The following is a 144,179-nucleotide window of genomic DNA, read 5'->3' on the forward strand; positions in this document are numbered from 1 at the left end:
TCGTTTTCTGGCTGTTATTGGACCGATATCATTATTGGATCAGGACACCCCTACTTTTAATCACAAATTGTGTAAAGAACAAACACCCATCCCCAAAAATGTACCAAAAACCAAATAACTCAGAAGTAAATATCTAGCAGGTACTGATATCGGTCATATATTGATTGGAAGTAAATATAATTTACATATGGAAGTCCATAGTACGGCTTAATAACAATAAACTTTTTTATTAATTTTCCCCTAAAATCTACAGCCCACTTCAGATCCAACTGATCCATATTTGGCCCCTGAGAGAAAATGTGTATGACACCCCTGAACTAAAAAAAATTGGCGATGACTATGACCTATGACTGTTGGTTTCTAAAAAAAAAAAGTCAATAACTGCTTATTGCATGAATGTGATCACATCAAAACAATATTTTAGTTCATCAAAGGTGACAAGAACGACAGAAAAATGAAATATTAACCTATGGTAAAGTGAAAGCCTGCATGGTTTATTGTTTCCTGAAATTATAATAAAAAATAATAATGTGAGCTTCTGAAAAGGTCCTGCATGCTTCTACCCAAACAGACCCGGGTTGTGCAGAGTCAGAGTCTGCAGCAGGTTCTGGAAGTCCTCCAGGGTCCAGGGCTGATGGTGAGTGTCAGCTGAAGCACTGCTGCTCTCAGGGCTGATACTTTGTGGATCATTGAAAGTGATCAGCACATCCGTGGAGAACTGAGGCAGTCTGAACAGGCCCAGGTGAAGCCTCACCGTGTTCCTCGCTTCTTCACTGAACTTGGACACACACTGAGTCCCGGTGAGCATCCAGGCAGAGCTGCACTCTGACAGACACAGGTCGGCCTTGGACAGACACACTACGCTCATCACCTCACAGGATCCTGCCTTGTTGCTCCCTGCGATGTCCTCAAAGTGGTACTTTGCAGCATCCTGGTCTGCTACCTGCCCCGGGTACTCCAGCAGCTCTATGATCAGGCTCTGGTCGGTGTGTGTGTGGGCGAACACTTCCTGGTTGTCCGGGATTTCCCTCAGATCACTGACGTCTGTGGAGCTGTGCGGGACATGAGCGGATAAAGCTCCACCGAACAGAGGCCGAGGCTGGTCCCCTGTAGCCTGCATAGCCCACATCAACTATTACAACTTTTACAGACACGTTCACACGGATCTGTAACACATGTGGAAACGTCTGCTTTCTTCTTCGTGGGCAGTAATGGCAGTTGGCAGAATATAGAACGTAATAGCGCCTCTAGCTGGAATTCCACACAACTAGTACATTTTTCACTCATACTGTAAATATATGGAAGCTATGGAAAAAAAGAAGAAAAAAACAACTAGGAAAACTAAAATAATAACAAATCTAAGTCATAGTCATGCGATGCTAAGTCATAATTACGACTTAGTATCTCAGAATTGTGAGATATTATCGCATAACGACGAGATAGTATCTTATAAGTATGAGTATTTTATTATTATTTTACTTTTCCTAGTTTTTTGTTTTGCCTGCGGGAATGGACTTCCATATTAATCCATTTATTTCATACATTTTTCAACCTGTTTGCTCGTTTTTTTAGGGTCACGGGGCATTTATAACGTAGATGTTTAAATATTAGAACATTATTTTTCCACATTTTTAAAATGACAAAGTTCAACATATTGGAAATAATACTATTTATGTTAAATTTGTTCAATCTAAACCTATCAAGAGTTCCCAAATTATTGGAAATGTGTCTATTGGTTTTGATAGTTATTTTCTGTATAGTTCTTGATCCACAATGTTGGTATTGAGATTTTGAACAGTCTTTAGACAATTTGTTATTGAGGTTGTTATATTTATTAATTGAAATAATAATTATAATAATAATATTGCATGTTTCCATGTGTAACTCTACTCCTTTATGTAATGTGTTTCACTGATTACTTCGTCTCTAAAATTGATCAGACAAAATACCAAAAAATGCCACACAAATGTATAAATACATCCAAATGTCCTTGCTTTTTTAAGTTGTCACTGCCTTGAATGTGCCTTTTTCAGTTCTGTCTGTATTTAGCGTATATATTTTATTCTTTTTCTCTCTCTCTTTTTGAAAATGTTCACTTCTTTAGCAAGAACCAGACTGTTATTGTGCCTATGTATGTACTCTGATTGAAAATGTATTGTTACTTCATATTATAAATACAAAATAAAAATTAAATGTGACTTCCTGGATGTAAACAGAGTATCCAACGCTCATTACGTATATTATCACAATATGAGCGTCATCATCCTCCAGCTGTTTCCTGGTCAGCTGATCACTGTATGTGTCTGGATCCTGTTTGGATCATCGCTGTTAGCCACTATGATTCATTGATCTGATCTCATTGTTTACAAAGCCTCTAAATGTCATGGACAAAGCTGTGGTTGACCTCTGAAACCCTCAGCACTGATACCGGTCTCCTGTCCTGAGTGTGGGGCTACTGCAGCTCTCTTCATCTGGGAAACAGCAGGTAATAGCCGTAGCATCGTTAGCTTAGCCTCTGTTAGCTAAGCGGCCTGTGTTAGCGTGATAAAGCAGAAAGTAACATCGCCGTATCTGCCTTTTACACTATGTTCTTCTCACTTTAAAAATTAAACGTGTGACACACAGTGGCATGTATACGTATTAACACGGTATAAGGTTATTATATCGGGTTAACGCTAACTAGTATTTATAATTATAATGAAGTGCTGGGCGATTTGGACCAAAACTCTTACCTCGATATGTTTTCAAAATGGCGATATACAATATACATTTAGATAATTTTAATTCAAATAAAGTCTTGCCTGAAATACAATTCAGACCCGGTGTCATGTACTGAGTTCACATAGTACTGAGATTGTATATGCGCTTGTACGCACATGCGCACTACCGAAAAATGAATTTTTGCTAAAAGAATGGATTCATTTATGTTGATTTTTGTTTTCAAAGTGAACGGACACATGTTTTAATTGTTTATTGGATTATGTTAGGGTTATAATCTCAGCACGGAGGTAAACTCAGACCGTGACACCGGACCTCAGACAAATATACAAAAAAAGACACATATACGAAAAAAATTAATATTTAAGGGTATTTCCTGGGTTAGGGATAAAGTAAAACTGACAGAACTATAGTTAGAAGGAGATGGGTCCAGCAGTGACGGAACTACCGGTATTTGGCTTTCTGCACATGCAGACGCATGTGCACAGGAAGTGCCGTAACTATAGTCAGGTTTGTCTGAGGCCCGGGTCTGGACCAATAGCAACAGCCTATTAATTAAAGCTAGGGTAGGCGATTTCCTCCAGGTACACTTTTTAAAGTTTTGGTCGAAATTGTCTTCATGTCCTGACAGAAATGAAGATCTTATGTGCTCTGAAAAAGGAACAAATAAAATCCATCATTTGTAGCGGCTGTAAATCTGTAATAACTTCGACCAATGGAATAAAATGAACCGTTTTTTTTTTTTTTAACCAATCACGTCTCCCTGTCTCCCTGCTCGTTCTCGATCCCTCGCATGCACAAGCTCACACTGAAAGCACGTCACCGCTGACGGTTAAAACAGAGTTTTTGGTCACGTTTTTTAACATATATGATGGTAAAGTTTATTGTTTACTTACTGCTGAATGAGACATGAGACAACAACGTTTCTACACAATACAAGCGATGAGCTGAGGTCTGCTATTGAAGCAGCTGTGCGCATGCTGGTGAATGAGATGGAGCACGGGGGGAGGGGTGAGGGGGGTAAAGGCGGAGCCATCAAGGAAGCTTCATTCAAAATCATGCTTGCTTTTCGAAAATCGCCTACCCTACCTTTGACAAACAGCTGCATAATATGTTCCATCCATCTGAGTTTTTCATGCTGTTCTGAGAAGTAGAGAAAGCAGCGAGTCCTAAAACATTTACTTCGATACAAATTAAGAAATAACTGTATCGATGTAGGCGATATTCTAATTTTCTGTATCGCCAAAATAGAAAATTTGATATATGTTGAATCTCGATATATCTCCCAGCTCTGATACATCTATGAAGAAACATTTAGTTCCATGCAGACATACTATACTCTGTCTCCTCCACAGAAGAATGAAATACATGGAATATCACTGTTTATTCACAGAAGTCCTACATTAAATAATGGCAGCCATTAGTTGTATTGCTTTTCCTTTCTTGTGTTCACAAAAATCAAATTACCAGTTACTTTAAAACCTTCTTTCACAGATAGGTAATTGATTTAAAGTCTGCACTTTGTCTCTGTAACTTGTGTTTTCCTCCTGCTGTCTTTATTTTCTCACTTCTTTAGATCTGTCTCCGGCCTCTTCTCTCCTGGAAACATCTATTCTTCTTCTCTGTGACCAAACAAAGGCCACTTTTCCTACTGCAGTGCCTGAAAGAGACCAGAGAAAGCCCTTGTACTTGACCTAACTTGATTCAATGGTATTTATTTGTATCATTGCAATTAGAAATGCTGTGCTCTAGTAAGGCTTAGTTGTAAACATAGACTAGATATAAGTGAAATTGTACAAATGCAGTTTTTAACATTACATTACTGATTATAATGTGCACATGACACCATTTTTGACATCTTGTATATTGACACCATCTTATTCTATGGAAAAAAACATGCTGATATTGGTAATAAAAGTGGCAAACAATGCTCGGTTTGTCCATAATCTTTCATTAAACAACGTCATTTTCACTTTCGCCAGCATCCGCTTTAGGGTTTGCTGAAATCCCTGCACGTCCCCGTGACATCACCAGAGGATCTTTCAGCTCACAAGCGTCACGACAGAAGCACACGGAAGTAAGGCTGCGCAATATATCGTTTGAGCATCGTCATCGTAATGTGCGTGTGCGCAACAGTCACATCGCAGGTCCTGCCATGTTTTTGCACAAACACGGCACATTTTTGTCCAGTGAAATTGGCTGTCGGGAGGCAGAACTGTAAACTGACCACCATCCCTGATGTTGTGACTGAACTGCTACAGCCACTGAACATCTCTATGAACCAAATGTTCAAAAACAAGCTTCGAATGTTGTAAGAAAAGTGATGCACTCAAAGTTTTTTAAACGCGGGGAAAGATACAGAAATGTGTGCAGGTTAATTGTCCCACAATTAATTCAATTGCAATGGAACAATTATATTAAAAAAAATCGCATTGTCAGTTTTTTCCAATACCATGCAGCCCTACATGAAAGTTAGATTCCTGGAGAAGTACACTTCTAATAAGTTCACCTTTAAGGCTCACATTAAAGGGCCAGAAAGCCCACTGTCTATGTGGCAAATGTAGCCGTCTATGCTCAGGCTGTAGGAGAAGGCAGACTGAAAAATGCTGAAGAATTCAATTATAGTTTATAATAAAGCTTCATAGTTTATATAGCTCCTCTAGCTGACTTTGCCACCATGTGAACGTGTGTTTAGGCCACCTGATATAATTTTGTTGGGCCACAGAATTCGTTACAACACCAGCCTTTGAGGTATACTGTATACTTCTGGTAAACCTGCCTCTTTGTTTTTCCAAGTGCTACAAATTAAGGATAGGCATAGCTATGACACCACTCAGGCCCCCCATTGCGATCACTTAAATTTACCTTTGCCTCGAACAAATTCACTAAGAAAAATGGTATTGTATAGTAGGAATGTGCGATCTTTTATCGTATTTATCGTCAAAAACATTCTCAGCAGTAAGAATTTGTCATCCCACGATATAAACGATAAATTCCCATGTCTGAAATTAGCGAGGGCCACGGGCCATTTGTCCCTCAATTTAGCGTTCCATGGGCCAAAACTGCCCCGTTTGTTGTCAACAACTTATTATTCTCTGGAGCGGAACGCTGTTTACGGAAGCTCTGCACGGTGTGCACCACCCCCCGCACACACCGCCGTCTGTGTGTGTGTTCGTCACGGCTACCAGAAGCTACTATGCTGCGATACAACACGGACCGCTACTTGGTTAAAACCAGATAACCATCCAACAAAGGGAACCAATTCAAGTTCCTCCATCATGTCCACCCAAACTTCCACAAAGACGGGGACAGAGATGAACCCGCAGCATCGATTATGAACTGGAAACTCAACTAAAGCTAACGATGCTAAGCTAACCCACCGACACACTGACTGAGCTAAGTGCTAACGCTAACCTCCATATAAAGAATAGACCAAGTAAAAAGATTAAAAGAACACGTCTTCCTGTCATAAAACCACAGAAAGCCACCAATTTGTTTATGGTCAGATTTAACACATGTATGGAAGAATAAAAGCTAAACATGTCACATGTTGTGTGAAATAATTTTTTTGTTTTTTATTTATTGTGATTTTTATCGTTATTGTGATAAATACTTGGAATTATCGGGATACATTTTTTTGTCAATATCGCCCATCCCTAATGTATAGATTGGTCAAATACAGGCTCCCCTCACACCAAATTGCAATTGTTAAGACACTAAGCTTTAAAAATAAACTAAACAAAAATGGAATTAGAAAGGAAGTTATATTCATCACTTTGTAAACAAATGATTTTTTATTAATGCAGATCTGATGGTGGTACAACATGCTGTTAGTATGTTGAATCATTTAATAGGTGAAAGATTTCACTTATTTTTTTATTATATGAAAGACATTGTTTTAATTTACTTGTGCTTTTTGTTTTGTCTCAGATCAGATGTGCTCACTTTACATTTTGTCATGTAAAAAAATACTTCAAAATCCGTAACTTACCTTGAATATGTTCAAAACTAGGTAAAGACAAGGAATTACTGTGTTTTTTTGGCTATCTTTAAAAATACTCTCAAGAATGTTGCCTTAGTCTACAGCCAAGTTATTTAACTACCAGTTTATATAGTTACTGATGATAATAGTGGTGAAGTTAGACATCAAAGACAGCAGACAAATTCATCAACTCTCAACAAAACACAGAGCCTCTGCCCGGTCGCTGCGTGAGTGCCCGCGCTCACTAGACGCACACACACGCACACACCTCTCACTCAGCAAGCTGCAGATGTATACAAGCTTATATTATAGTGCTAAATATTAAACCTCTTATTTTTCTATGGCAATACATACTTCCTACGGGCACTGCTCTAGTTACAATAAACAATGTGATTACTGTTTTTGATTGGTGTTGAGACCAATTCTGTGGCCCAGAAATACTATGTCTCCGGCTCCGGAAACTTAGTTTGCTGAAGTCATCTTACAGTTAGCTTCTACACAGCATCTTTGAGAGCAGTAACGATAATTATGATAATGCTATCTTACTATGTCGTTAGCGTGAGCTAAAGCTGTGCCGGGACTTGTTCGTGTGTCACTACCCATTTATGGTCATGCTCTGAAAAACAACTTTAAAATGCAAAGTTTAAAGTTATGAGGGACATAATATTGTTTCATATTTCATGGACGCACTATTGAGGGTGTGTTCCTGCATTTAGCATCAACATGAAAACTGGTGTCATGTGCCCTTTAAGTAAACTTTCACAGTGTACTTCGTTCTTTCTACTCCAACAATAATAACTTGTTCGTGTTGACTTTTATTTACTGGTGATGATGTGAATCTCATAATATTTTACTCGTCCGGGCAACCAAAGTTTAAAAAATGTGACCCATGAGCTGGAATGAGTTTGACATCCCACCTGGAGAAGATCATAGTGTTCATTTTACAGCTGCACTTCCTTCAAGCATTCCTGTTTTCTGTCTCGCTGGTTGGGATGTGTAAGAAACAGACAATGACTGGACAGTCTGTGGATTTACAAAAGGAGCATTTTTTACGTCATGTTTGTCATATTTTACGATTTTTCTCAGAGATCAGTAATGACTTTTCCTTTCACATTTATTGGAACCTAAAAATGGGGCCTTACCGTAAATACAAAAATGGAGTGGGCGTCATAAAATCTGACCAGTTGTGACCAGTGAAGCATAAAACACCCTCTGAAGTCAATGTTATTGTCCATAAGTGCAGCACTAATGCAGATCGTTTGCTAAGTTGAAATGTATAGAAACAATACCATATAGTTAAAGCACAATGTCTTACTGTAATGGATAATACATGCTATACTGTCTACACTTATTGATTTAAGCTGTTTTTCCACTGGGATTGCAGCCTTTGATTCAACTTTTTAATGGTATTTTAATTCTTCCAATTAATTACTGATGATGCTTTCCTTTCTCCCTCAGAGGGAACCAGAAAGGGAGGCGCAGACAGAAGACAACATGCCCCCCAAGTTTAAAAGACACCTCAATGACGACGAGGTCACAGGATCCTTTCGCAGTGAGAGGGTGAGACGCCATCAGTGTTTGTGATTAGAGGATGTGACTAGTCGTTAGTACATTTGTGTACTATTTTCACTTTGTTTTAACAAGTAAACACAATGTAAAGGGGACTTCTATTTGGAGCATCGATAGTAGAATTAACTAAAATATTTAATGCAGTTGAAAACTATTTGCATTATTTAAATTTAGTCGTACTTGATACATATAAGTTTAGTCACATTTTGGATGGATTGTTTCTCGGCAGCTGTTGTCTGAATTGGTTGTCTGACAAAAGTCAAGGAAAGTAATCCAGTTTGAGTTCACATATTTGAATAAATAAAAGGTTTATAAAAAATAAAACAGAAGTGAAAAATAATCCCGGCCTTTAAAACTCTCCCACCATCTTATTGTTTGTGACCTTTAGTGTATATTTCCAACTTTTTAAGCTCATTTGATGCTGTGGCTTATTGGGTCAATAATGGTTCACAGTTTTGCTTAAAACTTTACATACAATGCCACAATTGATTAAATATTCACCATAGAAGTTTCTGTATTTTTTTCTGATACTAAACTTTATTTATGTCTTGTGGTTTAGTCTTAATCCTATTTAATAATAAAGTAAATTAAATTAGGGCTCACAAGTCGTGATTTTACTTCATTTCCACCGTGTTTTCTTATGTTTTTGGCCAGATGAGCACAGTGATTTTCCCCGTGATGTCAGAATGAAGTTAAAAAAAAAAAAAAAAACACTTCTATGCATCCATGTCCGCAACTCCATATCCCACAATGCAATGCTCAAAAATGTCAGCAAACTGAGTGTTTACGGTGGAAATGAGAATATTTGTTCATTTGGCCTTAACTATGGATTTATCTGATTAAAGTATTCAGCATGATTAGCAGCTATAAGTATTTTTCCTTATTAAAGTGTTTCATGCTATTCCTTAGGGAGGTCTACTTGTGGTTTAATTTGGAGGTTTTTTGCTAAAACCTCCATTTGTCGTCTTAGGTTGACAACAGATGGGGGAAAACATTTAATAATTTTGGAAAAACCTACACTGATTTTACATTTTATTGCAAATAGCAGCTGATGGTTTCTAACTTTAATTTATAAGCAGAATTGCCGTACCTAGATGTGATGTTTATCTGTGAAAGAAATAACTAACAGCAGACGATGAATGAGGCAAGAGGTAGGCTTGCATAACAAATGGATCCCTTCCATCTTTGCTGGATTACCTCCCCATCCTCTCATAATTACTGACAGTCTCGTGTTTCTGTGGACAAAATGAAAGTGTGTGTGTGCAGAGGGAAAGCAGTACAGCCCTGAAACTATAAAAAAAACTTTTTTATAATCACGTGGCCACCATCTCTGCGGCTTTTCTGCAGATGAAATGGTGAAAAATAAAATGTCCTTTTGGCACTCCATTGGCTCGTAGCTGTCAGCAATGTAACCAACTCGCAGATTTTTCCTTTCACCATTCTTTGTAGTGGCAGGTGATCACGCCAGGAACAACTGGAGAAGCAATCTGAGCTACTGACATTTTAATTTGAATATTCCAATGGAGTGGTATTAATATAGCATTAACCCCGCTCTATCTTTCTTTACTGCATAACCTAATGCCAACACCTTCTTTTTGTTCATCACGGATTCTAAGTAACAGTCTTTCCTCTGATTAGAGCCGCAGAGAAAGCTTTGTACTATATTTATCTAAAAAGTTGTTTGTACAAGCCTCTTTCAGTCAGGGCTATATCTATTAGTGGTTTACATATCATTTGGTGTAGTCATGGCCCATGGGACAATAATATATGCATAATACAGCAAAGATGTTACTCCAATCTTCTGAATTGTTTCCTTTCCTTCTTCTTAATCAATCCAAGATTTTGTGCTTTTTTTTTTAAAAAAAAAAAAAAAAAAAAACACTTTTTTGTCCAAATATACCCATCTCTGTTTTGCTGAAGATTCTTAAGATGCTCAGATCATGCTTCTGTGTAAAATGTCCTGCCGTTTTTTTTACAAGTGTGCAGGACTAATGCTGTGTGTGGCTGGTTATATATGCTGGAACAACTATGAAAGACGCAGGTGTAAGTTTATGTATTAGCAGTGCTCATCATGCCTGCTAAAAAAAAAAAAAAAATCAACAATACAAACATGAAACAGATTAAATCAACATTTAAAATGATAAAAAGTCTCCCACTCAGTCACAAGCAGCAGAGAAAAGGAGAGCTTTTTACCTTCGGTTAAAAAATGTTCAGCTCTTTTGCCAATTTGTTCCATTTATTTGCAGCATAACAACTAAAAGCTGCCTCACCATGTTTGCTGTGAGCTAAACTCTGGGTTCTACTATCTGACCTGTGTCTTTACATCTGAGAGACCTGTTGGGTTCATACCTGACTAAATAGTCCTGAAATAAGAGTCTAACAACAAATGTAAAACATAGCAATATACACACACGTCACAGTATAACGTGATATTAATCAAAATCAAATGTTCGGTAAGATGAAATCACTTTAATATATTCCCTTGTACTATAAGGAATAATGGAGAATAGAAAGAATGCCAATAATCTAAATTATAGATAAAACAGTGAGGATAATGGAAAAGGATGACGGTACTTTTTCAATGTATAAATGTTAACGTTAACCATTATTAGGCTACAGTGTTAGCTATGTGGTAAAGCCACAAAATAAGCTAACTGTCATAAAGTGACAAAAGCTCATTCTCAGTCCTTTCTGGCTAAGTCTCATAACAGTAACTGCATATTTTCCTATTGTGGTTTCTCTGCTGCTCTGGCTACAGTCGACAGTCCCAGCCATCAGTTTTAAAGCTCTCCAATAAATCTGAATAACTAATTTAACTTGATTTGAAGATATTTGAGTCTGGTCAATTTCAATAGTCAGTCACATTTTATTGTGCATTTCTCACCTTTTGCTCTTTCTGATCTTCGTAGAGGAACCTACTGGAGGATGATTCAGAAGAGGAAGAGGACTTCTTTCTGTGAGTTTGTGTAATAATGCTTAATTAAGAATACACACAACGCATATAGTAGAGGTGTCCCGATCCGATATTGATATCGTTCTGATATCAGCCAGAAAACAAATATCAGATTTTATCGGACTGCATCTAAAATCACCGATATAAGCCTTCCGATAAAATGTTCCGCCCCAGCACTTCTATCCATAGGTGACTGTGGTTCACACTCCAACAAAGTAACCTATTGTTGCTGACTATTGTTCTCTGTTTGAGTAACATCACTGGATCAAGCCTTTTCTAATATTCCACACTACAAAATAAGTCATAAAAGTATGTATGATTCAAGCTGATATCGTATCAGATCAATATCGGTATCGGCCAATACGCAAGGCTGCAATATCCGCGTCATATCGGAAGTGAAAAAGTTTTATCGGGACATCCCTAACATACAGTGTTCCTTGGAGACGATAACTTTCTCTCAGATAAAGATATAGTGTAGATCAATAGATCAATAATTTAAACATCATTTGCTAAAAAGAAAAGATGTAAAAGATTGTAAACACTCTTATTGACATTGTCGGAAAGGTTTTGCACATTGCATTGTGGGATGTGTAGCCACATAGAAGGGTTTTTCCTTCAATCTAACCATGACTTCTTATGTTTCTTTGCCAGACAAGGCGGCTATGCGGCTAAATCCTCATCTCCATCACCTTTAACATTTTACTCTGTAATTAACTTTTTATAAAACTTTCTAAATGAATATTTGTACAATCCAGTTTTGACGCTTTCAGTCCTAACTTCTGTGTTTTGGAAAGCTTAAACTAAAAACTGCTGTTTTTGACATTCACTGATTTGTTATTGATCCAGTGCCAAATATAGCACCGCCTTCTGAAGGCTTGGAAAACACAAGAATAATACGTATTTGATTGGATAATCAATTGATCAGCCAATTTAATCGGGGGGGGGGGGGGGGGGGGGGGGGGAGAAACCCAATCATGAAAGGCATTTTCCAGCCAGATTGTGATCCACTTTCCAAATACCTGGAGTGTTAATACTAGTTACCGTGACTGCTTCTCTGCCTGTTTTCCAGGAGAGGGCCCTCAGGACCCAGATTTGGACCCCAGAATGACACAATCAAGCAGTGAGTATAAACATCTTACTCATTACAACCAAAAGCCACAGACCTCGGTAGTATTTCCAGTTAAACTCTGAGCTTTGGCCTTACGTAACTGTGACTTGTTGTGTTTACCAGAAGTCTCGTGTGCTGGTACATGTGTAACCTTCCCAGGACGTTTGTGTTTCCATATAACAGGCAGTCAGAAACAGGCGGTGAACAGAGCAGGTCATTGTTGAGACTGTCTGGCACCCAGAGCTGTTCCTTCAGGCTGCCTTCCTACTTCATACCTTTCTGCTCGTGTCTGGTGTTGGCACGTAAAAGTTTGATGTGGTCCTTACAAAGTACAGGAATGCAGGATGCAGTGTTTACTATAGTGATTTGTTAGTATTTTGGTTTGTTTGCACACTGCAATACAAAGGCGTCTAAAGTGCCTTTATTAGCCGTTTGGTAATGGTTGACAGCAGGCAAGTATAGGGAGGAATTGGATTGTTCATGGGTGTGTTACAATAGTTTGTAGTGTTTCTATTAGAGGTGGCTAATTACGGTAATTTCCCAAATTCCATTCCGATGATTGAAGCCATTTACTAGATCACAACCCGATTTTTCATTATTGCTGATTATTGATCTTCAGCTGCTGGATTATTTTACTTCTGTTTTGCATCACCTTCAATACTGTGTAGTAGGGCTGCACAATTAATCACATTTTAAGCGTGATCATGATTTTGGCTGCCACGATTATATTAACCTAATCGTCGGCAATATTTACATTTAAAATGCAAGCTCTGTTGCATATCTATATCTAATCCTTCACTTTCTCACTCATGAGTCAGCCAACCACCTGGGGGCGAACGCATGGTTAAGGCTTCATTAAGCTGCTTTAATAACAGCTGCAGGGGCAGTTTTGAGTCACTTGGACTGATGAGAGCTGTAATTGTTTCTAATGAATTTCATTTTGTAATAGCACTCTAATAATGTATTTATTCAGTTAGCCCTTGGTACATTTTAAATTATTGGTTTAATTTGTAGTTTATTTGTTTTTTCATATAATCCTTATTTAAAGCATCATTTTGCACTGTAAACTGTTTTTTTTTTTTTTTTTTTTTAAATAGTGCAATGAAAATACAGATTTTTCCCTAACATCATAAATAATTGTGATTATAATTGTGATTTACGCTATTGATCAAAATAATTGTGATTATCATTTTGGCCATAATCATTTGTAAATTCAAGAATCGATTCATACTCGTCAATAATAAAATCACAATGAATGGATGATAATTTTTTTTGCTCCCATCACCTCTAGTTTATACACTTTCAGCTTCTTTATTTGGCTTAACATTTAAAACGTTCTTTTGGTTTGTAAGTATTGTCCCTCCCATGGTGAGGAATATTATTTTATACATTTGGATCTTTCATTATAACGTCTCCTAAGGGACAGTTAGAGCGACCACCTTGTAAAAAAACTATCTATTGAGCACCTGTAATGTTGATTCCTGTGAACAAAAACAAAGATAGACTTTAAACTTTGGAAAAGTATCACCTGATAGATTTTTTAGAATCTTCCTCTTCCTGCAGCTTTCCGAGAGATTTTCCGTTTGATTCCAAATGTCTGATCTGCCTAGCATTATGAATCAAAGGCTTGTAAATTCAACAGATAACGTGACTATTTAATGTTTCATGATCTATATTCTGTTCTCAGCGTGCAGTCACAGGTCGATGAGGTGATCGACGTGATGCAAGAAAACATCTCCAAAGTGATCGAGAGGGGCGAGCGTCTGGACGACCTGCAGGACAAGTCAGGTGAGGCACGGGGGACTCTGTGTGTGTGTGTGTGTGTGTATGTGTGCACGTGTTGGTCGGTAGGACTGAATCAGCTCCCCAAGGACAGTTCATAGAAGGAAGCTTTCAGGGCTTTACTGTAAACACAGCCTTTTGAAGGATTTATTGTGATCACTGGAAGCAACATGTGCCACAGTTGAGCATGAATAATTCCTAGAGTTTAAACAAACCAGAGATACTCTGCAGTAGCGGCTCAGAGGTGCTCCTTAGACCAAATTTATCATTTTATAGCTGAAATTTTCAATATCTGAAAGGTGTTAAATGCAAGAAAGCAGCTAGGCTTCAGCCCTCCTGGTTGGTGTTTTAATAAAAACCATTAAACCTTGAAAAAACAAAACCTTAACAGTAATGCTGAAGTCATCTGGCAGTCTGAACCAGTGTTAGTTGGTAAAGCAGGACTCTAGGTTTGCCATGGCTAAATACACAGCACACACTTGGCATTTAAGATACCTGCAGCTTTACTGTTTTTCCAGATGTGTGTGAAAGCTGCTGGAAGGTCTCGCCCTTTCAGAAAAGTTGTGAGCTTTCTTTCTGGCACAGTTTTACACATGTGCGAGGCCTTTTTTTTACCACACACCTGCTGCTCCTTCATCAACGAAGACTAGAGTCTGTGGCTCCTTGTGGCAGTCCCAGATGTTCCACAGCCCTCCTGCCACTGTTGACAATATAACAAAGACATTGATGCACATCTGGAAGACGTTTGAATGCTGGAGTGCGGCCGTTTGTTGTTTTCAGACTTGCCGATGATTGCGTGTCTCGATCGCATATGTTGTCTTCAAGAGCTGTCTTTATGGGAGTAAGATGATCTCCTGTGATTGACACCTGAAGCCTACTCTCTGACCCGCGTGCAGATAGCGTGTTGTTAAATTCCTCAGGATTAACAAGCGCCTTTGCAGAAGCTGGGCAGCGACGGGTCATAAACAGACACACAAAGAGTGTGAAGAGACATGGGGCGCTCATCTGCACGCACAGCGAGCTGTTACCATCCTGTGAACACGATGAACATCACAATAACAACAGGCTCCAGTAAACAGAGGAGAATGTGTTTGGATTTTGGTTGATTTAGAAAAAAAGTCTGTTTGAGTGATGTCATCATTCGTGCTCATTGTTCCATAACTAAGGTAAGCATGAGCTGCACTACAACCAGGCCGGAGTCACCTGCTCCATCGTCAGCGTCTCATTGTTTACTCCATCAGTGGGATTTTTTTCCCCTCCCGTTCCTTCCTCACGTGTGCTTTCCTGTGTTACAGAAAGCCTTTCAGACAACGCATCGGCCTTCAGCAGCCGAGCCAAACAGCTGCACAGAAGGATGTGGTGGAGAGACATGAAGGTGAGCTCGCCCATCTCCCTCTAAGAGTCTGTCTCATAGGGCTGCACGATTATAGAAAAAATAATAATCATGATTAGTTTAGTCATAAATGAAATCACGATTATTTGTACAAAATGTAAAATATATTCTTCAATCCTTCAAACACTAAAATCAAGTATGTTCACTTTTGCACAAAACACTTATTGCATGTGCACGTGATGTGTGTTTACCATCAAACCCAGTGTTCCCATAAAAGATCATTTGACTTGTCTTGCTTGTTTACTAAGGGTTTTTTGCTGCGTTTCTCCAGTTATGTTTCAAGACCTCTCGTGTTGGCTAGCTTTAGCTTTAGCTGTTGCTTTGAGAGGGGCGGAGCTTGCATGCACGTGCATTAAACATCTCAAAGTTAGTATTAATAATAGTTTTTTCTCATGTGTGCTTTATTATTTGTAGAAATCCTAAATCGTGGACGTTTGTTTTATTTAGAAAATAAAACATACGTATGTATAATTTAAATAAATACAATTAAATAATATATTTTTCTCTATTATGTTGAGTTTAATAACTTACTGTCTCACGTGTTTGTTTTTTAAAACAAGGTATTTTTTTATTTTATTTTCAAATAACACAGATAGCTTCATTCAACACACACATTTTCCAACATTTCCCTTTTCCCCTCACAATCCCACCCTATAACAGAAGGCCACATACCTACAGTTCACAAGACACACATACCAAAAAAACAATGATAATCAATACAATACAGTAATAGAAGTACAATTATATCACATCAACAAACGTCATCTGCGTTCACATTTTCCAAATAAGTCAAAAGGTTGCCAGACTTCATAACATTTTTGTATTGATCCCCTTGTAGAGTAAATAATCTAATCTAATTGAATAAAGTATTTGACCTCTTTGACCCAGCCTACATACGTGAGTGGTAATGCATCTTTCCACTTTTGCAAAATCCTCCGTCGAGCAAGATGGCTGCAGAAAGCTATCATATTAGCCTTTTTCTCTCCTGAATTAGCAGCCCTCACAATCACTCCCAATACAGCAATAAATGGACACGTTCCACTGTCGTATTACATTTTGTTGACTGAGTTTTTAAAATAAATTCCCAGAAATTGTTCAACTCTGGACACATCTTAAACATGTATTTTAAAGTGTTTCTCACATTGTTCTGCTCTTCATTTTCACATTGGTCTTTTCTTCCACAGATGAAAATGATTATCGCATTGGTAGTCATCGCTCTGCTTTTGATCATCATCAGTAAGTTCTGGACCAATCGTATCACAGCAGAGGACGTTCACTTGGAATTCCACCCTCACTTTTCTTTCCTTTGCTTTTCAGTTCCAGTGATTGTCCGATATCACAAATAATTGATGAGGGAGAAGCTCTTTCTTCTTCACTCCAGCTCGGGGGCTCCTGCTGACCCCCGTCACCTTCTTCAGTTTACCTTCAAGGATCCGACGTCAGCCGATCCCATTCATAGAGAGGTTGAGCACAGGAACAGTCCGACTCGTGGGCCTGTGGTTGATGTAAAGGAGTGTTTTATTCATTGACACATATCATGAGTATTTCTCTGGCTTCGCTATGACCACGAGTCCTGCATGTCACAGATGTGGGGGTCCATGAGTCAGCTGTTTCTTTTAGTAAACCTGGTGTGAATGCAGATGTTTAAGGGAACCAGTTATTGAATGAAAGAACATTTTACATCCAAGTGAGGGAACACTCTGGGGAATTTCTTATTTAGTTATCCAACACAAATGTTCATTGAAAACCTGCTTTCTTAAATGTTTTCACTCTAAACATGGCGACCATGTCAGAGCAATATACTCCAGTTCATAAATGTCTCATCAACAATTTTTTTTTTTGGCTTTCTGTTGAAAAGTTTGAACCCTTTATTTTCTCTGTGGGACTCACTGAAGGGACACTTCTTCTCTGTGCTGTTACATTTAAAGAGCGATTTTTCACGTCAATGGCCAAGCTGTGAACAAATGCATTGGTGTAATCAATGTTAATTTAAGGTATGGATGTAATTTATTTTAGCTGTAAATATTGATCCTGTAATGATGATGTACAATACCGATACCGCATTGGAAACGGATCCTTTATGCTCTGAAAAATAAAGTGATTTTTAAAATGCAATTTTGTGATGTTTTCCAGTTCGAAGGAGGTATTTGTCTCGGGAGCATCTGGAGATAAATCATGTCAGACATGTTTGTCGGAAAAAGGAGAGGAAGAACGCTTGGTCATGCTATTCTGATGCTTTAAGATGCCCAATTTGACCCATTATTTTACCTCCCTCTCATTAAATGGATAATTTATTAGTTTGGGACTTCCCTGGCTGCGTACAGTCCCCGATGGCACTAAAATATGAGGAACTTACCGTAGTCTGTGGACTATTATTATTTCAACAGACCTAGTGTGCGTGTCCTAGCCAGGACAATGGAAGCAGACGCAAGTTACAACTCTTCAAAGAGGGAATTAATTTGATTGGTTTAGAAACAGACTGCTTTAATTGAAGCATATGCACTCACCAGAGTGGCAACTGCTAAAGGATCATCACTTCTTGTGTATCATGTGTTCTCAACCCTGGGGTCGGGCCCCTATTTGGGGTCACACGGCATTTGGAGAGGGTCGCCAGATGCCAATTTTTTGAACAACTTTAAGCCCATTTTTGTTTATTTTTACTCTTTTTCTGCAACTACACCAAACTTGCTATATTAAAACTATTTTCATAACTTTTTATTGCCATATTTTTGGTCTTTTTAATGCGTTTTTGCTACATTACTCCCATTTCTGCCACTTCTCCATCACATTTCAATGTCTTTTCTGCACATTTTTTCCCCATTTTCAAGACATTATCGGCACCTACTGCATAAACCTTTTCAACCACTTTTTATTACTTAATGTCACATATGTTGACCCATTATTGTCTTTTTTTTAACCTTATTTCACCATATTTCTTGCTCTTTTTTTTTTTTTTTTTTGCACACTTTGAACCTTTTTACCACTGTTTCTGTCTGTTTTTGGCCACTCTAATTTGCAACTTTTAACCAATTTTTGTGGTTTTTAAATTCCCATTTCACCACATTTTCCACCATTTTTGGTCACTTTTAACCCCTTTTTTCTGATTAAAACAAGGATTTTAACATTTAAGCTGTCAATAGAACAATGTACCATCATTTTTGCTGACTTTATAGATGGACCCCAAATGACTCTCCCCTTCATTCCTCCTTATAGCTGACCCTGTCTCCACATGACTGTTCTTCAATGTTCCTGTCTGTGTTCAACCACCTTCAGGTACAGTGGGGGTCCCCGGTATCTGAAACCTTTATTTTGTGGTGTGGGGGGCGAAATTATTAGTTAGGCTTAATAATACATTTACTCATATATTTTAATCCTTAAGTCTTGGGTAACTTTCCATTGTCTGATTTTCATGTCTTCAACTTTGCTGGGTCAGACTGCCTTGTTCAGAGCACACGATATCTCCCCAAAACAATAATCGCACAAGGACGCATAGGCACTCTGTGTGCGCACTCACATGCTCACACAGTCACATGTCACACATACACACGCCATACACATTCATTCACACACACAAACACATAAACGCACGCCCCTCCGTCTCTATGACAACCGGCAGATAACAGAACTGGTTGTTTAGACCCAAAGAAGCACCCTCTGTCCTCCCTCCTCCCTCTCCCTCTATCTCTATCTCCTGGGGGGAGGAGGGAGGGGGACTGAGGGGAATATACGTGTTGGATCAGAACTGTGTGGCACTGAATCATCGGACCTCCGGCCGGGACGGTCACTTCTTTTGTTCCATCTTGTACCTTTTTACTTAGCAATAGAATAAACTTTTTTTTTATAAAATCATCAATGCTTCTCCTGGACTCCATCATTCAACCAGAGCAATAAATCATGTCTCCAAATGAGGTCAACCGCAAATTCAGCCGTAACAGTGGGTTATTGGTGGAATAGATTGAGAACCACTGTCATAGTCAATGGAAATAGACAGTAGCACATCATTGTGACTGGACTATGTGCTAATGTGCAGTGATCACAATAGTAGCTGCAGCTGTTGGTGTGTCTGATTGCTTTGAGACTTTGTGCGTTCGACTCAATCATCTGGTTTTACTGTTAAAGCTGAGAGCAGGATGTCCTCTGAAGCACAGCAGGGAAAAACAGATTGCTGTTACATTGTTTTTGGTCTGTTTGAGACATTTTTTTTAATCCACTCAGTCTGCACACACACACACACACGCACACACACACACACACACACACACACCCTCACTGGCAGCTGAGGATGTTTTGGTGCTCACTGTGTATGACTTCAGATTCCTTACAGAGTGACTAGTCCATTAAAAGGCCATTAAAGTATTTGCAGTCAGTCACTTCCACCTTGTCTACTTTATACCTGTTAGTTAGGTGTTGGATTTTGAAATGTTTAACAAACAAATGAATTCATCTGCTAGTAACGACTTATTTCCATATTTTAGCTTTCTCATTCTCAATCTCTCCCCTCTTTTACTTCAATGGGATTCTTGCTTTTATTTGAACTTACCTTTATGTAAGAAGTTGCCGCATTCCAAGCTTAAATGCAGCAACACTTTTCTCCAACATGTGCATCTGCAACTTGTGGATGTGTTTTATCCAAGTTGTTCAAAGTTGTGGGTGCTGGACACAGTACAGTGAAGTCACACCAAACAACTACAAAGTTTGACATTGCAGTAATTTTCTACTACCTGCTGCCACCTACTGACACGAGAGAGTTATTTATCAGTAAATGGAAAAACAGTGGAAAGTAATTGACCTCATGTCTTTGGACTTTATTCTGAAACCTTATATTTATCCCAACATGTGGAAGAAGAATTTAAGTGTAACTTCATCATTGCACTTCATTTCAGACGTTTGGCCTTTCATTAAAGAGGAGGAGTGGACAACACGGACCTTTGAGCACCTTTGAGCTTAAGAGGGGAAGGTCTTTGCTGTGCAGACATAGCAGTTATATTCAGACCGACAGATTTAAACCTAGAACTTTCTTACTGTGAGATAACAGTGCTAACCACCATCACTAAAACACACAAATTAGAAAGGGCTCGGTTGCTTATGTCTATTCAAGCTGACATCAGTTTTTAGTTGTGAATTAACACACACACACACACACACACACAAATTTACAAAATAAATCCTTAATTGCAGATGTGTCAAACTCATCTTTGCTCAAGTTGATCTAAAGTGGACCACATACTGTATTTTGTTTTGGGGAAAAATAATATATAACAATATTGTACCCTAGTTTTCACTTCCACTTATAAATGATATACTGTACACTGAATGTAAGATACTGACAATAATCACACAATCAATGACAGATCTGACAGTCTCTGCAGGATCTTTGCTTGGAAAATTCTTTGATTTTTTTTTTGACAAACTTTTCTGTAGTTTAGAGCACTTTTGTGGAGTTCTTTGAGAGAAAATGCAGGATTTTAGAAACCTTTGAAGTTCTTTTTACTTTTTATGGTTAAAAATAACTGCAGTTATATGATGTGGGCAGTGGATGATTGCGATTCCTTGCAAATATCGTGGAATTTCATTGATTTTGTGACTTTGGAGGGATGTCTGATCTATCTATAACTGAATTATTTGGTAACTTAAACAGTCGTTTTTACTTTCTCATGCAGGCCAAATTGGTTGCTCCGAAGGGATAGTTTTGGCCCCCGTGCCTTGAGTTTGACATGTGCTTTGTTGAGAAATGTCTGTTTTACATTATCTCTGTGTCTGCTTATATTGCAGCTTCATGGGATTTTTCAAAGCTAGTCGAAAGTTATTATAGACAAGAAAAATCCTAATGTCAGAGTTCAGTTTGTGGCTTCACAATGTTTTCCCCAACAAAAGACAAAAAAAAAGGTTATGACAAAGTGTTTGATCACTGCTTCATTCATTCATTCATCTTCCCAATCATACATAGTGTTGCTTGATTCATCAAAGTCTGCTGTGTCTTAACTATGACGAACCTCCTGTAAACAAACACTGCCAGAGGCAAAGGAAAGCATGGCACCCACCTGTGAGTCAGAGCGTCCCGTAATAACCGTGTGTACTTCATGCACACTCTGGCCTTTAGCCTCTGAGAGGGAGATGTTTAAGAGATCACTGTGGTCTGGCAGGTCAGCAGTCACGCACGGACTTCAGAAGATAGGGTGACAAGAATTAGACGGACTGGGGCCAGCTGTGATTGGACGATCGCTTTAGAAAGAGGGAAAAAAGGGAGGATGTGAATCTATTATTAAAACTTTCTGCACATCCATGAAGTGAACTCTGAATGATTTGTGTTTGATGTTGATGAAAACAACAGCATCAGACGTCAGTGAGAGTGTAAAGTCTGCAGCTCAGCTCACATTCACTGTATACGTCATGATCAGCGTCAGGTGTCTGACTTATGACCTCAGTGCTTCACCAGCAGCCTGTGACTTTTCCATCAGGGTTACCCATGGAGTACCCAGCAACAAACAGCTCTCAACCAAACCTCAGGCTTTTAATACAACACTGCATCATGCATTTCTAATCCTACAACGTGATATAACTGTGAACTTAGCTGTATTGTTACATTTCAAATCTGTGTATGGAGACTGAGATTAATAACCAGGGCTGCTGTTGTTATTCCAAACATCCCTTCTTCTTTTTCTTTTTTTTTCCTCCTCCACTGGCCCAACCTCCACCCTCTCATCTCCTCCTCCCTTCTCACCTCTTGTCTCCTGTTTACCTCCCTCCCTCCTTCCATCCAGATAGTATAAATATCAGTGTGCTGTGTGTGAGAGCGTAGTGTAGCAGACCTGTTTGAAAGAGGAGAAAAGGAGGGAACTTTAGAACAGAAACAGCACAGGAAAATAATTAAGAGATACCTGACAAGTGAAGGGAAGGTCATTGCCTGGTTTGGAAAGAAACTTCTTAAAGGGTTTGGACCAAATAAGGAAAAAGAAGAAGCTTTAGAGTGAATATTTTTTTAAACAGTTTGAAAGATGCTGCTCCTTCTCTCTGCGCTCATGTGTGGTGTTGTGCTGCGAGCTGAGGCTCAGGACCGAGCTTCACTGTGGCGTGGAAACGACAGAAGTGGGCGATGCCAGTACAGCTTCACTGTCCCCAGCCCCACAGAGGCCAGCTGCCCACAAGCTGGAGGTCCTGAGCTGGAGGGTGTGAAGGCCAGGCTCGGCCTGCTGGAGGTCCTGGTGGCTCGGCTGACGGGAGGAGATGCCGTGCCCGTGGGGGTATCCCAATCGCAAGGAGCCAAAACTCAGTCTGACCTTCAGGAGAAGCTCAACCAAGCGACAGGCGAGAGGAACCTGCTGCGAGGAGAGAAGGTGCGTCTGGAGAGGGAGCTGGAGGTGCTTCAGCGGAGGATGGAGGAGATGAGGAGGGAGACGGAGACGCTGAGGAACAGACCCTGTCCTCCTCAGACCCCCGTGGTGCCACCCAGCCCTCCCCTGCAGGAGCGAAGCCCCCTGAGACCTGCTGCAGGTAAGAGACACACACATGTAACAACTGCAAATATCTGTTCAGTTAAACCTTTGGAAACATGCGTAGAAATAATAGAAACACAGATATGAGAGACAATAACACACAAGTCACAGTATATTGTCTTTATTCCAATGCATTGCTCATGTGTGGAATCTAACATGTGTTTCTGTCACTTTGCTTCTAAAAAAACCAAAAAAAAAACATAATCATTAGCAAGAAGAAGAAAAGAGTTGCAGTGTTTTTCTTTTAAGTTCTAAACAATACTTTCATTAAATTTTTCAATTGGATGTTTAGATTTCTCTTTTTAGATCTCTTTTTTTATTATAAACATTTACATTTACTACTTTATAAATACTAGTCATATTTATTTTGATGCAATGAGTGTTTTTATTTTTTCTATTCATGTTTAACTTTTTTTTTTGTTTTAAATAATGTTTTTTGCAATTAGTAATAGTTCAGAGTTGGAATGTATGTATTTGAAGGAATATCTTGTGCAAATAAATTATTATTGGCTTATTGAAAATCATCACTTTTGAATGAATACATTTAAAATCAGGCTTTAACCTTTTGTTGTATTTATTTATCTTTCATTAGAGTGGCTTTACATACGTGTTGTTTTACCCACAAAGTTAAAGTGGTTCATTAGAGTTAAAATGTTTGTCACTGAGTAGCATTCAGAGCGTAAAGGTGCAGTTAGTAAACTATGGCCATCATGTTCATAGAGGGAAAAATGTGATTCATTTGGTTTATGATAGCGTACGGTATCTGCTTTTGTGTTCTTGAACTGTCCATAATTGGCAGTGTGGGGTATCCCGCTTAGGGCCCCCAATATGTCTATGGGCGTCATGTGTGTTCATGCTTTAATGGCATGTGTTTGTGTGCAGTAAATGTTTTGGTTGCAGTGACAGATTTCTTTGAACCCACCACCACCACCACCACCACCACCACCACCACCACCACCTACTTCCTGCCCTGCTTTTAGAGCTGATGGAGGAAGTCCAGACAGTCAGTATTTATGAGCAGACCCACCCCGCTCTCTTTATGACTAGTGTTTCCCCTGCACATGGTGAGAAGGGTGTGAATAGCCCCGTCTGAAAGGGGAGGGGCTGGGGCTGAAATGTGAGCCACACCCTGGAAAGTGGGGTGCCCTGGTGTCACCTCCTGTTCCAGGCTTGCAGGGTGGAACCCTACACCTTCTGGGAGGTCAGAAGGCTGGGCTCAGACTGAGAGTCACCTTGGAGCCAGTCTGGATTCTGCATCTAATTCAGTGTTTCTCAAATGGGGGTACGTGTATCCCTAGGGGTACACGATGGCACTGCAGGGGGTACCTGAAAGAGAGAGAGAGAGAGAGAGAGAGAGAGAGTGGAAAAACAACAAATAAAGTGTCAGGCTTGGTCCCACCCCAGGCATTAGATGACTAGAAATGATAAAAACTATAGAAATATATCTATTCAGGAGCCACTGAATTAGTGTTTTTCAACCTTGGGGTCAGGACCCCATGTGAGGTCACCTGGAATTTTTGAAAAATGAAAGTAGATTTTTGAATTATTATTATTGTTTTGTTTTTTTTAATGAAAAAACACACAATCTTAAACAACTGTATTTCTATAAAATCACATTGTGAATCTAGTTAAACTAAAATGCTGTTAAATCAGTTTTTATCTGAGCTCAAACATGATCGAAAACTAATTCTACAAAAAATATCTTTGGCGTTGCCAGAAATTTTTTTATATCAAAATGGGGTCACGATCCAAAAAGAGGTTGGGAACCACTGCCCTAAATACTGTTTCATTCACTTATTTACTAAATGAGATTCTTTAAAATGTGTGTTAGCACTCGTTGTAGTCGGACAAAGGGGGTACTTGAATTCAGAAAGAAGACAAAGGGGGTACTTGGATTCAGAAAGAAGACAAAGGGGGTACTTGGATTCAGAAAGAAGACAAAGGGGGTACTTGGATTCAGAAATAAGACAAAGGGGGTACTTGGATTCAGAAATAAGACAAAGGGGGTACTTGGATTCAGAAAGAAGACAAAGGGGGTACTTGGATTCAGAAATAAGACAAAGGGGGTACTTGGATTCAGAAATAAGACAAAGGGGGTACTTGGATTCAGAAATAAGACAAAGGGGGTACTTGGATTCAGAAATAAGACAAAGGGGGTACTTGGATTCAGAAATAAGACAAAGGGGGTACTTGGATTCAGAAATAAGACAAAGGGGGTACTCGAGGCAAAAAAGTTTGACAACCACTGGTCTAATTGACCCAGTGCTGCTTCCCTCACTCTGAATGTTTAAACATCAACAAAACCATCCGACCTAAATCCATCTTTTCCGATTCCTGCCAGACATCCCATGCACCCTCGCCCCACCCCCACCCCCCACGCTTTAGGAGTCTTGTGTTCACTTTTCCATCAAACTCTTCCCAGCTTTTCTAACCCTTCAGCTTTGCACCTGCAGGCTATAATAAATGTAGGAGGCCCCGTGCCCCCTAACCCCCCCCTCAGGGTTTACAGGCACATGCCAGATAGATCATCACTGTCACAGAACCACATGCAGGAACCACAACAGATCTTGGCAAGTCGGAGTGAAAGACTGAGATCTTTTACTTGAGCAGTGCTTATGACCTTAACTAAGTCCCACCACTAAAAATATATGAGCCAGCGTTTATTAGTAATGATATATTATGGCTTTTAAATAGATATATATCTCATAAAAGTGACGATAATCAGAAGCAGCATGCAGTCCAAACAAGTCCAGAGCTATTAAAATAGATCAGCTGCCACATGCCAAAGACTTATCTCATTACACACAGGAGTTTTTGTGGTAAAATATTCAATTTATAATCATTAGTCACAGAAGCCGCTGTGATGGAACAGCAGTGTAGATGTATGGGGCGCAGATTGTAAAGTAAACAGCAACTCTTTACAACATTTAGCAACAAACCAAACAAAACAATCAAAATGTTTAAAAAAACGTGAATTTTTTTTTTATGTTACTTTTGACCAGATTTACAAAAATATTTGTGACATTTCTATTCTTGTATAAATATTATTGAAAAGTTAAATCTAAATCTAAATGTCACGGGTGAAACTAAATATTTAGCTATTGCGCAAATTCACCGGGAGTTCCAAAATAAAAGCTAATTTCGGTGAATTTGCATATTAGTTTAATATTTAGTTTCACCCGTGACATTTAGATGTAATATTTAGATTTTAATTTAGATTTAGATTAACATTTCGCATTTATATTTATATTTAATATTTGATATTTAGATTTAGATTTAACATTGACATTGTATTTATACGAGAAAAAAATATGTATGTAAATCTGGTCTAAAGTAATGTAAAAAAAATCATAAATTTTTTAAACGTGGTTTGTTGCTAATGTTGCAAAAAGTTGCTGTTTATTTTAGCATGTGCAACTTTACAATTGGCACCTCATACAGATGATTTTACGTGGAAACGACAAACATATTGGACGCCGTTTATTTCTACTATTTAACAGGAATTGGTTTCTTTCTTCGATTGACAAACCAAAATACTCTGTGATTAAGACTGTTTTTAAAAAAAACTTATAAAGGCTATTTATTTTACCATGTTTTGCAAATTAAAGTTTATGGAGATACAAATTAAACAAATGGATGAATGCACTTTTTGCCACTAACAATTACACTAAAAAGAACATCCACGTTTTTAGACTAAATATTTAACTAATATGCAAATTCACAGAGAGTGCCATAATAAAAGCTCATTTTGGTGAATTTGCATATTAGTTAAATATTTAGTTCCACCCATGACATTTAGATTTGACATTTAAATGTATATTTAATGTTTAGATTTATATTAACATTTAACATTTAGATTTATATTAACTTCTTGCATTTAGATGTAACATTTAGATGTAACATTTAGATTTAACATTTAGATTTAATATTTAACATTTATATTTAACATTTAGATGTAACATTTATATTTAATATTTAACATTTAGATGTAACATTTAGATTTAACATTGACATTATATTTTTACGAGAAAAAAAATATCACAAATTTTACAAGTATGTAAATCGGGTCAAAAGTAACGTAAAAAAAAAAAAAAAAAATCACATAAACGTGGCTTGTTGCAAAAAATTGCTGTTTATTTCATTTACAATCGGCGCCCCATAGAGATGATTTTACATGGAAACGGCGAACATATTGGACATTGTTTATTTCTACTATTTAACAGAAACTGGTTTATTTCTTTGATTGACAAACCAAAATACTCTTTGTGATTAAGACTGTTTGAAAAAAACTTCTAAAGGTTATTTATTTTGCCATGTTTTGCAAATTCAAGTTTATGGAGATTTTTCATCACTAAAAATTACACTAAAAAACATCCACGTTTTTAAAATGAATGAAATAAACCTGTTTTGGAAATATGGAAAGAATAAATCTTGCACAGGACCAGAAAGTACAACAAAATTTTAAAACAAGAGAAAAGAAGGACATTTGGATTGATAGCAAGAGTAAAAATTAAAATAGCACTTCACACATTGAGAATAAATAATGAAAGATGGATAAAAAAAGGGTTTTCCAGCATAAATACACCATATTTTTTGTAACTGTAGGTTTAGTTTCTTCATCTATATTTAGAGGTATTACATACAGTATATGCTTCAAAACAAATAGAAATAGGTTTCATGGCACAAGCAAGAAGACATAAGCAGGAATTACTAAGCGCACACGCACACACGCACGCAGTTTACCTGTGATGAACGACTGTGCCCTGTGGGAGCACCACTACCTCTCACAGTGAGCCATTTATTATGGGGGAAGTATTTTTCCTGTTCAGAGCAAATTGAGAAACGCATTCCTGTTGTCTGTTATTTGCCCCTGTAGCGACCTCCCGCTCCTCTCCATCAGCGCCCAGAGTCAACATCTGCCTCCAGATGCAAACGTTTATTCCTCATTCAGCCTCATCAGGAGGCTGAAATCCGCTCTACGCCTCACAAGCGGCAGCACATCCATACAAACAGTCACAAACAAACACAACCAGTGTGATGCAGCTTTTTTCAAACATCTGGCAAAGGTTTGGTTAGAATACATTGGTTAAAATTGCTTCTTTAGGGAGGCATAATGAGGCACATGTCCTGCAGAACACGCAGCATTACCTGAGATAATATATGAACATATGGGCTTTGATACTTTTTAAAAATAAATATTTGCTCAAATACATTGTGTACATGATTACTTGAACTCTTTTAATGAATAGATCAAATCCTTGTGAGTTAATAAATTAATTTGGAATATCTAAATGACTCAAGACCACATAAATGTCATTTGACTTTTAATTTGCATCAACATGTACTGTCAGCAGTTTCAGGGGTTTTCATGTTGTTTGCACAAACATATTTTACAATCCACCACGGTTGGCTGCACATCTCAGTAGAGGTCAAGTGTATGAGTATGACCGATGAATAGGGGTGGGAACCTCTGGGTACCTCACGATACAATACAATATAAAGCTCACGATATGACGATACTGCGATTATTGATATATTGGTCAGAAATCAATCTACGATAATCTATGACATAACAAGAAGAAGAAAAAAAAAGATTAAGTGAAAAAAATGAAAATTTTATTTTAAATCTCTGAAAGACAGTAAATTGAAAAAGTGTCCTATGAACAGTGAGACACTATTTTAGTGCAACATACCAATGTGAACAAATAAGTATCTCCAATAGTGCTTTCTGTAAACAAAAAAATAGCAGACACCATTATAGTGCAATATTCCAGTAAACAATATATCAGTTCCTTCAACAAACAGTGACAACATTTCTGTGAAGACCAACCTGCACATTTTAGTGAAAAAGCAGAAAAGGTTTTGAAAAAAAATAAAATAAATCTTAAATCCGAAAAAAGAAATATCGCATATTGATAATCGATTGTGCGAAGAAAAAAAAATATTGCGATGTATCGCCGTATCGAGATATCGTCACACTCCTATGGATGAATGTTGGTCTGCTCAGCCAGAAATGTTAATTTCTCAGGTTTTTCCATCTTCATTCATGGATATATCGTGTGTGTGTGTGTGTGTGTGCACGTGTGTTTTCAGGCTACGGTTCCTTGTCTCACCTAATATCCAGGCCCAACAGCAACAGACAGGGAGACAGCAGCAGTCTGAGAGGTGAGATAAGGCTTCAACTCATCTTGAGCGTTCTGAACGTTCTTGATCCCACTCCATCACTCTGTCCATCTCTGCTCAGACTCAGCGTGGCAGTACGGCTCTAGAGGATATCAGGAGCTGAAGGCTGAGGTGACTGAAGTGCCAGCTCCAGACAGCAACGCAGGTTGGTTTTTCTTGTTTTGTTTGTTTGTTTCAACTCAAAACTTTCAAATTATAGTTTGTTTTTCACAGAAATTTCCTTTTTTTCCCCACAGTAGTGTTGACATTATAAGTGCTAAAAACTTCATCAACAATGTTAACAACAACAGCTTGAATTTACAGTGTCTATAATAATTATTCACCCCCTTGGCTGATTTACCCTTTTATTGCTTTCATAAATAAATCAAAGTAAAATAAAATGTGTTTTTTTTTTTTTTTACACAAAAAAAATAATAATAAAGTAACTGTTTAATTTCACTTCTACAAAGTAATGTCAATTAAACAAAAATACTTAAAGCTGCACTACCTGGATCTTCAACCATGACAGAGGGGCGTGGCTGAATTCAAATTGTAAATCCCGCCCCCCACTCTGATAATCCCTCTCAGTCTCCTCCTCTCACGGAAGTGCACGAAATCGCACACGAGAGCTGAACGTGCACTACCGGTAAAACACGTCGCCACGCAAAAGGATGCACACAAAATATAGGAAAAGGGACATTAGATTACCTGTCTAGAAGGAAAACAGCCACGTGCGCGTCCAAAGTTAGTCCAAGACTGAAAACAAGTTCGCACCGTGCACGAGCGTCACTATATATCGCGGCAGCCAATGAGGAGGCTCCTTCCTGGGCTCTGCTCGCCCCTCCTTTCTCTAAACCCTGTGATTGGCTCAGGAGGGGGTGACGGCCAACATTTTGTCTTCCGGGGTTTTATTAACTAAAATAATTAATTAAAAGTCACAGACTGCACGCAGACATCCAATTTTTCAGAAATGATTACTTTATGATGCTAATGAGAATTTTTTTTTTAATTAAAGAAAATAAATGAAGTATTTCAGCTTTAAAGAAAGATCATTGTTTGCATGATTATTCACCCCCTTTTGAATGTTTTGGTCAATCTAATTGTTGCCAAATCTCACAATTATTGAAACGAGAATCACCTGAGTGGTGTGGGTGTGTCTCGAGTGATTGAGATCAAAAACACACCTGTGTCTAGAGGGTCCAGTGACTGGTTGATCAGTGTTGTTGAAGACAGAGGAAAACACCCCAAAAAACTCAGGGAAAGTAAATGTGGTTTTGTTTATTCAGACAAGGTTTTTCAGGAAGTAACATCTCCTGTCATGTTTTGACTGTCAACTGCTAGTCTTCCTCAGAGGTGATATCCCTCCATGTGTCCCTACATGTTTGTACGTCTGTTTTGATATAGTAATAATCTTTATTGACAATTAATAGTGATGCAAGTATCTTCGTTTACAAAAAAAGCTGCAGTCTGATAGAATTCTTCTTCCCTTACCTTACTTCAGAACCAGAGAACATGAGACTCACCCCTATTGACAGCCTTCCAAGCAAATACTAATATTAATGTTGTGGTATTTAGGGCGAGAATTCCTCATTCAAAGGTATGTGCTTCGTCATGGAAGTGAGGATAGAAAGCAGCTCAAATGAGGTTGTCACTGTCACGGATAAATTCCGTCTGTGGGGTGGGTTTCCTAAAGCCTCATCCTAGTCCTTTGATCACCGTTTGATTGTTGTGGAGATCAGACGAACACACGCGAGGTCATTTAATCACAGATCGGTCTGAGCTAAAGACAAACTCAGGGTTTGGTTGTGGAGCGTCACCCTGCACCTGTGGCTGAGAGAGTATTTACGGAAAGGGTAAATATAGAGCAGGGGTGTCATTTTAGTTCAGGGGTCAAATATGAAGTAGTTTGATCTTAAGTGGGCCGCAGATTTCAGGCGGGAAAACGAGCAATTTCAACAATAATTTCCCCAAGTTTGCACTCATTGATACATGAAGTACATAAATTTAATTCAATTCAACTTTATTTGTGTAGCGCAATTTACAACAAAGTCATCTCAATGCGCTTATCAAAATATAAAATTCATAATAAGAAAGAAAAAACCTAACAAGGCAAGGCCAATGTGTTTGTATAGTGCATTTCATACACAAGGCAACTCAATGTGCTTTACGTGATAAAACATTCAACAGCTTAAAATCAATAAGAACATTCAAAATCATCAGTAAAATCAATTAAAATCATCATCAAACACATCAACAACATGACCAAAAATCTCTCTCTCATTCATACGCAGTAGAGAAAAAAAAGTGCCTTTAACTTTGATTTAAAAATGTTCACATTAGATGCTGACTTCAGCTCTGCTGGCAGTTTGTTCCACTTCTTTGCAGCATAACAACTAAAAGCAGCATCACTGTGAGCTCTGGGCTCCACTATCTGACCTGTGTCCATAGATCTGAGAGACCTGCTGGGTTCATACCTGACTAACATGCATTTAGCGACAGTGGGAAGAAACAACTCCCTTTGAACAGGAAGAAATCTCCAGCAGAACCAGGTTCAGAGGTGGCAGCCATCTGCGTCAACTGGTTGGGGTTAGTGGATAGAACGACCAACAGAACAGGATAGAGAGATAGAACATCAGAGTGTCCCAGACTAGTAGAACCACAGATCAGGAACTGCCATCATCAGCTTCTCGACACCTGAAACAGAGCAGAGAGAAAAGGACGAGGAGAAGGCACTGACTGCAGAAAAACATGATACATCATTATCAAGTCAGCCTGGCTTGGCCTTGGGTCTCACTCCCAGTGGCCTAGTCAACACTTATTATAAAAGTGACAAATCTATTTCCGTTTATTGATAAGCTAACAGCGACTCCAAGGTCTGTAAATGCGACGAGCCCATGTCGCTCTAGTGGTTAGGTTATCTTATGATTCAGTCCTGTTTATGCAGACTGTAAATAAATCATAACCAGCTACATCAGAATTTGAATCTCTTCCCGTTTATTTGCAATCTAACAGCGCCAACAATATCCAAGCAATGCATGATAGACATCCGTCCCTGCAGGAGTTTCTCTTTTAAATTTAATTTAATTTTGTGACAAATTTTGTATTTAATTTCGGGAAATTACGACAAGTAATTTCAGGAAAATTGAGTCCTTTCAGCAATTTGGGATTTGAAAGGACAGTAGTCATGTGATAAAAGCGTTGGAAAATTGAATTGCGATCCTCCAAATATTGTGGAGTTTTATTGAATTAGTTCATTTAGAAGGGCTGAGATATCTACAACTGAATTATTTGGTCATTTACACAGTAATTCATGTTTTTTTTTTCGGCCTTTTTATTTTTTTTTTTCCACTTTCTCCTGCGGGCCGATGAATGATCTGATTTGACACGTTTGATATTTATACAGGCAGCCTTATCTTTTTTCCCAGTGTTCATGAACAGCTTTTGGTCCAATGGTAAAGACTTGATAACATGCAGCGTCGTCATGTAGAAGGTCAACTGTCCACTGCTGACTTCCTAAACAGCAACATGACAATTAGGATTAGGCAACACATCAGCCACACTGACAGCTGTCAATGGGTGGGATATCTCAGGCCTGAGCGTGAACACTTTTCCCCAGTTAGTTAATGTGTTGGAAGCAGAAAAAAACAGACAAGCATCAAGCTTTGAGTGAGTTTGACAAGCGCTGAATGTGTTGGCTTTTATTTTAAACTAGATCAAAGAGATAAGGTTGGGGTAACTTCATCCACATTGCCAACATCTTGATGCCAGCTCGCAGCAAACCAGTCCATAAATAGACAATAATCACGATCAGAAGCCAGTTACAGTGGCTTCAAAGAGAAATCATAACAAGGTGAAAAGAAAAAAACACCAAACACAAGATAAATATTAAAAATTGAACATAAAGACCAAGACGACAGCTATATTAATACAAGAATAAGGATTAAACATCTGATCAAACGCTGTATCCCAATGAGCAATAACATTATCAGAAATACATTTCTTTTTTTATATATATATTCTTTATTTTTATTCTGTATTTTTGTCCGAACAATCACACAAAGTTTACAAAGGGTGGCTGACAATATAACACAATTTGTCAGCTAAAATAACAAAGTAAATAGATGCCTGTGGTCTTTACCAGTCATCTTTCTTCAAACAAAACTCAGAGATAAATTAGAAAAAGAAAAGAAAATCAACCTGGAAAAACAGAGAACAAATATTTCTTCAAATCAGCCTCTTTTCCATGCAAGTTTCAACAATATTGTGATTAAATAAAACAAAATAAAGTATAGTTTTATATATCAACAGACATACCCACATGCAGCACGTAAAAAAATAAAAATTTACAATAGTTACACTCAACGCAACCTGAGCATCTTTTTTCTGCTTATTTGTCACTAAAACATTTTATTTTCATTCTCAAAAGTTCAAAAATATACAATTCTTCCCTTATCACAGTAACAGTACCGATATACAAAGGAACAATGTGAGAGAAATACACTAATTTGTGTAAATTGGGGTCAAATGAGGGATTATGTGTGAAACGTGTATTTTGCTGAGTCACCCCGGCGGGAGCTAATTAAAATCAGTTAAGCTAGCAGCACACGCGGTATTGTGGGAAGCTACAAAGTGATTTGACACATTTTTAAAAGTTTGACGATATTTTATAGCCTCGTGGCGTCTCGTTACATCCGCAAACCAAAGAGTGCGAAGGTCATGTCAGGGCTGGGACATAAAAACGTCTCTCTGCGAAGAATGATGGGCCTCTACGTTAGCTGGACACTCGTTTTAGTGCGACATGGTAAACGCAACCAGTGCAACCAGTGCAACCAGTGACCCAAACCAATCACTTACACCATAGATTTAGTGTCAGTGCAAATGCCTTCACCGTTTTCCTGGAAACATAAAGTTGTAAAGCGGCCCAGGTCCTGGATCTTATTATTCCTTTAACTCACGTGTCAAACTCAAGGCCCGGGGGCCGAATCCGGCCTTTTAGAGCATCCAATTCGGCCCACAGAAAAAAGTGAAAATGACAGAGAAAACATAAATTATTGCGTAAATTACCAAATAATCCAGTTGTAGAGACTGTATCTCTCTCAAATTCACCAATTTGATGAAACTCGACAATATTTTTAGGGGCTTGCATTTGTCCTTTGTTTATATCATATGAATGCAGTCATTTTTAATCGCAAATTGGGGAAAGAACTACATTTTCCCACAAATCTCAGTTCACGCAGTTCAACAAAATTCCCCTAAATTACACGAAAAAATTGGTAACAAAATCAATAATTCTTTAAGTGAATTGAACTGATATTGAAAATTAAAGCACAATAATGTTAAAATTGTTAATCCACCCCCCACCAAAAATCTGCGGCCCATTTGAGATCAAACTGGTCAGTATTTGGCCCCTGAACTAAGATAAGTTTGACAACAAGGTGCGATTTCTTCACACTTTTACTATTAATTCGATATTAAGATCATTTAGAATTATTTTTTTTTGCCGAGGTATTTAGAGGACTACTAAAGAAATGGAATGATTTTTTGTGGCCTACATTATGTACCTTAAACTTTTAATTTAAAGGCGTTTTATGAAGTAAACTCTGTTATTTTTCATGTTCAAACCTTACCATATTTTTATCAAATACATTTGAATAGTTGTGGCCTGAACCAAGTTCAGTTATGAACCACTGTTGAGCAGAGGTTCTCAACTTGTGAACTGGGCCCCAAAAATGGGTCGCGAGCACCTTTTGTGCTCAGTCATATTAAGTTTTTGTTGATGTCAGTTTTTAATCAGATGGGGGAAATACTTTGTGCTTATTAATGATGTCATTAGAATTTTGTGAATATACTTTTGCACTCTTTTATGAAGTTATGTGAAATTTGTGGGCTGTCTTTTCTGTGTTTTGGCTTTAACTATAAGAACTCATTATGTATGATCGCAGATATAAAATGCTTTGTTCTTTCATTGAAAACACTGAGGAATGTCCCGTGATCTTGATCGTGCATGGCTCATATTGAATCTTGGAGCCTTTTCCATGCAGGGCACATTACCTCTGATCCTGGTGTATCAGATGGCGACTGCGTGTCTCATCCTCTTCCAATGTGCTTGCAGGTTGTGGGCAGCTGGTTTCAGTCAGTGAGCCGGTCACTCACAGGAAGGCTGACAACATTGCAGGTAAATATGGGGTCTGGATGCGGGACCCTGAGCCAGTTTCCCCTTATGGACCCGACACGGTCTGGCGCATTGATACCGTTGGCACGGAGATCAGACAGCTGTTTGGCTACGACAACATGGAGCAACTGGCCAAAGGTTTTCCATCCAAGGCAAGTGATTCATGGTGGATATTCAATAGTGGAGGAAACTTGGAGTTTTACACATAAGGCTGACATTATGCTAGATCCCTCCACCTAACCCGGAAAATGCCAACATAGCTCCAAAAGTGTCATAATTTAGCGAATGACACTAAAAGGTCCCATGTCATGCAATTTTTCACTCATCTCCATTTGTTCCAAGGTTTTCCAGAGTTTTAGCTTCTGAAAAGTCACTTTCTGATCAACTCTACACAAACAGGCTGATTTGCGGCCTACTTATGCATATTCATGAGTGGGAGTGTCTATAGACGGGACACTGACTTCCTCCTCCTCACACGGTGACGTAGGGCCAGAGGACGGCCCGCCCTCCTCCCACCCACTCCGTAGCCGAGCTCATGCTGCTTTATAAACACAAGACAGAGCGTGGGGGCGGAGCGTTCACCGGTACATACAGACAGACATAGACTGTAGAAAACACATACATAGCACTGCGTAAAGGACGCTGAAATGCTCACCTTTGTGGGCGTGTCTGTTTACATGTCAATCACGGCAGAGAGCTTCCTGGAGGCGTGGCTTCTCCAGCTCAGTGCCGCGTCAAATTCGTCATCAAAGTGGGAAGGCGTCATCAAATTGGAGCGAGGTGTTTGGGCTCACCCTGTAGTAAGAAAGGAGCAAATCACCCTGTAACTGACAATTTAGGGTGTCAATGAAAAAAACACTTGAACCCCAAATAGCACTTTATGATGTTTAAAGCACAGAAAAGTCGATTTAGCTTAACATGGACCCTTTAATGACAGCCTTCATGACACCTTCTTCATGCTAATGACAGGTGTCATGTCATGATAATGACAGCGTAGTGTTAGCAGAAAGTCTTCTATAAGTCCTCTTTTGTTGTTGCAGGTTCTGCTGCTCCCTGAACTGATGGAGAGCACTGGTGCCACTATGTATCGAGGGTCCTTGTATTATCAGAGACGCCTCAGTCGTACCCTCATCAGGTACGATCTGGCTTCTGAGAGCATCGCAGCCCGCCGTGACCTCCCCCACGCCGGCTTCCACGGTCAGTTCCCCTACTCCTGGGGGGGGTACACAGACATCGACCTGTCTGTGGACGACAAGGGCCTGTGGGCCGTCTACTCCACCAGTAAGGCCAAAGGAGCCATCGTGATCTCACAGCTGGATCCACACAACCTGCAGGTGAAAAAGAGCTGGGAGACCAACATCAGGAAGAACTCCGTAGCCAACTCCTTCATGATCTGTGGACGGCTGTACACGGTGGCCAGCTACTCCTCCCCCGACACGCTCATCAACTACATGTACGACACAGAAACCAGCCAGGGGAAGGCCATCGCCATCCCTTTCAAGAACAAGTACGGCTACACCAGTATGGTTGATTACGATCTGGCTCAGAGGAAGCTTTTCGCCTGGGACAACTTCCACATAGTGTCCTATGACCTCAGGCTGGGTCACCAGCAGGTCAACTGAGGCCAGAACAGGGATTGTTGAATAGTGACATTTGGCTTCCAGTTGCTGCTTCAAAGACTGACAGCTTCAGAGCAGAAAGGCAGACCGTAGTTAGACAGTGGACAGCACCACCATTCTACAGAAGAAAGAAGATCTTTGAGAAAAAAGTGTCTCCAGCAGGTCTGCATGTTTTCTCAGAGCGACTGCTCTTTGCTTCGTTTATTAAAAACACCATAGAGTTATTTTTCTACTGCGTTTTATCCCCACGTACGTTTGTGTTATTCCCCTGTTAACCCATGTGTATCTGAGGTACGAATAAAGCAATTTCTACAGCTCAGTGGGACAATAATACTAACAATTTACTGCTCTCACTGCAGGAGATCCTACATAAACTGCTCTCACTCAGCATGTACGGAATATTGCATGTTGTTGTACATCCTGGTTCGTACAAATCATCATGAAATAAAGGTTTTCTTAAAATGGTGCAAGTGTTTCTAATGACTTCTTTATGAATGCAATGTAACAGACTTATTATTGACCAGTTGAATATTTATTGCCACGCCTCATCTTTCTGAAGATCACGGGATAAACTTTGGACAGATGGTTTCCTTTTCATTCTTCTTTCTCACATCCATTCTCCACTAGTTTAACTGTGTAAACCAGGGACATGCAGTCAGAGAAAACCTCTCCTCCTTAAGACTAAATAAATGATATAATTATTTAAATTTGAAATTTTATTAATTTTTAAATTTGGGTTTTAAATGAGGTAAATGCACATGAAGACATTCGGTCTGAAATTGTGCCAACATGAGCTAGACCAGTGTTTTTCAACCTTGGGGTTGGGACCCCATGTGGGGTCATCTGGGATTAAAATAGGGTCACCTGAACTGTCTCGTAATTGGTAAAAAGGAGGGGGAAAAAAAAAAAAACAACTTTTAAACTTATTTTTCAAATACACAATAAATATCAAATAACTCCTACTCTTAAACATTCTTAAATATAAATCTAATACAAATATAAATGCAGTATAAACATAACTGAGCTGGCACACTTGTCACTTTGGGCACTAATCCTGGCTACTCTGTGTTTGTAGCACATTTTAATAAAGATGATCAAAAAGTTATTGCAGAAAAAAAAAAAATATCTCTGGCCTCGCTGGATATTTGTGATCAAAATGGGGTGACGACCTGAAAAAGGTGAAATAGCAGGACTTCCCCAGTAAGTCAGTTACATTTTTTGCTCAGATCCGATTTTTTGTTTGTCCGTTCACATGAGCATTTAAAATGTGACTCAGTGAGATTTTGAGAATCAAACTCCATTGTGAAAGGTTTGCGGATCAAATCTGAAATTACCGAAAATGGGGGGTGGGCCCCTGCACCTCCTACCCCATTTTTTAAAAAAAAGGGTTCCAAGCATCTCATATTCATACCAAACTACATTCTGATCTTAATGAGAACTAATGGAGTAGCCATTTGAAAAAAATACACATACCGGGTAATGGGCCTCATTTTTATACTGGTATGTGCCAATGATTCCGTACCACCCTGGGCCCCAGATCAAAAATCAGGCTCCTAGCGTACACATCCATAGATTAGAACAAAGTGAATAGCGTTTTGAGTCCGATAGCCTAGCCTAATAAGCAGACAAGTGACTGAAAAAGCCTAGTAGTGAATAATAAATGAGGGCACAACCAGCACAATTGTCTGAAGGGCTAAAGTATTTTACATAGAAATCCTTGCATGTCATTTATAATGTGACAGTGACACCTGCTGGCTGCTGTAGTCTCTTGATTCATTGTGAAAAAGGAGTTGCACATTTTAACAGTATAGTATTTTTTATTAGTTTCTGTAACCAAACCAAGAGAATGTAAATAAGACCGTACATATTTTAATACAGCAATGGGAACCCCTGTACAAGAACAAAAAAAAAAAAAAGTCATCACCCTCCTTTTATCATCCCTACTCCAAAGCCTGGTAGGTGTGTGGGGCCTCTCCCCACCTCTGGGTGCTTACATCTGTACATTTCTGAGGGATCCTCGTCACCAGGATGAGAGGCTGTGCCAGCGGCGGGGGGGTAGAAACACGGCTCTGATCACCCCCCCCGGTAGTAAAAACCAAAAGTCCTGCTCAGACACTTCACAACCATAGGCTTCTCATCTCAGGCATTTCCTCTTCCTGTTGCTCCTGGGTGTGACGCTGCACACGCATACATTAAACATATCTACTCCTCTAGGCCCACCCTGCGCATGGGGCACTGAAATCAGTCAATTGCAGCAGGTCAGGGTGTTTTGCAATCAAATGTGTGTGTGTGCACGTGACGGTAAAGACGTGTGTGAGAGCAGTGGTAGAGGAGTGTTTAAGTAGTGATGAACTAAAAACTGCAGCTGCCAAGGCAACAGCAAAAACCTAAAAGGCTGCAACATCCTCGCTGCACTGATTTGACCTTTGGCTAAATATACAGGACACGCCCTTCTGTTTACATCCCAGGCACATCATCATCACACCCACACATCAGATATTCTCAGGCATGGAGAGCAGAGCAGAAGGCAGGAGCGAAGGCTCACAGGCAGACAAATGGAAAAAAAAAAAAAAAACAAACAAAAAATTACGTTATTCAAATGCTGCCAGTTTCTACCTCATAAAATAAAACAACAGAATCTTTGCTTCTGCGCAGGAACCAGATGGAACCATTGATAAGCTTGTGCACAGAGCTCTGGGTTAGCAATGATGGGAGCTTACAACTAAAAGTGTGCTTCCCTAAACAATGACCCTCTTACTTCAAAAAAAAAAAAAAATCGGATTTATTATTTCGTATCAAAACAGGTCTCTGATTATATGTGTGATCCTACATGGTTCGGGTGAAGACAAACACAAATGAAGAGCTATAAAAAAAATGTCAAACTCAGCAGCATATCTATGTTCCCTCAGCTCCACAGCAGAGGAGATTTCTAAGGAACAACGTGTGCAGCAAATATATCAGCGTCTAAATATTTAAGGGGGAGAGTCCAACACAACGATGTGTGAGGAGAAGAAGACGGAGAAGAAGATCTCCACCAACAAGCGTCCTGCACCACCTGTGTTCTCCTGGGCTGATATGAGGCGGTGACTGAGTGCGTGAGGCTAAACTCTCTTCTATCCGTTTGGACTCAGTCAAAGGCTCGTTACTTGCTCTCCTCTGGTTTGATGGCCTGTGGCTTAATGGGACCAGTCCGTATGGGTTTGGACATGGGCGGTTTGTCAGGATCTGCGCCGCTTCCCGTCTGGTGGTTTGGGGCGGGAGTGTCGAGCAAGGCTTTTCCTCCTTGATCGAGTCGGGAGGATTTAGTGACTTGTGGCGTTTTCAGCTGCTGCTGCTCTGAGAAGAACTTATGAGTGGACTGGAGCACCTCAGCTCTCTGCTTAGCCTGCACAGACCCAGTGAGATCAAAGGAAAATACAACAGTTAGAAATCAACAGCTATGTAATTGAGTATTACAATTATGGCAAAATTATAATTTAAAAACCTGTTGCTATTGTAATCATAATTAAGTTGTAATTGAGTTCAGATAATTAAGGCCCTAGCACTATGGTGTGTGGGACCCTATTGCAATGCACCTTGTTTTTATTATTTTTATTTATTTATTAGGACTGGCAAAAAATTTGATATTTTGGGGGAATTTGACATGTGAATGGCAAAATGACAATGGCATCCTCTTGAAAATTGTATTTGTGTCATCATCATCACTCTCTACAGTGATGTCATGAAGAACTTTTACTTCAGTACACTGAGGATTTTCCTCATCTGGTTAAGTACTGTTATTTTTTTCTACCACAAACACACATTCACAATGTAACCTTGTCTAATGATTCACATCTGTTTTATACTCACACAGAAACATCAATAAGTAATGGTTTAATGGTTTAACTCAACCGTCATTCATTATATTTGCACAGAACATTGCAAGAAAGTTTGACAATCCTTGAAAATGGTCAGCTACGTCTCAACACTAAATTTTCTGCCACACCCCGACATGCGACATGTCTAATTTTATGCGGCCCCCAAAGTATACGTACAAAATGACAGAAAACGCTCAGATTGATCATTATTCTAAATGTTGACATGAATGTTGATAATGTGGACATTCCATCAAACAAACATTTTGTGGCCCCCACTGTGATAGAAGTTGCCCACTTCTGTGATGGGAGTTTTTAATGTATTTTACAGCTGATTTAGGGCCCTTTAACCTAAAAAAGTTAACTATCTTTTATGATATTTGTTAAAGGCTCAGTAATAGTGATTATTATTGAACTTTAGTAATTGAGAATGTAATTGCAGTTGACTTTCTGAAGATAAAAAAAAAAAATTGTAATTGGGAAAAATGCTGGTCACTGTAATCATAATTAAATTGCAGTTTAACATGGGTAATTGATAACGTAATTGTAACTGAAACATGTAATTGAGCCCTACGCTGGTTGGCAGTAGCCAAACAAATGTGTGATGGACAAACCTTTAGGTCCTGCTCTGCTTTCAGAGCTGCATGTGTCCCTCTAGGACCCATCGGAGGACCAGGCAGACCTCGAGGAGGATGCTGGCTATGTTGATGGTGCTGGGGTCGGGGGTGGGGCATGAGCCCAGCACCCACACTGGCTGACATGGGGGGGCCCATAGAGCGCTGCAAACCTCCTGCAAAGGAGTTGGTGTGTGGGGGGCGGACCAGAGGAGACACCATGCTGGGCTGGGACAGAATCTGAAAAAAAGAGCAACAAACAGCAGGAAACAAATCAAACACTCCCATTACAGTCACCAGCTCTGCTCCATAGAACACCACAAGTTACTGCTGCACCGTAGATACCTGTGGGTTGAACTGGCCCGGGAAATGTTGTGTCATCCTCATGGCCGCAGAGTTGGGCTGAAACTGTTTCTGGTAGAGCATGCTGTTCATCTTACTGGACTGATTGCTTGGAGAGGTGGAGCTGGCCCTGCACACAAACATTACTTCCTTTAATACTGCAGTAAAAACAGGTTCTAAACAAAAACAAAGAAACCTAGAGCGCAAACCTCCACCAAGTTTTCTGGATCAGTCATCCTGATCATGGTACAGGGCTCCAGACTGTGACCAAATTGGTCACATATGCAAGTATTTTTTCAGTGTGTGCGAGTGCGATTTCATCGGTCGCATTTGTGCGAGTGCGTAGGGTGACCTATTTTTGAAAATCCAAAAGGAGGAAACAGGGAGTTACGCGCTGAGGCGTCCAGGCACGCGTAGCAACAGAGCGTATAGGGGCGGACCTTGCGGAAGTGAGGGGTGGAGGGTAGGGGCACGCTAAACCGAGTGCATGTGGGGCCACTTATCAAACCTGGGAGCACAGAGGGTGCATGTGCGTTGCCTTCTCAAGAGTGAACGCCTACCTGTGCAAGAAAGCTCGCATGAACCCAGTTTTCCTCGTGCACAGCTCTGTTTACAAGATGAGTCGGCATCACTCATACAGGCTTACCTTCCAAAAGAAGATTTGCACTTTTCCCCACTATGTCAGACTCGCCACCAGTAAGTGAAAATCCACTTTCAAAGGACTGGGCATGAATACGAGCAAGTAGGACGGCCTTACGTAAACATATCATTAAATAATTTACAACTAGGAGGACCAAAAGTCTTGATGATCCACCCGGAAGTTGAAGCTAAAATACATCGTCCACAATATCTTTAAATTAAATTTTGATATATCTTAACCTTTAAAAATGAATAAATAAAATAGCCTTTAAATTACTCTCGTATCAGAAGCAGCACATATTGATGAGTCATGTGTATTTCCAATTTCTTTAACATACATAATGTCATGTATTACGGCCCGAGGCCGTCAAGTCTGATGACTTTTATTTTGAAGCCTGAGGCCGTGCCATTTGACGGTGCTTGTTTTGATAAGTGACGCCGTGCCATTTGATGGAAGTATTGCTGAGTCATGAGTCTGTTTGGTCTGACAAATAACAGAGGTTTTCCTGATACTTCACCCTGAGGTTGTTCTAAAATGTACACCGTACATGTGTTTAACACGGTTAGCAGCAGCTGTCTAAAATATCTAGAGTAATTATCGTGGCTCCAAGAATGTAAATTATTTTGAACCCTTTCAGGGAGACGAGTTCCCTGAAAACAGACAAATTTAGTCCGAGTCTAATCAAAAAAGATGATTTCCTACTGCTTCCTGTCTTGGAACGTTCTCACAGGAGAAGCATCAGATGATTTACCTGTAAGGACTGGAGGTGGGAGTCGTGCTCCGTGCGCCAACAGGAGGAGTCCCAGGCTTTATATCCATCCCACCACCGAAGAGTTTTAGATCCATGTCCATCTGCGGGATAACAACAGAGGAAATCTGTAGCACCCAAATCTCCCAGTTTCTGTACATATGTGGCCATGAAGAAACCAGTACCTTGTTAGCAGGAGGCTGCATCATGCTGTGGTTGGGGCCCATGATCCCTCTGTATGGCTGAGAGACGGGAGGCTGTCGGTTCATGTTGGGAGGCTGAGCTTGGGGGGGTGTTGGAGGCAGTGCTAACAGGGGTTGACCTCCACCCGACCCAAAGTTTGGCAGAGACAGCTGAGAACCAGGCATAGGCACCGTCACCTGGGGACATGATGTTTCACAGCATCACTGCTTCTGTCCCGTGGACTTTACGTAAAGCTAATGCACCATGACCATGTGTTGGGGTCTATTACAATTACTTCTTCAATTATCCATGATCAATTACAAATCAATTACGATTATGTGAAATTTCATGAAAGTAATTGTTCTCAAGTAATAAAGTTCAATTACAATAAATCACAATTACTGAACCTTTAAATCAGAACTAAGTAATTTTTTCGCCATAATAAATCCTTCTCATTGTCCCTGTGAGGGTAATACAAGTGTTTTTTTTTTTTCGTCAACCAATCCTCGATCACGTGCGTGCCGAACCGTGGTCCAAGGATTGGTTGACAAAAAAAAAAAAAAAAGAAGTTAAATGAGTCGTGCATCATTAGTAATGCCCAGCCTGTTCTGTTTGCCACGTCTGTGTGTGTGCGCGTGCCCGCACATGTGTGGTTCAGTCTACTGGTCGTGCATCTGTGTGTGATTGCATGAGAGTTGAAGAGAGACACACACAGGGAGAGAGAGAAAGAGCTCTGTGTGTGTAAAAAGTCTGTGTGAATGTCATGTTTATGCCTCTGTCCATCCATGTATTTTAAGGCTCTTAATAAATAAATATTGGCTCTCGTCCGGATGGCGATCCTTGACTATTGTAAGAATTTGAAATTATAAACTCAGATCTGCTTTCTTTTCCTTCTTGCATTCTTTTTTTGATGATGGTATACGCTAGTTTTTAATTCATTCTCCAAGTTTAAAAAAAAAAAAAAAAAGGTGTTCTGCTTATTTTTTCTCCCCATACACTTACCTGTTTAAAGGATGAAGGTGTCATGCCTTATGTTGCTCTTTAATTAGTTTTTATATGACTCACAATGTTATTTAAGCATTGGATTGATACCTCAAATTATAAGTTGTTTGTATTTAATGAGCAGAAAAATGTTGCACTATGTGTTCTACAAAATAAATGAACAGGGAAGTTATTTGTATGATCTTTTTATTTTTTTTTCTCTGCTGATCCAAAAAATGATCCCATCCGTGACTCAAAACTGTGATACGATCTGAACCGTGAGTTTTTTTGATCCATTGCACCACTAGGAATGAATCTAGCCTCCAGCGTGCAAGGAGTGACAGCCTATAAATTGATGTTTATGTTTGTGTGTATATTTGTTAAAGAAACAATAAAAAGATCTTGACAAAAAAATACACAAAGATATTGTCTGTCATCCAATTCTCATGTATTGGTTTCCTTTTAAGGCTTCCTTATCCATGAAAATACAGGTTTTCATATTTAGGTGTGTTCCTTTTTTGTGTCAGTATTGCCTTTAATTTAAATATTTTTTAAAATGGTGAAAAGATTCTCAGGACAACTGACAGGTAATATATGATATGAAACGTACATATGTACAAACTTGTAAGCCATAGATGCAAAACTGGGGAACCATGTTACTTGTATATTTTTATAGAATGCCAATTATCTGAACTCAATTACAATGCAACCAAGATTACAACAGCAGCATTTTTTTTTTTTTTTACCAATTATGATTACTATAATATTTATGTCACAATTGTAATTAATGATCAATTACAAGATTACAATTACCCTGACTATGACCACATGTTCTTACCTGCTGCATTGCAGAACTGGGGGACTGGGTGTTGCTGTAGTAGCTGCTCTGACCATGCTGCTGCACCTGACCAGAGTACATGTTGGAATGCTGACTCATTCCCTGTCGAGCCTGAAGTCATTAACAAATGTGGATCAAGAAACAAACTGAAACCACCAATAATGACAAAAACTGCATCCAATAGGGTGTCACTTTACCTGCAGCAGGTGTGTATCAATGAGCTGGGAATGGGATCCTCCCATGCCCGAGGGCTGGTTGAGTTGTGGCTCAAACAAAATGGGAATGTGTTGGGTGGACGAGGGCTGCTGATAGGCCAGGTTGGACTGAGGCTTACCCATGTCTGGGGCCTGCACGCCTGGGTAACTGTGCAGGGATGGCCCCGACAGCATCATGGAGGGCTGTGACAGACTGCTCTGCATGAAGGCCTGCTGAGACCTGTTAAAGAACAAATAAACCAAGCTGCCTCACAATGGTCATACTGATTTTTCTAAGGCACTTTATTCTAACCTTTTTAGAGCCATGACACATCTACAGCATGGACAGAAATCCTCACTTACATTTGCATCAATTTTATGCTGCCTACTAAAGGCAATGCAGCTCATCCATGCACTACAGCATAGTGCTAGTATTGAAAGATAAGAGATCTTCTGATTTTTCAAACTGTTCCAGAATATTTCGTGGCGTAAAGTCTATCTTTGGTTAAAATGTTGTCACAATCCGTTAAGGACTTTTGATGTAACCCTGACAAACAAACAAACATTTAAAAATGTGACCTCCTTGGCAGAGGTAAAAACAACAACACACCTTTAGAACAAATAAGTCAAATGGAGCCCATTGGTGGAGCAGAGGGATTGATTTTGATTGATTGATTTGAATGATCAGCACCTGAAGATATGACAAACCCTCAATTTCCACCAATGTCAGACAGCGGTTAAGAACCTAAACATTACAGTGTTTCAGAGACTTTGGATCCTGATTTGTGTACCATGGTTTGCAGCCATGGTTTGAGGTTTCGCATAAAAACACTGGATGGATTAAGATTTATCAACTCAAACACTTGAAAATGTATAGTTTAGTGTTCAAATGTTCACACCCACACCCCCTTAATCTTTAAAGTGAGCATTAGGCAGACAAATATCGATGCAGTAGATTGTTAGAAAATTGTTAGCAAGTATTAAATTAAAACCTCGCAAGCCATTATAAATGACATTAGATCTAAATAATTTAAGATGAATATAATTAGTTCAATCATTTCTTGTGATGTGTCATCTTCTCTGTTCCATCATCTGGGCTAACTTTAGACCATTGAATGTGCTCTCATGGCCTGTAGATTTGTTTCCTACCTGTATGGCTGCAGTGAGGAGCTGAACAGGTCTTGCGGCTGTGAAACTGGAGGCCCAGTGCCAAGTCCAAGCTGAGCCTGGTGGGTGTGTTGGTGCTGAGGCTGCCCTTGCAGGGGAGCGTAAATGGGGATGGGAATCTGCTGCACTGCCGTTGGCTGTCAGACAAATGAACAGATGCATTTGGACTTCCACACAAAACCATTTCGGTGATTGTCTTTGCAACCTGGCGGACTGTCGTACCTGTGAAAGACCTGGCTGGAAGCCTTGCTGCTGTGCCAAGGAGGGAGGAGCCAGGCGAGGGTGAGGGGTGCTGAAGAGGTGGCTGGTGTCCATGTAGAAGGCTGGGATCTGAGCTGCAGAACCTCATCACACAAGAGGAGATGCTTCAGTTTAAAAAACAAAAAACAAAAAAAAAAAAAAAAAAACTCTGTAGGTTTTGTATCAAGTGTCCTTTAGCCCTCACCTGCTGCAGACTGGGAGACGTACACCTGTGGGGTCTGCTGCTGGGGCAGGAGAGGGGGCACACAGCCGAGCTGGGAGAAGCCGCTGCCACTGCTGGAGGACAGGCTCCCACCCTGCAGCTGCTGAGGCTTTACTTTACAGATGTTGGGGGGGTCAGAGGCTGTGGTGGTCTTGGTGCTCAGGGATGATGTTGTGTAGGTAGCAGAACCTGCAGGTGAGATCAACATAGCTGTGAACACAATAATCACTTCAATACTACAGTTACATGTTGGAAGTAGCTCTGTTACCTGACAGCGAGGTGCTGGGCGTCACAGACGCTACAGGGATCTGTGGCATGGAGGCGGAGGAGAAAGAGGAGTACGAGGAGGCACAGGAGGTGATTGGGGAAGATGAAGACGTGACTGGAGAGTTCTTTTCAAGGCTCGGGGAGTTCTCCCATGCTTTACGGGCCGATTCCATCTGAAGAGGTTAAAGAAAGAAAGAAATGGGACTTGAACAAAAGCTTTAGAAAAGCTGAAAATCTCACACGCACTCCCTTCAGGTTCTCCTTGTTCCTTTGTATAAAGGTACTGTTAATGTGATAAGGGAAGAATTGTATATTTTTGAAAATGAAGATAAAGGGTTTTAGTGACAGACATCCTGAGCATATTTTTTCTGCTTATTTAAGAAATTTCTGTAAATCCATCCAAGTTTAATTTGTAATTGCATTAAGTAGAACTATGGTAAATTTTAAGTTTTATGTGCTGTATGTATGTTGATATATAAAACTATGTATATTTTTTATTTTCTTTTATTCACTTATTATTTTTGAACCTTCATGGAAAAGAGGGTGATTTGCACCTCAAATGAAGAAATATTTACCATCTGTTTTTCCAGATTTATTTTATATTTTTATTTCTCTGAGTTTTGTTTTAAGAAAGAGGACTCGTAAAGACCACAAGCATCTATTGTATTTGTCAATTTGTGTTGTACAGTATGTCACCATTTGTAAATTTTGCGTGATTGTTCAAACAAAAACACTGAGAAAAAAAAAAAAAGAAAGAAATGCTGAAAACACTGGAAAAAGTAAAGTTGTGTGTGTGTGTACCTTTAGGGTCAAGTCTACAGTGGCAGGAGAGACCGTGCTGAGACTGGAGCTCTGCTGCAGTGTCTCTCTCCGGGGAAGGGGTAAGGAGTGAGGCAGTGCTACCTTTAATGAATGAACATTAAGTCTTTAAATCACTGATCCATCACTGAATATTTTCTATCGTTTACGACTAAAATCCAAATCATCATACTCACATTTGCCACCAAACTTTCCTCCATTTTATTCCCTCCTGAAGAAACGCCATCAGGCAGTGTTGAGGATGGGGTGGTGTAGTCAGTGACCGACTCCTGAGGAGGAAAATCAGTTTCACTCAGATACTCTGAAAGTCATGATCCAAACAAGCAGTCTGGATGCATGGCGACAGTTGTTGAGGTGCAGTGTACCTTAGAACTGCTGGTGAATTCTGCTGAGGGAACTGTAATCATGCACTCTATGTCTCCTCTCAGTTCAGCCACTGTAGCCTCAGTGGCGGGAGGACTGGAATCAGTGGCTCTACTGACCACTCCTCCAGGTACCCCTCCGTCCATGCCCTCGCCCTCTCCTCCACGTGCATCTTTGGCCTTGCGGTTCTTCAGAGAGCGCTCCTTACCGATGGGACCAGGTTTGTACTCCTTTGTTTCCACTGGTTCCATCTCAGCCAGCTGAGAATAGACAAAGTCTATAAACCGGCCCATAAATCAATCTTTGTTTAACAACGTGCCGTTACCTTCTGTGTTTTGATTGGGCTAGCTCGAGGTGGTTTTTGTCTTTGTTCTTTGGGAGCAGGCAGTTTGTTTTCAGAGGCCGCTTCTAACAACGCAGGAACTCCATCACTGTCGGTGCTGCCTGCAGATGATGGAGCTCCAAACTGAATACCATCGATCCCCAATTCCACACCGCTTTCAGGCTTTCCACCCTAAACACAAAAATATGAATATGCACGCATGAAGTGAATGGATCACAGCAGCCCATGAGTAAGATCGTGTATGATGAACCTACCTCTGAGGGGACGGTGCCTGTAAAGGAGGTGAGAGGTTTGTTCCAGGCACTCACAGAAGGTGGTTGAGGCGGACTGATTGGACCAACTAGAACACACATCACATCATTAGCTGCGTTTCCATTACACTTAGAAATGCGCAAAATATAGAGCAATAAAAACTGGTAAAAAAAACACCTGAATTAAAAAAAAAAAAAAAAAACACTCAAATATTGCTAAAAAGTTTTTAAGCTTTCATGAGGAGGAATTTCAGATGTTTTCTTATTTCGCAAAATTGCTATGGAAACAATTTTTCCGCAAGTACACGCCACAGAACTTGATGTACCTGGTGACATGACCACTTCTCTCAGAAAACATGACTAGGTAGGTGTAAACAGAAGAGACCGGGACATTTCTTAGCATTATACTTAAAATTATTACTGCCATACTAGACCTGAAACAAACAAAGGAAGGCGTAGAGTTATAAGGAGGTTCTGAGCGTCCATCTTTCTGCAGCAAAGTCTCGCGGGATGAGATTTCACGGGAGTTGTGAGGCTCCTGCCCAAAACAACCTTCAATGTAAACATGTTCAAAGCGCAATTACACTGGCAACATTTAGAAATATCGCTTTTATTTTACGAACATCTGTAATGGAAACACAACTATTGTTGCCCAATCAACAGTGACATAAGCGCTGCATCACAACCAGATTCAGGTTGGTTTTACACAACAAAAAAAATCACCACTTACGTTTCTTCACGTCAGGAAGGACCACAGAGCCTGAGACCTTGTTCTCCCACAGCTCTGTACCCAGAGTGCTGTGCGTCTGCGCCGGGGAAGGGGGGAGGCTCTTAGAGGTGAAGTCCACAGTGGTAGCAGGAATGGAGGACAGAGGAGCTACTGTTCCTTCCAAAGTCTGAGGGGATGCAGTGGGCTGGGAGGGGGGAAGGTGAGGATGCTGGGTAGCAGGAACTGGTGTCTGCTGTGCGGTCTGCTGTGTAGAGGCTGCAGCAGGCGGAGGCTGCATGGGTGGTTGCGGCTGCTGCTGTTGTTGTGGTAAAGGCTGCTGTTGCTGTGATGACTGTTTCTTAGCAAATCTTGGTGGCAGTTTTCCTCCACTACCTCTGCCCTTTTCACCAGAACCTTTTTTACCCCAGTTCTGTAGAAATGGGATTAACGTGTCATTCCACTGAAGTAGTGATACGTGCACATGTTTATAAAAATTAGTTAATTACGTTCATTTGTTTTCTGCTCACCTGAGTGGTCTGCTCTTCCTTTTTCCGTTTTTCTTCGTCCTGCAAGCGTTTCTGTTGCTTGCGAGAGACGACCTCTGTAAAACCGTCATCGTTGGCGCTGGACTGTGGATCTTCTGTTGTGGTGACCTCGGGGTGATCGTCAATTATCACAACACCTATAGCAACAAGGAGTTAATGGTCAGGTTTCACAGTCACGAATTTCAGGATGATTAGTGAGCACAATCAGTTGTGATTACTGACTGGCATAGTTGTTGAGATCAAACTGAGAAAGAGCATTCTCCTTGGGTTTCTTGGTGGCCTGTTTGGCTTCTTCTTTGCGACGCGCAGGCTGTTCCTTTCCAGGTCTCTGTGCAGCTCCTCCAGCTGTTAGTGCAGCACCCTCTCCATTTTGCTGGCCTGCAGTGCTGCTCCATGCAAAGAGACAAAAAGGAGGTGATGTCAATTCTTTTTGGCAAACACGAAACTAAAGTTGATATTTTGAGACAGAAACAGGTAAAATATATGTGCAACACTCATATTTGATTTTTCCTACTGGTTTCTTTTTTCTGCAAGATAACGCAAAAACATTTTGATGCATAAGCATCAAAAACAGTTTGAAGTGACTTCAAAATGCAAGACAAGAACAGGAAGTAAATAGCAACCAAATGACAATTGTTTCGTACCCTTTGCGACCAGGTTTCGGCGGTCCTCTCCTCTCTCCCTTGCCACCAGCGTAACTCCGGCTTGGTTTGGCTCCACTGTTGCCTCTGCGGTTCTGTCTTTCAGCGGGCCTCTGATTTGAGAAACTTCTCTTAGCAGCAGGAGGTCCTTCCCGTTTAGGAGTCATCCCTCCATCAGGTGGGATTTTATTGGGAGTTAAAGATCTTTGAGGAGGGGTGGGAGCAGGAGCAGATGCAGCACCTGCTTCGTTGGCAGTTCCCAGTGCTCCTTTCCGCTCTTCTCGCTCCCTCCTTTCATTGAAGTCACTGCTCTCAGAGGCGGTTTCCCATTCCTCGTTGGCTTGATCAGAGGAGTTCTGGTTTGACAAGTCGGGGGATTTAGTGCCTACTGCAGTGATGGTGGAGCTGCTGGCCTCAGGCAGGGATGGCTCTAAGGAGGAGACGAGGTCAGGTCCAGACATGGTGGCTGTTACTTCTGCAGGCACAGTTAAAGGAGTTCCAGGCGCTCTAGAAAGCGTTGGAGAAAGGGAGGTTGGGGCAGAAGTGGAGCTCTGGACAGCAGCAACAGGCACTAAGGGTAAAGGAGCAGGAGGACTCAGGGCTGGCTCTCCACTACCAAAAACAGCAGCCTCGCGCTCCTTCAAACGCCTAAAGCGGGGAGGTTTATCTTGCCTTGGGGGTCTTGCTGGTCTGGGACGACGAGGCCGCTCCCTGCTACTTGGAGGAGCCCCGTCCACAAATTTCTTATTGTCAGACTTTGGGGGCCTACGGTCATTGTGAGGATTGTCATATCTTGATGAGCCTTCCATGTCTTCAGGCCTGAATGTCTCCATGGGTTTGGAGGGCCACTGAGAAGAGGACTCTCTGGGTGGCCGTCTAAGTAGGCCGCCACGAGGTACTCCACGTTCTCTTGGTCCCCCTCGTCTGTTATATAATCCTCCTCTTCCTCTGCGAGAAGGTTCTCCTTTAGGAAGGAAACCTGGTTTTGGCCTGTTTTCGTCATCGCCTCTGTGTCCAACCTTCTCTCCCATGTGAGGAGGTCCAAAGCCTGGCTTGTAGGGGCCTGGCCGGCCCTCACCAGGAAGCGATCTCCTCAGTGGGCGGCTAGGTTTGGTGCTAGGCTCACGGTCAGACGGTCCGGTATCACTGGCAGACTCCCTCCCACCTTCGCTTTCAGAGTCAGTATCTGATCCTCGGCGTCTTCTACGTTTTGGTATTACTTCAAAGTCTGAACTCTCACTGCGCGTCTCACTCTCTTCTCTGTTGCGGTAGGCAGCAGCTCCTGCAGCAGAGGGCAAATCATTGCGGGATCGAGGCTCCCGATAAGGGTAATCTCCCCGGCTTCGACCACGACTCCCTCTGCCTCTGTAAGTTCCCCTGTAGCTCCGTCCTCTGGAGTAATACTCTCCTCGACCACGTCCTTTAAAATTTGAGTCAACAGGCCATTCCCTCTCCCTGTCTTTGTCCATTTCTTTCTCCCGTTCTCTTTCCCTTTCCTCGCGTCGGTAAGAACGTGGAGGAAGGTTGGATTCCTTCCGAGAGGGCAGTTTGGGCTCTGGGTGTTTTTCCTGGGTGTGTGGTTTGTCTACCTTTTCCTCTTGAGAAGATGATGTGGGCACACCAGAGGAAGGCAGGGATTCTCTCGCCCTCGGATGTGTAGGTCGCATTTCTTCTTCTTCCTCTTCACAGATCTTCTTGGCCTCACCCTGAGGTTTAGAGCTGTCGGGTACAGCAGCGACCACAGAGGAGGCTTTGAATGACGGATCCTTCTTGGGTCTTTCACCCCGTTCTCTTTCACCCCTGTCTCTTTCGCCTCTTTCACGACGTCTCTCTCGCTCTTCTCTTTGCTCTCTCTCTTCTTTCATATCCCTTAGGACAGGCTTCTTTATTGGCCCAGATCTGCGCAATGGCCTCTCTCCCCCTGGGCCATCTCTGCGTCCAGCCCCTGATCTCCCACCCCAGCGCAGCTCAGCTTTTTGCTTGCTGGAAGCTGGCAGGGGCAGCTTTTCTTGTTTGTGTAAACCCTCAGCAGGAGGTGTAGCTCTGCTGTTTGCTACTGCACTCTGGGAGAAGAGTTCATTCTGGGGCTTTTCCTCAACTGGATCCACTGTGTGCTGTAGCTCTACTGATGTTGTTCCAATAGGTAAACCATCAAACCGGGGCTCATCTAGTTTAAGAGAATGGCTTGAGCCCTGAGACACACTTCTCTGCAACATGGTGTGACCAAGAGCTTCAACTTTTTCTCCACTGAGTAATCCAAGCTCCTCCGGATCAAAGGGCGAGCCTCCGGTCACTTTTTCAAGAGGTCGGGATGCTTCTTCGGAGTCTGGAGTGAATGCTGTCAGGGGTTCGGAATGGTCCCGGAAAAGGTTACTCTTACGAGAGTCCATACCAATGTGTTCCTGGGGGTAGATGGTGGGAAGACCTCTATCCAACTCCAAATTAGAGTCCATCCTGTAATGACATGAAAGCATTTGGGTTTATTGATCAAACCAATATGGGGCAAATAATCAAAAATATTTAGCACTTAAAATTGGCTACCTTTGTTCCTTGCTATCATCCCTTCCTTTTGGAGGGGTTACCGAAGGTAAAGGCTCCGTTTGTGGGTATGGATCTGATCCCCACACCATCCGTGAGTCTGAAGGCAAACCATGGTCACGAATTGGTCGGGACAAATGGTCAAATGAATCCGAGCTGGAGCTGGAGTTGTCACCTGGTTCTCTGCGCACGATTTGCTTTGGAGGCATCCTCCCTAATCATATTAAAATATTAGGTTTCAATAAAAGAATCATTACAATTGTCTGGCAAATACATACATCTACCTATTATAAGTCAAATTACCAGGATGAATGTTTGTGGGCATGTCCATAGGAGGTCGACCGGACATCATACGAGGATCCATATAAGATTGCATCATGAGCCAGCGTGGGTCAAACCCCATGGATGCCAAATGCTGGTGGTGAGGGCCCATCGGCTGATACATGGAGCGATGCTGCTGCTGTTGCTGTGCAGCTGGGACAGAGCCCCCACTTGAAGGAGAAACAGAGCCACTGCTCTGATGCTGCTGCCATTGTTGCTGCTTCATTTGCTCCTATAAACACCAGAGAAGAAAATGTGAAAGTTTGCCTTAAAAAGAACACTGTGTTAAAATTTTTTATTTACAAACGATTCTCAAATTTAACTCAGGCCACATCTGTATGCTCTCTGACTTAGCTTCAATTGCTGGCAAACCCCTAAAAAGAGAAGACAGCAAAATCTCTCTGAACCTGAAGTTCCTGGGGAGGGATGTAGACGTGTGTACCTGCTGTCTGAGAAAGCGAGGCGGCAGAGACTTTTGAAACTGTTTGGAATAGCCTGAGATGAGAGTGGGGCGCATTGCAGCTGCAGCCTCTCCGTCCAGCTGTGGTGGGCAAATAGGGACTTCTTCACCACTGGGAGTGTCAATGTGAGCCAGGGAAATACCGACCTCATCTACTGAAAAAACACAAACCGTGTTGGTGGGTATGAGAATTAATAAGAGCCTATAAGTTCGCCTGAAACTTTTCAGTTAAAACAATTGTTACAACTTACCTCTGTTGTCTTCCATGGTGAAATAGTCCCGGATAGGCACTGATGTCCTGTCAGTCTGGTTTTCTTCTATCAAAAGACTAACCTCATCCAAAGAGGTTTCTTCTTCATTTTGTGGCTCAGGAGTAACGACTGCAGGTCTCTGGTCAGGAGAAACCTCCTCCTCTGCATTTTTTTCCACTCTCTCTTGTTTCATCTTTTCATTTTCTTGATCCACCCTCTCAGATAGAGGAGCTGGAATGATAGAGGACTGTGATTGTAAAACTGGGACCAAAGGTGCTATAGTAGAGATGGGAGTCGCCGCTGAGATGGACGTTTCGTCAGCAGCAGTTCCTTCCTCATCATTGGCAGCATGAGCAGTGGGCGGTTTGCCTTCTGTTGACTGTCGGTGTTTCTCGTTGAGGCGTTTAAGTTTTTCAGCACAAGCAGCAAGTCTTTGTTCTTCCATTCGGCGCTCTTCTTCTTCTCTCCTTCTTCTCGCTCGCTCTACAGCTTCAGACACTTCTGAGGACTTCTTGCGCTTCTGTCTCCACGCGTCAGACTCCTCGTCAACACCAGGTGCTACTGTAGCCTGAGGTTTGCTCCCACGTGGGGCTCCGCCGCCAGCAGTACGACTACCACCCTAAGAAGTAAAGACAATGACTCACTTCACTCACAGTGCTATAACAAAAGTACAAACAGCGGTTTTGCTTAAAAAAAAACAATACAAAAAAATAGATAAATAAAAATCACTCATGACTTACCTGGTTGTCCTGTGCATCGACTGATTTATTATACTGTTGCCCGACACTCCCAGGTGATTGTGCTCTGGGATCAAGACTTTCTGACCAAGAAGATTTGCTGCCAACGCGGTCGTCAGTTCCTTCTTTCCACCCATCCTGACCGTCTGATGCTCGAGCCCTCATCCGATCAACTTTAGCCATCCATTCCCTGCAAAGCATATTTTTAAGTTTAACAGTGGTGTTTAAATTCCCAATTAAATGTGCTTTAAAAGTAGCCTATTCACTAAACTGAACCGTTTTTACAGTTAACAATAAACACTTCTGTATTGAAAAAGACAATAACACTTCATTAGTTACCAGTTTTCTCCCTTCTCTTTAGCAGCTTGGTTCTCCTCATCATCACTAAAGTTTAGTTTCTCAGTGTAGTCCACCTCCATTTGAGCTCCTGATGAGCATAAGTGACATAATTATTAGGATGGCAATAGTAAAGAAAGGATTCTTCTATTTGTTGTCAATTGTTATGCAGTGTTGAGCTTCTAACCTGCCCAGCCCTCATCAGCTTCCGTGTCTAAATTGTCAAGCTCCTTCAGTTCATTTGCACTAACGATTGATGGTCTGTCAGGATCTTGGAGCCAGGCTTGAGGAGGGGCCTGCTGAATGCGCACTGGACGAGGACCCCTTGACAAAAGCAGGAACATGATCAAAATGGCAAACGAGCAACATTTCTTACATTAGCTTTATATCACTACTATTTTCCCCCAGATGTACTTGAATTAAGTAATTTTATTTTTCCTGCAGGAAAAATTAATCGGTCTTAAGGAGAGAAGAAAGATGATTACACTTACTTTGTGACTTCTTGTGAAACAGGGTACCTTAAACTCGCTTGGCCCGGGGCTAAGGACAATTGAGGATAGGCGTGGAACATCTAAAATACAACCACAGCAATCAGGATGAATCAAAAAACATTACTTTAATATGTGATGAGATTAGTGTCAAAGTAACACTCACATAAGGTGGCATCATGCTCCTGAAAGCAGGGTCAAAGTGAGTTGGCACACCAGCAGGGGGCTGCTGACCATTTAGTTTAGGCTGAGGAGGTCCAGAGGGAGTCGGCCGTTCTCTGCCTTCCTTTTTCTCCCTCTGGCCATCACTGATGACATTTCGGCCACCTTCATCAGATTCAGCGGGTGGTGTTGAAGTACCAAGGCCAGTGTTACCCTCTTCCTGAGCTCTGCTGTCCATCTCAGGTGGGCTGGGCACAGGGTTCAGATTCCTGCCTCCACCCTCACGCCAACTACCAACATCTAGCAGAGCAAAGGATTGTTTCTTACAAAGTGTGATAGACAACAAACCTGCTGTATGAGGGTTTAAAAAACTATTAGTAATACACATAATTATGTTCTTGTATATTATGAAGTAATTCACTGAAAAGTTAGCCACCAAAAATGTTCAGCCAAAAACCTAAAAAGCATTTCAGGCAAAATTTTCAGTGGCTGAAAAGGTTTTATCACAGGATGTTATGATGACGTGAGTAAAAACATCAGCTAGTACACACACGATACGAGGCAACATGTCTATAGCGTGAATGTATTTCAGCATAATGTAGAACTAAAGCGTCTTCTAAGCAGAGGTTGAGACAAACCATGGAGCGAAAACAATGAAAGGTACACTCAAGTGCGATTTATCTTTCTACTCCTACGCCTTACCCTTTTGGGTATTCTGTGTGTTGCCTTCTTTTATTGCACTTTATCTGATCTGAGCTGTAATGACAGTAAATCTCCCCACTGTGGGATCAATAAAACTACTCTACTCTAGATCTCAATAATACTCGGTGTCATAAAGCAGAGAAGCTGCTCTTTAAGATCTTAAATGCACTTTGTGTATTTATTTAATCTGAGTATCTTTCAGCAGCCCAGTCAGTTATTAGCTTAAAAGTAATTATTCAAGAGGTCAAGTTAAAAAATATATATATATTTTTTTTAAATTATATTTTATTTTATAATTTATATTTATAATGATCTATTAGATAGTCATTGCTAAATAAATATTTTTGGATAGTTTTGACTTGTTTATTCTATGAAGCATTAATATTTGCAATTGTAATTCCTAATTTTAGTGAGGTTAGCACACATTCAGAGCCATAAATGCAATGGTACTAATAATATGCACAACTTATTTGCATTTCGGTTTTCTGCCTTAGTTTCCTCATTTTTTGTTTTGGCCAACAATTTTCATTTCCGTGCATTTCTAATATAATGCTATCGTACTTTGAGGTCTGAGGCTGGGTCCGGGTCCATAAGGCTCTTCTTCTTGATCCTCCCCTTTCTCCGACTCTCCAGCCGCCTGCAAGCTGGGAAACTCCTGGTGAAAATGGCTGCTCACACGAGGAGCTCCTGAAAAGAAATTACAGAACAAAGTTACTTCACATTCAAATAGAGAGGATTACAGTCAAACACAAGCTGAGAATTAAACCCTGAAGTCTAAATACTGTTGCCGTTCTACATCCAATCATTTATATACATCCTTTGTTGTACAACACCGTTAATACAATACACTGTAGCTTGAACACAGTAGGAAACATAGCAGATGCCCACATTAACACACAAGTCAAGAACAACATTAGAACTTGACCATAAAACTGTTAATTAATCTGTGGATTGCTTAGGGAGCAAATAAGAATTACCATCAAGCTGTGTTTGTTTGCTGTTTGCCCAGGAACGGCTAGCCCCAGTGGAAGGCTCTTGTGGTTGAAGCACTGCTGGTTTGACTGGAGGTGGAGGAGTCTCCTGTTGCCTGTGTCACAAACACAAGTGTTCAGAGTAGGGATATGAAAGCATCTGCGTTATTACCAGTAGTTTGATTGTAGCTAAAATTAAGATAGCTGCAATCTTCATTGTGGCTGAAACAACAAATATTTGTGGAACTTTTTTTTGATGAGTCTAAAATGTGCTGTAGCAAAATTAGCATTGACAGACAGTAGCAGTGCAGCAGACAGACTAGGACCAATGTCAGTGTCCATCTACCTTTATACCATTCTGGAACATAGCTATTTTGTCCTTTTTTAGATGGTCGACACTTGTGAATCTTTAAGTGCATGGATGAGAGACAGCGGACTTAATTGTGTTTGTGCAAGTGGGGGAAGAAAAAATAAGAGTTTTTTTTGCTCTTGTCCAAGTCTGTAAACGTGTGAATATACATTAGAAAATTAAAGACAGTCGTGTACAAACGACATGCTGTGAAATGCACAGATCAGGTTGAGAGAGATGTAGTGCTCTTCTGTCAGGAAGGTTTGACTAGTAGTTCCCAAATAGGGCTGCATGTACCTTTAGGAGTATGTGAGCACATTAGTGTTGGAAAAACGATATCAAAATAAAAGCATAGCTGTAAAAGAAATGACAAAAATAAAGAATGTGAGTAAATGGGTTAAAAGTTTATTCTTTTTTATAACAGTATTAAAAGAAAAGCCAAAGTTGCCAAAACATTATGAAAAAATAAATAAATGGGTTTAAACTTGAGTCAATGGTTCACTAAACACAGTAGAAAGTTCATCTGGGACATAAACAACAACATCCAAACACTCATCAAGGAATAGGAATGGAAAGATGAAGAGGTGCTCGTGCGATTAGAATCAAGCTCAGGGGGCAGGGGAGACAAAAGTTTGGGAACCACTAGTTCCCTAGAAAAAAAGAGGTTCTTGTAAAAACTTGCAAAAAATGCCAATGATTGGCTTTTGCAAGAACTTGAGTGAAATATTTGGCAAAAATAAATAAAAATGTGTAAAATGGTACAATACAACATAGCCAACCTGAAATTTGAAATACTTGAAGGCTATCGTGACCTGTTCTTTGTCACATATTTCATCTCAAACAAAAGGAAATGGCTACAATCTGAAAATCAAATGAAACAACTTGATTGAGAGCCAACAATTGTGATGGGAAATCACAAGTTGACAGCAAAAAACAGCCTTTTCTAACTACACATTCTCTCTACAGAAACTCATAAAAAGGTAAAGAGAACAGAAACAAACCCAGGTCAACAAGTAAGAGAGCAAGTAAATAAATCACCTCTCGTCCCCAGCCTCAGAGCGGGATGCCCAGCCGCTTCCGTCTTTGGGGACGATGTTGACGTTGGGGTCGTTTCCCTTGTTCTCTGCTTTCAAGCTGGGCAGATTAGCCGGTGGGGGCATACGCCGGCTAGCGGCAACTTTGCCCAAACTCTGGAGCCCATGTCTGGCAGCCACTGAAATGAAGAAATATTTAAATTAGAAAAAAAAAAGACTATTTAGGAACTATGAGTTAGAGAGAAAACAACTATCATTCAATTTTTCCTATGTCTCACTAGTACTATCCATAAGATTTACTACACAATAGAGACCACTGACAACGATTGTTGGGGGCTTACCTGCAGTTTTCTGGGTTTCCAGAGATTTGCCTTTATACGTGTTGAAGAGGCTAAGGGTTGCATACTTTGTTTTGCCATCCTTTGCCTTGGTGCTTTGCCCTGACTTCTCTGACATTTCGATGGAAACTCATTGAGTCTGGTCCTTTGGCCTCGCCCCCAGAACCAGGCTTCTACACAACATGGACAGAAAACAGAAAAAACGTGCATTAAGATCTAAATATATGATAATACTGTGCATTTTTATGTATGCAAAAACAATTAAAACACAAGGGAACAACCAGATTTCTTGACACATTTAAATCCTACCTTCCTTACATTACTTACCATTGGTTATGATTTGGCGGTATACAAATAAAAGATTGATTGAGATTTATTGATTACTTAAACCCGAATACGTGTGCGCTGATGACCCGTATCAAACAACCATGTTTGAGTGAATTGAGGCTGATTTGTAAATAAATTAAATGAAAATGTGTTCTTACGCTACCCTGCCTCATTAATTCAGTTATAATTGACATGTAAGAATAGTTGCTTAGCCCTCCTAAAGCAGATGGTGAAGAATGCAAGAAAAAATAAATAAATGAATAAATAAATGAGTGGAGCGTAAGCAAAAACTCAAATGACCAATTTTAGAATAAATACAAGGAAGAAACCTGACTCAATAAAACAACCATGCTGGACATTTTGCTCACGATAAATGCAAGACAACATGAAGTGATCACTAGCAATGTAGTATATGAAGAATTTGGTTGAATGTGGATGGAGAGGAACTTAGGGCTGCAGTGTCTTTCCCAAGTCACACGAAGGTCATGTATTATTAATGGAGCTCTGGTGTTACAGTGGCTGTGTGAGTTTGTGCTAGTTTGCATGTCTGTCGGGGGGAGCTGACAGCTCTGAGGGGTCCAGTGCATCTGCATCTTGGCCTTGGTGCACTTAAGCAAAAGAACATCCTCTTAAAAGGAAACCTCTGCTTTTGAAAGTGACTTCTTAATCTTAAACATATCAGGATTCAGGAATCTGAAGCATTAGAATGGAGACATGATTTTTTTCCCCCCGTGATTGGGACATTTGCAGAGAAGTTGGTGATGCTGGGCAACAAACAGAGCACCACTACTTTAATAATTAACTTGTCTTAAATCAATACTTTAGAGGTTAGCCCATGTCCAGTGTTACATTGTCATGAGATTAAACTGTACCACAATTTTTGATGTAGTAGTTAACTAGTTAGCCTTACGACTTTGCAGCAAGAAGTCCCTGGGTTTAGTCCATGCCCTGAGCAGTATGTACCATGTTCTCGCTCTTTGTTGTACATTATGTTAAGCAGGGATATTTGAGGTAATCTACATCTAAGAAAATATTGTGATGTACAATAGGCAGTCACACCAAGTGTATAACTTTCTGAATCATGTCCAATTTGTGAGTTATCTTATGGGCAAAAAGGCAAATCAAAAAGGTCTTAATTTTTGACACTATGCTTAAACATGCCAACCAATGTGATCTGGTTCTACTTTTTACATTGTTAATGTGTTCATAAGTAGCCATCCATCCATTTTCTCCAGGTTATTATGCGGGACCGGGTCGCGGAGGCAGCAGTTTCAGCAGAGATGCCCAGACCTCCCGATCCACGCCCACTTCCTCCAGCCGTTCTGGGGGGACCCCAAGGCGACACCAGGCCAGCTCAGAGACATAGTCCCTCCAGCGTGTCCTGGGACTTCCACGAGGCCTCTTCCCAATAGGACATGCGTGAAACACCTCCTGAGGGACGCGACCAGGAGGCATCCGAAACAGATGCCGGAGCCACCTCAGCTGGCTCCTTTCGATGTGAAGTAGCAGTGACTCTACTCCGAGCTCCTCAACCAATCTCGAAGGGTGCGCCCAGCCACCCTGCAAAGGAAACTCATTTCGGCCGACTGTATCCGCGATCTTGTCCTTTCGGTCATTACCCAAATCTCAAGACCATAGGTGAGGGTAGGAATATAGATCGAGCGGTAAATTGAGAGCTTTCCCCCCCCGACTCAGCTCCCTCTTCACCACAACAGTCCGATACAGCGACTGCATCACTGCTGATCCGTCTAGTGATCTCACGCTCCATCCGACCCTCACTCGTGAACAAGACCCCAAGATACTTGAACTCCTCCACTTGAGCCAAGGACTCTCCACCGACCCAGAGAGGGGAAGCCACCTTTTTCCGGTGGAAAACCATGGCCTCAGATTTGGAGGTGCTGATTCTTATCCCGGCCGATTCATAAGTAGCTTATTCAAAAAAAGCTTTCAGAATTATTATTCAAGGTTGCTTTTTCCCTGAAATATTTGACTGGTTGAGGTCTGCAGTTCTACTTCATTTTTCATTTTCTGCTGCTCAGTTGTGTGAACAATGACGTGAGCAACAGAAAGATGCCAAAGATAACCAGGAGCACCTGGACTGTCTGTGCCTTAGTCATTGTGACCTTGCCTGGTAGAAGACCGCATCATTCAGATTTATACACAATATTTGTGTAAATATAATGGCTGGGGACTGAACTTAAAAGTATTTTGTTTTGATAATTAACAAGTCCGTTCGAAATTTATAACTCTCAGAGGGTCAAATTTTGTGAAGTAAAGATGTTTTTTTTTTTTTTTTTTTTTTTTTTTTTTTTTAAATCTTTGTTCCAGCCTTATATCCTGGTTTAAGCACACCATTTTAATTGGAATGGACAATGATTTTGAAAATACACACAGGCAGCATCAGGGGCAGCTAAGTGGCTGCAGGGGTCTTCAGGTAAGGACAGGAACACCCTAGCAGATCGCCTGTATTAAATAGAGGGTGCAGCTGATGTCTGCGTCCCTGGGTTGTGCCGAATAAAATGAGTTTAAACAACCCCAGCACGCCTGGAAGTCCCATTTGCGTCCAAGTGTGCAACAATTATTACAATGGTATTGATTAAAAACAAGAGAAAAGCACCCCCCCCCCACACTGCTGTAAACGCACCGTAGGGAGACATTACACCATAGGGGATCAAAATTACACTGTTGGAAACCCCAACACTTAACAGCAAGTGGTGAGAACCCTCAATAGCGTCACAGGTCTAACCTGATCACCAGCAGGGCCTTGTGGGCCTACAACCACTACATGACTATTTTCAACTGGAATTAAGTCACTGGTTTTACCATCACTCTATATACAGTATGTTGGATAATATCTATCCATCCATCCTCAGTTGTATGTGTCTGCTGGCTAGCAGTATGGGATGTTTGGGTTTATGATGACCATTTAAGAACTTAAAATTCAAGGATTAGTTAGTTGAATAAAACCAGTCAATCATTGTGAATAATCATGCTGTACAAGTTTACAGTAAAACATACAGTTCTTGGGGGGAAAAAAAGCCTTGCAGAGCACATTCTTATTAAGTACCGGTACAAGCCTACTTATTGTGTCCATTTACTCAGTCGACCCATCTCTGCAGTACTTGTACACTTTCTTTGTGTACTTGTGCATTTTCTTTGTTAGAGTTAACCAAGCCATCCTCTAGAGATACAGAACTTTCAAGTGTAAATAAGTCATGGAGGTTGCCTACAAAAAAAGATGCTGAAAGAGCTGATAGTTTGTAATATGACAATTTTAGAAAATAAATAAAAGCCAACTTCTATCGACTTTAGTTTACCAAGCAATTACTTTGATTTTAATGAAATGCTTGCTATTTGACCTTTTTGTACTAAAACGTGTGTTCCTCCATTCAAAGACATAAATTACACTCATTGTCATAGCATGTTATCTTAAAAACATGTTTCCCCTTAATATACACAAACCTATTCTACACTATATGTCAAATCAAGACAAAACATGAGAAGAATGTGTCCTCGTATACTTAGGGTCAGACTCGATAGTCATTAAGACCATGGTAGTCGCCCACATTGGGTGTTGGTTATTTCACTATGAAAGTGGAGGATGGACGAGGTTTCATATATCAAACATTTGAGCGATCGTACCACGTATAAAATCAAAACACTGATAAGGGGTTATATTAACATGTAGATCGGTTGTGATTTATTGATAATGTCTGGCTAGTGGGTAGATATAACCAGGGATTCGAACCAGTGCTGGCGTCATTGAACGCACATTCTCCTGCTGAGCAACATGGATGTATGACTAGAAAACTTCATCAATAAATAGTGCTGTGATTGAAGCGATGTCTCAAAAAGTCAAAGTGGAACATGAAAACAAACTATAAGGTCAAATATCAATTTAATTGATTATCATCAGAGCAGAAGTCTAAGGCCATTCCTAGCCTGTGTGTGCCCACTGGACACCGGCAGACCATCGCAGGCCCATCCCAGTCTGAGCTGAGACAGAACAAATTATATCCCAGTCTCACACTGGTTATGTCGGATAAAAGGATGACACCATCCCCTCGTGTGGAGAAGTGGTACAGCTGGTAAATGGCAGCGTTCACCGCTGAAGCGTGGTTTGGTTTCCTCGCAGTCGCCATCACATCCACTAGTCCATCATAGCCCAGTGTGCTCTCCCTGCTAGCCCTAGCCCGGTGTGCTCTTCACCCCCCGGACACACTGCCCCACTCACACCCCGCATGCCCCACACACCCACCTGCCTCCGCCGGTGCCTCCTCGGTGCTCTCCGCTCCTGCACTGTCTCTTTTTTAAGTCCGGTGTCGGCCTGGTTTGTGTGAACGGACCCGGGTCTGGCAGGCGGATTACAAAAGCTGGCTAGCCTGCTAACCAGTTAGGCTAATGGCGGCTAGCTGCTGCCAACAAACCGCTGTCCTCCTGCACGGAAGCCCGCTGTTGGTGCTTCCTACGACCGCCCGTCTGTCTCAGTCTGTTCGGCCGTGGTACTCGGTCGAGCCGGGGTCCAGTGACTCTTACCGAACGTGTTACGAGTCAGACCGTTTTACTGGTGGACAGAGGCCCAGCTCACACCGCGGCCTGTCTCACAATCAAAGATGGCAGTCGTTGGTTGCCAGATTTATTCCTCCATATCCCCCACTCATAGCTGAGGACCGCATGTATGCAGGTGCTCAATAGGGACCATTCTTTTCTTTTTTTCCCCCACGAGTCTATTAAACACACATTCTTCTTAGTGAGATACTGCCTTTATAGATTAATAGTTATAGAATAATCAGTCTGAAAATATTGTACACAATCACTGCACATGGGTGAAGAAACAGATTTAAACTATCACTTAATTTTTTAATTCAGGCGAAAAATGTCCATGCAAAATTCCCTTTACAGTTAACACAGTTCAATTGATGCTACCAATGCGTGATTTACAAGGATATTTAATTATTTAAATAAAAATAAAAATTAAAAAAAATTACAATACATGTATTCTTCCTTTTCCAAACAATGAGTTATTGGATGAACTGTAGTATTTAATATGTGATGTTTTATATCAAATTTCAGTAGTGTAGAATCATTAATAATGCGTACACAAGCAAGGAATTAACGAATATATTTTGAAGATTTACGAACCTCCAAGAATGACTACAGTATCTGGGCGTCTGTTGTCAAAACATGGCAACCCAAATGTTACCGAGTCACGCACAGATGAATCTTGTTCCGGGTCCACCGCCGGCTCACGAGCGGCGGCAAATTTGAAGTTTATGTAAAGATCATTTAGTACAGTTCTCTGTCCAGCAGGGCAGGGAAGTGAATCAAAATGATAATTATTTCAATTTCCTAATTATTTATTACATTTATGCCCCCGAGCTAGGTTCACTGTATTTTAATTTCTGAAAAAAAAGAAGAAAAAAAAGAAACAAGAAACAAAAAAACAAAAACAAAAAACCACTTAGACCTACCTTGACATACTGAAAAGATACTCGCCTTTTTCTTAAATGTGACTTGTAAAAAAATATATATATATATATGCAGTATAGTAGTTAAGTAAGGTATTAAACTTTATAACAAAGACTGAAAATAAATCTCTAAAATCAGAGGCACCTCAAATTAATCATTTTTGTAATTGAATAAAAAAAAGTCATACTCTGAATTATTCAAACTATTTTAGTAATACTGCATATTTAATCTCACGTCAAACAAAGCGGCTTCTTTAATGAAAACACTCCCAGGAGTTTCAGCTAAATATTGACAGACTTACAAAAGGCATTAACACAATATTTCGACAGTATCTTTCAAATCTTAAGGTTTCCTCTAGATGGGGTGATAGAGCAGTGTAGTGAAATGAGTTTCAATTTTTCATCATGTTCATGACGACATCCATGTGACCATGTCACGTGTTTTTATGTGAGCAGGCTGGCCTGAGGGGTGTTCCATAAAGCGGGTTATGTTCAAACTCTGAGTACGTTCAGGCTCAAATGAGGGAAACTCTGAGTATCCCATTCCTACACGTGAGGTATGTTCTTCTGAGTATGTTACCATGGCAACATTGTCCGTGAACTAAACCTGGTCACTGGCAGGTTTTATCAAAGAAACTAGGGATGTAACGATTCACTCAACTCCCGATACGATTCGATTCACGATAAGATTCTCTCACGATTTATTTTACAAAATTGGACTGTAAACAAACTTTTTTTTTTGGGAAAAAAACTAGAAAATACTGTATTATTTTCCCTTTGTATTTCATTGTCAAAATAATCCCTTGATGAACTATTCAAAACAATGCAATTTAACTAAAAATAAATCTTGAATGAAATAAATAAAGGAATAATAGAAATGAAATTGAAGCCTATTAATTTAAATTCTGGTTCTCTAATAAACAATGAAAAACTGCATAATAGTTCTTTTTCTTTTAAAAGTGCAACTGAAAATGTATTTTGTGCCTTAACAATTGGACTTAAAAAAAAAAAAAAAAACTGTGATTACACTGATTTACGTCATATTTGTTTGAACCAGCAGAGGGCGCTGGTAACACAGTGGTCGGTTGGCATGCAGAATTTCTTGCAGTGAAGAAGAGGAGCTATGCTAGCAGACAGAGCTAATAGAAAAACGTGACTTTTACAGATATTCAAGTAATATTACAGATATTCTTTCGGTGCTAAAGGGGTAATGAATCATTTATTAACATATTTAAGAGTAGAAGACGGCCAGAAAGAAAGTATTAGCAGACTCCGCCCGCCGCCTACACGTTTGGATAGCGCCCTCTGCTGGTTAAAAAAAGTACTGCGATTCTATTTTCAGAAAATCGATATCAACCGTGATACCTACGAATCGATTTTTAACTGCCTTACGATTAATTGTTACATCCCTAAAAGAAACCCTGGGTTTCTACCTGGCTCCGCCCACCTGAACACTTTAATGAACCTTAACACTGTTGTCTGAAAGACATTTGTTACATCACACACCACAGACGTGCGTTACGTTTTTTTTTTTTTTTGTGCAAACGGTAGTTTTCTTTATAACATTGTGGATACAGATCATTAAGTGAAAGGCACTGAGAGGTTGATCTGCATTAAAACATCTACTGACGTCTGTAATAAAGTTCACTGGATACAAACCTGTGGATAATATAAAGGAGATGATAATGTAAATAAATCTACTTTTAAGGCTCGATTGTTGTTTTATATTGTTATACAGTTAAATCTGTAGATCACATATCTGAAGTTATGATGGTGCAGTGAAGTATGACGCTGCTCTTGAAAGTGATGAGTCACGGGTTTGCGTCCCACTTCAGTGTTTTTTTTTATGACATATTTTTTGGACGTTGAGATGACTCTGGTGACAATATTACATTAAAAATCAATATTAATTATGTGATATGAAGCGGCAGTCACTGTCTTTATACCCAGTGTTACAGGAGGGCTCTCTATGCAGCCATCCTATGCTGCTGCCACGTCTCATCAGGCACATTTTATTCATATTATTCCCCGCTCGTCACGTCACTGAAGCAATGAAGTGAAGTGACCAAAAAGTGTGACTAATTACAGGTGATTTAAGCCACTATAGTCACACCTTTAGAACAGGCTCATATTCCTCAAACACCAGCTTATTTCACCATCGGGGTGAATAAATCACTCTCTTCCGGGTGGTTGCCATGGCAGCTCGAGTAAATCTCTGATCCATTGATGATGGCTTTTTATCGTGCGCGTGCACGTAAGTAACCCAAGGTTTACATACTCAGGGTTGATTGACCCACTTCATACCAGCTGTAATGGAATCAGAGAACCAGAGTTTTCCATCGCTGGGTATGTTGACCCAGTTTATGGATAGACTCAGAGTTTAACCCTCCTTTATGGAATACCCCTCTGAACTCCCATCATTTCAAACTTTGCTTCTTGTAAATTTCTCACATTTTGTTATTTTAGTGATTTGGCTTTGACTTTTAATGAGACATCACCTCACACACTTTGTTTTCCACCAGGTTAAGACCGGTGCACACATGCTTCTGCTGTATGCCCTTGAAATGTGTACAGCTCGGAAATGAAACTATTTAAACAATGTAATGTATTCATTAACACCCAGGAAGAACCCGTGACATGTAAACTTGCAGGCATTAATGTAGGATATTGCTACACATTTTAAGAGATCATTTAAGTAAGAGGAACCATGCACAATATGAAACATCAACTGCTTGTATGGATTAATAAGAGCGCACACACACAGACTTAGCCCCATGGACCATATCTGTTGTGTACATTGTATAAACGTACTATAAACCTACTTTACATCCCAAACCAAACCCTACAGAAATGTAATTTGAGAGGTTGAAAGGCATATGAAGCCCCAAATAACCCCAGAAACACAATATAAAAGCAAAACATACAAAATGTCTACAAAAGTACACAAAGTAACAAATTCACAGTTCTTGAAATACACAATGATTCTTAAAACAAACTAATAACTTAAAAACAAAAGAACTACAAAAAACCAAAACACATATACAAAATTAATCTAAAACATGCAAAATGCAAATATGACAGAAAACACAAAATGACAAAAATACAGAAACGACTCTGAAAATACATTAATCGACAGAAAATGACAGAAACATATACACAAGTAACTCAAAAAAAATAACCACACAAAAAAGAAACAAAGGCAAACCCCGATTTTTTTAATTTTAAAATCGGTATCTGCATCGGCCTTTATTTTTTTTAAATGGCCATAAAACTACCCATGATGTTGCAAATAATTGTGACTTAATGAAGGATTTAATTTATTTTTATTTTTTGAGTGCATCAGTGCAGGCTACACATATGGTTTACAGTATCGCCTCCAATGTCATTATGGTTCTGTCAGTGATTTTGAGTTCCTGACAAAGGCAGTGCAATTAAAAACTCCAAGCCATTGTTGTCCATTTACAGCATATTTTATTATATACGTTTATATCATGTAAGGTAGAGAGTTTCAGCATATTTCATTTGTGGTTCAATTGATTCCTGGTGTCAGATAAAAGAGAAGCAACTTTTTAATGATCGGAACAAGATAAAAACATTTATAAAGTATGTAAAAGTAATCAGTTTTGTTGATATACAAAAAAATTATAAACAAAATATAGGCAATAGGGAAATTATAAGTGTAAATCATCCTGAAATTTTTTACATTTAATGACATTAAAAACAGGTAAATATTGTGATCCTTGCTTAGAAATAGATCATTTTAGTTTAAGACGAAGGTTATGTGGCAAGAGAGAAAGACATCAAAAAGATGGAAAGTGTCAGCTTGTTGTGTTGATGAAATTTAGCTTTGTGGCATCAGGTAGCCTTTTACATTGCCCAATGCCGCAGTGGGATCCGGGAGCACCGCTGCAAGTTTGCCTTTGTTAAAGTAGACAGCCAGGCTCACACCAGCTGCTGACATGAGGAAAAACCACCTGTAAAGACTCATTGGTTCGGGTTGCTTTTGCTTATCAGGTCTGGTCTGCATGGGTTTGGTCACTCTCTCCCACTGAGTGAAGATGGCCTGGCGGGCCCCGGCCCACTTTCCTGGCCCATTGAGGCGATATTGATAGGGCGTGCAGGGACCCAGCAGCACATGCAGTGCCAGTCTGGGTTCAGTCAGCAGCATTCTCAGGATTTTGGGTCGAACACCGATCATGTCTGCGATCTCATCCATGTAGGGGACGAAATCAACCTGGATTGTGTGTCTTGAACTGGTGACATACCTGAAATTTAAATGATAGATGATTGAGGCCTTTTAAAGCAATAATATAGTACAGAGTTCACTATTTACAAACAGGCTGTTCTAGTTTTATTAAGGGAGGGATAAAGTCTAAGTTTTTTTAGTCAAAAATACACAAAACTCTTTAATTTAGTTAAAGTTCTTGCTTTTCACACTAAAAATATTGGTATCTTTACTTGAAGTTTTATACATAACGCTGTCATTAACTGTCACTAGTACAGTGCCCGTCAGAAGTATGTATTCATATAGTGGGGGCTTAAGTAGAGTTGTCAATTATGGCCAAATGAATATGTGTTTGAAAGTTGGATGTAGAAAGAGGTGTACATACTCCGTAGTGTTATAAATGGGTATATTTGCGGATGCAATGTAAATCAGCGTGTGTATTTTCCCTGGTTTAATTCTATGGGACATGGGCATAATAAATGTTTGTTGTTTTTTTTTTAAACTCATTTTCATATTTTTTTCCCTAATGTATGTTTTTTGGAGTCATTGTGTAGTTTTGTATCTTTCTGTTGTGTTTTTGTGCATTTTTTGTATAATTGTTTTTTGTTGCCATTGTAGTGTGATTCTGGAGTCATTTTGTGTATTTTTGTATAAATATTTTGTTTTTCTGTATTTTGAGTCATTTTCATATTTTTGTTGTCGCTTGACGTATTTGTAAAGTATGTTTTTTGGACTCATTTTGTCTCTTTTGGAGTCTTTGTAAACTTTTGTGCATTTCTGTTGTTTTGTGTACTTTCTGTATAAATATTGTTTGGTTTTTTGTTTTATTTTACTAATTTAGTATATTTATTATAAATACCATGTGTGGTGAGGGCGTGTTTTGAGATGTGTGCGCGTGTGTGTGACTCGCTACCTGTCGTCCTGGTTACCATGTGGGACTCTCTCCATGTCCTCCGTGGTTCTCTCACACGCACGCACATTAGCCACGCACATGACCCGTGGGAACTATTTGAAACTTCCGGAAACTCTTCCGTTGTCGCAAATCTCTTTAAATGGCTCGGTGTGCGTTCAGTATGTACATCCAAGGTGCGCATTTGGTTATATAGCACTTGAGGTTAGATCGGGCCCATAAAAATCCAGCCAGGACCGACCCAGGCCCGCGGTCATGAAGCCCGACCCGAGCCCGTCCCATTAAATTAAATTGTAGGCCCGAAGTAAACCCGACATAAATTATTTTACTGAACGTATTGCTGCCGGAAGATGTGTAGCACGGTGCCTTGCACAGCGAGCGAGTGCGCTCACACACACCACAGCTCTGTCCAAAAGGTATTATGACTGCACTCGAGCCCTTATCACAGTTTTACATACTTTAATGGAGGTCGTAGTAACGCGCCAAAAATATAACACAGAATCGTTTTACACCGTCATACACTCACACTACCATGGTAACAGAATCGTTGACTCTTTTCCCCACTTACGCCTGCCCTTTCCCAAGCCTGCCAGCCAATCAACACTCCGAACACATGTAAACAAAGACACACATTGGCAGAGAAAACTGCACGTAACCATGATGCCTTCTCTGCCATGAAAAATTTAACTTATCAGTTAACCACTGAGTACGCACAAGTGGAACATAACCAGAACATAGAACCCAGTCCGTTACAGCATTGTAGACCAGACCGGGCATGGAGCTCCGACCTGAATGAAGCACGCAGTCATTTGTTAACTACGCTGCAGCAGCAAGTGAGGAAAGAGCAAAATCAGCAAATAATATTCAGCGAATGTGAACGCTGAACAACAAAACGCAACGCCATCAATATCTCGTCCCACTACTAGCAGAAATCCCTTTAGAAATTATACCACAACAATATAGAAGTGTTTGTGTTTATTAAAAACTAATATTAAAGTAATAGAAATAAAAAAAAAAATTTAAAAGTGAAAAATGAGGCCCGAGCCTGGCTCGAACTCGGGTTGGGCTAAGAATCTAAACTCTAAATAGCACGTGGTGACAATATCAGCGTTTATAATGCCGTATCTGCGGAGAAGTTTGCATTTTTCGCTTTTAACACAGCCGCGGCCAATGCCTGCCAATAACTTCCGTGTCCCATCCATCCGGTCTAAACATCGAACGGTCAAACAAACATGAAAATAAACGTTTTGAAAAGTAATCACCAAATAAGTCAAAAAGTATGTTTCCTCAAAAGAAAAGTCCACAGAAGCTCAAAACTTGTGAAAGAGCCTTAAACTATCTTAGTCTCACTCGTGTGCCCGCAGTCCATGTCTGCAGCGATTGCTCTGGCCGCACACGTGACTCTAGCTCGCCACTGCGATTGGCTCTGGCACGCACCAGAGCGGAACTGTGCAGTGACATAGATGTACATGCTGCGCTAGTGCCCCCTCACACTGAGGTCAAAAGCTGAATAGGTTTCACTTCTGGGTGAACATGAATGTGCCGTTCACGGAAAAATAAAATAAAAATAAACGTTTTGAAATGACTAAACTCCAAAATAACGGATGCACACACTTGGGGTATTTGGAAGCTGTTGACGAAGTTTAAGGTTGAACAGATACCACGTTGGGGAGATATTCGCTCCACAAACATGCACGCAGACCTTTTTTCATTATAGATAGATTAGCATGATTAAGGTGTCATGAAAGCTGTCTTAAGTGTTGTTCATTAAATTATGACACCTTTGTTGGCATTTTTTGGGTTAGGTGGAGAGATCTTTTCGGGTTAGGAGTTAGGGTAACGAACAACACTTTGACAGCCTTTGTGAAACCTTATTCATGTTAATGACAGGTGTCATATAATGAGAGCGTAAGATCAGCCCTATGTATATAACTTCAAGAAAAGTGTTCCCGAAATATCTTTAAGTTCTTTTTAAGGATCCTTTAAATATTTTAGATGATTTAATGGTGAAAAAATTTAAATTCAGACCTTTGAGCCATGGCCTTCTCCTTGTATTGGATATCTTGTAGCATGGCAGCAGTGGATGGAAGCTTCGCACAGCCTATTTAAAAAAAAAAAAAAAAAAAAAAACAGTTGTATACCTTGCTTAAAAAAAAAAAAAAAAAAAAAGGTCCTGCTAAATAATGAGGGAGAAGAAAAAGAAAACAGTATCAAGTGTCTACCTTTAAAGACTCTCGTTGCCCATCTGGACTGCAACTCAGAGATGGGCATGATGGCTCCCAATGGCTGCACTAGGCCAATGAAAGCCAGGGTGGGACGGTCCAGTTCAGGTGGAAACATGTATTTGAAAAGAGATGCTTTGTTGTCAGACACAGAAACCACATGAGATCCCAGGAAGGGATAAGAGAACCTGTAACCTGTAGCAAACACCTGCAGGAGAGAGACAGATGTCCACCATAAAACTGCTTCCTTGTTTATAATGACATTAAACTGCATATAAACCCACCACCAGGTCCACGTCCTTCACCACCGATCCATCGTCAAACTCCACAGTGGAGCCTTTGAAGCAGCGGATGTTGGGCTTCACCTGAACTGTCCCAGATAGGATGCGGTTGGGGAGCTCGTCATTCAATGTGGGATGTTGGTTGAACACCCTAAGGATAACCAAAACAATCCTCAGATTATAGTCAGGAAACCAAAGCAGTCTTATATTAGGTTACATAAATATTTGGTTTGTTTATATGCTCTACCTGTGCTTTGGCTTCAAATTATACAGGGCATGGTCAAACCTTTTGTTGAGCCTGCCCTCAAACCAACTACAAGTGTAACTAAAAGGAAGGATTTTCTGCAGGTAACTAGCCAGTCTGGTAAAAGCCAAATCAAGAGGTAAACCATTGTCCCCAACGCGGTTCAATATCCAGGCTCCTCTTCGAGTGCTCAAATAAAGCTGGGAAGAGAAAAAAAATGTAGACAGCCATTGAGCAAGCATCATTACTCATCCCTATAAAACAATTAAACAAATACAGCAGGGATCTAAATGTTGAGCTGACTCATGGCTTTATCTATAGGAGAGAAGCTATAGGCTGATCTGGGTGGTGCTGACCACCTGCCTGTTCAACCTGATAGGAGACTTTTGTTATCATGACAGGTGGTGGAAAGACTAGCAGTTACAGATCATACAGGAAACATCTCTGAAGTGTGCGTTTCATGTTAATGCAGAAGCCTTTTTATACATATACTGTATATATACATATAAAAGCTGCCAGTGATTACATGTTTTTTTTTTACAAGATAAGGCATAGTATAGGCCTCATGGATCAATAAACAAAAAAATCAATCGCTTGGGGAAAAAAAAAAAAAAAAAAAAAAAAAAAAAAAAAAAACGTTGAAATTGCTGTCGGAAAGTTTGTTTTGTAACCTTGCCTGGTGTTCACAAACACCAGAATCCTTGTACTGTTCCCGCCTTTGCCTTTCAAATCCGAACCGATGCGGTTCGAACCAATCATGAGGCAGTGTTGTGGTTTAGGGCGGGATATCCAGGTGTGACGAAGGCAGAACTGGCACATGCACATTTTCAGGGAGAGGAAATAGCTGGGCTATCGCTATTAGCATAGCTTTGAATCAAAATAGAAAGATGTCGACGCAGGAGGATGTTAACGTGCCCTTAACTCGCATACTTGTGTTGCGAAAATGGCAAAAGTCACTCAACGACATAATGACCGAAGCATTACTATCCCAAAAAAAGTTTACCAGCGGACCCTTGTTGTTACAGCGTTTCTGCGGCGCATGCCAATGACGACATCCTCATTTGTTATCGTGTGATTGGCTAAAACAAATCATGGTGGACAGGCGCTTCGCCCAATCAGCTTCAAGCATTCTCTTCATGTCCCTCTGATCTTAATTAGAACATGAACTGAAAATACAAGCGTCAGTTTTACTAGGTGAGACATGAACGGGATTGAGAAAAACAATGGAAATAAATCTATGTATGAGACACTAAATACTGTTTCATTCTACTTATTTACAATGGGATTCTGTAAAATCTGTGTTATCACTCATTCCTTCCATCATTATGCTCTATAGTTGTTTTCTCATAGTATAGATAGATTCACGTGACGTTACACATCTGGGACATTTGACCTAGTAACACGTCACGCCATTTTAAGGAGTTCCAACAACGACAGTTACTTCTACTGAAAGTAACACAAGCTCTCACATTTCTTTACCTTTTTGAGCCCCTGTAGAATCAGGTCTAAAAGGTGTGCTGCTTTTGGATGCGGAAACCACTCACCGCAATGCAAGAAGGTATCGTTTCTTTTTCCCAACACAGTCAGAAAAAAAACGATCAAAATGAGCACAAGCTTTGAGTAGACTCGACACTGACGGAACTCGATTTGAAATGACATATATGCGTCAATGACAGTGAATGAGATAATAGCCATGGATTTTAGTCTTACCTCAAAAAAGGTGTATGCCTCAAGACTTTAGTACATTCCTATTTTCTCTTTTTGTTAACACACCGGGAGTCTCAACCAGGTACTCGTAAATAGCCAGCCACTCCAGACCAGACCACCCAGTTGGGTTGTCTTTCCACAAACCATGAGGAATTTGGTATTGTGTTTATTTGACAACACTCCAAACCAAGCAAACATGGCTTCTTTTCATACTTCAGTCTTTCTGGGGGATCTAATCCCAGTCTATATTCATAAGACATGGCGTTTTCTTCACCAGAGTCGAGCGTAAGTTGCTAGCTCGTTTGTTGGCATCTCTCAAAATGGGGGGATGAGTTAATAGGTCAAGTGACCCGGATGAAGACGTCACCGTGAACGATTCTATTCTGAGCAAAATGTTGTAGTATGACAAAGGGGTGCTTGGATTTATAAATAAAGGAAAGGGGGTACTTGAGCCAAAAAAGTTTGATAACCACTACATTATGGGATGTGAAGTCCTGTAGACGGATGCATATGATTTGTGATTCTTTACCAGACAAGGCTGGATTCGGATCTTTCCGAGTAAGCCCCAAAATAAACATTAGCCAATTTTTTGCCACAACTTTTAGTCCATGAAAACATCACAAATGTGTTGAGAATAACTTTCTCAGAGTTTTTATGGAGGGAAAACACAAGAAATCATTGTAAGAACAGACATAAGCCATATTGCCTATGCTGAGGCCTACCTGCCAAAATAGTAGTGATCTAATAGTGTAAGTTAGCACAATGAGTCTGACCTGCTTGGTGACTCTGCTCAGTTCCACTGCAATGTCTCCCCCAGAGTTTCCAATTCCAATGACTATAACCTTTTTATTCCTCCACTCTTCAGGAGTCTTATAGTCTCTGCTGTGGAAATACTTTCCTGTGAATGCGTCGATGCCTAAGCAAGAAAATAAAGACGAGAATCACTCAAAGAATAAACGGACTGGTATTTGAGGCAGACATTATAGCAAGCCAAGATTAGCAACATTAGCTAAGAGTCACTACCTTTGGATGTTGCCTGCTGGTGATAGTTATTCAATTGATTAATTAAATGTTAACAGTTTCCCTTGTTATCAGTGACGTGCCATGACCACTAGGGCTGGGTAGACACGTTGCAAATTGAGACCACCAATGACAATTTCATGTGTTTCTGCTGTCAAGTGTTAATTCAATTCAAATCAATTTTACTTGTATAAAGCAATTTCCAACAAAGTCATCTCAATGAGTTGATCAAAATATAAAATTCATAGAAAAAACCCAACAAGATCCACATGAACAAGTGTTTAGCCATCTAACAAAATCAACATCATAAACACCATTAAAGAAACAAACAATTATTTAATATAGCCTCCATACTCTCCAACAAGATATATCTCATAACACGACAGCACATCTGTTGTTTGTGTTGGAAACACGGAGAAAATGACAACAACGTAAAACAGCCTCAGTGAGGAGCATCCACCAAGTCAATCCTTCCTTTTGTTCCATTCACTGTGAAAAGTATGAAACATGTTCTACTTTACTTTTGCTGAAGCTCTGGTAGCTCAGGTGTTGGTCTCCATCTTTCAAAAGCTGTCGTTTTTCCTCAAAACAAAGTTTCTTTATAGTCTCTAGCGCTGTCATCATGACTGTAGTGTTATCCCGCCCACTAGCTAGAGAACGTAGCAGCAGCGGTCACATGATATCTATTCACTAATGTACTGTGAACTTAGGTATAACATTTAGCATAGCGCAGTTGCGTGCAAAGGCAGCTCTCTACACTGCCTTTGCACGTAAATGGTCGTCATCTTGGGGACCTGACTGCACATGCGTAAACATGTAAAATCACGCAATGGGAACGGAGGCAGAAGAGCAACGTGCCTTTGCGAGGGGGCGTGGCCTCCCTCTGCCTTACAGCGGACTTAAAAGACTGTGCAGCTGTTCCAGGAAATAGCGCCGTTTAGTAATTTGGGCTATGAAACGCACAAAATGCAAACACTTTAAAACTTATAGGTAGTGTAGGCTATTGGAAAATAAATAATTTAGAATTATATAAAAAAAATCCAAATATCAATTCACCCTTGGGTAGGCACTGCCTACCCCGATGGCACGTCACTGCTGGTTATGCAGTGTTTACATAATTTCCTTATCACTGGCTACAGCACTATCAGCAGTCTTTGCCCCTGGGCCAAATGTTTGGCACTATCTACAGTAGGGGGTCACCAACCTTCCTGAAACTGTGAGCAGTGACTTGTTAGAAAAACACTAAATGTTCACGGTTTCACTTTAATTAGAAGGTAAGATAATAAGGAAGGCTAGCAGTAACTTTAAAAGGTTGGAAATGCTTAAGTTTCAACATTCAAGTTTACATCTACTTTCTCGCAATTTTTTTCAATTGTTTAATTTTCAATACATTTCATAGAAAATTCTTCTTTTACCAGCTACCAACAAACAAGTTTTAACCAATCGTAACATGTAACATTTGTAATATGTAACAATTAAGTCATTTTACAAAAATTCACCTTGCACTTTTAAAAATATATCTGTCATATATCATATTACCGGTGTCATGTACTCAGTGTGCATCGTACTGAGATTGTTAAAATAATTTTTTGAACGGACACGTTTTATTTGTTTATTGGATTATGTTAGGGTTAGGATCTCAGTACGTAACATTTGTCACAATGTTTCAGTGAAAATAAGCTTTTAAAGATTGTAATTTAATACTGAAACTTTACCATGTGCAGCAGTATTTCTTCTTTACCAAGCACTAACTACATCTCATATGTATTTATCTTTGTGAGTTTGAATCCTGGATAATAAATCAGATGTTAAATGGAGCTCATTGGTGACTAGAGCTCCAAAGGGCACCTCACATGGTCCATGCGGGCCACATGGTGCCCACAGGCACTGTGTTGGGGACCCCTGATCTACAGAGTGCATACAGTACCTGGGAAGTCATGCAGAGGTAGATTGGGGATACAGTGGTGCCCAATGCAGATCATCACAGCATCAAAAATATGTTTCTCCCTTTTGCCTTCCTTGTTCTCCGTTTCAACGTCCCATTGACCTGACCTCGAAAAGTCAGTTCTCTGCTTCACCTGTAACACTTTGGTCTGGACATGAAGAAAGAAAAAACAGACAATGACAACAAAAAAAAAAAAAAAAAAAAAAAAAAAAAAAAAAAAAAAAAAAACCATCACTGATTGGTAGACGTGTGGGAAGATGATTCCAGGATTGGGGTCAACTGTTGTAATCGCGTAATTGATAATTACAATTATGGCGTAATTATAATCATAATTTCAAAAATTTTTGCTGTTGTAGGCGTAAATAAATTGTAATTGAGTTTAGATACTTCGTAATTATAAATGCCATAAAAATTCTATCAAATATGTCAATCATAATTTAACGCAAAACTGAGGAACCATTCTACAGTTCTACACATACTGTATGTAGTTAACACTTATTGAATTATGTTTCATATCAAGCGTTCCCCGCATTTTAATATTTTAGAACAATTGAAATCTAGGGGTATACTGACAAAAAAAGCTCAAATATCCACACAAAATCTTAAAATCTATATTTTAATTGATTAGAAAGCCTAATAAGGTAACCAAGTGATAGGAAAGAAATTAGATGATACATACAGTATTTGTTTTCACTGTATTTTACAGCTGATTTTTGTCATGTTGAGAATAAAAGATAATTGTAATTGGAAAAAAATGCTGGTCACTAATCATAATTGAGTTGACATGGAACATGGATAATTGAAAACGTAATTGTAATTGAAAAATGTAACTGACCCCAACCCTGGATGATTCAGTTATTAAGAGTGACAGAATGAGAAAATGTCCTCACATTTAAGCGAACGTGCTTGGTGAGCTGAAAGTGATCAGCATACATCCGGAAGTAATCCATGATCAGAGAGTTGTGCATGTAATTAGGAAAGTGTGCAGGAATGGGAAAGTCACTGAAACACATCACTTCTTTGGAGGTGTTGATGATGACAGAATGGTAGATGCTGGCTCGGTCTGACTCTGGATTCTCCTGCAATAAAAGAAAGTTCCCAAGTGAGCGAATGGGTAGGAAAACAGAGGGCGTATCAACCTAACATGCTGGGTCACAGACCTTAAATCTCCACAGACCACCAATGTCATTGCTGCTTTCAAAGCAAACAGGGTCAAGCCCTTCATCAAGGCAGGACTTGATGCACGCCAGGCCTGAACTTCCTCCTCCAACCACTGCTACACGACGGCGAGTCATGCTTTAGCTCTGTATGAAAACAAGCCCAAAGAATCATCAGCAAACGTTTCCTAATATGGCAAATGTGCAATACTCAATGCAACACTGGTGCACATTTTCATGAGTTGGTTTTTCTCTTTATGCCTTTCCCTCTCTACGTCAGGGCTGTGAAACTCATTTTAGTGCAAAGCAGTTTGATCAAAAGTGGGCCACAGATTTGATGAGGGAAAATGAGTCATTCTAATATTATTGTGCCTTGGTTTATACTTCTAAGTATACATAAAACAAAATATGTAAGAAGCCAACAATATCCAAGCAATAAGTGATATGTCGGTCCCGACAGGATCTTCAATTTAAATTTCCAAGATTTTGGGACCAGTTTCTATTTATTAATATGTCATTATTTGAGGAAAATTGAAGGATTTTGTAAGAATTTTGAGTTTAACATTAAAAATTACTGTAATTGTGCGATATAAGCTCCGGTAAAACTATGAGCCCCTGCAAATATTGTTCATTTACACAATGATTCATGTTTTTTCTCCTGCGGGCTCTGTTGGATGCACCAAAGGGCCGGATTTAGCACCCAGGCCACGAGTTTGACACGAATGCTCTACATGTTGGTATCTGCCACTTGCTCTCCTGATAAGAGGTGTACCTAAACAATTCATTCAGATAGGACTTTCACTATTGTATCTTTATATTTGAGATAGTAAATATCTTTAAAATACAAACATCAGATAGTCCCCAACTTCCAGAGCTCAAGTACAAAGACACAGGAAGTGGAGAAACACAGCGCTACTGTCAATAAATAACCACAGGACACAGACAGAAGGAAGGACAAACAGACAGACGGTGTGCAATACTTAGAATAGACATCACAGGCATTTCTTGATAATTGACAGATTACTCCTCAACAAATTCTGTTATTTTTAATATGTACTGTAAATGGAGGTATGATGTTATTCCTTTAGGGTGACATTTGTGCATTCTGTCCAGGGACTACAGATTAAAAAACAGGTCAATTTTATGCATTGATATTAAAGTACACTGTCCCTGTTAGGTAAACCAATAAATAAACAGTAAATAAATACATGATTGAATATCAGTTGTCATTCCAAAGTGATTATCAAAATAATTTAAAAATAGTTTCCAGGTTCATTTTAAACAAATCATTTTACTGCACACACAAAAGATTTCCATCTTCCATATTTGCACTGCATGATAGACAAATGTGAAAAAAGGGCTAAAACTCAATGTTAGTCAAGAACTACGTACTGTAGTACTCTATACAGAACAAGGCAGAGAAACACCACCTTCGTCATTATCCTCTGTATGTTTATTTGAAGCCTTATAGATGCTCTGCTCATTCTGTAAACACAGCCATAACTAGGGGTGTTGGAAAAAATTGATATATCGTGATAATACGTCGCGTGATTCAGATCAATTCAAAATGCATCCACATCAAAAAAATTTTTATTAAAAATAAATAAATTATATATTTTTTGCACACCTTTATTTAACAAGGAAAGTCTCTGAAATCTAGGCATGTTGACCAGCTAAAAAGTACCAACTTTCTGCATTTATTTGTTGTTCTAGTCATATACCTCAGTTAAGTTGCACTAAAGTCAAAGTTGGTTTAAAAGTCACAGCCAGATTGTATGTTATTTTGTATTTTAAGTTTGTAGCACATGGCATGTTAAAGCCAATGTTACGAGTGTAAAATATGCTAATAAAATATACTTCAAACATAATGTTCTCATGAAGGTGTACGCATTTACAGATCAGTTGTTTAAGTCATATTTTAAAAAATTGCAATTGCCTCATACTTTGATATCGGGATATATCGTATCGTGACCCATGTATCGGGATACGAATTGTATAGCCTGATGCCAGGAACACGCCTAACCATAACTAAAAGAGATCAAAATATCTCTGCATTGTTTTGCCAAAGCTGTTAAATAATCTCCTACCCTTGACTAAAGTTCAATCCTTATTTCAATCACTGATAGCCAGTGTATGTCTGACTGTTTCTTCTCCTTATTTTATCCCTCTATTATTTTTTGTTTTTTCTCTGCACAAGGACACGCCCTCTGTTGAATCCCCTTTAACTTTGGCAGAGATGGACTTTAGTCGATGCAAACTTGATTAAAATGTGACATTTCAGTGTTTGAGTTACTGACTCGGACTGTGGATACATAAAAAACAAACGACATTCCTTACCTTTGTGCGCTCTGTGGAAACCAGTAGTCAAACCAGTAAACCTATGGAGGGAAGGCAGTCTGCAGGCGTCTCCAATGCTCTGGGTCCTGAACTAACCCCTGGTCAGGAAGGAAAAGGCAAACAAAAGCCCTCCCTCTGTGGTTAACGCACCACCGCCCCAGCATATACGTGTTTGCACCGGACCTGGCAACACATAAGTGTTGTTCAGCTGCAGAACAAACCGAACCACCACCAAGACAAATTACACTTTAACGCAAGCAGCACGTGCTGCACGCACACACATGTCTGTTAACTATAATCTAGCAGATGTGCAGACTAGGTTATGCAATTTTACTCAGTTTTTCCTGCAGAAAAATGCAGTCCGAGTGTCCGTGGAAATGTCAGTCCGTCAGTTTCAGATCACAATGTCGAGGTTGTAAAAGAAAAGTGAATTTGAAGCCGTCCTTCTGTTTAATGTAAACGATGGGATCAAAGTACAACAGCCAATCAGTGCACGCCAAATGGTCATTATTCTATGCTCAGCTCCAGTTTTGTTTGGTTTTCTCCACTCCCACAGCCATAAATTACATTCTGTACAGTTACTATATACTTTACCAAGAACGCCAACTAGTGGCCAGACGCGATCAGTGATCACAGCCAGGGCCCCCAAACATGAAATAGTTCGATGAGGGCCACATTATCAACATTCCTGTCAGCATTTAGAATACAGACCAATATGAGCATTAAAGGTGCAGTTTGCAACTCTTATACAAGTGGCTTTTTGTCATATTTGCTAAAGGTGTCACTATGTAAGGACAGCTTTACATGAAACTAGTAGTTTGTGTGGAAAAAAAAAAAAAAAAAAAACAGGCTCATTGAGTCTAACAGTTAGTGGCGTGCACAGACATTTGGGGGGCAGGTGCTCAGTGAAAAATAAGGGCACTTTATGCAGCATGTAGAACTGACGACTGCCTTATAGCAGTGTGAGATTTTAAAAAAAAAATTACAGGTACATGTTGAATGTAATTGCATAATTATGTCAATATTTGAATAAAATGACCTTTGAACTGGTATAGTTTCACACTATATCACCGATCAGTCAATCACTATTGTTTTATTTCTTTGGAATGAATGCACATGGAGAGGTTTTAAGCAGGTTACAAGCTACAAAGATAATTGTGTACTCCTTTCCCCCCCGTTTTCTGAGGTTTTCAGGCTGGAAAAGCCCCAAAATGCTGCCCTACATTGAAGGTGAGGACATTGAGCATTATTTAGTCACCTTTGAAAGACTTGCTGACAATTGCCAGTGGGCTCTGAGTCTGGCTCCCCTGCTAACCGAGAAAGCCTGTTCTGCATATGTGGCATTGACTATTGATGACACCATGGACTACGCAAACGTAAAGTGTGCTGTTTTACAGAAGTTTGAGATATGTGTCGAGACCTACCGAGTAAGATTTAGTTACAGTGTTCTAGGAGAAGCCGGAAGACTTACAGGTCTGCCTTTAAACGCAGCAGGACACAAGGAGGGTAGACAATGACATTAACAATGATCCAGCCAACACACTGTGTCCAAGCACTCAGCTAAATAGTGGAGGAGGCCTGATTGGGAATGGGCCACACCTGGGTGAAAACATGAGCAAGCTAATCAGTCACCAACCAAGCACACAGACATCACTGGGGGGGGGGGGGGGGGCACAAGCAGGACTGCCTGAAACACAGACAAGAGTTAAACTAGAGCACAGAATAAACAAAGACTCAGAACAAAAGAATGGAATGGAATTTGTGAGAGAAATGTGTGTGGTGAATTTTGAGACTGTCCTGACGTCGTGGGTCAACGAACGTCACCATTGGCTGATAAGTGATTGACAGATTCATCAGCCAATCAGGTGTGTTTGCTTTCAGCCAATCATGTGGCTTCTTACATTTTCGCCACACTTTTACACCAATTGCAGAGCTACTGATATGTGTGCGCATACGCAGTATTCAAACAAGAGTGTGGAGAAAATGTAAGAAGCCACATTTGCTGAATCTGAAATACAACTGCAAAGCAAAGCATGTGCATTCGTGAAAAACCCTGCAAGAGTTCATTCATTATGATACTGTTCTGATGCCATACAAAAGTGCTAAACACAAACCAAACAGAACCTGACAACAAAACATTACCCTCTTAACTCAAATTCAGCTAGATTTGAGCCTAGAAATAAAGCGAATATGTCATGTCATGGGTGTGGGCAGACAGGTGATTTTATAGCTGAGTGCCCTAAAACACAGGTTAGCAAAAAACTACATGTGTTTTTCTCCCCAGTCTTCAGTCTGAGTTTATTAGGGAGGAAGTATTAGAAGGTCACCAAGAGGAGCTCACAATAGGGGTATTGATAAACAGTGTTCCAACGTTACTTTTGACAGTAACTAGTACTGTAACGCAATATTTTTTTTTAAAGAAATAACACCGTTACCGTTACAATACGGTGCGTTTGTCCGTTACTTTGCTAGCTGCAGTATACTTCCTGTTTACAGTGACGCTACATATTTTTGCGGGATGCCGTGCCAACCACGGTAAAACAGAAGAAGCATTGTCAGCGTGTTTCTGTTTACATCCCATGCGCCAAACATGGCGAGTCAATGTGAGAGCAGGACGTGCTTCTCAGAGTGGAAATACGCATATTATTTTACCAATTTGTCTCCAAAAGACGCATCGGTGAAGCTAAGCTAACGCTGCAATGGTGTACGTGATGGAAGCCTCTGCACCAAAACAACAGGGTATGAATTTTAACGGACTGTGACTGTTATCTAGGGACAGATCAGCAAAGCTATTGCACGGTATGTTGTAAATAAGAAGCCTGTCGCTGCTGCTGAGTCACTGCTAACAGCAGCTCATTAGCTTGATATGTTTAGCATTGTGTAGCTGAGAAAAATGCTGTGAATTTGTTTTTCCACATTTATTTTTATAAGCATTTTGAACAGCAGAATATGCACCGGGAATATGCACAGCTTACTTTACATTATTGTGCTAAGGCTGAAAAATTACTGTTTTAATTTATGAGCAGCTGTTTTGTGCTTTATATGCACATCATTTATGGTTGTTGTATAGCACTTTTTGTTATTTATTTCACAATTACTGGTATTGAAAGAATACTTAGTGTTTCAGTCAGATTGGTGTTTGTAAAGACTAATACTGAGCAGAGTTTACTACAGTGAATGTAAATGATTAGAAACTGTAGGGTTGGATACAATAACATTTCATTTATCAGAGACTTTTATCCAAGCAATGTTAATACAGGGGCACCGTTGATCAACAGTGGATTATGATATTATTACAGCACTGATATGAAGCTGTACGGACACAAATGATGCAAAAAAATAATACATTCTTTAATTCTAAGTAACTCAAAAGTTACTTTTTCCAGTAACGCATTACTTTTTGGTGTAAGTAATCAAAACAGTAACTGAGTTACTTTGTGGATGAAGTGACTAGTAACGGTAACTAGTTACTTTTTTTCAGTAATTAGCACAACGCTGTTGATAAATGATAGACCTTGTGTAGCACTTCTTGATTCAGGAAGTAATCGCACCCTAGTCAGGCAGGATAGTCTCCCTAAGGATGTTATTTTCTGTGGAGGGACAGTTGATGTTTTCTGTATTCATGGGGACAAGGTAGGGTACCCCATAGCTGAGGTAGCTATCCAGGTTGAGGGCCAGCACTATCTCCTTTCAGTAAAGGGTATTTGAACAACTCTATCAGGTTGTGCTAGGTTGTGCTATCCTTGCTGAGTTGATAGCCAAACAGTTTTGTGAGGCTAAAGATAGCATCTTCAGTAAAAACCTGCTAGCTGTCACAAGATCATCAGAAATAGGATAGCGCAGAAATGGGGTGGGAGGCACTATCTTTTGTAAATGAGGACCTGCCTTGTGATGAATCAACCAGCCTGGACCAGGAAAGCAAAAGTAAGAGAGGAGACAGGACAGAGTAAGAGGAACAAAAGCAGCAGAGAAGATATCCAGGCCTTTAGATCCTGACCTTTTTGTTATTCCTTGTGACATTGCTAAGTTACAGAGAGAGCACCCCACGCTGGTGTCTATTTTCTAAAAGTGTGCCTGACACAACCCAAGTCACAGTAAGAGGAAAGGAAGAATTTGTGGTCAAAGAAGACAGGTTGTATTGCCGTAGTCGTATTGGTGATCAGCTAGTTGTTCCCGAAAGTTTGAGGCCCACAATCCTCAATCTGAGTCATTCGATTCCCTGGGCCGGTCACTTTGGCCAAGCAAAAACATTTTCGAGGATGTTTCCAAGCTTCTATTGGCCCCAGCAATATGTGGACACTAACATATTGTCGGGCTTGTCTAAAATGTCAGCTGACAGCTCCAGGTAGGAAAGTTGATAGGGGTTCCCTCATTAACATGCCCATCATTAGTACGCCCTTCTATCGCATCCCTGATGGATATTGTGGGCCCACTAGAAAGGAGTAGTGCAGGCCATAAGTACATACTACTAGTCTATGACTATGTCACAAGGTATCCGGAGGCCTTCCTATTAAAAAAAAAAAATCAAAACTCGCCATATTGTCAACTGCCTCATTCCGCTGTTTTCCAGAGTTGGTATTTCTAGGAAAATCATCACTGACCAAGGGACAAACTTCACTTCATGCCTGCTGAAAGAAGAGTACCGTTTGTTGGGAATTCATGGTGTAAAGACCAGTCCATACCACCCACAAACAGATGGTCTTGTTGAACACATTGGTCTTACCTTGTTTTCATTCTAATTCTGTATCTGTATCAGGGACTAAAAGCTCACGCCAGTTGTTTAGCATCTCTACATTTTCTTAACGTAAAATATTTAACTTTGGTCAAAAACAAACCCAAGTACCTAATACAGTACCTACAAAAGCCCAGCCAGAACATTCAAATCCTTAGCAAAAATGTTATGAATCAAACCTAGACTAACTCAAACGGACAAAGCGTCACATTCTCACCTCACTACGTGAGTAGATTTGTACGCATGATCCTTGGTTAGTACTTGTGAGCTGGTACTCTGGAACATTACTTATAGTTAGTTTGTAAAATGTGCACAAATATTTGATTAACATTACATTAGAAAACATATTTTCTATAAATACATATTATAGAAGAGCTGGACCAAACAGCTGTATTTCCCCATAAATGTTGTGTGTTTTTGTAGTCATCTTGTATGTTTCTGAACTCATTTTGTGAATTTGTTATTTTCTATATTTTTCTATATTTGTTTTTGCTGTTAATGTGTAGTCATCTTGTGTGTTTTTGATATCATTTTTTGTGGGTTTTTTTGTTGTATCTTTCTGTATATTTATAGTCATCTTATGTGCTTTTAGAGAAAATATTATGTATCTTTCTGTCATTTTGTGTATTTTGGTGTTTTCAATGGCAAGTGTAAAAGTTCACAGGATTTTCCCGAATACAGCAGTGTCTTTAATTCAATATCTGCACGTTGAATCTGGTGTAACTACTATTAAATACGCATCTAAATTAGAATGAACGTTACATTAGAAAACCGCTTTTCTATAGATATATATTTTAGAAGCGCTGGACCAAACAGCTCATGTATTTAACCCATGAATTCTTCAGTTCAAGCTGACCATTTAGAAGAGGCTAAATAAACACCTTTCTGTATAAACAGTCAGTAGTACAGTAGACACATTGTTTCCTACTTTATTTAAATTGCTTTTAATAGTTTTGCGACACTCTCATTTCCAACATTTGCTCTATCATGCAGTTTACCAAAGAGGAAAAACAGGCCTGATGTACATATTGCAGAAGAACCAGCAGAGCAGGGCAGTGCAACCAAAAAACATGATGACATTTTGCTGTGAAAGAGAGCTAGTCTCAGGCCCAGGAACCATTCTGGTCCTGAATGGTTCCCTCACCCTGTCCATCTGAGTTAGAATTGCATTGCGAGACCCCGACCATCGTCCCGGTCCAGTCAGACGGTACTGGTAGGAGGTGCAAGGACCCGTAAAAACCTCAAGTGCAAGAATGGGATCCTTCAAACAGAGAGTCAACACATTTGGATGGACCCCGATCTCATGAGCCAGAGAGTCCATGTAAGGGATGAAATCCACTTGTAGGGAGTTGTGCCCTGAGCCAGAAAACCTAAAAACAAAAATCACATGTGAAAAAGTGATTTTTGCAGCACTCAAAGACGAGAACTATTTCTCACCTGTAATGCATCCCTGGTTCTTTCTCAATAGCTTTCATCATGTCTTCCTGCTTTGGGAGGGACACCAACCCTGTAAGAGCATCATTCAGTCAAACACAAGCCTTCAAACAATACAAGTCTTCTAAAACAAGGGATCTCATGTTGGGGTCTACGGACCCCTGGGGGTCCCTAAGTCATATAACAGAGGTCCATGAAATTATATCTAAATATCAGGGTTGTGATGTGGCCATAAAACTGCACAGTTTAGTAACCATTGGGTCATCAAAAAAATTATTAAACCTAAACACTTTGATTATCTTGCTTTGTGCGAATGCATTTTTTGAATTGATTAATATTGTTACAAATAAAAGAAATCACTCACAAAGGACTTCAGCATGAGCTAATGAACAAACTTGCATAATGGTTTACTTATTATAATTATTCAATTATTTAGTACGTATTTTATCAAGTCATACAAAGCCATTGGACTTAAAGGTAACTAAACCCCAAACGCACGTTTTTCTGCTGAGTACATACAGTATGTATTTAGGTATTAAGTAGTGCTGTTTATTGATCCTAATCCAACTCTTAACATTTTAGTAAAAGTATTTCAATTTTGCGTAATTAGTTGTAAAATGTCAGTTACTGGCCTCTAAAGGGTTGAACGCCGGCTATTACAATTGGATTTTGCTATTGGCTGAGACAAATTATTTGGATTGTTGTGCGTGACCAACTTTCACTGTTGGCCCCGCCCCTCCTATAAAAAATGAGAGGAGGGAGAAGGGTTTCCTCCAATCACAGCCCTCAGTGAGCGTTGATTCACAACCTCAATGAGGAACTCCACTGTTTCGTGCATTCCTGTGGTGACGTTTTTGACTTTGTGCTTCTATAAAGAGCAGATTCTGGTCTAATCGGAGGGTTCATCAAGCTACTGTATGTGTGTATGTACAGACACATATTGTGTGTATTCCCATCTGTCTCTGTGTGTGCGCAAACGTGCATGTACTTCTCGCTGCTGTGTGTGTCTTTATGTGTGTGTGTGAGGCCGCGTTGTTCTGAGGCTCATGGCGGGAGTAGAGCAGGGACTGTTTGTGAGTAATATAGCGTCTGTGGGGCTGTGTGTGCTGTGTGCTTATGAGCTGTGTATTGTATGTAGTAGTTAAGAAGGCCACTTTTGACCGGCTGCCTGAGTGGGCGTGTCTTTCTGCATCAGGAGTAATGCCCATAATCAAGGCATTTTTTGAATTTACCCCCTAGTGGCAGGTATATACACCAGATTGTTATAATTGCTAAAGACTTTGAAATCAGACACTTGATCCATCTAAAACTGCAACCTGCCGACACGCATCATCACATGCTTGTAATTTGACACCAGTCTCATGATTAAAAATGATTATTTTTAGAATATTGTTTGAAAAGTTTTTAGATTGTATTTCATATTCCATAGCTCTGGGATGTAAAGATTTACACCGAATTTGAATTATCCTCAATAGTTTTACTTGAAAATTGCATATTAATTTATTGTTGATTTATTCTCATATTCTATGTGCATCTTACCCTTGAATATCCTTGTGGCCCAGCGGGCTTGTAATTCAGCTGCTGGGTTAATTGATCCGGCGCCACTGATGAAGCCCACCACTGCCAGTGTGGGTGGGCTCAGTGCAGCGGGGAACACGTTCCTGTAGAGGTGCAACATGTAAGCACTTCTCAGCTGCAGGAAAGGGAAGCTGTGCTTGTATCCTGTTGCAAACACCACAACATCCACCTATGGAACATACACACAAGTCTCATCCATATGGTGTCAGTGTGAAGGTTATATTCGTGTTTCTATTTATTTTTCTTCATAACTAATACAGGTACATCAAAAAATAATCAGAATATCATGAAAAAGTTTAATATTTTTGGTCACTCATTTCAGAAAGTCAAACCCATATATGATATAGGCTCATGACACATAGAGGGAATAATTTCAAGCCGTTATTTTTTGAAACTTTGATGATTATGGCTTACAGATAATCAAAACCCAAAATTCAATGTCTCAGAAAATTAGAATATTGTGAAAAAATTCAATTTTGTGTCACCCTAATCCGCTAACTAACTCAAAACACCTGCAAAGGTTTTTGTGCCTTGAAATGGTCTCTCAGTCTGGGTCAGCAGGCTACACAATCATGGGGAAGAATGCTGACTTGACATTGACACCCTCCACAAGGAGGGTAAGCCACAAAAGGGCATTGCTAAAGCAGCTGGTTGTTCACAGAGTGCTGTATCCAAGAATATTCATAGAAAGTTGAGTGGAAGGAAAAAGTGTGGTAGGAAAAGGTGTACCAGCAAAATGGATGACCGCAGTCTTAAGAGGATTGTCAAGCAAAATGCATTCAAAAATTTGGGGGATCTTCACAAGGAGTGGACTGAGGCTGGAGACAGTGTGTCAAGAGCCACTATGCACAGACGAACCCTAGACATGGGATACAAATGTCGCATTCCTTGTGTCAAGCCACTCCTGAACAAGAGACAATGTCAGAAGCTTCTTATCTGGGCTGTGGAGAAAAACAACTGGACTGATGCTCAGTGGTCCAAAGTCCCTTTTTCAGATGAATGTACATTTTACATATCATTTGGAAATCAAGGCCCCAGTGTCTGGAGGAGGAGTGGAGAAGCTCAGAATCCACATTGCTTGAAGTCCAGTGTGATGATTTGGGCTGCCATGTCATCTGCTGGTGACGGTCCACTGTGTTTTCTGAAGTCCACAGTCGACGCAGCCATCTTACTTCTACTGACAAGCTTTATGGAGATGCTGATTTCATTTTCCAGCAGGACTTGGCACCTACCCACACTGCCAAAGGTACCAAAAGCTGGTTCAATGACCATGGTGTTACTGTGCTTGAGTGACCAACAAACTGGCCTGACCTGAACCCCATATAGATAATCTATGAGGTATTGTCAAGAGGATGGTGAGAGACACCAGACCCAACAATGCAGATGACCTGAAGGCTGCTATCAAAGCACCCAGGGCTTCCATTACGCCATTTCATTATCTGTAAGCCATAATCATCAAAATTTCAAGAAATAAAGGCTTGAAGTATTTCCCTCTGTGTCATGAGCATATATCATACATGGGTTTGACTTTCTGAAATGAGTGATAAAATATTAAACCTTTTCACGATATTCTAATTTTTTTTTTAAATGTACCTGTATATATAAGTGAAATGTAAAGGTAATGCTAAAGCTGAGGGGGACCATCCCTAACATTTTTTACAACACAGATAGATAGTGTAGGCCTCATAGGTAACCTAAATCGAAGGTATTTTTTCAGAAAAATGGGAGCTTGCAAGGTTGTTTTTGACAATGGGTTGGCTGACAAATGGTCATGTGACCTGAAATTGGAAAACATTTGCGCAAGACTATGCTGAAGCAGGAAAGGTTCTTTACAAAGTCTTTTTTACTTCATTCTTACTGTGATTTCACAGGGCAGAGCACTAAAGCTCCCCAATCACTAAAATGCACATCTGCGTGCACATCTTTTCGGGATGTGCACGCAGTGCTCACACCTCCCGTGCGCTGCTCACCTGCACAGGGAGCGTCTGCAGTGTTGGCTGAACTGCTCCCTCTCTTCATTTGAATTGAATGTTTAGTGCTGAGTTCAAACAAACACTCACTAGTCTCATAAATTACATATTATTTAATTGTGAGTTACAGTATTGTCTTATTAAATGCTTATCAAACTCACATGATCAGTGTGTGATCACATGCTTCAGATTTTTTCTGTGATAAATGACTAAATAACACCATATTTAACCCTTTACTACTTTTAAAATGTTCAAAACACTGATACTTTTTTTTTAACTTGTCGGTCCTTTATTCTCACTGCTCAGTAACAGATGACGTCATCTCCTGTTGGTCTCAGCATTGGTTTCCATTGGCTGCTTGTTCATTGTAAAAGCTCACATCGCTAATCATTAAATCTGTGATTGATCTCGTGGGTCTAATGAAGATGTGCATTTAAGCTGAACACTGTCAGCTGGCTTGGCTCAGCTGGGGAGCTCCAAGCTGAGAAGAGTTTGATGGAACGGAAAAAGCCAGCATGGTCACGGACTGCTTAGCTGAACCAGGTTTAAACCGTAAGCCTGGCTCTACTAAAAACACGTTGATGAAATACCCCCCCAGGTGTTTCTGTGGAAGCCACAATATCAACATCCGTTATTGTTTTGGCACAACATCAGAAGTGTCACTTTGGCAGTGTTGTTGGGGGCACAGTCACAGTGGATGAGAACTACTTTTGGGTAAAGGCATAGTTTTAAAAATGTTAGAAAATGTCCCCTGCAGCTTTAAGCTAAAAGTGCTTGTAGTATATTATAGTTTTTTTTTTTTTAATGTATTCATTTATTTTGTTACATGTAAGACACACTGTCAAATATTGAAGAGTCCTACATTTTCAACGATGCTCCCATCAGTGAAGATCACATTGGATTCGCGAAACTCTTTGATGTTGGGCTTCATCCGAACACGGCCAGATATGATCTGCGATGCCAGGTTGTCATTGACAACAGGAATCTGTGCTAAGAAACTGATAACAGAACAGCAATTGGAAATTTTATTAAAAAAAAACAAAAACATATATGTACTGTATACAATAATTATTATTCAATCTCCATGTAATGCTTTGTCTCTGGACAGGGTCTCACAAACACAAAAGCTAGATAATCACATTCACACATTATTCCCTGATAATCCCAATGACCTAATGACCATGCAAGTGCCGGGAGAACATACAAACTCCACTCAGAAATATTAATGATAAATTAAGAGTTGCTCAGAGGAACAAAGGTTATCAACACTGTTCCTCTGCAGGAAAAACAAGACTTCTACCCTGTGATCTTACCTATGCTTGGGTTTGAGACCATATAACTGGTGGTCATACATTTCATTCATCTTTTTCTCAAACATCCTGTTGCTCCATGAAGGAAAGAGCTTTTGCATCAATGCTCCTGTTCTTGTGATCCAAGCAATGTCAGCTGGGATGCCTTTGGGTCCCACTCTGCAGGTAACCCACGCTCCGGTCCTGGTGCTGAGGTACACCTGCACAGGTCAGCAAAACTCACACACTCAGCACAGAATAAGTGGAAAATAGGTGGTTGATGTAATGCAGCATTTCTTTCTGGGAATAAATCTACATTACCCTATTAGCTACTCTACTAATATCCACAGCAAGATCGCTTCCCGAGTTCCCAAATCCAATCACCACCACAGTTTTGTCCTCCAGACCCGTAGGATTGCAATAATCCCAACTGTGAAAGTATCTGCCTGGAAAACTCTCAATACCTGCAAGAAAGTGAATAAAAAGTTGTTTTTTTTTATTTCACTTTGGATTTTTTTTTCTAGCTGTTTTATGGAGCTGTATCTTTGGGATACTGGGATACCTGGAAAGTCTTTGAGTGGCAGGTGAGGAACGCTGAAATGTCCAGTGCAAACTAAGACTGCATCAAAAACATGTGTCGCTCTCTGACTGTCCACAGTCTCTGTCTCCACAATCCACCGGCCTGTTCCAGTAAAATCTGCTGCCTGGGTCACACTGGTCACAGTCGTCTGAACACAAAAGCACTAATATACATGCCTGAGTCTTTTAAACTTTAAGCTAACGCAGGGATGGGCAACCGTTATCAATTAATACAGTGGTTCTCAAACTTTTTAGGCTCAAGTACCCTCTTTTTCTTACTTTTGAATCCAAGTATCCCCTTATGTCCAACTACTACATTTTGTTCAGATGTCTATGAAAAAAAAACTACTATAGAGCATAATGATGGAATAAATGAGTGATAACACATTATATAGAATCTCATTTTGTAAATAATGAAACAGTATTTAGTGCCTCCTGAATAGTTTTATTTCTATAATTTTTTATTATTTCTGGTCACCATCCTGATGTGGGACCAAGACTGACTTTTGCATTTTCAGTTCATGTTCTAACCAAGATATATTTTCTATCATCATTTTGTGTGTTTTTGGTGTCATTTTGTGTTGTTGTCGCTTGTCTGTTCTTTTCATTATTCGGTATATTTTTCTCTTATTTTTTATATTTTTGTTGTTGTTTTTGTGTGTTATAGGTTTTATTTAAATTATTCTCCCAGTTTTGTAGTGATCTTGTGTATTTTTCTCTCTTAATGTGTGTGTTTTTGATGTCATCGTGTATATTTTGTTGTTGCTGTTTCTTTATATTATTCAGTATATTTTTGGCTTATTTTGTGTGTTTCTGTGAGTTGCTGGTAATATTTATTTTGATTGTAATTTTTAACTAAAAATAAAGATTATAAAACCTCTCTCTCTCTCTCTCTCAAGTACCCCCTTTTAGTGCCATCACGTACCCCTAGAGGTACACATACTCCCATTTGAGAAACACTGAATTAATACATATACCCCTAATAAAACCCTATCATTTCAGACCTGGAAGTAAATGTACGGAAGAAGATTAAATTTGTGAGCGTAGAGGCGCAGATACTTCAACACCTCCGTGTGGTGCATGTTGTTGGGGAGCTCAGGTAAAGGAGGGAAATCACTGAAAGCCATCATCTCTTTGGAGCTGTTGATGACCACTGACTGGTAGACGTTGGCCCGTCCAGGCTCTGGCTTCTCCTGAAAGAGGAAAAAAATAAAGACTATAATTAACTCTTTGATATTCTCTTTGAAAAATATTTAATGATAACATTCAAGACAGTAGCCTGTGCATGCTTCCCTGCTATTTGACTGGTAACCAATTCATTCTGCAATTATCCTCTCTTATATTCGATTGGCTCAAAACTCTCATGTTAAATATGTAAAAGTATAAACTTTAACTGATCTTCCCCCAAGTGCTCATATTGAAAATCATCTCCTAAATCTTTTACAGCATTAGGGTCAAACTAATTTTAGTTCAGGGGCCAAATAAGGAGCAGTTTGATCTTAAGCGGGCCACAGATTTTATCCTGGAAAATTAGTAATTTCAATATTATTGTGCCCTAATTTACACTTGTGTATGTAAGAAACCATATCCAAGCAATAAGCGACAGATATCAGGATCTTCACTTTAAATTTCTTAGATTTTGTGACCATTGTCTATTTCATTAAGGGAAATATTATGTAATAGTTTGAGTACTATTGAAGGATTATGTAAGAGTTTTGAGTTTTTTCAAATGTTTCACATTTAAAATGACTGCAATCATGTGATAAAAGCACACTTCATTCACCTAATATATTTTGACACATTTGCATGGTGAAAAGTTTGCACTCACATCCTCCCTCACCTTATATCTCCACAGGCCTCCGATGTCGTGGCTGCTCTCAAAACACATGGGCTCCAGCCCTTCATCCAGACAGGCTTTGACACTGGTGAGACCAGACGGGCCTGCACCGATCACAGCTACTCTCTGTACCACCATGCTGTAGAAGGAGTGCAGCCAGTGTGGAGTCAGACTCAGCGGAGACTGGTAAAGCCCTGTGCATTTGTAGTCCAATGGTCTTTCTTTGTTTTGGCCCAGTTTCTTAAAAGAACTAATTAGCATAAAGGTAAACAGCTAATAATCACACAGTGATGATTTAATCACAGAAACAAATAGGTGTGTGTGTCTGAAGTATTCACTGATCCTCTTGAACTAATCAATTCTCTCCCTTTATCTGTGCTAATGATTTCTGATTAAGTACTGCAGTTTGACAAACAAACAAAAACTTTAGTGTTTTATGACCAGAGGGGAAATTAACAGATTATAAGTGCTCACATTACTGCAATTGAGTTGCTTTTAGTTTATTTCTAAATCAGTCATTTTAGTTGTACTTAAGTACATAACTACAAAAGATGAAATAACCATGCAACAATCAAATGCATCACATCACATCAACCAGATTAAACGTAATACCGCACCAAAACAGCATTTAATGCTGTCTATTTTATCACTTTTTTCGGTTCAGGTTGAGATTTCCACCTATTATGTTCAATTCAATTCAACTTTATTTATATAGCGCAAAATACAACAAAGTCATCTCAACGCGCTGAACAAAATATAAAGTCCATAGTAAAAAAGAAGAAAGAACCCAACAAGATCCACATTGTTGTTACCTACATGGCACTGTTTTATTCATAGTTCATAAATGTAGTTATACTTAGAGCCTGATATTTTTTTTTATTTATTTTGAATTTAATTAATTGGTGGTGTTTTATATTATAAAATAATTGTACATTTTGACAAACCTTTATTTTATACAGATGCCTTTGTGGACAAATAAATGAAGTTCCATTTGTGCCAGATTTGGTCTCTTCCTGAAAGTGCTTCAGGAAAACAAAAGCGACATGGTAGGCCAAAGCAACAACCTCACACACTGAAAGTGGGAGACGTTTCTGTTAAAGATGCTCAAAAGACGTTTAGCAGCAACGTGAAAGTGATCTGCTTACCTAATGACACAGTATCAGACCTGGCTGACAAAATCTTGCATATTGTTGCAGATTACCCACATTTGAAAAATGTTGTGATTCATTTTGGGTTAAATGATTTAGCCAAGGAGGAGTCTGAGGTGTTAGAGCAGGATTTCACCCATCTGCTAAAAGCTGTGAGCTGTTTGCAGCCTAAAGTGTTCATCAGTGGCCCGATACCTCCAGTCCGCAAAGGAGATGAATACATTTTTGTCTTCGGCTTGTGCTGCCCTTTCACTAAATTTTATAGAAAATTTTCCTATTTTTTGGGAACGTCGTCATCTTTTTAGAGCAGATGGACTGTGTCTAAACAAGGCTGGAGTAAAAACTCTTCACATCCAACTTGTTTTACTTCACCAGTCACACTGCTATCAGTTCTGATAAAGACACAGGACAACATGTACCATCGGAGAACAAAACAACAAGGAAAGAACATGGAGTCGATGAGCTTCCAGCAAGAAATCAAAATCGCCAAAATGAAGAGGTCAACCCAACCCCCGCATCTCAGGACCCATCTGCTTCACCCCAAAATTCACCTACTTCCACCTCATCCAGCTTCTCTCCTACCCCTGCCTTCTTGGATTCAACTACCCAGATGAACGAGCTGGTTCTGGCTGGCACAAGACTGACACCCCACCCTTTACCCCACCATGGTCCCATCTTATCTCCTCTAAAGAACCAATTTGCACCACCCATCCCTCCTCGACGATACCAGGACCAGGATCACTCTTCTCCTCAGGCCAGCTGTGTTCATCTTAGAGCGACACAGGTCTGATGTGTGCTGGGTCCAGACTGCAATAGCTCTATTTTTAGGAACAACCAGAAAAGGTCAGGGCCTTATGGAGTTAATGCAGCTTCTTTCATTCCTGTGGTGACAGGTAACACAGGTAAAATTGTGAAATTAAAGAAAAACAAATAGCTTTATAGAGATAAAAATTTGACTCCTATAACATGTCATCCAAAAAGTCCACCAGTGTCTCCAGTAAAGTCTTTAAAATGAGCTCTTCTTAATGTTAGATCTCTTGTTAACAAGTCACTACTAATTAATGATATTATTTTGACACATCACTTGGACTTTTTATTTCTTAATGAAACGTGGTTGAATGATGGTATCAGTAATACTGTTCTCAATGAAAGTGCACGCACTTTGTTTTCTGTAATTAAAAAGCTCACAACCCCCCCGGATCAGAAAGCCCCTGAATTACTGTCAGCTGGAAAATGCAATAAATTTGCTGTATATTTCAATGAAAAAATACAATCAATAAGGTCAAACATCAGAACAAACCAGCAAAATAACAAAAAGCTTGAACAGCTTCAACCACTGAGGGATGAGTCAACTGAACACAAATAAATCTAAATAAGTTTATGTTAAAATCACTGCCTTATATGTGAAAATCACAAAATGAAGAAAACGTATGTCTGGAAAAAAAAAAAAAACTTTCTGGACTATTAAATATATCTAGGTTCATGTGTAACAATACATATTATTCACTATTAGATGCTCACTGTAAATCAAAAACATGTAAACACCAACAATTATCTTATTCAAATGTCTTATTCAGTGAAATATAAAATTGCTTTTTGTACCTATTTTTTTGTTTTGTTTATGTTTTACTTTGATCAATGGTGCCGGCGGGCCACATATTATTGATTTCATGACAGAGGCTGCGAACCAGTGGAAATTTGAACACAGGCCGCAATTGGCCCCCGGGCCGGACTTTGGACATGCCTGCACTAAGGGAACATATTTATAACAGCTTTTAGGCTTGGGTATTTATGATGATGTGGGTTAAAAAGGACATTAAACTAGTCAATGAATCTGACGTCAATTCACCACCTCACCACAGGTTCCGCCATTTCTCCACGTCTCTGAAATATTTGCGTTCCTAGAAGTACTTTGCACCACTGTCAAAGTGTGTGGCGCCCCCCCTGGTGGGGAATGGTCGGGCGCAACAAACAGGAGGACTTCTTTCCAATTGCATTCCAATGAATATTCTTAAATGCTTTTCTTTATTGACAATAAAGATTGTTAACATTCAACCAAAGCCTGCACACAATGAAAGTAATAATGAGAAGCCTAAAAACGTTGCAGGAACTAAAAGAGCGTTAAATTATTATAGACTGCATTAGATATATAACAATATAGTGCAAAAATAATGATTCAGCCTGTAATTCACATGGAGCTGAACAATAAAGAAACTTTAAAAATAGCTGATTTAAAAAAATCATTTCCTTTTTGTTTTCTTGGACAGGTGATTAGTTTAATTTAGTCTTTTATTTGTTTTGAAATATGATGTAACTTGTTCCCATGTGTTATTTGCCAGAATTATTTGGGGGGCTTGGGCTAATGACTGATACCTTCATAAAGCTCGATGTAAAAGTAATGCAATTATATTAGTAAGATAAATAAACAAACTAAAAAAAAAATATCAACGTAACAGCTGGAATATTAGGCAGAAGCCACATCACACAAAGATAAAGTAAAGTTTAACACACCTCTGTGAACATAATGTAGTGATTGTAGCTTGTGACAGGTCAGCGTTCTCAGTCAAAGTGAGGGCCGTCACATATGGATTCATGAAAGTATAGTGAACTCATGGAAAAGCTGCTTCTCTTTCTGGTAATGTTAAGCATTCAGCTCAATGAGGAGGACAAAGATACTTTTAAAAAAAGTACTTGTTGACTGGTTTATTTCAGGCTCTTAATACAAATCACCATCATAACATATTCAACACCACCGCTAAAATCTGCAATCATCACATGGATTTTTTTATACACATTTTGTGAATTTTAGTGATTGTCAAATGGAAACAACAACCAGAAAGAAAATATATTAAGTTAAGATTGTATAATTATACAAAATCCCCAAACATTTACAAACGATTTACTGTAAATACAAGAGTAAAAAACTTTGATTATTCAGATTTCATCACCTCATGCAGATAGATTAGTTTATTGATTATTAACATAATCAATAATACATGTCGAAATCAATAATGCTGATACATGTAAAGCTACAACACTATTGTGGTTCTGAAGATGTCTTTCACTCCATCTTCTTTTATAGTGTTTCACTCCACAGTTGAGAGTCCATGGGGTGGGGGTATGATCCCCCCTACTCTGCATTGTCGGTTTTGTGATAACATCATGACAGGAGTGACTTCCAACAGCATGCTGGGGGTGACGTTCCAGGGGTTCTACGACCTTGTGTTGACTCCTTTTACGATGCTCTTTGTGTGTGTGTGTGTGTGTGTGTGTGTGTGTGTGTGTGTGTGTGTGCATCTAAGCATTTACTAACCAACACTAAGTCCCCTCAAAAAGTGATCCTTATATAAGCTAACATTCTAACAATACTTAACCTAAGCTCCTAAAATCAGTGTCCATAATCTGACACAGTAAACTACATCAAGAGGTCAGTAAAACTGGATTTTCCTGCTCAAATATTATTTTTTCATTTAGACTTATGACTTAGACTTAATGCTTACATTGTCAGCATTTTTCCCCACTTTTTTTTTTGCCCTAGCTGAAACTACTAAACAAACATTACTACAGAAAAAGATCCTGGTGCTCAATAGTTGCATCCAAATCATGCATTTTAAGTTTAAAGTGCAGCAGGTTCAATCGATGTCTGGTTGGCTCAAACCTTTGACCTTTATCCACTTATTTAGTTTAGTTAACTGATTGTTTAGGTTTTTTTTTTTTTTAAAACATAGATCAAATACTTTTTTTGCATGAATACATTATTGAAGCATTTTCATATGCGCTACAATAATATGATTAGTGTTCATGAAGCATCTAGCTCAGGGGTGGACAAACTTTTTGGCTCAGAGGCCACATGGACTTTTAAAAATTGACAGAGGGGCCGGGTCAGCACCCGATGCATACACACATTATTCTTCTTCTTGTCTAAAGTTCAAATTTATAAAACTTCAAAACAAATCAACCATATGTAAGATTTGCAACTTTCACCCAAATTTAGTCCCAATTCTAAAGAAATGTTTGTACATTTAAGGAGAGACAGGCCTGTGAGTAGAGCAGTGCTTCTCAAAGTGTGTGGTAGAGAATGGAGACATGACTTGTTGAAATTTTCAATTTCATGCCAATCTTCTTAAAAACTTTTTCTTCATCAACAATAAAGATCATTACTAGGCAAATTTGGAAGCCTAAAATGTATCAGAAATTAAAAGAGCATTTAATTAAGACTGCATTATATATGCGACTGGGATCAAAATGTAACGTGGAACTAAAATGCAAACATAATGATTTACGTCGGCATGTGAAGTGGAGCGGAACCATAAACAAACTTTTATTATCCGATTTAAAGCATTCATTTACTTTTTTGTTTTCTTCTGCTTTTTGGCACATGTTGCAAACAAAGTTTTGTTGTTTCCTGAATATTTGGACTGCTGTACTTTTACATCTGTTTTTTTATGCAGGTAAATAATTTCATTTAGTTTTTCAGTTTTTATTTATTTATTAAAATATACTGGCATTATGAAACATGATGATACTTGTTCTCTGTTAGTTCATTTCATACTTGTACTGAATTATTTTATTTTTTTTGGTTTTCTACTGCACTTTTTACATTTTTTTTTTTTTTTTTAAATTCAGATAATGAGTTTAATTTAGTTTTTGATTTCTTATGAAATATTATATTACTTGTTCCCTGAGGGTTCAACACATTTTAACATGTATTATTTGTCAGGATTATTTGGGGGGCAATGGGCACAGGTGGGACTTGAAAGTTCACAACACACACACACAATATATATATATATATATACTGTATATATATAGTATTTGCATGAAAGAAATACAATTTGTTAATAATGGTTATAAGCATAATTAGCAGCATGTTTGGAGGAAAAGTGATGGTGGATGTTGTATTCCTTTAAAACCGCAACGGTTTCTTTGCAAATAATAAGGCATACAGCCTTTGACCGGACTTCAGTGAAAAGTATTTACTTCTCCATTCATTGTTAAACATTCAGCACTCACTGTCGACTCTTCTTTTCTTTGGGCCACTCATTGTTGTAGATTTTGCTTTTGCTCCATCAACCTCCACCTGGCCCGGTGTATTCACGCAACACCACGTGATCCCGTAAGAAAACATCAACAAACAGCTTACTTTGATTATCCGACGTAGAAGAACTGTTTATCTGGCCAGCTATCCAAGTTTCCGCTTCTACCATGAGTAAGTTCTTCTGCCGCTTCTTCTTCTTCTTCTTTGTGGGTGTGCTATGGCGGCGACCGATCTAACTCTGCTTTCTTCCTCATCTGACATTTTCTGTCCATACCGAGTAGGATGCCAAGTCAAAGGAATGCAGTCAGAATTATGATATTGTAACAGACTGAGTTCCAATGTAGTTTATTCAACGAGTGTTGTGGTTTCCCATGGCCTTGAAGGCATCATTGTTACGTGCAGCTTTCTCTGCCAATGTTCGTCTTTGTTTACATGTGGTCTGCGTGTTGATTGGCTGGAAGGCTGGGAAAGGGCGGGCGTAAGCGTCAAATGGGAGAACATTTGGTTCCCATGGGTGTTGAGGAGATAGATGACGGAGTGAGATGGTTCATTTTGTGTTTTAATTGTTTATTTTGGCTTCGGTGGGCCAGATTAAAAAGACCAACGAGCCGGATGTGGCCCACGGGCCGTAGTTTGCCCACCTATGATCTAGCTCAGTGGTGTCGAACTCCAGTCCTCGAGGGCCGGATTCCACAGACTTTTAGATGTGTCCCTGCTCCATCACACCTGAATCAAATGAATCGCTCGTTATCATGCTTCTGCAGAGCTTGATCACAACACATTGGTCTCCACCAGGAGCGTTTGAGTAGGGACACATCTAAAAGTCTCAGGAATCCGGCCCTCGAGGACTGGAGTTTGACACCCCTGATTTAGCTGATGCTTGTTTAAAGTGCTTTTTTGGGAAGCTTGGACAGCAAAGCTGGGATGGTTTCTGGGTTGCGAGTATGGAAGTAGAAGACAACCGCTCCTCCTAACAGGACTTGAATGCTCATCTTCATCAGGCGACTAGTGATGGATGGTTTTTGCTCTGTCACCTGAAGATTTAAGAAAAAATTTCAACATTAAAAAAAAAAACTTTAGATGATCTGAAAGATTTTGATCATCATGATGATGGACAGCAGCAGCAACATTGCACATTTCAGACCTTTCTGGTCTTTAGGGGTTGGTACATGCGATCAAACTGTGTAAAGATTGCATGGCGCGCTCCGCTCCATTTCCCTGGTCCCATCAGGCGGTACTGGTAGGCAGTGACTGGCCCCCACAGAACCTTCTTAAATAGTGGGTAGTCTGTGAAGAAGAGCCAGAGGAGGCTTGGTCGTGCACCTATTTCCCCAGCTATGTCATCCATGTAGGAAACAAAGTCCACCTGCAGGGGTGTCAGCTTTGACACAATGTAACTAGAGAAAGGAAAGGACAGGGGTGCAACACTTCTAATAAACACAGCTTTTGAGAAAACATCTAGATTATATTAATGCAATTTTACAGCATGGGTATAGCAGTTGCAGTAGAACAACTGTCTTGCATTTTGCTGGTAGAACACTTGAGATTATGTCCAAAGGTTGAATACAGAGTATAAAATGATCAAAGATTTACTGTTTCTCAATGTCTTTGGTGTCCTGTTCCACAGCTTTAATCATGGCTTGGTTTGAGGGCAGATTCTTCAGACCTGTGAATTAAAAACGGTTCAGAAAAACAATTAGTAATAGTAATGCATTGGATCTTATATAGCACTTTTTCATAGACACTGAAAGCGCTTTACATTGCATTTTTCTTTCACTCCACACACAGTGGTGTGTAAACTACTACTTTCCTGGGGCAGACTGACAAAAGCGAGGCTGCCATACTGCGCTTTCAACCACCGCCAACACTCATGCACACGCCACATTCATACTAGGCAATGTATGTGAAGTGTCTTGCCTAAGGACGCAATGACAAATACCACTAGAGCAACTGCCACCCCACTGTGGCACCTGGAATTCTTAGTGGTCTCTGATCCAAGTACTAACCAGGCCAGGCCTTGCTTTGCTTCCGAGATCTGACGAGATCGGGCAATGACAGGCAGGTGAGGCCACATGTACAGACATTTGTTTACCTGGGAATACTTTACCTTTAAAGACAAGTACGGCCCATCTGGCTTGCATTTCAGCCTGTGGCATAATGGCTCCAAGAGCATGAATGAATCCCACAACTGCAAGAGTGGAATGCTCCAGGTTTGGAGGGAATACATGTTTGTACAAAGCCACTCTATGCCCAGATTTGTACATAGCATTGCTTGGCAAGAAGGGGAAATCATAGTTGTAGCCTGTCGCAAATACAATGGTGTCTACCTAGAAAAGGGAAGAGTTAAGGAAGGGAGACTGAGCAGGAAGGTTGTTACTAGATGGACATATGGAAAGGGAAAATTCTTCTACCTTTTCTGCAATGCTACCATCCTCAAACACCACAGTGGATCCTTGGATTTCCTTTACGTTTGGTTTGATTATGACTGCTCCTGACAGGATTTTTAGGGGTAGGTCATCATTGATCACAGGAATCTTACTGAAAAGCCTGCATAAGTAGACAGAAGCACATTTAGGAAGGAGTGTCACATGTTGGAAAACTGTTATACATCCCCTACATAGACAAGGAGTCTTTGTCTGATGGTACCGACCTGTGTTTGGGTTTGAGAGCGTACATGGTGTGGTCATACATGGCATTCAGCTTGTTCTCACCAAACCAGTTGAAGAAGTTGATGGGCAGCAGCTGGAACAGGATGTGTACAAATCGTGTGTTGTACTTCATGTCCACTGGAATCCCGTTGTCAGAAACTTGACGGATGACCCAGGCACCCCCACGGGTGCTCATGTACACCTGCACAAACAAAAAAAAACTTGTGTGAAATCGATTGACGAAGAGGATTTGGTTAAAGGAAAAGACAAATTATACATTTTCCCCAAACCTGCTCTGCAAATTTGCTGCTCTCCACAGCAATGTCACTTCCTGAGTTGCCAATCCCAATAACCACAACTCTCTTTCCACTCATGTTATCAGGTCCCTTGTAATCCCAGCTGTGAAAGTATTTACCTTCAAATGTCTCGATTCCTGCAATATAATGCAATGTTTTTATATTTTGTTTGTAGAGAAATCACCAGTTTCAAAATGATAAGACATGATATAGATTTTTTAGAGAACGGAGAAATATTTGCAGATACTACAAAGTCTGCCATGATTCGATTTCAATTAGATTCAATGGCCTGGACCAAACATTTAAATGAAAACCATTATTTTTAACAGAAAGAAAAAAAGGCCTGTGCTGTGTTTTACTGACTCTGTTGATCAATGGTTTGAGTTTCCATTGATTTGATTGGATTGTGGCTTGTATTGATATATCGATCCAGATCAATGGATTGTTACACCTCTACTTGTTTGGGGCATTCACTCTTGAACCAAAAGTAGTGTGTAATAAAAAGGTGTCATGAAGGCTGTCATTGAGTGTTGTTCATTACTCAAACCCCTAACCCTACCTAAGCCTTTGTTACCCTAACCGCTAACCCTAACCCTTTGTTACCCCAACTCTTCGTCACCCTAACCCCTAACCCTAACCGGAACCCTTTCATTACACTAACCCCTAACCCTATCTAACTCCACAAGATTCTTCCACCAAACCCAAAAAATGCCAACATAGCTCGAAAGGTGTCATAATTTAGCAAAAGGTGTCATAAATTTGCGAATAACAGCATTCATGACACCATATTCATGCTGACAGATAATAACAATATCATTTCATCCTTATGTATAAAATTTCAAATAAACTTTTACCAAAAAAAATCCTATCTCGTGTGTACCTGGGAAATCATTGAATGGCAGGTTGGGGTAGGTGTAATGTCCAGAACAGCAGATAACAGCATCAAAAACATCCCTCTCCTCTTCGCCTTGTCTTGTCTCTGTCACCACTTCCCATTGGCCAGTGCGAGTGTAGTCTGGTCTCTGTTGAACTCTCTTCACTGAAGTCTAACATCACACAAAGTTGAATGCAGGAGATTCTGACATTTGTCTATTCTAATTGTTTAAGTGTGGGAGTGTGTTTTTGTTACCTGGAAACGAATGTGTTGCAGTAGTTTAAAGTGTTCTGCGTACATCCTGAAGTACTTTAGGATTTTAGAGTGATGCATGTAATTGGGATAATCAGATGGGATTGGGAAGTCGCTGTAGCACATCAATTCTTTGGAGATATTGATTGTAAGGGAGCGGTAGATACTGGCCCTGTTGGGCTCTGACACTTCCTGCAGCAAGACGATCGAGAAGCATTAAAATTCATCCAAACAGGGACAATTCTTACCTTTCTGGTTTCTTTGAAACTTGTTTTTTTTATTACTGACTTACCTTAAACTTCCATAAACCTCCGATGTCATCACTGCTCTCAAAACAGGTTGGCTCCAAGCCCTCATCCAGGCAAGCCTTCAAGCTGCTAAGGCCAGACGGACCAGCTCCGATTATTGCCACTCTTTTAACCATCTTGAAGCTGCAGAATGACAGAGGTGAAACTAACGGATTACAAGTACTCATGATACTGTAATTTAGTTTTTTGAGTATATTACTAAATCAGTAAATTTACTTGTACTTATGTATGTTTTAAAATAAGTAATTTATTACATTTCTACACTTAACCATTACTAAGTAAATTATAATGCTGGTTGTTTTATATATATTGTTTTAATATATATATATACATATATTTTTATTTTATTTTTAATTTTGCATTTAATTCATTGGTGTTATTTTATTTAAAATATCATATTATTTTATACAGATGCCTTTGTGGAAAATAAACGAAGTTCCAAATATGCAAGATTTCATCGCTTCCTTTTTAAGTTTATACATCAAAATCAACTTTATTGACCAAGAGTGTATGAATACACACGAGGAATTTGTCTTGGTGACCTGTGCTCTCTCAGATAGTGTATAATTAAATAATAACAATCAACTAGAATAAAGAAAAATAAATGAAAAAAAAGAAGTATAAACATAAATATAAGAGTAGTTAGACTAATATGTGCAAACTAAATAAAATAACAAGATAATAATAAATAAATAACTTTTATTTTGAGCATTTTTTTAATTGAGTAACTTTTTACTTGTACTTGAGTAATTTATGTATGACTTACTTGTACTTTTGTACAATTTCAATAAAGTAACAGTACTTCTACTTGAGTAGTGTCGTGGTTTCCCCCAGGTTATGATGTGGACGATGAAAAAGGTGTAGTGTGGAAAAAAGGGATCGTTGATGAAACTGGCTCGCATAATAATACAAAGTTTATTAACACAAGCAGAATCAAAAGAACAGGGCTGAGGCAGAAGCCCTGTGAGAGCAGCCAGGGTCAGATTTACTCTGAATAAAACCAGCCAAAAAAGGCCTATATGACTTGAGACCAAGACTTTAGCCTTAAGATAAAGAAAGGAAGCAACAGTTGTCCATTATGGTGGTCCTCACATGACAATGAATGAAGGCCGGAGTTAGATAGTTTATGGCCTGATGAGTCACAAGGCAATATCACATGCAAACAGCAGGTCCACAAAGATGACTGTTAAGATAGTAAACCCCATATACTTAAGTCACAGAAAAAGGCTTATACTGAGCTTTTAGATGAAAAGATATATAGCATAAATGGATGTCATGTTAAGCAGTTAATACTAATCAGTAGCAACTAAGCAAGTAAGTAAACTTTATTTATAGAGCGCTTTTCACAGGTAAAAACCACAAAGTGCTGTACAAACATTTCAGTATCATCCCGTCTAAAGAAAATATGAAAAAAGTGTTCGTCGAAAAATGGGAAAAACAACATAAGGAGCGGTGAGGGGAAAAAGCAGATCTTGAACTGAATTCCCTAAAGGAGCTCAAAGTACAAAACCCGGAAAAAACCTCTCGGCTACAAAAACACAGTTGGGAAAACCATAGAATATGGGCAGGTGTGGGTGGGTGGTGTATCTGGGGAGGGGTATTGGGGCAAGGGCTGGGCGGAGAGGGGGAGAGGAAATCCAGTCGCTAGGGGGCGTGGGCGAGCAGCCAGTGGGTGCTCTTCCAGAACATTCCATGGGCACGGAGGGGAGGGGGGATGGGTGAAGTGCCAGAGAAGGCGTCGTTGACACAATAAATTTTGCTCTACTCTGATACAGCGAGATGTTCAGAGGACAAGAGTCCAGCTGGTAATTGGGGATAGGAGGGGGGGAGGAGGAGGATGCAGCGTCAGATCTGTAAACATCCCTGGTGAGATTGAACACATCCTTGAGCTGGCGTGTTGGGGAAGCCAATTGGTGATAATTATTTGTTTTCGTTACAGGCGAGCGCTCTTTTCAGTATTGAAAGTCCTGAAATTTGAATATGTCAGCACCTCTGCAGAATGAAATGTAGAAATGAATGCAATGCATGCAACTTTTCACTAGCCATTCTCACTCAGAACAAAGAATATTCCAAATTCCATTTAAAAGCAAAATCTCATTTTTGTTCAGCTCTGGTCCCATATAAACCAGTGAATCCCTCTGAGAATATTACTGGTCATAGTCTAAATTCAGTTCTTTTTTTTTTTTTTACTTTGTTTTTATTTGCATTTCATAACATTACATACAAACCATTTATAAATGTAAGAAAAGCAGGAGATACAACATATAACAAAAGGTAAACAATTTCACGGGCGTTTCCTGAGTGTATTCTCAAGTAGTCGAGTTAATTGTTGTTGGCATCTCTTTTATGTAGATGGTTCACTTCTGCCAGTTCTTTTCATGGGTATGTCCTTTAAGCTTTAGTTGGTAAGTCAACTTTTCCATCATATAGATGTCCTGGATGATCTCAAACCAGTGCTCTTTCACTGGAGGTTCCACATTGTGCCAGTTTCTGGTTATAGCTTTTAAAATTTTAATCAGATACCTATACCTACGGCACAGCTCCAAACAATATGTGTATGGTTACTGTCTTGATCATCGCACTGTCTCCAGAATGTCTGCTGTTGATCTGTGGAGCTATGAAGAATCTAGTAAGATTCTTCCACCCAAACTCTCTCCACATCTGTGAGCAAGTAGTAATGCTTTGAATCACACACATTTCCTACCATTCATCATCTGAGATCTCTATGTTTAACTCTGATTCCCATTTGTTTTAAATATATAGTGACGAGTTTGTTCCGTTCTCCCCTAAGGCTTTGCAGAAAGCTGAAATGACCCGAGATGTACCCTGTTGCTTATACAGTTCAGTCCAGTTTTGTTTTCCTCTTTCATACAATAGTCTCTAAAAAAATCTCTATTTTCTGGTGCAAATTTCCCTTTTAATTCTTGAAAGCTCGTGCACTTTCCATCTTTGAAGATGATACAGAGAGCTGTGATACATTTCTCTGTCCATCTTTTGAAACTTAAGTCTTGTACACCTGGTAAAACTGTAGGATCATATGTAACCCAATTTAATATCCTTCTCTCTGTTTGTAAATTATATTTATTAATGATCTCCTCCCAAATGTTAATTGTGAAATGTATTATCTGGTCTATTCCCTGTTTTATAGTTTCTGTTAGTTCTTTGCTGCCTAATAAAGCCGGAATTTGTGTGTCCATAACTTTAATTATGGGTCTCAGTTATGCTGAATGAAAGTATTCCTGCAGGTTTGGTAAAGACATTCCTCCCTTACTCTTTGGGAGCTGGAGAGTTGCGTATCTTATTTATTTTTTTGCCATTCCAAACAAACCTGGATATGATTTGGTCCCAGGAATAGAATTTGACTGGCGGTATTGGTAACGATTGAAACAGGTAGAACAGTCTTGGGACAAGATTAATTTTAACTACCTTGACTCTAGTTCTTGCTTTGTTTGCATGTGATCCCACTCATTACGAGAGGCAAAGCAGAAATTTATCGGCAAGCTCCATGAATGCACATGGATACATCATATTATTAGACATCAATGCCACAAATATTAAAGAAATGCCACAAATACTTGAGAACTTGCATTAAGTGTGATGCAAATTTGTAAACAATTTGAGCTATTTTAGTTTATCTATGATATTTAATACTTAGAAAAACTGTAAAAATTAAAAGGAGTAATAAATACATGTATTATTAAAGATGAAATTATAGCATTTTTTAGTGTATTAAATAAACTTTAAGCTTATTCCTAAAGAAAAAAGGAAGAGAGAGGGAATAATAATAAAACAAATTGACAATAATACACGGTGACACAATCACCGAGTCAGCCTTTCAACAATGAAATTATCTGAACATATCGCATTCCTATCACATATTATTTGAATTGCAGTTTAAAAGCATCACTATCTCTTCTTACCTTGATTCTTTAGTGTTGACTGGATGCGAAGAACATTCGACGTGCAGCCTTTTATCCAAACAATCACCGCCCTCTAAAGTTTAAAGTTTATTTTGTGCGTTCCAACCAAACAGTGAAAAGTTGTGCAATTATTAAATCTATCTGACGCAGTAATTATAGCTGGAGATGATACAAGGCCACACCCTACAAAGACTCTGCACGTACAGTACCTGCTTCAGGGGATGGTGATGATAGAAGGTACTTTTGTGGATTTAGATATCTTAAATAGCCTAATACAAACATGTCACAGCACAATCAAGCGTGTGTTCACATCAACATGTTTGCAAACATCCTTATCTGTATCTATTCACTGATGTGTACACATTTCAGTAAAATCCAAACAACCAATCAGAGCAGTGGGGCGTCCATGTCAACTGAGGTGAGTGGAATGCAAAATGTTTGAGTTCTGTGAAAACCAAAGAAAAATGAAAAAATTCAAAACAGTCATACAGTCATACGTCTTCCACACTTACTGCAGTTCAACATTAACAAATCAATCCAAACAGTCATAGATTATGGATGAAAAGGTGCATGCAGGTTGTGAGACACAATGTTCCATCATTTTTTTGTTCCAAAAATCTGGTCCTGACCAATGTACCTAATCCACATTGTTTCAACAATCTCCCACAAAGTAAAACACAATAACTTTTGACATCATAAACATTGTTTTTGGTGTCATATTGATAACATCATCCTATTAAACATAGACAATGCAGAACTACACTGGGACAAAGGCAATGAGACGGAATGCGTGTTGTGTAATTTATTGAATCGTCTGGTTTCTGTTTATAAAGTGTTAAAAGATACCCACACAAACACTAAAGTATTACATTAAGAGTGAGAAACGCTAGTGTCTTATGGGAAATTAATGGAGAGGAGGTGATATGACATGAAAAAGTTATTTTAATCATTCACACTTGCATTCTTTACATGCAACATTAAAACAAGTAAATAAGATTTATTTTAAACTCTTCTAGGCCTTCAGTGAAAATCAAGATTACTAAAGCTAGATTAAAAAATAAAATCAAGTGCTTCCCCTAATGTGCAACTTTCCCCTTCACATTTGGCACAAATTTAAGGGAAAGCAAGACAATATTTAAATAACTCAAGGACTCACATCCGCACACAAATATCTACCTCAACATGCAGCTTAAGTCAGCTCACAGAAAGTGCTTAAAATCTAGAAATAAATCATACTAAAATATACTTTCCCTGCATTGATTAGCTTCACCTTTATCCTTTATCAGTATTACAACAGTCTTTGATTAATTTGGACCTTGTGTTGTGAAGGAAAATCCACTTTTTCCACTCTCTTCACTCTGCAGCATAGTTCAAAGTAAAACAGCATGAATGAGTTACCTTCATATTGATTTCAGATGCCATCACACAAGTGTTTTAAGCCAGTCTACGTCAAAAGATTCACCGTTTATCAAAATCACAGCTGTAAATGCAACACTTGCATGTATTTGAAAGATTACCAAATGACATATTTCTTTTTGACTGGAGGGGAAAAAAATGCACAAGAAAAGAAAAAAAATCCTCTAAGTGAAAGTGATGACAGACAATTGAGCTCAAGCTTGACAGCAGTGCAGGGTTTGTTTGGGATTGGCTGCAGGAATGTAATAAAGAAAACAGTTTTGCACCAAAAAAACAAAAACAAAGGCAGTGTTGTGTTCAGGGAAATCACAGTGGATCACATTCTGTACTTAATATGAATAAAAACAACTGCTTTAACATCTAGTCCTGCTTTAGACCCTTGGAAATGTCTCTTGGTGAGACTGCTGAGAGCAGGTTGATCAAAGTCATGCATCATATACAAGTTACATGTTGTCTGATAATAGAAAATAACACATGTATGAAACATTCCTTCTTTAGATTTTCAAGTAAAGTGTATTGGACATGTATAAAAACAATATTTACCAGCATACAAACACATGGAATGTTCTGTGTTTCGCTAAGATCTTTTAAAAGATAAAGGTTTTTTGTCTTATGATAAACACTCTGAAAAAGGAGCTTTTAAAAATCATTAAACAACAGGAATGATTTGGCATTGTTCAGATGAGTGCTCAGTACTGGTGTAAAGATTAGAGGAAAATAACTTGAAAGAAGAGAAATCTTGAGTCAGCAGCTAATGTTGATACAATTGTTTGCACAACCTCTAGTCTGATAGAAGAGGTAGCAGTTAGCAAATGATGAGTACATACTGTTTAAAGGCAACTTTTAAATGATTTAAATACCTTTTATGCTTTCCAATTTAACTAGCAATTACACATATATAGCCCTTGTCCTGAGCTTTTGTTTTGAAAGGCTAAAAGCAGCACTTGACTATGGTGTTTGACAGTGAATTATGTTGGGCCGTCTGCTTAATTTATACCTTTTTTGTTTAATTCACAGGACGTTGGTGTTATTATCAGGAACTAGAAGCCTGAGGGATGAGGATTTGTATGCAAAAAAATATGACGAACACCTGCACGAAAAACCAGATTTGTGTTTTAAAAAAATATTTAATTACTATGATTCACATTCACAAAGTTACTATTGTATTATTATTATTTTTTTTTTTTACCAATTAACCAGAGACGGTGTCAGGGGAAAAAAAGTAATGATACAGTTTGGTCAAACTGAACCACTGTGATTAATATAGTATAATGAAGGATCAAACCAACACAGATATACTGCACAGAGAGGTAATAATTAAGGTTGAATTGTTGTCACGTTTTCCCAAATAAAATTATTATAACCTCTTAAAATTGTGATGAAATCTAGAAATAAATTTGCTGTAATATGGCGTTTAAGTAGCACAGCACAGTTACATCTGAGTAAAAAGTGTCCTATTAATGTAGAAACTGTGCATGTGCTGTGAGCACATTCACATAATCGCCTATTATTATTATTAATAATATTATTATTATGTCTGGAGGAACTGTACACATTAAACTGAAGTCAGAGGAGCAAATTAGGATTTTCTCATGCATTCTGTGTTTTCAAACAAACAAACAAATAAATTAAATAAAATGTCTAATAATTGTGTTCATTCTGCCTGAAGGATCCAGTTGCTGTTGGACACCTTTAGTCATAGATTACTGAATATCACTAAGGCCCCAATCTGTGTGTTGCGACATGTATTTATTTATTTATTTTTCAGCTGAAGATGGAAATAAACGTACTAAACTTAGAGACGAAGACTAACTTCACAGTCTACGTTCTGTACATGCGGTAATTGTCTGAGTGATGGAACAGCAAATGTTGACTTTTCTTACAGCTCTTCTACATGTGTTACACATAAGCCTTCACGTCCAATGATTAGAAGTGTGTGCGTGCCTTAATAGAAACATCATTAGCCCTAATGAGTCCTTAAGCTCAGTCTCCCAGCAGCCTTTGCAGCACGTTAGGTGACAGCCACAGCATCTCCACCAGGTTATATTGCCAGTATCCCATCCAAAAGCCAAACAGCACATCAGTCACGTTGTGCCGGCCCAGCAGCACCCGACTCAGCCCCACCAAGCCCACCCACAGAAAGACCAGGACCCTCAGAGGTGCGGCCAGTACCAGGTGAGCCAGCAGGAAGCGTCCACACATGGCGGCACGGGTGGCGTGGCCAGAGGGGAAAGAGTAGCGGTCCACAGAGAAGGTGGCAAACATGTCCATGCGATTATGTGCCGGACGCCGCCGACGCACCACAGTCTTCACTATGCCGACCAGGATCAGGTCCAGGAACAGGCCTGCAGGACAGAATGATAAGAATGCATGTCATTCTTATCATTATAGCTTATTGTTACTCCCTCCAAGTTCAATCAAGGCTCAACATCATAAAACACAAACCTTCAATCAACAACCATCACCTTGTGCTGCTCTGGAGTGCTACAGCTACTTATTACCCCCAGCAAAGCAATAAAGCGGAACAAAAAATAAGTTCTCCCCCCTGTGTCTCTCTATATTTTTAACCAAATAAATGAATTATATCTACATGAATTAACCAAATTATTACTTATTTATTGAACATTTAATAAAAAATTTATTATTATTTATGAAAATTTGTTTTTTATCCATTTAACTGAATATGAAAACTATAAATTGCTTTATGACAGAATTTCTGACGGCAGCTACATTTATTCTTCTTGATTATTAATGTGAGAAATATGTATTTCATGGAATCAATGCATAGAGTCAATATAAACTTTAATAAATTTATAATCTCATATTACCATTTGCTTTTAAAAAGCAAACAAGTGAAAAACATTTCTGCGTTGTTAATACAGTATAGTGCAGAAGTATCTTGTTATCATTCTAACTTTAACCTAAGAGTTAGGGATGTAACGATTCACTCAACTCCCGATACGATTTGAAAAATATTGTTTTATTTTTTTGGGGAAAATACTGTACTATTTGTCTTTTATTTTTCATTGTCAAAAGAATCCCTTGATAAACTATTCAAAACAATGCATTTTAATTAAAAATAAATCTTGAATTAAATAAATCAAGGAATAATACAAATGAAGAAGAAGCCTATTAATTTAAATTCTGGTTCGATAATAAACAATACAAAACTACATACTGTAATAGTTCTTTTTCTTTTTAAAAGTGCAACTGAAAATGTATTTTGTGACTTAACAATTGGACTTTAAAAAAAAAAACCAGTCTGCACCGTATTTATGTCAGATATTTGTTTGAACCAGCAGTGGGCGCTGGTAACCCAGTGGTCGGTTGGCATGCAGATATCTAGCAGTGAAGAAGAGAAGCTATGCTAGCAGACGGAGCTAATAGAAAAACGTGACTTTTACAGATATTCACGTAATATTACAGATATTCTTTCGGTGCTTAAGGGGTAATGAATCATTTATGAATATGTTAAAGAGTAGAAGGCGGCCAAAAAGAAAGTATTAGCAGATTTCGCCCGCCGCCAACACTTCTGCTGTTTAAAAAAGGTACTGCGATTCAATTTTCACAGCATCGATGTGAACCTTGATACCTATGAATCGATTTTTAACTGCCTTACGATTAATCGTTACATCCCTACTAAGAGTGGTGAAAGCTGAGGAGGAAACACCATTCATGGCTGCTTACTAAATGTGTAGAAATTCCCAACTAACATTGAATGTTACATTGTATGTGAGGTCTCATTATTTGTTAGTGACTAAAAAACCTTGTATGTATGTTTGAGTAATCTTTAAAAACTCTTGACGGCACCTGTTTTAGGTGTAAATACGCCTGAGTCCTCCTAGGAACGCCCCCACCTCCTAGAGACACCTCTGACCTTTTGTCACTCCACAGCAGAGCCCCTCCCCCTCCTATGTTCTCTTCCTTAGATCAGCCCACAGCACCCGCCTCCACAGATTTAGCTTTTAATTTACTTATTTTAAATACTTTTGTAAGAAACCCATGGCTTATGTTGACTGTACTCATTAATGTACGCATTAAAATAAAAAATTTAAATAAAATAAAAACTCATACCCCTCCCCCGCTTCCAACTCCATCAAATCAGCTGCAGTCACAGCAAACAGCTGAGAGATAACTGCGTGTTGTAGTAGCTTCCTGCTTTTTCAGATGATTGCTTTAAAACAATAGCTTGATAATACTTTGGGGGTGTTTTTGATAAGTAGGGCCCTATAAAATCCACGTTAACTGAATCGCGAACAAAATCGACCGATGAAAACGGAATCCACTGTTGAACGCGGATAGAAACGGGAAGAAACGTCATCACAGTCAGGCAAGGAACATATTTTTATGGGGAAAGTTTTCCGGGGAGAGCTCATTAGGTGCACCACCCTCCCCTCCCGTCCTGGCTGCTTCAAACATCATCTAAACTACCAAAAAAAAAAAACTACGAACGTCATCACTGACAACTAAATATGGAGCCACCTGTTCCCGCTTCACTTTAATGTGTCTGTGAAACTCGGCTCGTTTCTCATCAAATACTGGGGCGCGCCATGAAAACATGATGAGTTTCACCTGCTGAGAGTGTTTGAACAACATCATCAGATCTGTGGATAAAGTTGTTCTGTTGTTGTGGAGACCATCGATTCCAGGGATTGTAGAGTCTGAAACATCGTAGGTTAATGATAACTTCTGATACTGTCAAATATTCTAGTGGTGAAATAACTGATGCATCCTTGTCTCTATTTGTTTTTGTTTAATCATTATGGTCCGGAATGATGTCATCAGGATCATTTAAATTAGGTTAATTTAAATTAAGTTAAAAAAAAAAAAACTTAATCAATAAAGCTGCTCAGATTCAGTAAACCATTGATCCCTAAGGGGGAATTTGGTGACACCAATGCTGCTCTCATACATCTTTATATGACATATACATAATTAAAAAGGTTAGTCAGAATAACCCATGTTAGTACAACTTATAGCTACCTTTTAATTGTATCTTACTCATTATTTTACATTATATTTTGATTTTTGACATACATATTTGTTTAATTACGATTTTCTTTTTAATAGTATTTATTTTGAATTATTATTTTCTGAAAAAAATTATTATTATTTTTTTTTTTCTTAAATCGCAATTTTAAAAAATTAATGCGGAAAACATGGAATTTGGAAAAAAATAAAATGGATAGGGTCCTAAATAAGGAATTAACATTGTAACAAGGTTAACAACTCGAAAGTTGATTTAGCATGATATAGGACCTTTAAACAACTTTCCCCCTATATTATAAACACATAACATGTGCCTGGCATGAATAAAATCAAAATGGTCTTTCATCATTTTCAAAATAAGAGTAAAGGATGTCAATAAATAAGTTTCAATGTCAAATACCTTTTTGCATCAGAAAAAATAGTTATTATTTCTTTAGTCTAATATAACCTAACATGGGAGCTTGAAATTTGGTTCAATGAAAAGAGTCGTTTTACACCCTGATCAATGTGTTTGATTTTAAAAAAAAAACAAAAACAAAAAAAAAAAAAACATATTCCCCATTTTCTGCATCATCATCATTACAAACACCAACCATCTTCCATCCAAACTTCCATTTTCTCCACATTAGTCGTCTCCCCATTCCCCTGCATCCCAGTTACTCCCTAAAAAACCTCAGCATCTTCATCCATTCCACTTTCAGTTTAGCCTCCTGGTTACTTTCCTTCAACCGTTTGTAGAACCAGTTACTTCTCATTATAATCTGGTGTCTCTTTTACACAAATGTTACTAAAAATATCCCAGTGCAGTGAGGCAGGGGATAAGTCAGATTAATAAAGGAAGATAAGAGAGGGAGGCTGCAGACGGAGCAGGTGAAGGACAGCTATGGTCAGTGAAGTAGAACGTGTTGAGCAAAGAATGGAGGAAGATTTCAGGCTGTGATGAAGGAGGTTTTTGAGAAAAACAATGATCAGAAGGAAGGATGGACAGAGAAACCCCTCATTGGTACAGGAACCTGGTCCTTTTGTGTGTGTGTGTGTATTAGGCTTAGATACATTTTTCCATTACAATTACGTCTTCAATTATCCATGTTCAATTACAATTACGGAGACCAGCATTTTTTCCAACTACAAATAAAATTCCAATTATTATTTCACCTGAAATAAGCAAGCCCATAAAAACTATCCTTCTTTTTGTGTTAGCTTTCTGTTAGCATCTCTTATGATAACAGGTCAGTTTGACCCATGTCTTAAATCAGCTGTGAAATACACAAAAAATATTATCTATCATCTAATTTGTTAGGCTTCCTGATCAATGAAAATATTGGTTTTAATATTTTCGGCATCGGCGTTTGAGCCCTTTTCTCTGTTAAAAATGGTAAAATGATTCTAAAGAGAAGTGACAGGAAGTAGGGGTGTAAATCACCTGTTTCATTTTAATACGATATTGATTACGAGAACAACGATTCGATATTTGCATAGTTCACAAAGCCTGCCACGATACAATTTTATTTTGATTCGATTTAGTGGCCTGCAATTGATAGACAACAATCTGTTTTTTTTTTTTTAAATTACGGAATAAAAACACAATATTGATACTTTTTGAGAATTTTATTGCCTGACTGTTTAAGGCATATGATGTTACAACAAAAAATAAAAGCAGAAGGCAAACTGGCGATGAATATTATCAATGTTTATACATTAGATCGATTTGACTAAATCATTGATCAAACAATTGATTCATCTTTACACCCCTAACAGGAAGTGGGAAAACTTGATCTTAAACATATTTTAATTATTATTAACAAACTACGTATGTATAAGCATTAGAATTGTAGCATGGTTCACCAGGGTTGCGTTTAATTAAATTATAATTGACAGTTTTTATAGAATTTCCATGGCAATTACAATTACAAAGTCAATTATCTGAACCCAATTACAATTCAATTACGATTACAACATCAATCATTTTTCCCAATTACAATTACGTCTTAATTGTAATTATTTACGCAATTACAATTATAACTGACCCCGTGTGTATAAACATGTGTACAGATGTGTATTTATTTACCCAGAAGCAGGTTCAGCAGCACCTCCTGCCCCGCAGCACTGTCGCTCTTGTAGAGGCAGTAGGCGGCACCAGCCAGCCACGGGATCCCGTGTCCAGAGACCTCCAGCAGCTTCATGAGCGGCCGCACGCTGCCCCACGGAGAGTCCTCCGAGCAGCACAGCCCCAGCCGCTTGGACAGCCACAGGTCCACGGCCAGCAGGGAGCTCAGCGCCACCCGGACCAGCGACGGGTTCAGCCGGATACCGTCTTCTTCCGGAGGCCCCGACCCCGTAGACGAGCTGGAGCCCCGGCGCCGTGTGGGGCTCTCCGAGGCCCGGAGCCTGGCTGTGACGGGGTCGGAGCCCTGCCGCTGCAGCAGGTTCGGCTTCGACATGAAGTCGAAGCGGCCGTTGGAGCCGCCGAGCACCGGGCTTCCTCCGGGCCGAGCGGGGTTTTTAGCTTTAGGAGAAGGCATGGTGTCTGCTGGTAGTGTAAAGGTCCCACAGAGCTGTGCTGGTAGCTCCTTATTAGCTCATCTGCGAGACGTTTGGCAATTCATATCACGTACAATACATATAGAGATCAACCACCATCTTTGTAGCTCTTTTCGCAAAGCAACATGGGTAATGGAGTTTTAGCACCTAAAGCCCAAAAGTGACGTGTCAGTTCTAGTTCTTGTTCTTGTTCTTCTTGTTCTTCTTGTTATTGTTCTTCTAATATTGAGAATAGTATTAACCTCACCTAAATATGACTTCCATTTAAGAAGTCCATACTTCCTCCAATCCCCATTAGGTGATGAAGAATCCCTCTTTCCATAATACAGGGTTTTCACCATCGTCACATTCTGAGCAGTAACCCGGATGCGCGGCCATGTTGGCCTCTGCGATGGATAAAACATAGGAAAGCTCCTCAAAATGCATTATAGATGCAGGTATACAGGGAAGGACTTGGTCCACAGGAAAGATACAGTTTATTGGTGGTGCCGATCCATACGAGTCGGCTCCCTCGTCTTAGACCTGGAGATCTTCCATCCTTAATTATTATTAATGAATTATTTTAACTACCTGACATTTATTTTTGACTTATTCAGTTTTTATGTTTTCTAAATCTTTTTTTTACATCCTATATTTTGTCTGTCACTTTTACTTTGAATTGTATTTGTTTTGTTTGAAAAGGGCAATATAAAAAAAAGTTGGCGTGAACAACATTCACCCTATAGTCTATAGTAAATAATCGACATTTGTAAACAAACCCCTCACACTGCATTAACCAAATTCATTCTGCGAGTTTACGCTATTTGTGTAAGGAACTTCTTTTTGGCACAGACCTTTCTATTTATCTTGTCTGTATGAGCGATTTAAAGCAGATAGTCACAGAATTTGGTGTAACACCGGCTTGATTAAGGCTGCGTCCGAATAGTCCCTCCTATCTTCTTTCCTATCCACTGTTCCTTCACCCACTGAAGTGTTTAAGTGGTGGCCATGATAAAGCGCATCCAAGTTCTCTTTAAGCTTAGGAAAAGAGGCTCAGTGCTTCCTTTTTCACCTCCTTTAGCCTAGGAAACACTGATGCATCCTTTACCAAAAGAGAAGAGATAATGCTGACCCACTAAATCCTTGCAGCAACAACATTTATAGGGACACGCACACCCGAGCGCTGACAAGTAACGGTGATCATGTAAGTTACCAATGCAATAATATGCCTTGAACAACTTTAAATAAATAATCTAAAAACCATATCTTATTATATGTAACACATATTATCAGATTATAACTGACATAAAACAGACACTGTGATTTAAGAAAAAGGGATCAGACACATTATGTTTTATTCAACATAATTCATATTTGTGAGTAGAAAGTGAGTGTGAGCAACCATTCTCAATGTGATGTTTTTTTTTGTTTCACTTTTGTTCCTCGTAGCCTGGTAGTTTCTTTTCCTTTGATTTACATTCAAACTGTGTGATTTTGGAGATTATATCAGAGGAAAGTGTTATAAATGTGCTTTTAGTAGTCCTCTTTTGGAAAGTTGTAGTTTTTTCATCACGGTAGATGTCACTAACCTTCGCGGCAGTCAGATTATTACGTCACCTAGTTGAAGTGCATCTGATTGTCAAAACAAACGTGATGGCCATTTGCTAACTCCTCTCCTAACACCTTTCCTTAACCCCGTGACCTCATTCACGGGGTTATGGAAAAGTGGATAGGAAAGGAGATAGGAGGCACTATTCAGACGCAGCCCAAGCCTTGTCTCGTTATCCTGCCTCGGCTGGTCTGACCAATTGGTACAGCCAAAAACACTGCAATAATTCACCATTTCCTCTAAAAAACTTGTGAGGTTTCTTTACAAAAGTGTATATTCGTACGGTTGCCGTACGGACAACCCCCGGTGCTGTTGGTACGTTTACCGAAGTACACGTACGTAGCATCTTAGGGTTAGGTTATAACCCTATATTGCAACAATTTTCAGGTTTATGGTTAGGTTTAGTCTTAGTCACGTGACCTAAACTGGCCAATAACTAACCTATCACATGACCTAAACTGGCCAATGAGTGGTGCTGCATACAGATAGCCACTGCCTTTGTTTACAAACTGCCTATTGCCAAAATGGCGACTTCAGAGTTGATGACGCGCCGTGAAAACCCTCTAAATGTCATAAGCTTTCTGAACATGAAAAATCACTGTTCCCACCGTGTCACTGTTCACTTGTGCTTTCTGTATTTCCTCCTCTAAGCACATTATTGGGTCTATTGTTTTCCTTCTTTTCCTGAAACCACTTTGACATGTTTTTGCTCTCTCATAAGAAGATTACCTGCTCACCTATTAATTCATCTACAGCCGTGTTATGTGAGAGCTATTGGTCTATAATTCCCTGGCGTGCTTGCATATTTTCCAGGTTTCATATTGAAATGATGATTGATTCCTTCCAGCACTTTGGCATTCTCCCTTCTTCCCACACCTATCTGTCAATATTTTCCCCAGGCTTCTTTTGTTGGAACATGCAGTAACACATTTGATCTTGATTCTTTCCCTGGTGCAGTTTTCCCTGTTTTATGAAGGACCCTCCTCTGTTCATCCTTTATAAAAAAACATTTTCCACTCCATCAAACTTGATTTTTCTACAAAGTGCCTCTCTGTGGGGTTTTTCTGGGTACTTGAGTTTCTTCCCACAGTTCAAAAACATAACCACCAGATTGATTGGAGTGTGTAGATTGATTGTAGGAGTGAATATGTGAGTGTGAGGGGTTGTCTGTCTGTCTGTGTGTTTGTTTTCCCTGCGATGGACCAGCACCCTGTCCACGATGTACTCTGGCCTATCGCAGCAGCAGACCCCTGCTACCCTGAAAATAGGTGCAAACACGTTGGAAAATGTATGTATGGATGGAAGGAAGGCACCTATTTTGTTTACTAGTTATATAATAAACATAGTTTTTGTTATGTACAAACCACTCTGTGTGCTGTGAGAGATCATCTGATGCACCATGGGAAATTATTACATTTCACTGGATTACAAATTAGTAATACATATCACAATAGATATTTTTGTTGTTGTTCATTTTATTCCTATTAAAAACATGTGTAAGCATAACTGCTGATTGTTAATTCATTTTTAATAATGAAACAATAATGACACGCAATTGCCACTCAGTTCTCATTGTTCATGTTAATAAACTAGATGTGGTTCATTCTTGAACATCACATCCCTCCATAACAGCCTTTGAATGAAATCTGACACTCTTACATTTAACAATATAGGACAGATATAATATATATATTATATAAATTACATATATATTTATACTTGTTATTATTATTATAATTACTACCCTGTCAAACAGGAATAAGTGGGTCTGAAAATGGATGGATGGATGGATTATTATTACTAATAATATTTAGATATATTATATAAATATAAGAAAAATATTGTCAATGGCACTTTTTATTTGAAGAAGAAATGTGAAAGATTATAAAGACTTTTTTCTTTGTGTTTAATATTTAATTCCTACTAAAGCGTATAGCAGCCACAGGGGAAAATATATATTTTAATCACTATATTGTTTGAACAAATTAATTGTATTGTCCATACAATGTTTGTACAAATTAATTATATTGTTTGTACAATTTATTATCATGTTTGTACAACATAATTATATTGTTCATGCAATATTGTGATCCAAAACACATTTCCCCCTGTGGCTGCTATACGCTTCCGTAGATTGCTATTCATGACACTTTAATAAGAATGACTGTATATTGTTAATATAGGGACAACGTTGAATCAGTTTAACATTTTTCGGTTGGTGGTGTGCCTTGGATTTTTTTTCATTGAAAAGACGTACCTTTGCTCAAAAAAGGTTGAAATACACTGATATAGATGACAAAAAATGCCTTTAGAGTTTTGTTTTTGTGTTAATAAAGCTATAAAAGGGGGAAAAAACTCCAGCGTGCTTCCTTCTCCTCGGTGATTGGTGGCTGAGCTCACTGGCTGTGTAGCTCCGCCCCTTTCCGTGTCCATTGGTGAGCACGTTACTCTGCTCTTTGCTGTCTGATCTCTTCTGTGCACCTCTCATCCTACCACCGTCTACTCTCCTCTCCTGTGTGACCATGCCTGGACTCCTGCTGGGGGACGAGTTCCCGAACTTCCAGGCCGACACCACCATCGGCCCGATCAAGTTCCATGAATTCCTGGGCAGCTCGTAAGTGCGAACACGTCATTGTTCCCAGGAAGTGTTTATGTTTGGTTGGGGACATCATGCATTGTTGGTGCTTCAGCATTCAAAAAAAGGGAAAACCAATGTTTTTAATCAATACAATAATTATAACACACGCTGTCTTGCGACACCTACTGGATTTACAATGTAGTTTGACCTAATACTGGGTATGCTCACACGGGACTGGATTATGTAACATAATCACAAAATTAAAACTAGGCTGCTGTAGGAGCAAAGAGCAGCCAATTAGATGTTAGATACGGAAACATATCTATTCGTACGCAGCCCCTCATTGGTCAGTTTAGGGGACGTGTTAGGGGCACCACGTGACTTAAAGTTCCGTCAGTTTTGTTTTAGCTCGTATTTATTTTTTGCTACCCCGCTAACACTTTTATTTTAACCCTAACCCAGGAAATACCCTAAAATGTTTTGTTTTTTTACGTATTACCCACGTATTTTTACGTACACATGTATTTTTAAAGGTGGAATTTGTCATGATAAATATGTAAAAATTAAAATATTTGTATGACAGGCACATTACGCTTATGTATAGATGGTCTGGAAAAAGTACCCATAGTCCTGGGAGGCTATTGATACATTTCCATATCAATAATGGACACTTCCTTTCTTTTAGCCTAACCCTGGAAATACCCTGAAATCTAATTTTTTTCATATTTGTATTTTAAAGGTGGAATTTGCAGTGTTAAATATTATGTTGAAATGAAAATATATATATATGTCAAACGTGGGATTCGAAACCACGGCAGCAGAAGGAAGAATCCTTGAGTCAGGTGACCACTCAGCCATCCTAACACAGTGAAAACACAGCCACATTATGCTTATGTAGAAAAGGTTCGGCAACATAATCGGTCATACCCATAGTCCCGGGGGCTATTGCTACGTTTAACGTATTTATAGACACTTTCAAAAATGAAATGCATAACATCATAGCCGACCAGATTAAACGTAATGCATGGAGCAATAATCACATGTATAAAAATAGTTCAACACAATGACATCATTTATTTCTCTTTCATGCACTACTGTGGGAGGCTGTCATCTGTTAAAGTTGTGCCCCTAGTTTCAGTTCTGTGCTCCAGCCTGAGCTGAATAAGATTCTTGTTGCATGTGCAGCAGCTTTAAAGTTCAAGGGCAGGGGGGAAAAAAAAGTTTGCAGCCACTTTTAAGGCACACTGGTCACCAACTGGTGCCATTTAATTTCAAATCCCACAAACAAATGCGTTGTAGACCATAATTAAAAAAAGTTTCCTCTCTGTTTGCAAATGCTTCATAATGTGCACTCGTGCACTTTGAGGGCTGCAACATTTTGCAGAGCTACTCAGCCATCAGGTGATCAGTGTGTGAGCAGCCTTGTGATAAGTCACATTTCATTGAAAACACAGATCTGGAAAGAAAACACATGTGATTCCCAAATGACAAGTATTTTTTCTGAGAAAGTCAACAACTTAAAGACTGCTCAGGGGTTTTGTTTTTTTTGTTTTTTGTTTTCCCCCACAGGAAGTGTCAGTTTTACTGGAGCTATTAAAGGCCCAGCTTCTCTGCTGGGATTCAGACAATGTGACTGTCTGACCACTCATACATTACATTCTGATATTGCACGATTCTTTATTTCTAATCATCATTTGTAAATTTGTTTTTTTCATATTTTTCCCAAACTAAGTGCATCTCTGCATCGCTTTAAAAATTTTCCCACTAAGTGCATCTCTTTATGACCCGTGTGATGTTTGATCATTGAATTTTGATGTTATATAAACTACACACTTTGGCCAAGGTCAGCTGTGAATAAAAGTTTATAGCTTCCAGTTAAAGAATAACCAGTTTAATCCTTCATAACCATAATCTGCTTTGAGTATTATAATTTTTTTAGCCTTTAAAGAAGGGTACGGCATATGGCAGTGTTTTTCAACCTTTTTAGAGCAAATCTTTTCATTGAAAAAAAAAAAAAAATCCTATGTTTACAATATACTGTCATTCTTATCAAAGTGTCTTGATTAGCAATCAAATATTATACACAAAGAAAAAAGTTTTTATTTATATATTTTATGCAAACAGAAAAAGCTTCAGCAGTATGTGTACATGCATGTTTCCATTTGTTACCTACGTGGTTAATGACGTGATATGTATTAGCATAAATATTGTAGATAACATAAATAAATACACCGCTGGAAAGGGAGTGGGATGAAGTAATGCTTGATCTTTTCATTAACTATTATTTTATTTTCAAATAAAAAGTGCAGTTAACAGTCTTTATCTTAATAATGATAAATAAATAATAGTATATACATCCACACGTGCGCAAAAAGAAAAAAAAGGAGTTGGAAATAAACTCAAATTGAAATTAATACAATTAAATGAAATAATAATAAGGTTTAGTAAATAAATGAAGTAAGTCATTTATTTAAGCCGCAGCTCAACACACATTAAGTGGTTAGCCTGTTAGCTAACACTACAAACAGCATGGGTTAATGTTTATGCACACGTTGAGTTTCCAGGTACATTTATACAAACACAGGTTCATATTACATGAGTTAAAGCTGTTCAGACTTGTGGACTTGTTTGCCCACATATTTGTACTGAGAGGTCTTTATAAGTTATAACTAGGGATGCACTGTGGAGTGAGAATTATTGGCCGAAAACTGAAAATGAGAACACCAAGGCTGAAAACCGAAACAAATGATTATGCCATTTATTAGTACTGTTGCATTTATGGCAAATAAATTAATGTGTGGGAAATCCTGGGTGTTTTTTTTTTTTTTTATTGTGTATTTTTATGAACATCACAAGTTAAGGTAGGTTTATTTGCACACATCTACGGTAAGGCTGCACGTTTTTATCTCAAAAGAAAATCCAGATATTTTTTTTTTACTTTGAAAACTCGATTCTGATTTATTTATTTTTTTTTCCTTTAATAAAAAAAGACACTGGATTTACTTATTGCAAGTATTTTGTTTTAATTGAAAAAGTGAAAGCTAACTTCTGTATTGGGAATAAAGTGCAAATGTAAAGCTTGAACAAAGAATGTTAAATCCCCTGTGGGTTTGATAAAAATAACAACCTGTCCAACCAAAAATGAATCCCTTGGTATTTTGAAAAAAGAGAACCTTGCATTAGAAAAAAAAAACCCTGGCACAAAATTCACATTGTAAAAAGAAGAGGTTGTAGCGGCCTGGGGGTCTATCACGTTAAACACGTGTTTGAAACTTGTTTTTCAACAGTTTGTAAAGGGAGAGAGACTTAATGTGATTACACTAGGGCTGGGCGATATGGCCTTTTATAAATACCGCAATATTTTTAGGCCATGTCACGATACACGATATATATCTCGATATTTTGCATTACCCTTGAATTAACACTTTGATGCACAAAATCACACCAGTATGATGATTCTATATGTCTACATTAAAACATTCTTGATCATACTGCATTAATATATGCCAATTTTAAACTTTCATGCAAAAAAGGGGATATCACAACTAAGTCAAAGTTGACATAACTGTATTTATTAAACAGTGAGTGGCTCAAACATAAAATTGTCAACAGAAAGTGCACGTTCTGTGCAAAATTGTCACAGAGACATTTCAAAACAAGACATTAGTGCAGGATGCAACTCACATGGCATTTCAAAACACAAAATTAAAGTGCACTTTTTGTACATAATGCCACTACAATATTTTAAAACAAATAGTGCCCTTTTGTGCATGTTGTCATTAAGATGACATTTCAAAAAAAAAAAAAAAAAAAAAAAGTCCGCGAGTTTAACGGTATGGTCATTTTCAACACCGCACAGACTACAAGCTGCGATATATCGAGTATATTCGATATATCGCCCAGCCCTAGATTACACATGATCAAACAGGAAAAGCGATTTTCCGATTTTGACTTTTTATAAATCCCCCTCAATAAATTATCCAATTTTGATTTTGTATGGATTAATCGTGCAGCCTTAATCCACAGTGGTGGGGGTCTCCTTTCAGAAACCCTCCCATATGGGACTAACAAACATCCACCTGTCTTCTTCTGTACAGGTGGGGGATCCTGTTTTCACACCCCAAAGATTACACTCCTGTCTGCACCACTGAGCTGGCCCGCGCTGCCAAGCTCTCAGATGAGTTCAAGAAGCGTGGTGTAAAGATGATCGCTTTGTCCGTGGACAGCGTGGAGGATCACTGCGGATGGAGCAAGGTCAGAGGGTGCACGCTCACCTGGCTGATTCATGACATGATAACACTGAGCAGAGCAGCCAGAAAGATTAGGTGAACTGAGGTCTTCAAACATATACAATTCAATACAAAGAGTAAACTCTTATAAAATTGACTTTTTGCTTCCGTGTGGCTGCTGTAAGTGACACTGAGTTGTTGTTGCTGCTGAGGCGTGTGCACATTGTGAGAGAGAAGCGCCGCAGTAATATTTTTTTAACAGAGCGTGTTACATTACTGTGATGTTGATGTCGGGCTAACGTTAGCTTGTTAGCTCCTCTGAGGGGGGGACTTTTGAAGGAGGGAAAGTTTGAAGGCTGGGCAAGAGAACAGCGGGGGAGAGAGGGATCTGAGAGTTGCGGACTGCACCTTTAAATGGAAAAGCTTAGCAAAGAAAGAAAGAAATAAAAGTAGCATAATTTCATTGTGTGTATGTGTGTGAGAGAGAGAGCTATGATAAGGTCAGTGTGGAACCATGTAGCTGTAGTTACATTGGACCCGATTGGAATTTTGATCCAGAGTATCTTGGTTCTTAAAATCTGTGGTCCTTCTCTTGGGGCAAAGCGGACTGACGAGAGGAGTTTAAAGCAGCAAAGCGTGTTTCTGGACCGCTGGAGTGTGTCCGAACGGGTCGGTTTCTGGACCTGGTTCTGGGCATTCTTTCAGTTAGCAGGTTTCCACTGGTTCTGACTTGTGTCAGCTTGATTTGCTCTGTCAGCTTTCAGGCTCAGCTCATGCAGGCTTTTGTTCTTGTGGATCAGCTTCTTCATTTGGAACAGAATGTTTTTCACTGGGACTCGAAACTAATTGAAAAGGTCTAAAGAAAGAAAACACTTTGTTACAAAGAAAATAAAAGATTAAAGAAGACATTCATACACTGCACTACCAAAATGTTTTCGGGAGCCAATCAGATTTTTAGGTGCTTCATGTGGGTTAGGGTTATCAGGTATGTGTGAAAGGATGGATGAATGAGAACATTTCTTTGGAGAAGAAATTAGACAATAAATCATAATACCGTCATACGTCAAGATCGTATTTTACTGAACAGTTTGATACAAGATAAAGTGTGTTTTATGTAAAGTTAATGAGAGATATTCATTTGAAACATTGTCCTTGATATCCTGTGAATAAAGAGTTAGTGGCGGTATAGAAAAATACATTTCAAACTTTTATCAGAAATTTGTCTCCGCTTTGACAATGTTTAATTGTTAATTATTGGGCAAAAGCAGAACACAAAGGGAAAAGATTCTGCCGTGTGCTTAAAGAAGCAGGGGTAAAGCAAACAGTCGTAAATGCCGGTCGGCCCCTTTGCGCATGCTTAAGGCATATGGCTCTTTAAAGTTTGTGAAGGCCATTTGTTCAGATTAGAGAGAGAAGGGAGGACATGTCCTTTTACACAACTAAATATGGATTGAGCTGAAGCAGTAACTGTTTATCAGAGCCCGTCCCCAAACAGCATTATTAAAACACAATAGAAACAACTCAATACCAGCGCTATTCATCAGCTTATTAACTAGCGTTTCAACAGGAGCAAAATATTGTTTTTTCATTATTAACACCGTAAACAGAAATACATGTTCTTTTAATATTTGTTAGAAATTTACTTAAAAAAAATAAATATATATATATATATATATAAACCCCTCTAAAATTATGTTTTCCTTCTCTTAGTTTAAAAAGTGATATAATACCCAAAGGGTAACCTTATTACATCCATAAGTTTCATTCCCGAATTCCACTTTATCTATTACTATCTATTTATTATCTATTACTCTTAATGCTCTCTTTTGTAATTTGATTAATGGATCTACATATGATTTACACGTAGACCGTTTTATTTATTTATTTATTTTTTATTTATGTAGATTGCCAATAGTTTTAGATATTATGTTTGTAATGCCTTTTAACAATGTTTTTCTCAAGATAAATTACCATGGCAAATTAATTCAAGGGACAATATCTGACCCACATGCCATATATCAGACTTAATGTGGGCCAGTAATAGGTCATGAGTTCGACTCTTGGGTGGACCTGGGACTTGTGCTTTTATTTTAGAAACTGAATATTTGTGTAGCTGATGGTTACACAGCCATTGCACATCTGTACCATATACAGCACGTATAGGACTTAGACTAACATGGTGTGACACTGCATGTGTGCAAAACTGCAATATGTAAATATCAATATTCACACTTTTAGTGAAATAGTGCAAAGCGTACTAGAACAGGGGGCTATCTATTACGCTTATTTAAAACAGAAGAGCCAGATAAAAAAGTATCATTAATGCATATCAGGGGAGGGATGATGCACCGAGCTCAAGATACGAAAAAACATTTTGACTAACTCTAGACATATTTACCTATATACTTACTGTGTATGAACCCTAACCCTACCTCAACAGGAATATTAAAAATAAATAAAAACAATCTGATGTATAGTAGATTGTAAAGATACCACTCGTACCCACTACAATACATTGTGTGACAGCACACTATCGCGATATAATGACGCACAATATATTACCCCACCTTTAATGTGTAGTAATACTTAAAGATGTTTAACATGAGTAGAAAAATAAAACAATTAGAACACAAACACAATACATAATTAAAAAGCCTTCGTTTTAGTTAAAGAGATTATCTTCAGTTTGTCATGTGACGTCTTCTGGTGAATGGTTGTTGCAAAGTGCCGCTCTGCTCTGATAAAGGTCATGTTTAAATGTTTGTAAACCACAGTTAAGATCAAAGTATTTTATAGTTGATTGTAATGACCACAGATTTTTTTTGTAATTGAAGGCATGTTTTTTTATGTGTAAAAAATACTGCATTTGTTTGATAGGTATGGTTCTTATTTGCAAAACAAAATCCATTAGTTTGTGAGTGATGTTTTGTATTTGCAAGCCACACTGAGTATGTCTGTGAATTGTTGTGTGTGAGTAAAACGTGTTTTGTGTGTTTATGAGGTTATGGCATGATTTAAACTCCATAAAACAAACTGTGGGATTGACTTTTGACCACACTGAGCAGTGACACCTCCTTAGCGAGGCCAGCGATTGGTGGACTTTTAGAACTGCACTCCTAACAAATCTGCTTTGAAATGATGCAGATGGAACCACACTCTGTTTAGTTAACGGCTTTAATGTAATAATTTACCCATTGTTTGTGGCATTTGAGTTTATTGCTGTTGGAGCAGAAATCTGCAGAGAATTATTAACTCAAAGTGTTGGCATTCTCTAACAAAGAGCCTCCTTGTCCCTCCGTGCTGTACAGGATGTGATGGCTTTCAACAATGAGTCTGGGAGCGAGCTGCCCTATCCCATCATCGCCGACCACAAGAGGGAACTGTCGGTGCAGCTGGGCATGCTGGACCCCGACGAGAGAGACCAGGATGGGGTGCCCCTGACCGCTCGCTGTGTAAGACTTTTAATACAGACACACATGTAAAGTTGAGCCTTCGGTTTTCAAACCAATACACTTTAAAAAAACAAAGTTACATTTGCAGCAGAGGTCTTAACAACAGGGCTGGGGCTCACAATCGTGCTATGGGTCAGTTGATTTTGGGGTGCAGGAGAGTAAGATTTGTCTACATGCTTTTATTTTGAAAACAGAGGGACATCCACTGTAATTACAGTAGTTATTGCTTCATTAAACTAAAAACCAGCCAAATCATGAACCCATTGCTACAAGGCTTTTTCCTTTCACAAAGTGGATCATAATGAGAAAAGGCCTGGGTGACTTTTCAACTAAAGGATATCGATCAGTTTCTTCTATACTGGCTTCATGGATAACATTCAGAGCATGAAGCCTTTTTTTAAAGGTCTCTGCGAACTTCTCTTTGCCAGATATGGGCAGTTATCTGGATAATTGATCCTGATCATAGTAACATGAGCATTTGCATTTTAAAGGCTTAGAAGAAATGTCTATCTCCATTAATAACGGTACAGTTGGTTGGAATGTATTGGCTCACACATTATTATTATTCTTTTAAATCATGATGAAACGCCCAATCCAGATCTGATCTGAATTAAACTCGGTGGGATAATTGAGTATCATCTTGACTTAACTCAGTGAAATTACATAAAGATCGGTCAAATACAAACTGAGATGTGATTTTTTTTTTTTTTAATTTTTCAAAAACATTGATCCAGATCAGAATTTATTCAGGAGGCACTAAATACTATTTACTATTTACTACTATTTATTAACTTATTTACACAATTAGACTCTTTAAAATGTGTCATCACTAGGGCTGAACGATTCTGGACTGTTTGCGATTTTTTGTTTTTATTTTTTCCCTCAATGTTGCGATTTAATATGCGATTATTTTTTCAAGGGCCTCTTGTTGTGTATTTTTCAATAAACACAAGCAATCAATCCATTTCATAATAAACAATTTCAGATTTATTTAAACTTTAAATAAATATAAAATATAAATTTTAAAGCACAGATTACAGCAATAAAGCAAACAAATCTGTGGCTTTACCTCTTCAACATATCTAACTAACTTTACGTTTCATGAAACATGTAAACATGTGGACTGCACTTCTTAAACACTCTGAACTTAACAGGACAGTGTAAGACAGGACAAGAAAAACAAAATGCAGTTTTTGCGATTAGAAAATCCCGTTTTATGATATTGCGATGATATTGCAAATGCAATTAATCATCCAGTCCTAGTTATATTAATAATACTAATGGCTTGGATTTACTGTATATAGCGCTTTCGTCGAGGAGACTCAAAGCGTGTTATAGAAACCGTTTTTCATTCACACCAGTCACATCAGTCATACGAGGCAATGTGGGTAAAGTGCCTTGCCCAAGGACACAACAACAATGATTTGGATAGAAGGGTTCGAAACCCCAACCCTTTGGTTTCTGGACGACCCACTCTACCACTATTAATCACTTTCATTCCATCGTTATGCTTTATAGTTGTTTTTTCACAGTGTCAGACAAAGGGGGTACTTGGATTTAGAAATGAAAAGAAAGCCCAAAAAGTTTGAGAACCACTGGCGTAAGGTATGTCTTTGGTTTTTTGTCAGAATCCATTAAGTACTTCTGAAGTAATCCTGCTCACAAAAGAAAAAAAACAAAATGGCGGTTATATAATGACCCCTTGCAGAGGTAGTAACTGTAAAAAAAAAAAAATCCTTAAACTGGTGTTGATGAATTTTGCTTTTTTCCCCCAGGTGTTTGTGATTGGCCCTGATAAGAAGCTGAAGCTGTCCATCCTCTATCCTGCAACCACCGGCAGGAACTTTGACGAGCTGCTCAGAGTGATCGACTCCCTGCAGCTGACGGCACAGAAGAAAGTTGCCACCCCTGTCGACTGGAAGGTTTGTTGATGATCACACAATAATTCATTTTTTGGTTACATTAACTGGTTGCAATCAAAGTAATTAGAATCTGGATTTCTTTCAGCCTGGTAATGAGGTCATGGTCATCCCCAGTCTGTCTGACGCTGAAGCTGCGAGCCTCTTCCCCAACGGTGTGAGATGTAAAGAAGTGCCTTCTAAGAAAAACTACCTGCGTTTCACCAAACCTTGAACACACGCAGGAAGATCATTACTCAGCAGTTTGCCTCTATCTGGTCTGAAAATATAGTTCATATGTAGAAAACTAAAAAAATGCACTTCAGATTGGTGACTGGAGTTAGTAATTGAGCCATGGATATATATTTTTTGCACTCAACAGGATATCCAGAACACTGTGCCTTGGTTGGTCTAAATAAACTTAGCATTTACATGTAATTGTAAGCTGTCATTTATTCTAAGTTCAGGATTGAGCGACACTATTACACCTCACCACAAGGTGGCCCTCTTCACCTTAAAACGAGTTTCTCCAGCATATATTACTGTCTTTTAACAATAGGGGGCGACAGTATCCGCAGTTTTTATTTACTTTTTTTAATGAAAAAATACATTAAAACTTTCTCTAAATCTGTTATTTTGCAGGTCATAATGTATAGTTTGTTTTGCTTTCCCTAAAATGTTTGTCTTTTCTATCGAGTCAGCCTTTTAATTAGAATAAATGAGTAAAAATTATATAAAACATGGTGTCAACAACGGAATAGAAATATTTGAACCTAAACACTGGCTTGAAGTTAATTTTAGTTATTTTACACACAAGTTTGTGTGTAACAATAATAAACTGTAAAATATTGAAGTAATTATTTGTTACTTAATTTTTTGCATGAACAAAACATACCGTAGTTGTTGCAGAAAGATTACACTTGCAGTGTGATGACATATGCGGACATGGAAGAAAAAATCAATTTCAAATAGCAGAGAAGCACTGCATTGAATTTAATTAATGCTCTATGTTTCTACAGTATGTTGTATTTGCTTTATGATTATGAAAGCAATGGGTGCCCAAAGCCCTCTCCCATATCAAACATCCTTAACATTCACTTTCACAGTCACATTACTTCCACCAAACAAAGAGAAAGTCTTAAAAATAGATTTAGTGGCCATCTGCTTGTTTTGTAGAGATTATCTCTAATAAAACATGTTTAATCACTCGAGTAATAACGCCTATTGGGAATTTACTACAATACATCTAGTAAATTAAACTAGTAATAATACAGTATTAAATGTGAGTTTTGATAATGAAGTTTCATCTGCTCCATCAGTTCAGATTCATAACAATGAAGTCATCAGACTGGGTTATGTTGTGGTGCCCTGGAACCTGTAGTAAATGCGTGGCATTGAGGGTGAAACACATGTTGTGCAGAGTGCATGTGAGGATCTCTGGAGCTCTTTGTTCCAGGGACAGAAGAGAACCTGAAGTTCTGACGTTCAGTACTTGAGTCTCAGCTGTAGATGAGACACACAGAGGTGTAGCTTTCCTCTGAGTTATTCAATCCTCACAAGGGCTCTGCTCAGGATCGTATTAATTACTCAAGGTGAACACTGATCTCACACACACACACACACACACACACACACACATTCTGGCCTCACATTCACTGTGTGGAATGCTGAAGTCAAAGAGGAAAAAATGGAATTCCCTTTGAGTGAGAGTGAAGGCAAGGAGTGCAGAGCCAGATAAAATATCTCAGAGTCCTCCCTGTCATCTATACAATGTCAACTGGAATGTTCTTCTTTCATTCTTTCTTTCTTTGTTGTCACCCAATAGGATTTATAAAGCCGTTGCCTGAGGTGGCCAACTCTTGATTAGAAGTTTGTGGATCAAATGCAGATTGGCAGAGATGAAGATCCAGGTATTCATCAGGTTATCCCTGCGCTCCCTCTCTTCTATGTTGGGCGTTAAGTCCTCACGAGTCACCCAAGATAGCACCCACACAGACACACTGTGGGGATCAAATGCATTTCTCAGATTCCAGACTACAATGGTTTGTGCCAGAGCATGAAGTGTGCTTTGGGTGTCACACGCTGGTTTGATTGTCCCATGCCAACTATCCCATCAACTCCCCCCATCACTGCCCTGGCCATTGGGTCAACTAACCCTAGTTTACCTCTTGTGTGTGTGTGTGTGCGTGTGTGTGAGTAACACAAAACCAACCACAACCAGGCCATAGAGGGCACTGCTCAAACACAATACCAGTCGCACCTTTTTTTTTTTTTTTTTAAATCAATCATCTGCTTTAGGCTTTAGGACCGAGGTGTCAAACTCAGATAACTCAGATAACCCTAGCCCAGATATCAGTCCCTGCACAATTTTCTCTCTTAAATTCCATTGATTTTGTGACAATTTTTTTATTTAATTTTGTGACAATTTTTTATTTAATTTTGTGAGAAATTTTTATTTAATTTTGTGAGAAATTTTTATTTAATTTTGTGACAGATTTTGAGAAAGATTTCAGGAAAATGGAGTCCTTTCAACAATTTGAGATTTAAAATGACTGCAGTCATGTGATAAAAGCAAGAGTTTCATTAAAATAGTTGATTTTAATGGGCTGAGATATACAGTATCTATATCTGAATTATTTGGTGATTTACACAATGATTCATATTGTTTCTGTTTTTCTTTATTTTCTCCTGCTGGCCAAATTGGATGATCTAAAGGGCCGGATGATTGGATGATTTGGTCCCCGGCCCTCGAGTTTGACACAGGTGCTTTAGGACGTGCTGTATAGGCAGCAAACCAAACTCTGTGAAAGCAGATGAAATGTGTGTGGTATATGATTTTTAGACAACAGCTTTGTATCAACTGTGCAGAGTTTGCATGTTCTCTTTGAGTGCACCGGGAGATGGGATAGGGTCCAGCTTCCTGAAATTTTGAATTCAGGGCATTTGATGCCTGCTAGCCATTTATTAATATGTTTACACCAAGGATATTACAGATAAGAATACTTGAACTCAGCGGCCATACGTAGTTGTGGACCAGGACTCATTTAGACATTAGGTGGGACTTAACAGACCAACATATTGTAACATATGCTGTTAAAGCTTAGCAGACAGACATGAACCAAAATATAAGATAACAAGAAGACTGATGATCTGTAGAAAGAAAAAACAGGAACCACACTGTGAACAGCCAATTGTTAGCTAGTGCAGACAAGGTAATAAATGTGATGAAGTAGAATCACCTGCGTGAGCGATGAGAAGGAGGAGCAGTTATACTGTATAAAGGGTGCACCTGTACTGGAAATGATATAATATCAGTATGTGTTTAATGTATTACCAATATAATACAAATAAAGTATGTTAATGTTCATTTAAAAAAAAAAAAACACATTTAAGTACCTTAAAACAGCCAGGTGTGACATAAAGTGGTTGATTTCGGTGCAGTGTTTACATTTGATCCCACCTGATTTCTTTGATTTTCCTCTTTATTGAGGTATAAATGTATTTAATATTGGTTTATTTATTAATATAATAATAATAATAATAATAATAATGCCATGGATTTATATTGCGCATGTTTTTCGGTCACTCAAAGTGCTTTACATGGCATCATTCTTTCACTCCACACTCAACATCAGATAACACAACGATTTGGAATGCTCCACCAAGTCACTTTACTAAACATCCAGTATTGTATATTTTTGTCTAAAAACATGGTGCTTACAGTTAAGAATCACTATGGGTACCCTTTAACTCACTCAGCACATTTAAAAGAAACAGAGTCTTAACCAAAGTGAGAAATAATTAAAACATATATTAGACCAACTGAAAACCAGAGTAATTAAATAAAGCCCCGGACGTAAACCAAACACACATTAAATAAATTACCCTACTCAATTAAAAACCCAGCCAAAACATCTAAGAAGTGACTCATTTAGCCACACAATAAGCAGTTATTTGAGCAGACATAGGAAATGCTTAAAAATAATACCAAAAGAGTCTATTTATACAAAAAGGGTTAAAGATGCACATAAAGAATTGGGAGCATTTTTTAATGAAATCAAAGCAAACAACGTTGTACTTCTGTTTGATTATTTTGTGCATAAGTTCATGGCTGTAACATCCCTTTCTGAAGCTAAATCGGCCCCTAAATCTCACTAATGGCAAGTAAACCAATAACCATATTTCCCAAAATGTCAACTTAGTCCTCCTGAGGTGTTGCGTTTGTTTGATGTATAGAAGAACCTGCAGTAAAAACACCGTGAACACATGCTTAGTATATATGTTTTTAGCTATGAGTGTTTATTCATGAACATGTGCTTACTGTGGAACAGGTCATTACTCCCATCTTGTGTGCCAGGCATTGACTTCATCACCTGAAGCTGCCCATGACCTGCAGGTTAACAAGCCAGAGACTGGTGGAGCTACACACACACACACACACACACACACACACACACACACACACACACACACACACACACACACACACACACACACACACACACACACACACACACACACACACACACACACACACACACACACACACACACACACACACACACACACACACACGCCAAGCTAATGCTTGATGCTTTCCAGACGCGTCCTCGCTCTCTCAGCTCCTCCACCGCCTGGTACTCTTAGCCACCCCACACTCTCCCACACACTCAAACACATACACACTCTTATAATAGCACCTCCCCCGACTCACTCAACCCAGCTTATCAAAGTTTTTTTTTTCGCTTCTTCAGCTTACCTTTCCCATGCACAGACCAAACACTGCGTGGTCAGACCCTTTACTTTGTTCCTTATTTCTATAACCCTCTCTCTAATTTTGCACCATTGGTTTCGCAAAATTGCTGCCCTTAGTCTGTATTTTTTTTCCGGTGTACTGACCAACCAAATAAAGTGGAGATGGACTTAAGGTCAGAAAGACGAGCAGGAACATGAGTGATGACCTCAGGATTTGGATGAACTTTAAGCAGCGTTAAGCGCCTCATAGTCACCCCTGAGCTTTCCTCCTGCACTAAAGTATAGGTCAATGGGCCTTTCAGGACACGTACTCACTCACTATCTCTCACACACACAGAGGTGAAGACATAATGATAAAAGCAATGAAAGTCTATGATCCTCGTGTCCAGATAAATGTGATTGTTTTGATGGCACCTCGTAAATACAGCATCCAGACAGGCTATTACTGCGGAGCAGCTTAGTGCTAAATGAACAAGGTGATAAATGAGAAGCTAAAAGTGCAATTACTCTTTGTGCTTATCTTTATCCCTCCCTATCAATATCGCCGGCTTTACCTCGCTTTTTTTTTTTTTTTTTTTTTTTTTTTGCTTTAAACTGTTCTCTCGATTACAGACACATTGATCACCGGCTGCTGGCGTATCACCCTGAGTAATGGCAAAGGGTGTCTGGGCTTTAAAACAGCCTCAGCACAGCGCCAAGAGGTTTATCATGGCGACAAAGCAAATGGCTGTGTCGTGTGTGTGTGCGTGTGTGTGTGTGATCATATTGTTGGAGACATTGAAGAAAGACATCAAACACAAAGCAAAAAAACCCACAAAATGCAGAACCACTAAACCCACTACAAATGATTTCCGAAATGTCTTCATTATGTGTGCCCATGTCTTTTGTTTATTCCAATTTGTTCCTGCAGATTCAGTCAACATCTACACAGTGTAGATGGAAATGAACTAGGTTGTCTACCACCCTGCAGCTGCTCCACCACACCTGAATCTGATTATTTGATTATCATACAGCTGTGGAGAAGACCTGGTAACGAGTTACCTTTCACACTCAGGTAAGGTGAAATGCATTATTGTTTGCGCCATACTATATGATCATCTTAAAGATGTAAATCCTAGTTTTAATCAGAAATAAAATGGGTTAAAAGTGACTAAAAATGGTGCAAAAGGAGGTAAAAATGGTTCAAAGTGTCAATATTTGCTTAAAAATAGGAAGAATTTGTTTGAAGAGGCAAATAATGAGCATGACAAATTGTGAATGTGGTTAAATTGGCAAAAAATAAGCATGAAATATGGTAAAAATAGGTTAAAAGTGACAATAATGGGTCAACATATGCAAGGTTAGGTGGGAAAAGTGGTGAAAAGGGTTTATAAGTGCTGAAAATGTCTTGAAAGTGGAAAAAAATGTGCAGAAAAAGCATTGAAATTTGATAGAGAAGTGGCAGAAATGTAACAAAAATGCATTAAAAGGAGCAAAAATATGTCAAGAAAAAGGGTAAAATATGGCAGGTTTGGTGAATTTGCAGAAAAAGGGTAAAAATAAGTAAATATGAGCTCAAATTGTTCAAAAAATATATTTAGTTTCTTCAAGGCATCTGGTGACCCCCTCCCAGTGTCAAAACCAAATGGGATCCCGACCTGAAAAATTGGGGTACAGGAAATATTTAAAAAAAAAATCTACTATTCATGTTGTATCATTACAAAAGTGTATAAATGCATATGGGGACCAATGCACAGATAAAAGTAATTTACTTTACACGTACAGTATATGATACTGGACATAACCCACTGCAGTATCACTGTGAAGAGTGATGGCTGAATCATTAGCTATAAAATACTTTTAAAAAATTCTTCAAATAATTGTGCACATATTTTGTTTATTGGTATCACATAAAGACTAGTACAGGTACTCTTGAAGTTCATTTCTAATCTCAAATATTCAAGTTGAAACCTTCAAAGAAAAGATCATTCCTACGGCATTCAGGAGCACAAATGTCAGTAAATTATGTTTATGGTTAGGATTATATTGAAAAATGTTTCTCTCCTGAAACGGGTCCCTTTTGTCAAAGGTTTGAGAACCCCTACCCTAGTGCAAATAAATAGCAAAACTACTGTAATGTTTCGAGGAACTTCAAGGCGGGTTCACATGGCCGTTGGGTCACCAGGTGACTAGCCCTTCTTTGGAGCCTTACAACTCTCATATGAAGATAGAGGTTTTTCAGTTTAATAAGTCGTCTTTATTTTTTTCAAATCACAAATTTAAATGGAATAATGGTTGTTACATTACTAAAAACTAGTTTTTCATTTATATTAGCCCTTCAAATAAAATAAAACATGCATTCCAAAAAAAAAACTAAAGTGCATTAAAGGGGAGGTATGATGAGAAAAATCACTTTCTAATGGTTTTGCTACAGTGATATACATCCCTTTAGCCTCATTCAGAGGGTTCAGTTTCCTCCCTCCCTTGTTATTCCACATTTTAGAAAAAGTCAGCTCTAAACGGGAGAGTTGGATTTTGCCCACCTTGGCAGGTGACGTCACCTAACACGCCTCTTAGAATGCAAGCTCCTCCCTCTCCAAATATCTAACAGCTAAAACAAACACTGTGGTTTAATACAGAATATATATTATACTTTATTGCCATATATGTAAATACAAACTGCACTACTGGATGCCCAAACTGCACTACTTTTTCTGCTGCCGATCGTGTTGGGAGTCACTGCTTGGAGCCACGAACCCATTGTTTACACACATCAGCTGTTAGCACTCCGTGCTAATGCTACACCAGCCTATGTAGCGAGACCCGGTGTAGTGTAAGGAGGAAACGATGGGGATGTTTACGGATTCGTGGCTCACAGTGCAAACAACGGACTCGGTTGTGAAACCAGAGGAGCAGCAGCCGTCCAGGTTTCCAACTTTTTGACAGAGAGCGGTAAGCGGAAAGGAGAGAGTCTGGCTGTGTTTGTGTGGAGCTGCTGCTGCTCTGCTTCTGCAGCAACGCGCACGCACTTTTCTGACTCTAAATCACTACACGTTGTTTGATTGCGTCACACGCTACTATTCGGCCTTGCTTTTAACTCACTACACAGAAGGCTGAATGTGGATTTTTTTGCATTATGTGGCCGAATATTCGGTGCATCCCTATAAAAAACTGACCATAATCAGGAAGTGACATTTCCTTCTTCCCTCAAATCTGCCTGGGAGTTAAGATGGAGGAGGATGGAGGAGATGAACTGTCAACAAGTACAAACCCCATACAAGAAAACATGTTTTTTTTAAAATTCAAGATGAAGGCAGTAGTTAGGAAAGATGCTGTGAAACCTTATTGCTGGCGGTCAGAATGACCCTACAGTCTCTTTCTCCTGTTTATAGTCTGTTGCAGTGCTCCAGTGTGGTTGTGATGGAGGTAAAGATCAAGGGCGGTACACAAAGGAGAGTGTAGATGGCATTGCCATGACAACCATTTAGGGCTCGGGTGGTTTTCCAATAACTATGATGGGCTGGTTTGGACTTTAATGAATCCAGTCTGGCTTTCCTGGCTCTCACATCGCAGGTCATGTGCGCACACACGTACACTCGCTGAGAGCGTAACATGTGTTTTCCTTTAGTACTTGTTTATGTTCATTCAACAGTGGGAGAGCAGAGCCATAGTTAACCATCAATTAACATGATGATCGTAAAACAAGCTCTCACAGCGCCAAGCTGACAGTGAGAGGCAGGAAAAGGCTACAGAATGTTCATACTAGTTTAACAAGAGTATAAGGCTCCATTCCTAAGATATCTATTTTTTTCATACGCATACGGTTGTGTAATGACCAGTTCTTTTGACTGTTACACTCATCTCAGATTCAAAAACTCCAATACTGCATGCCAGGGTTTTTCTACCCATGGTTTAATATCCTGGGAGGCTAATATATATATATATATTCTTTTCATAATGTGGCCTGTGGACTTCATCTTACCAGGATATGTGCGTTTTCTGGGTTACTGCTTTCAATAAGTACGCTTATAAAACTATGTATGTTAATGGGGCTTTAAGCCAGCATATGTTACACATGGGGAGAAATAAGTCTCGGTGTGTGTTTAAAAGACTGGTGGTCAAACTGTGTATATGTGGGTCTTCTCACACTGTGCATAATGAGCTCCCCTGGGTCCCCCCTTCATACTCCACCTCTCTCTCCCTTCTTTCCCCTAAACTTGGCCTTATTAACCTCTCACTTCCCTCTGCATGCTTATTTAAGTAGAGGAGGAAAGGTGAGTGGACTGCCTGTACACATGTTTATTTATACATGTTAGGCTGAAGATTTGAGAAGGTGCTGTGGGGTGGAGAGGTGACTTTGGTTCCTTGTTTGGGTTTTTATGCCAAAGGGGGGAAAAAAGACAACATCTTAGATATCAGGTCAGTGGCTTCACACCTCTGTGAAGGTGAGCAACTGACCTGTTGGCGAGGACACTGAGGTCATCGCTCCAGCTAAACACGCTGAGCAAAAACAAAGTCAGACTTACCATGATGTGGATAAGGGCGGCTGCCCGTGTCCTCCAACCTGCCCTAAACCTCTACAGAGGTCAGGAGCAGCCCTTTACTGACGTCTGTAGGTGGGCGTGGGTGCTTCCCACCTTAGATGAAGTAGAACATGAACTTTCTCATTCTGCCAACAGACTGTCTGCAAACACATTTTAGCTAAATGTTTTCATTAAACCCCCCAACATTTGTAAGTCAAATAGAGATAAAATATTGATGAACTACCTTATTATACTGTAGTTCAATTTAGTGGAACAAATGATGAAGGAAGTGTGCACCTGTTTTTGATGATTAGTGTTTTGCATAATCAAAAAAGTGCAACAGAAAACATTCAAGAGCTTAAAAGCTGAATATTAAAATTGGCAGCAAAAAATACATAAATTGTAAAGTGAAAGAATAATGCCTTGTAAATCGTTTTGAATGACCAAAAAAAGGCACTATATAAATCCAATTTATTAAAGTAATAATAATAATAATAATAATTATTATTATTATTACTTTTTAAAACCTATTTCTAAATCAGTCATTTTACTTGTACTTATATATGTTTTAAAAAAAAGTAAACCATGTTATTAGGTTTCTACACCCAACCATTACTGAGTAAAATAAATGAAGTTCCAATTGTGCAAGATTTCATCAGTTACTTTTTCAGTTTATATATATATATATATATATATATATATATATATATATATATATATAATTGCGCTACTTTTTACTTGTACTTGAGTATTTTTTGTATGACTTACATGTACTTGAGTACAATTTCAATCAAGTAACAGAACTTCTACTTGGGTAGGATATATTGGTACTCTTTACACCTCTGCCTAAATGTTACAAAGATATTCAGTAAAATCTCTTTATCTGCAATGGTGGTTTTCTTCTAGATGCTGATGAAACTCTGTGGGCTGATCGAGGAACCATCGAGGTCTGAGTCAGATTTCATGAACATCGTTAATCACGAACCGATGCATTCATTTTTGAAATTTCGCCATGGATGAGCGATAAGGATTTTTTGACTTTCAAAACTAATTCAGTTTCGGGATAAATCCACAAAATGTAATCACTAATCCCTTATCTCATTTCATTTTGTGTTAACTCTGTGATTCAGTGCTGCAATCATCAAAAGAATGAGGGAATTGGGCCCAACATTACATGTGAAATAATTTTTGGCTTCTGAAGTTGAAGGATGAGGACAGAGACATGCTCTGAAAGGTCACAAAAGCACAGCAGTTTGAATGTGAGTATGAGTGAGTTTTTCTGGAAACCTCTTTATCGTTCCACCATCATAAAAGTGTGTGTTATGTCACTAGTTAATCAGACTGGTGATAGTGACATCAAGGAGCGCATGGGGATGAGCCACTCAGTTTCTTTCACGCAATCATTAGACAAGGTTTTTTTCACAGTAATTTTTCAAAACTTTTCCAAAACATATCCAAAATATTTTACCAAATTTTCATGACTTAGTTCTGAACTGCTAAGATCTATTCAGGACCATTAGAGCGTAAAAATACAAGAAGATGTGTCCATCACTTCTATCTATCGTATCACATTGTACAATGGTGCAATTGCCTTTGACACCCATTTTGCAATATTTTTGAAGTAATCAGCTAAATTTGAATGTAACATTAAACAACAACTAATTAAGTGCCATTATGTTTAATTACAAGATTACTGATATGTGATTGCAGAATTTCTCCTGGTCCTGGTCACACTCCCCTAAGCGGGCCAGATATTGTCGTACACTGATAACATTTGCCAAGGTCTCTTCTCAGAGACTCATTGTTATGCTTAGCGCTATCAGCAGCATACAAAACCGAGAGAGCACTGAACATCTACAGATTCATTGGGGGACACACATGGAAACCTCTAAATCCCAGACCGTTCTACCTCAAAAACCATTTGACCAAATTAACCCTGTGTCCGCATCTGACCAGTAAACCCTACAACGTGACTCCATCTCATGCCATTCAAAACCGCCACAACAATGACCATTTCATTTAGCAGACACTTAGGTGTTGGATTGGAACAGGTGTCCCTCTGATTTCAAGCCCCCTACCCCTCCTTACCCACTCATCCCAAATGTGAAAAAAGCAATACCATTAAACAGGTAAAAAACATATTTACATTAGTCCAGGGGTCTGCAACCTTGACTTTCAAAGGAGCCATTTTGCCTAATCTCACCTGGATAAAAGTCCTTTCGAAGCCGAAAAACACTTTCTCAATAAAGACAATATAGTGTATAAAATGATATACCATTCAAATTATATCAAATCATTTTATGTAAACTTTTTTGAGTTAATGTATTTGAAGGGCTACAACACGTGATCATGTCGGTCAACACATAACTGATCATTTCTTGCAACATATCAAGCATGCATATGAAACTAAATTAAATAAATAAAAAAAATTTGCCCACACAAATAAAATCTCTATTTTCTTCCAGAATATTCTTTTTGTTAGTTATCCAACCAGGGATTTATAAACCTGGTAAATTGATGGTCTGTAGAGGTTTCAGGAGGTGACGTAGGAAGGTGGCAGTTATTGCACAATGTGATTTATTTTAAGTTATTGTCATTAATTGTCAATACCCTTTGTAAGAAATAACAATTCATTATTTTAATGGGCCACATGAGGCTCAAGAGCCGCAGGTTGCAGACCCCTGCTGTAGACACTAGTCAGACAATTAAACAATTTCAACAATTAACATTAACATTGAGACTTAATTTGATATTTAGATTTAGATTTGATATTTAGATTTGATATTTAGATTTGATATTTAGATTTAGATTTCACATTGACTACATTTTTACAAAAAATAATTCCTAAATTTCACATATATTGCTTTTAAAACGTGGTTTGTTGC

The 144,179-nt window shown here is 39.2% G+C and overlaps 9 protein-coding genes across 18 annotated transcripts; 3 read left to right on the forward strand and 6 right to left on the reverse strand.

The window, feature by feature from the left end:
- Positions 1-368: 368 nt before the first annotated feature.
- On the reverse strand, positions 369-1,199 carry rangrf (RAN guanine nucleotide release factor). The gene has a single exon (XM_028445495.1). It carries the CDS (start codon positions 1,127-1,129, stop codon positions 560-562), a length of 570 nt encoding a protein of 189 aa, XP_028301296.1. The 5' UTR covers positions 1,130-1,199; the 3' UTR covers positions 369-559.
- A 1,068-nt stretch (positions 1,200-2,267) lies between these two features.
- On the forward strand, positions 2,268-17,620 carry vamp4 (vesicle-associated membrane protein 4). Of its 5 annotated transcripts, XM_028445497.1 has the most exons (10): positions 2,268-2,485; positions 4,295-4,428; positions 4,701-4,795; positions 8,159-8,260; positions 11,179-11,225; positions 12,292-12,342; positions 14,018-14,118; positions 15,408-15,487; positions 16,690-16,741; positions 16,823-17,620. In XM_028445497.1, the coding sequence occupies exons 4-10, from the start codon at positions 8,195-8,197 to the stop codon at positions 16,849-16,851; spliced, it is 426 nt and encodes a 141-aa protein (XP_028301298.1). In that variant the 5' UTR covers positions 2,268-2,485; positions 4,295-4,428; positions 4,701-4,795; positions 8,159-8,194; the 3' UTR covers positions 16,852-17,620. The 5 variants fall into 5 exon arrangements, with proteins under 5 accessions (XP_028301298.1, XP_028301297.1, XP_028301299.1 ...); XM_028445496.1 differs by lacking the exon at positions 4,701-4,795; XM_028445498.1 differs by lacking the exon at positions 4,295-4,428.
- A 4,669-nt stretch (positions 17,621-22,289) lies between these two features.
- Positions 22,290-37,265, forward strand: myoc (myocilin). Its single transcript, XM_028445482.1, has 5 exons — positions 22,290-22,996; positions 29,092-29,163; positions 29,243-29,326; positions 35,273-35,484; positions 36,373-37,265. Exons 1-5 carry the CDS (start codon positions 22,501-22,503, stop codon positions 36,952-36,954), a joined length of 1,446 nt encoding a protein of 481 aa, XP_028301283.1. The 5' UTR covers positions 22,290-22,500; the 3' UTR covers positions 36,955-37,265.
- Positions 37,266-38,748: 1,483 nt separating this feature from the next.
- Positions 38,749-65,131, reverse strand: prrc2c (proline-rich coiled-coil 2C). Of its 6 annotated transcripts, XM_028445465.1 has the most exons (35): positions 64,186-64,548; positions 59,604-59,773; positions 59,267-59,441; positions 57,886-57,995; positions 57,470-57,595; positions 56,211-56,506; positions 56,048-56,127; positions 55,744-55,880; positions 55,560-55,647; positions 55,224-55,410; positions 54,484-55,102; positions 54,215-54,387; positions 53,755-54,004; positions 53,627-53,665; positions 53,455-53,551; positions 50,917-53,367; positions 50,495-50,658; positions 50,255-50,409; positions 49,749-50,157; positions 49,022-49,107; positions 48,750-48,938; positions 48,427-48,684; positions 48,238-48,330; positions 48,044-48,145; positions 47,244-47,415; positions 46,958-47,164; positions 46,735-46,856; positions 46,495-46,649; positions 45,349-45,586; positions 45,152-45,262; positions 43,335-43,529; positions 43,153-43,253; positions 41,765-41,891; positions 41,420-41,659; positions 40,094-40,336 (listed from the first exon to the last, which is right to left on the reverse strand). In XM_028445465.1, exons 2-35 carry the CDS (start codon positions 59,716-59,718, stop codon positions 40,094-40,096), a joined length of 8,310 nt encoding a protein of 2,769 aa, XP_028301266.1. In that variant the 5' UTR covers positions 59,719-59,773; positions 64,186-64,548. The 6 variants fall into 6 exon arrangements, with proteins under 6 accessions (XP_028301263.1, XP_028301266.1, XP_028301261.1 ...); XM_028445462.1 differs by having other exon boundaries at positions 38,749-40,336; positions 53,455-53,665; XM_028445460.1 differs by lacking the exon at positions 64,186-64,548 and adding an exon at positions 65,070-65,131 and having other exon boundaries at positions 53,455-53,665.
- A 3,718-nt stretch (positions 65,132-68,849) lies between these two features.
- LOC114462554 (dimethylaniline monooxygenase [N-oxide-forming] 5-like) lies at positions 68,850-81,979 on the reverse strand. The gene is made up of 10 exons (XM_028445479.1): positions 81,444-81,979; positions 79,110-79,253; positions 78,840-79,028; positions 77,932-78,097; positions 75,758-75,900; positions 73,281-73,477; positions 73,037-73,184; positions 72,753-72,960; positions 72,559-72,631; positions 68,850-69,660 (listed from the first exon to the last, which is right to left on the reverse strand). Exons 2-10 carry the CDS (start codon positions 79,242-79,244, stop codon positions 69,237-69,239), a joined length of 1,683 nt encoding a protein of 560 aa, XP_028301280.1. The 5' UTR covers positions 79,245-79,253; positions 81,444-81,979; the 3' UTR covers positions 68,850-69,236.
- Positions 81,980-87,169: 5,190 nt separating this feature from the next.
- On the reverse strand, positions 87,170-95,012 carry LOC114461719 (dimethylaniline monooxygenase [N-oxide-forming] 5-like). Its single transcript, XM_028444018.1, has 9 exons — positions 94,866-95,012; positions 94,030-94,218; positions 93,009-93,174; positions 92,768-92,910; positions 92,471-92,667; positions 92,020-92,155; positions 89,149-89,356; positions 87,613-87,682; positions 87,170-87,545 (listed from the first exon to the last, which is right to left on the reverse strand). Exons 1-9 carry the CDS (start codon positions 94,998-95,000, stop codon positions 87,170-87,172), a joined length of 1,620 nt encoding a protein of 539 aa, XP_028299819.1. The 5' UTR covers positions 95,001-95,012.
- A 5,959-nt stretch (positions 95,013-100,971) lies between these two features.
- Positions 100,972-109,488, reverse strand: LOC114462555 (dimethylaniline monooxygenase [N-oxide-forming] 5-like). Its single transcript, XM_028445480.1, has 11 exons — positions 109,347-109,488; positions 105,411-105,549; positions 105,122-105,310; positions 104,873-105,038; positions 103,987-104,129; positions 103,699-103,898; positions 103,460-103,595; positions 103,156-103,375; positions 102,642-102,714; positions 102,193-102,445; positions 100,972-102,082 (listed from the first exon to the last, which is right to left on the reverse strand). The coding sequence occupies exons 2-11, from the start codon at positions 105,540-105,542 to the stop codon at positions 101,933-101,935; spliced, it is 1,662 nt and encodes a 553-aa protein (XP_028301281.1). The 5' UTR covers positions 105,543-105,549; positions 109,347-109,488; the 3' UTR covers positions 100,972-101,932.
- A 645-nt stretch (positions 109,489-110,133) lies between these two features.
- On the reverse strand, positions 110,134-118,582 carry plpp6 (phospholipid phosphatase 6). The gene is made up of 2 exons (XM_028445489.1): positions 117,820-118,582; positions 110,134-113,107 (listed from the first exon to the last, which is right to left on the reverse strand). The coding sequence occupies exons 1-2, from the start codon at positions 118,271-118,273 to the stop codon at positions 112,746-112,748; spliced, it is 816 nt and encodes a 271-aa protein (XP_028301290.1). The 5' UTR covers positions 118,274-118,582; the 3' UTR covers positions 110,134-112,745.
- Positions 118,583-122,294: 3,712 nt separating this feature from the next.
- On the forward strand, positions 122,295-132,475 carry prdx6 (peroxiredoxin 6). The gene is made up of 5 exons (XM_028445492.1): positions 122,295-122,494; positions 126,556-126,712; positions 129,996-130,139; positions 131,915-132,061; positions 132,147-132,475. Exons 1-5 carry the CDS (start codon positions 122,403-122,405, stop codon positions 132,270-132,272), a joined length of 666 nt encoding a protein of 221 aa, XP_028301293.1. The 5' UTR covers positions 122,295-122,402; the 3' UTR covers positions 132,273-132,475.
- The last annotated feature ends 11,704 nt before the right edge of the window (positions 132,476-144,179 follow it).

This window comes from Gouania willdenowi, chromosome 4 (genome assembly GCF_900634775.1).
Source record: "Gouania willdenowi chromosome 4, fGouWil2.1, whole genome shotgun sequence".
Classification (NCBI taxonomy): Eukaryota; Metazoa; Chordata; class Actinopteri; order Blenniiformes; family Gobiesocidae; genus Gouania; species Gouania willdenowi.

Bases quoted from the DNA above. Each gene is read 5' to 3' on its own strand.
- rangrf (XM_028445495.1), bottom strand. From the start codon at position 1,129: ATGTGGGCTATGCAGGCTACAGGGGACCAGCCTCGGCCTCTGTTCGGT.
- vamp4 (XM_028445496.1), top strand. The intron at 12,343-14,017 runs GTGAGTATAAAC...TTCTGTTCTCAG, and splicing joins CAGAATGACACAATCAAGCA to CGTGCAGTCACAGGTCGATG. The intron at 16,742-16,822 runs GTAAGTTCTGGA...TTTGCTTTTCAG, and splicing joins TCTGCTTTTGATCATCATCA to TTCCAGTGATTGTCCGATAT.
- myoc (XM_028445482.1), top strand. From the start codon at position 22,501: ATGCTGCTCCTTCTCTCTGCGCTCATGTGTGGTGTTGTGCTGCGAGCT. The intron at 22,997-29,091 runs GTAAGAGACACA...GTGTGTTTTCAG, and splicing joins CCCCCTGAGACCTGCTGCAG to GCTACGGTTCCTTGTCTCAC. The intron at 35,485-36,372 runs GCAAGTGATTCA...TTGTTGTTGCAG, and splicing joins CCAAAGGTTTTCCATCCAAG to GTTCTGCTGCTCCCTGAACT.
- prrc2c (XM_028445462.1), bottom strand. From the start codon at position 59,718: ATGTCAGAGAAGTCAGGGCAAAGCACCAAGGCAAAGGATGGCAAAACA. The intron at 48,146-48,237 runs GTGAGTATGATG...CATTCATTAAAG, and splicing joins AGGAAAGTTTGGTGGCAAAT to GTAGCACTGCCTCACTCCTT. The intron at 47,165-47,243 runs GTAACAGAGCTA...TCTCACCTGCAG, and splicing joins GCCCAGCACCTCGCTGTCAG to GTTCTGCTACCTACACAACA.
- LOC114462554 (XM_028445479.1), bottom strand. From the start codon at position 79,244: ATGACTCGCCGTCGTGTAGCAGTGGTTGGAGGAGGAAGTTCAGGCCTG. The intron at 73,185-73,280 runs GTAGAGCATATA...GGTTATCCTTAG, and splicing joins AATTTGAAGCCAAAGCACAG to GGTGTTCAACCAACATCCCA. The intron at 69,661-72,558 runs GTCTGAATTTAA...TTTAAATTTCAG, and splicing joins GAGAAGGCCATGGCTCAAAG to GTATGTCACCAGTTCAAGAC.
- LOC114461719 (XM_028444018.1), bottom strand. From the start codon at position 95,000: ATGGTGGTACAGAGAGTAGCTGTGATCGGTGCAGGCCCGTCTGGTCTC. The intron at 92,668-92,767 runs GTAATGTAGATT...TGACCTGTGCAG, and splicing joins TTAGTAGAGTAGCTAATAGG to GTGTACCTCAGCACCAGGAC. The intron at 89,357-92,019 runs GTAGGACTCTTC...TATGTTCCATAG, and splicing joins ATGGGAGCATCGTTGAAAAT to GTGGATGTTGTGGTGTTTGC.
- LOC114462555 (XM_028445480.1), bottom strand. From the start codon at position 105,542: ATGGTTAAAAGAGTGGCAATAATCGGAGCTGGTCCGTCTGGCCTTAGC. The intron at 105,311-105,410 runs GTAAGTCAGTAA...GTCTTGCTGCAG, and splicing joins GAGGTTTATGGAAGTTTAAG to GAAGTGTCAGAGCCCAACAG. The intron at 103,376-103,459 runs GTAGAAGAATTT...TCCCTTTTCTAG, and splicing joins ATGGTAGCATTGCAGAAAAG to GTAGACACCATTGTATTTGC.
- plpp6 (XM_028445489.1), bottom strand. From the start codon at position 118,273: ATGCCTTCTCCTAAAGCTAAAAACCCCGCTCGGCCCGGAGGAAGCCCG. The intron at 113,108-117,819 runs GTAAATAAATAC...TCTGTCCTGCAG, and splicing joins GCTGCTGAACCTGCTTCTGG to GCCTGTTCCTGGACCTGATC.
- prdx6 (XM_028445492.1), top strand. From the start codon at position 122,403: ATGCCTGGACTCCTGCTGGGGGACGAGTTCCCGAACTTCCAGGCCGAC. The intron at 126,713-129,995 runs GTCAGAGGGTGC...CGTGCTGTACAG, and splicing joins ATCACTGCGGATGGAGCAAG to GATGTGATGGCTTTCAACAA. The intron at 130,140-131,914 runs GTAAGACTTTTA...TTTTTCCCCCAG, and splicing joins TGCCCCTGACCGCTCGCTGT to GTGTTTGTGATTGGCCCTGA.